This window comes from Danio rerio, chromosome 7 (assembly GCF_049306965.1).
Source record: "Danio rerio strain Tuebingen ecotype United States chromosome 7, GRCz12tu, whole genome shotgun sequence".
NCBI lineage: Eukaryota > Metazoa > Chordata > Actinopteri > Cypriniformes > Danionidae > Danio > Danio rerio.
In genome coordinates, this window is record NC_133182.1 from 66,980,602 (window position 1) to 67,124,780 (window position 144,179).

The 144,179-nt window shown below is 36.9% G+C and overlaps 1 long non-coding RNA gene across 1 annotated transcript; it reads left to right on the plus strand.

Annotated features, from left to right (window-relative positions):
* Nucleotides 1-49,262: 49,262 nt before the first annotated feature.
* LOC141375450 (uncharacterized) lies at nucleotides 49,263-114,719 on the plus strand. The gene is made up of 4 exons (XR_012383509.1): nucleotides 49,263-49,491; nucleotides 63,226-63,352; nucleotides 111,379-111,551; nucleotides 112,814-114,719. It is a non-coding gene; the product is annotated as an uncharacterized lncRNA (long non-coding RNA).
* Nucleotides 114,720-144,179: the final 29,460 nt, after the last annotated feature.

A 144,179-nucleotide genomic window follows, 5' to 3' on the forward strand; every position in this document is an offset into this window, starting at 1 on the left:
TAATAATAACTTTTTATTAACAATAATTAATATTCACAAATAACCATTTTTTTTTCTACACATATTTCTAGCTACATATTTTGTGATTTGGAAAAAAATGACACTTTTCTCATTTATTTTTATCCTCATCATTTATCATTTTATATTTAGCAGTTTTATTAATTTTGTAAAAATCTTTTAAGGGACATAATTATTAGCCCTTTTAAGCTGTTTTTTCGATTGTCTACAGAACAAAGCATCATCATACAATTACTTCCCTAATTACCCTAAATCGTCTAGTTAACCTAATAAACCTTGTTAAGCCTTTAAATGTCACTTTAAGCTGTACAGAAGTGTCTTGAAACATATCTAGTAAAATTTGATTTACTGTCATCATGGCAAAGATTAAATAAATCAGTTATTAGAAATGAGTTATTAAAACTATCTCGTTTAGAAATGTGTTGAAAAAATCTTCTCTCTGTTAAACAGAAATTGGGGAAAAATTAAAAGGGGGACTAATAATTCAGATGAGGCTAATAATTTTGACTTCAAATGTATATGTTTTATTATTATATTTAATTATGTTATTGTTTTTATGAATTATTGACTAAATAGGACTATTTCATGTTGTACTACCCCACTCTAGGGTGTGTGTGTACCCCTGGTTGGAAATAACTGCTCTAGTAAACCACTGTAAATTTTTGTGGTTTTCTCACAAATTGAGTTAGAAAGCAAGAGGGCTGGAGGGAGAGAGAGGTGCGCAGGTCAAGATCTGAGTGTGATAAGCGATGAAGGATGAAAGTCACTCTCCCTCCTTTAAAACGGTATGCCATCTAAAAAGAAGGGCGACTGTTCCCCTTGGACAGAAGATAAATGCAGATGTCAGACAGTGATTGATTAATTGTCAATCAAATGTCTAATTCACCCTTATGGTTTGAGATAATCAATGATAGCTGAAAAATTAACTTCATGAAACATCCTCTGCTTTCTCATGACTGGAGATGTTCGGGATGATGGAAAGAAGACTGGGATCATCTCTCATGTTTGACCTCTTCTCTAGTTTCAGAAGCAACATCTGATCTGAAGCACTGAAATAGAAAAGCATTGACGGAGTGATCACTTTTATTAAGATTTGTTAGTCTGAGCATAAGTATCATTCACATTTGAAGATGATATGATCAGTGAAGGATGTCAAAATAGACTGCATGTTTGCTTAGAGGATTTTAGAGCATTTCAGAGGCCCTTTGGAAGTCTTCTCTGAAATAATTCATATGACATGTCCTACACATTCTATGACATGTCCTTAATTAATAGCCACTGGAACTTCAAAACATTTAGATATGTTCCCTTTGCCTTTTTCTGACTTGTGAGCAGCCACAATGCACAGGTGCAGGTCCTTATTGAGCTTTGTCTTATGCTGCACTATAGTTTGAGTATGCAAAATTCTGGTGCATGGCACCGTTTAAAGGGGCGGGATTAAACAAGATGATCAGACTTTTCAAAAAGTGAGCGTTTGTTTCATATTTTACATTTCTGTCTAGAGAGGTCATGTTTTGACCTTCGATTCAAGAGTTCACACTTATCTGATGATTGATTAAAAGCTTGTTTGACATGATGTCCCGGGAGAGAGCCCTTAGCTCAAAAGATCCCGAGCCCTGGCGTTCCTCCCGTTTCTAGGGTGATCTCTAGGGCGATCTCTAGGACGCCCTCGCTTATTTCTGGCTAATTTCAAATTGCTTTATGAGGGGAAAATACTGTTGGCTATGAACTTGAATATGGTGCCAATTTAGTTTTGTCAATGTACTTATGACACATGTCTTTGGTTGGTGGAAGGAAACTGGGGAACCCGGGGGGAAGCCCACACAATCATGGGGAGAACATGTAAACTCCACACAGAAACATTGACTGGCCTGGTAAGAATTACAAGCAGGTGTTGTGGTGTTCTTGCCGTGAGACAACAGTGCTAACCACTGGGCCACTGTGCCGCCCAATCAAGGAAGAAGGGGGAAGAATAGGGAAGATAGAGTGATTCTTCAAAACGAAGATGACTGTGGTAGGAAGACTATGGTTATTTATAGTGACTTAGGAAACATTTGATTGGAGAATCATGTGATAGTTAATGCGGGTCCAGCCATGGTCAATCATAAGCACAAGATCCTCTCAAAAATATTTTATAGATAAACTTCACATAGTCATGGCATAAAATTTTGCAGGTTGGAGTTCACCAAGCTTGAACTTTGCAAAGCAAAAACTGCGCACAAGCTTGTATTTCTGATCTTTCACATTTGCATGTGTATGTGTATGAATGGAAGTCTATGGGTCAAAAAAAGTGCAGTGTGACTGTACACAAACCAACAGCAGAGAGCTTCTGTTTTTACCTGCTGAGTTGATGTAAACAGCTGTTCCCAATGCATCAGCATGATTAGGATGCTTAAAACAGTCAAGGCTGAAATTATACATATCCCTCCCAAATTCATTCATTCATTCATTTTCTTGTCGGCTTAGTCCTTTTGTTAATTCAGGGTCGCCACAGCGGAATGAACCGCCAACTTATCTAGCAAGTTTTTACGCAACGGATGCCCTTCCAGCTGCAACCCATCTCTCGAAAACATCCAAACACACATTTACAACGGACAATTTAGCCTACCCAATTCACCTGTACAAATGTCTTCGGACTGTGGGGAAACCAGAGCACCCGGAGGAAACCCACGCGAACACAAGGAGAACATGCAAACTCCACACAGAAATACCAACTGAGCCAAGGCTCGAACCAGCAACCTTCTTGCTGTGAGGCGACAGCACTACCTACTGCGCCACTGCCTCGCCCATATATATATATATATATATATATATATATATATATATATATATATATATATATATATATATATATATATATATATATATATATATATATATATATATATATATATATATATATATATATATATATATATATATATATATATATATATATACATAGATGCGTTTAAGTGTTTCTGTCATATGCTAAAAGTAAAGTTTGTATTTCTTTAATAACCGTCACCAACAATCATGTACATTGCTGATCATAAATTTAAACGGTCCTGCTACGAGATGTTTTCTACCCCGAGATATTTATACCCAGCTAATAGCTTCATTTATTCATTTATTCATTTATTAATTAATTCATTCATTCATTCATTCATTTATTCATTCATTCATTCATTCATTCATTCATTCATTCATCCATTCATATATCCATATTAAATTTCACTTGCTTCCTTACTTTTGTTGTCCGAGATTCATCTATGCACATGATAGATATTTGTGTGGAAAGTTTATTTTCAAAATTATTTCTTAAACAGAAAGTGCAAAATGGAAATAAGTTAATAATAATAATAATAAATAAATAATAATAAAAATAATAAAATAAAGTAAAATTGTTTCTGTCATAAATTAAAATTTAAGTATCTATTCAGTAAAAGTCATAAACAATCGTTGTGTGTACATGGCTGATTTTGAATTTAAAGGGTCCAACAACATGATTACATGTAAATGTTAATATGAGATATTTCTTATCCTAAGATATGAAGACTTCTATACTCAGCTAATAGCTTCATTTATTCAATAATATAAAAACATAAGTTTGCCAAAATGTGTAGGTGTAATTTTAAGAAATAGCCATGTCAATAAAGGCGTTTTAATATTTCTATTTATTTTTTTCACATTTTTTGAGTGCTCTGGACTAGCTTTTGCTGTTTGTTCTGATGAATCCCTTACCTACAAACACCAATACAGTAATGAAGCTACCCCTGAGCAACTTTTGTTTAATTTTTTTTTCTTCTTTTACACAAGCGAACAGTATTAGAAAGACACCCCGAGTAAAAGTTAAAAAAAAGGCCTTGCCAGTCGCACATCCTGAGGAGTGTTGATGAGATATGAAACTGTCAGGCTCCATTGCCTTTCTCTCCATCTCTCTTTCTCTCTCTCTCTCTCTCTCTCTTTCTCTCTCTCCCTCTCTCTCAGTGACATGACACAGAAACAGGGCCTTTCAGCTGAGCTTTTCGTCACCCACAACCCCCACATTCCTCCACTCTGAACCTGAACGAGCAGCAGCAGTGGAGCCTGTCTGCGCTTCCGGGCCGCAGTCACTATTTGATCAGTCAGGTTGTTGCAAGTGCACAAATACACACTCCCCTGTCAGTCCAAACTAATACAATCATCAACAATACAACTTATTCAACCTGAACAAACATGTCCACTCATACATGCACACATGTTAGTACTGCATATTACAAAGTGAGTAACTCTGACATGTTTACATGCAATGGGGAAATAGTGTCTTCAGCACTTTATCATTACCGCAGTATTATACACAACATCAACATGCATTCATATGAGTCATACCTTGTCGTATGGCAGGTCACAATGTAAATGCAGGCAGCCATCAGGTCTTATAACACTGCCATATGCAACAAGCTGTCCAGTTCCATTCAGTTTCATTCTATTCTGAACAAAACATTGAAGCAGTAATAAGGTAAACAGGCAGTGCTATTATGTGTGAAATGTCTTTATTTGTGCCTAGCTAGCAGTTCTGTGGATGCCTATACAGTATGTGGATGTATACTCATTTGGCCACTTTATAGGGTACACTTGTCCAACTGCATAGGCTCACCAAAATTGGTCAATAGAAGATTAGAAATATGTTGCTTGGTCTGACGAGTCTCGATTTCTGTTGCGACATTCAAATGGTAGGGTCAGAATTTGGCATGAACAACATGAAAGCATGGATCCATCCTTGCTTGTATTAATAGTTGAGGCTGGTGGTGGTGGTGTAATGGTTAGGGAGATATTTTCTTGACACACTTTGGGCCCATTAGTACAAATTATGCATCATGTTAACACCACAGCCTACCTGAGTATTTTTACTGACCATGTCCATCCCTTTATGACCAAAGTGTACCCATCTTCTGATGGCTACTTCCAGCAGGAAAACGCACCATGTCCTAAAGTGTGAATCATCTCAGACTGGTTTCTTGAACATGACAATGAGTTAACTGTCCTCAAATGGCTTCCACAGTCAGCAGTTCTAAATCCAATAGAGGGAGAGCAATGGAATGGGAAATTCACAACATGGATGTGCAGCCAACCAATCTGCAAAAACTGCATGATGCTATCATGAAAATATGGACCAAAATCTCTGGAGAAAATTTCCAGTACCTTGTTGAATTTTTGCCACAAAAGATTAAGGCAAAAGGGGATGCAACCCGATGCTAAGGTGTATCTAATGAAGTGGCCGGTGCATGTATTCCAACTCTGTATTCCATTCACAATTCTGAAAAAAAAAAAATCTAAATTGTTAAATTAAAATATAATAGTTGCACTTTTCCATGTTTATGCATTTGTCTGCTTCTCGTTCTTTTGCTGTCAATTCCATTGACTTTGTGAATATGTCTTTATAAAAGGCTTTTGGATGGACCACATAATTAAAATGTATGCATCATTTCAATGCTGAATAAAAAGCTTTCGGTTGATCAATAGTTTGTTGGGATACTACACACAACTAAATACAACTATTAGAGAATCTGGAATATAATAAATAAATATAAAAATGAAAGAATGAAAAATGGACAAACCAAAAATGAAAATGAACGTGTATTTATTCATTCATTTTCCTTTGGCTTAGTCCATATTTAGGGGGTGGCCACCGCGGAATGAATCAGCAACTATTCCAGCATATGTCATATGCAGCAGGTGCCCTTCCAGCCATAATCCAGAACTGGGAAACACCCATACACTCTCACATTCACACAAACAGCCAATTAAGTTTATTCACTTCACCTATAGCGCATGTCTTTGGACTGTAGGGGAAACCGGAGCATCCGGAAGAAACCCAAGCCAACACAAGGAGAACATGCAAACTCCACACAGAAATGCCAACTGGCAGCCGGGACTTGAACCAGCAACTTTCTTGGGGTGGGGCAACAGTGCTAACCACTAAGCCACTGTACCGCAATATGTGGATTTCTCGACCATAATGTTTGCTGTACAATAACGTACTACTGATTTTCTCATAAGAATATAATATTGATTTTGAATTATGCAAGGTATTATTGGCTATTCCAAGAATTATGCTAACGGAAACTAGTTTAGTTTTTGAAAGCCATATATGAGAACAATGTAATTAATTTATATTTTTATTAGTTTTATTATTTATTTAAATATATGTGCATTCATTCACTTATTTATTTTGGATTGGGTATGATATTGAGAATATTGTTTTGTTCTGTATACTTTGTACAAGTTTACTAAATTAACAGATTGTGTAGGTGATATTAAAATTTGGATGACTAAAATCTTCTTATTACTAAACTCATATAAAACTGAGGTCTGGCCCAAAAACCGCAAATGCAACAACCTAAAACACTGTCTAACCCTTGATGGATTCTTAGTTCAGTCCTCATCTTCAATCACAAATTTGAGGATGGTTTTTGATAGCAACCTGTTGTTTGAAGGCCAGATTCAAGCATCTTTAAAACTGCATTTGTTCATCTTAAAAATGTTGCCAAACTTCGACATATGCTACCAATGTCTGATGTTGAAAAGTTCATTCGTGTTTTCATGACCTCTTGGCAAGACTATTGTAATGTGTTAGTAGGTGATGGCCCTGTTGGCTTAATCAACAATCTTTAGCTAGTTCAAAATGCAGCTGCTAGAGTGCTTTCTAGAACAAAGAAATACGATCATATTATTCAGTTCATTCATCATTGTATTGCCTCCCTACTAAAAGGCTAGAAGAACTAGAAGAAACAGCCTTACTAGCACAGTTCTGCAAGCAGACACATTCTGTCAGTTTATAGCTAGATTAAATACACATCTCTTTGCATTAGCATATAAATATAACACAAATGGGTTTGATATCCAAATCCTCTAAAGGATTTTTAGTCTGCATTATTTAGGGCAATCGGAGCCGGGAACATCTCCCAAAAGACATTATAATTTAAACGCCGTCTATGCTTAGGTTAGTCTTTTTTCAGTATTCCTAAGGTTTCCATAATCCTGGACCAGACCGTATCCTGAGCAGATGCTTTGGTGGTTATGGAGGAGTACAGAGCATGATTACTGAAAGACCCCATTGACAGACAAGTCTCTGCACTGATCCCGTGGGCCAGCCTGTACACCTGCCTGCTACCTCTCCCACTTGCAGCTTCTCCACAATGGAAGTTCAGGGATCTCCAGCCTCCTTTGCCTAGACTGCAGCTCTGCACAACACATTTGGCCAGAGGAGAAATGGCCATGCCCAACTGTGCCTGGTTTCTCTCAAGGTTTTTTTTTTTTTTTTTTTTCAGTTTGTTCCTTGCCACTGTTGCCACTGGCTTGCCTAGTTTGGGACTTGTGGAGCTGTGCATCGATGGATTTGCTCTTTAGTGTTTGGACTTTCAGCAGTAAAACCTACACCACAATGAACTGAATTAAACTAAACTTTATCACTAAAACTGGACTGACACAGTTTATATTTACTAGAACTTCTAAAAACACTACATTGTAAAAACACAATTCGAAATTAAGAAGAATTGAAAATTAAGAGAAAAAAAAACATAATTGCGAGATGTAAACTGCATAATTCTGTTTTAGAGCTAGAAAATCAACATAGTAAAGTCAAAACTGCTTGGTCAATTCGAAATTATAAATCTAAACATTAACGTTGTCCATTCTGTTAGATAAATGGTCAGAAAAAAGCATCCATACATTTCTCACATAAAAGGCCGTGGCATTTCCAATATAGAAGAATGACTTTTAAACTGACTTAACTGTTGAAGAAAGACACCCTATATATAGGAATATCTGTATTAAAGCCCTTTCATTTATTGACAGACTCCATATATGTTCCATAAAAGAGGCAGAAGGATAGAAGAACAATGAAAAAAAAGAGACATGAGAAAAGGGTGATAACAGAACTGGTAAAAATGTGATGCATTTAGTTTCCTGTGATCTGTATGTTGTTTTTTCTCTGTCTATTGTTTGTATGTGTTCTTTGTGTGTTTGTGTCCCTAGGCTTCTCTCAGTTGGCTGGGTGAAAAGTGTGATACCCTGGGGTTTTCCCTGCTGTTCAGATCACGCCTTCACTCCCACAATTGGCTCAGAGAAGGATCTTGCACCACGACTGGACCCTCATCCACACCATCTTCCACAAGCCTGAAGCATAGACTGATATTGGCACACACACACACACACACACACACACACACACACACACACACACACACACACACACACACACACACACACAGCCAATAGCCTGGCACAAATGTCTTGAAGTGTCACTGTCTTTCTCTCTTTCTCACATGCATCTACTGTGGTTGTTGGTGATACTGCAGGTGTGTGTGTGTGTGTGTGTGTGTGTGTGTGTGTGTGTGTGTGTGTGTGTGTGTGTGTGTGTGTGTGTGTGTGTGTGTGTGTGTGTGTGTGTCTGTGTGTGTGTGTGTGTGTGTGCATGTGAGTGACTGAGACTCTTGCTGTTGACTGTATGCGGACCAGGAGTAACAGTTTTCCATACAAATGCCAAAACTTTTTTGTTTTCCCTGTTTCATGAATACTGATAACTAGATATTGCACTTTGCATATTGCATATTCTGCTGCGGATGTTTGTTATGCTAACACTGCTGCTTTTCACTGGGATTATTTGTTTTGGGCCTGTGCTATTCTGATCTGAAAACTGAAACTGAAAATGGACTGTATTGTCCATTGAGAAGGATTCAACAATGCCTTGTGTTTAACAGAAGAAGAAAAAAGTTTAGCGTTGCGGTGGCACAGTAGGTAGTGCTGTCGCCTCACAGCAAGAAGGTCGCTTGTTCGAGCTTCAGCTAGGTCAGTTGGCATTTCTGTGTGGAGTTTGTATATTCTGCCTGCGTTCGCTTGGGTTTCCTCTGGGTGCTCTGGTATCCCCCACAGTCCAAAGACATGCGGTACAGGTTAATTGGGTAAGCTAAAATTGTCCAAAGTGTATGTGTGTGAATGAGTGTGTATGGATGTTTCCCAGAGATGGGTTGCAGCTGGAAATGTATCCGCTGCGTAAAACCTATGCTGTATAAGTTGGTGATTTAATCTCGCTGAGGCGACCCCAGCTTAAGGGACTAAGCCGAAAAGAAAATGAATGAGAAAAAAGTGTATTGTTTAAACATTGATGAATTGCAATAATGCAACTTGAGATAAATATCAACACCTAAACATTTATGTGTATGACATATGGTATATGATATTCTGCAATAACATTACTTGTACAACATCTTCATCCGAGTGTATTACTCCACCCACATGACAAGCAGATAAATAAGCTTACTACAGTTTAACAAATATTGCAGCTGTTGGATAACATAATGTACCTTTGAGGTTTTTTTTTAGGTGAGAATGTAATTGTTTAGATTGCAACTATGCAGTTTATTTATAAGCATAGTGCCTAGATTAAATATTTATCATTTTGGAGACAGTGCCTTTGGCGGCCATTAGCCTTTCATAATGAGTAAAGCAAAGATGATTGTGCCACATAAAAAGTCCTAAGAGGAAAAACATCTCAGCATTTTCTTTCTGTAACTAAAACTATAGCTGATCAAATCATTATAAAACAGGTAAGTAACATTCTAAGTCAATCTCACTTAGTTGTATGTTGTAGTGCTGGATTTTTACCATAGTAAACTCCTAGTTTTTTTGCTTTACTTTGGCTCTTTTGAGTTTAGTTATTGTGATCTCCTGATTGCAACAGCAAAGTACTAGGAAATCTCAGTAGACTGAGGGCATTTCATGCTGTTTAGCCTTGCAATCTTACAATGTAAGCAAAGTCCCCTGTTTTGTCATTATTTTAAACATTACGCTAGAGAATCATTCAAATACTAGCTCTAAAGTGGTGTGTTTTTAAGCAACGGTTTCTGCTGTTTTGACAGTCAGCTGCAGTTGTGAATAAATGACGGAAGAAAGTAGTTCCTTGTACAAAAGGATTTTGTTTGATTGTCTTTTAATATACTGTATGATTATGCCACCGATCTGATGTATAAACACAATATCCCACTCATAGCAGCCAACACATGCCTTCCACCAGTGCTGATATATAGCCATGACACACTGCAACTTGTTATGTATTTATATTTATAAAATATGTTATGGCGGCACGGTGGCACAGTAGGTAGCACTGTCACCTCACAGTAAGAAGGTTGCTGCTCTATAGGTGAATTGGGTAAGCTAAACTTTCTGTAGGGTATATGTGTGAATGGGAGTGTATGGCTGTTGCTCAGTGATGGGTTGCAGCTGGAAGGGCATCCGCTGTGGGAAACATATGCTGGTTAAGTTGGCGGTTCATTCCGCTGTGGTGACCCCCTGATAATAGAGGCATTAAAGGCCGGCTAACACTGTGCGATTTTTCTTTTTTACTATCCTGAACGATTGTAGCATGTCAGATTGCACAAGCATGGCTCCCATGTTGCACTGTAAGATCTCAGCCGTCACAAAGTCAGAATGAACGACAATGAAGACATGCCAAAAAGAAAAGAAAATGTCCCCCCAGTTTGACGACATTCACTCATAACACTTTTACCTATCTCTGTTCTGAAATGATTGGTTCTAGAAAACATAAACATTCTGTAGCAGCAATTTTGCACGCAGAGTGTCTCAATAATAAAACCAGGACGAATAAAACTCGGTTTCCCTGTGGTCACTGGAATTGTTTCATGGATCAATAGTATCTGGATGCAGCTTTTATGATGCAAACTGAGATTGCATCACTCAGCGATGCAATGTCAGACACAATGCACTCAAATGGGGCGAGTGACTTCACTGTGAGGGGTAGGATTAGGTGTGGGGTAAGGTAAGCCCATTAAAAAGCATTGAATGCAGCCCAGATTGCACTGCATCAGGTCTGCGTCCAGACCCCTCTTGCATGGATTGAGTCATCAAATTCTAAGCTCCTATTGGTTCTTGGATTGACGCTTATCGCAACTGTTGTCACACTGCAGGAAAGGGTCTGAAATCTTCTGACACAGCCAGAAATTAATCGGAAGAAAAATCTGATCACAACGGGCATCAAGTGGCTGTCTGTGAACATGTCAAACCAACGATTTTAGCCTTGGATTTCACAAATCTTTTAGGATTTCCCAATTTTGTCTCGGATGACAAATTCTTGGCTGAAATGTGAGCTGGGCTTGAGCTGAAAAAATTAATGGATGAATGATTGAAAAAAAAAAATATTTTATTTATTGTTCAACCTGCATTTAATTTTATTTATTGTAATTTATGTTATATAGTTATATGCATATGGTCAATTTTAAGCTTGTGATTGTGGAAAAAAAACAAAAAACAAAAAACAAAGTGAGATTTTTTTTTTATTTATTTACTTTTTTATCATAATTTTTTTTCCGTGCTTCTATGCACTCTATGTTCCATTACAGCTTCCATTAAAGACTGCAGAGCACTCAATGTTCTCTCCTGACAAATGAGAGATAATCTTTAAAGTACATCATACAGAGGTCAATAGTCGCTTCATACCTTATTAGAGCAAAACCTCAGAAATCACGGCCACACAGCTCATCACTGACCATCTGCTGCATTTCAGCAACAAAAACAAGACGCCAAAGCAACGGTCAGTGCACACAGCTTTTATCAGTTTTCCAGGAAACAAGTGTTTCCTGGAAGTGGAAAAAGGCGCTACGCTTTCCAGCAAATTGCAGATTCACGTATCAAATCTGCAGTTCACAGAGTTCAGGTTTTTAGATGCACATAAACACTCTCAATTTATGCCAATAAGCTGCTTTTTCAATGTTATGCCAATCTTTTAGATGTACTTCCCTCTAGACTTCATGTTTATAAAAGCGAAGCGGTGTCTATCACGAAGCAGGTCGATCAGACAACCCCTTATTTTTTGACTGTAAATGGGCAGCTGTTTGCCAGAATAAGCTGATAGTCTAAAGTCAGGTAATGTAAATCTACCGCCTCGCTGAAGGGTAATATTGACACAGAATCCAAGGGTAAAAACCGCACACAAGGGCTCAGGGATGGAATTTTAGACAAACAGTATCATGCCAAGCTCAAACTATTTCTGAATTTCACTTTTTTGCCCAAGTTTTAAAGGTCTAAAAGAATATGCACTATTAGATTTAAGCTTAATATTTGCCGAGCACAAAAGTGAAGAACAGAAGGAGAAATAATCAAGGATGAATAACTTTGACAAGCACTCCGAGGGGCTGCTTGGGGATATTTGACAGTTATAATTAGATTTGTTGGAAAAAGTGAGAAAGGTATGATAATGATTCTTCCTGAGACCAATGACAAGAGATAACAGTTCTGCAGTTTTTTTTTTGTCACCATTAGATTTGTTCTCATATTCACAAAAAGAACAGTTGCATTTCCGGTCACATTATAGGGAACACAATCAACATCTGTGATTAGTTCAGTTATTAAGCTTTGTGAACATTTTGATGTTAGATAGCAAACAGATTCACGTTTGCATGGAATAATTGAAAATGTGCCAGGGCGTCGGTATCTGATTTATTAATCTCTTGTTGGAATTGTTTGTTGAGTATAGCTGCAGGCAGACTACATTGATGTCAGAATTAGTTTACTGTGTTTTTCGCAACAGTGGCCTCCTGGGCAAAAATCCAGGTAAAAGCAGAAACTCAAACCATCGCTCTGTAGGTAATGGGGGGAGATGCTGTAAACGTTTTCAAATGAAATCATGGTCTCCTCGTGGAATACATGCACAAAATCACTAACTGAGAAATTGAAATGATAGGCTACAAGACTTATGGCCACTTTCAAAATAATCATTGAATATATTATGCCTAGGGCTTTGCATTAACATCCATTCAGCAGTGGTTTTCAGCAGCGCTGCATAACATTGCTTATTTTGATGTAGAAGGTTACATTTTCAGTTGGGGAAGTAAAGTGTGCCTTTGTTAAATTGTGCGCTGTTATATAAAAATCAACCCACCAAAGTGGCAATCATTGAAATTTTGAAGAGAATTATTCAGATTTTTTTACTTGAAGCTGCTACAGTCTGTAAGAGAGACTCAATCAACTCACAAAACAGACACTGCAGTATAAAAAGTTCTTATATTTTTAACACATACCAGAGCCTAAAGTGATACAGTGATATCTGTAATCATTTAAACACCTTTTCTCTCTCTCTCTCTCTCTCTCTTTTGGACCATTCTTTGTAACCCCTAGAGATGGTTGTGAGTGAAAATCCCTGTCTACCTAACAGTTTCTAAAATACTCAGACCAGCCCGTCTGACACCAACAATCATGACATGTTCAAAGTCCCTTATGGCCCATTTCTAATGACTCGTACTGTATGGTACGGTACGGGTTGGTATAGGTCACCTTTACCAGGCTTTTGTTTCCACTGCTAAAAGGGTACCAATGGTATTCTTTTGGTGGAAATGTTGTACAACAGAAAGTTTCAGTCGACATCATTCTCACTCGATAAAATGTCTACAGTAAAGTTGTACTGGCAGTTCACATATTAAATGAGAACTCTTCTCACAAAACAAATGCTTTATACACATAAATATTTGTCAATAAATGTTCATTGCTAACCTCTCTATGAACATGATTTGATTATAACAATGATGGTGTAAAACAGCCTATCTGCAATTATATACAATAGAAGTCAGAATTATTAGCCCCCCTTTCATTTTTTTTTCTTTTTTTTTTAATATTTTCCAAATGATATTGAACAGATTCAGGACATTTTCACAGTATGTCTGATAATTTTTTTTTTTCTTCTGGAGAAAGTCTTATTTGTTTTATTTCAGATAGAATAAAATCAATTCTTAATTTTTTTTTAACACCATTTTATGGACAAAAGTTTTAGCCCCTTTCAGCTATTTTTTATTTTTTTGACTGTCTACAGAACAAACCACCATAATACAATAATTTGCCTAATTACCCTAACCTGCCTAGTTAACCTAATTAACCTCGTTAAGCCTTTAAATGTCACTTTACGCTGTATAGAAGCGTCTTGAAAAATATCTAGTCTAATATTATTTACCGTCATCATGGCAAAGATAAAATAAATCAGTTATTAGAAATGAGTTATTAAAATTATTATGTTTAGAAATGTGTTGAAAAAAATCTTCTCTCTATTAAACAGAAATTGGGGAAAAATAAACATGGGTTCTAATAATTCAAGGGGGCTAATAATTCTGACTTCAACTGTAACATAAATAAATAAAAAAATAATAATAATAAATAAATGCAGCACATATGAACACATAGAGACCCTTAAAGTCTCCAATATGTTATCAATTACAGAAAAAAAACTACACACAACATACATTTAGTCTTTATTTAGTTTAAAATACAGCACAAAAAAAGCCCAGACAGAGCAAGTCTCTCATCTGTATCTTTAATCTTCACAGCACAGTTAGCCTCTGTTAGACAGTAAATCCATCATTTCCAGTTCATGGCAGTCCAAAAGGTGATGACAATAATTAAACAAGGCAGTTTGTACATTTTTTTAGGTTGCAAATAAGAAGCATTTGCTGCTGGCTTTTTTTTTTTTTTTGACCTCCTTTGCTTTTTCACAAGTCAGTCAGGTGTCTATCCCTTTCTGAAAGCATAGAATTCCAGAAACACTCCAGTAATCACGAACGCATTATAAATATGAGCTCAATAAATTCAATATTTCGAATATAGATGTGCACGCAAGCTCTCTGGAGAAAGTGAAACTGCTCATACTTTTTTTTAGATTGGCTTGTAAAACAACAACAGGACACAGCAGATTTTGTTCTTTTTGGCTTTGTGGCTGTTTATCAAGACGTTTGTTTGAGCTCTGGTTTGAATATTTATATTGAATATTTAGCTCTGGTTGACCATCTCTCGTTATTATATACATTTTTACGGTGTAATGTCTTGGCTGTGTATTTAAAACATGGCAGTTTCTTTGTTTTCATTCTGGCTTGTTCATGAGCGAGTGACGTATCTCTGTAAAACATAAGCATTCAGTTGTCCGTCTATCTCTGCCTTTTGGTACACTTTTGCTGTGCTAGGTACAGTTTGCAAACTGATGCTATGTGATTGGCCAGCCTGATCTCACGGGGAAATGTAAGTATTTTATGTTTTGTCAGTTTAGTGGCTAATTTGTACTACTTCGTACAAGTTTAGACATATACCAAAATGTACGATTTTAAAAAGGAGGCGTGGCACCCAACCCCACCCCTAACTAGGGTTGAGTACCGAAACCTTTGGAACCGGTATGTACCGGACTGAATCAGCATATGAATTTCGGTGGCTAATTCCGGTGCCACTGTTGCTGCGACAAGAACGTAAAAACAGCTCATGCACCAGAAGCGCCGCTCGGCACGCACAGCTCCATGCATTTTAGAATTTGCAAGTCAGCGACTGTCCACGGTGCCCAGCCACGACTCATGACTGTTCATATTTCTGCCGCACCACAGAGCCCAATCTGAATAGTTTCATTTTAAATAACATGCGAATGTGCACGTTTGATGTGTGATACCATATCAACTATAGCTTTATTTTACAAGCAAAGTTTCTGACATACCAACATGCAGCAGATGCTTTAGAAAAATTGCGTGTAACGGGGGAAACACATCAAACTTATGAAATGTAAGGGCTCATGGAATCAGCTTAAAGATGAGGAATGGACTGTCTTTGACAGCTTGTGATCTGGCACTTTCAGTGAATACGTTTACATGGACGCCAATACTCTGATTTTTAACAGTGATTTTTGATTATCTTAAAGAACCACAGACACAAACTGCAGGGGAAACATTTATAGGCTGGTGACGCAACAACTTTACTGGATCTATGTGCTATAACATGTAACTGGGAATCATGAATGTAACATTAAAAAAACAACTCCTGTAAACACCTGAATCATAGTATTGTCTTATTCAGATTAAGGCAAATCAATAGATCACTAATGTCCATGTAAAAGTAGTCAAAAGTCCCAATCCCAGAAAGGTGTTCGTTGATTTTGATGACAGCCTTTCCACAGATTTGTAGTAAGCTAATGTAATGTTAATAGGATAATGCAAATTTTACATTCATGCTAAAATAAATATCTTAATGCAATTCAAATATATAAAATATTAATTGATGTTTACTTTAAACCTATTATATATATATATATATATATATATATATATATATATATATATATATATATATATATATATATATATATATATATATATATATATATATATATATATATATATATTGTTCAATTATAATGATTATATATATATATATATATATATATATATATATATATATATATATATATATATATATATATATATAACATTATTTAAAAATATTCAAAGTTCAGAGTAAGTATACATGTGTGTAAATATTCATTAAGAAGATTGTGTATGTAAAGTACAATGTATAAAACATACTAGCCATTGATGAAAGTCAAACATCATTTTACATTAAAATTGCACATTATGGTCATCATGCATAGTTACAGTATAAAGTACAGCCTCCTCCATCAGAATAATAAAGACTAAAAATTCCATTAAAGTCTGTTTGTATCTTCAAAGAGTAACATTTCAAGAGTGAAGATAGAGTCGACCTCCAGTCCTGCAGTCACATTGTGGTTTTCACATTCCCAGCACTTTGCAACAGCTTCAAATGTCACATTCTAAGAGACGTCCAAGCACATGCCTAATTAGTCAAATCTTTGGCCTGTGGCACATTTAAACAAATCAGTTTGAATCCAGTGATGACCCTGCTGAATTCAAAGAGATATTAAATAAAATGCAAGTTCAAAGACTTTATATTTCCGGAAGGAGAGAGATAATGGCGTTCAATATTCAATATGTATCTCGCTCTGTTACGGAGCCATGCATGAAAATTACATTTTTTGGGTGGAATCTCATTAAAAATGTTCACTGTTGGAACACATCAATTAGTAAAGAACTAATAATCTTAATTTACAGCACATTCAGTGTTTGTGAAGGTGACAGAAGTTTAGATTATGAAAAAGCCAAGACAAAACAGCCCTAAAAAAATGATACTATTATTATACTTAATTATGCACCTGTTATGTCCATTAAAAAAATCATTTATGGACAATAATTCAACAGTGGCTCATTTCATGGGGTTGGCAGGAGTGCAGCTGGCTAATATGTGAATTCTATGTCAGGTCACTATTGCGTCAAGCACTAATTACATTTCTCCCACACATGCTCTTGCGTGTAATCCATATGTGATCAAACACATATGGAATCAAAGGCCTTCAATATAGCAGACCTTGGCAGGATTATGGGAATGAGGGAAACTGTCATTTAAGAATGACTTTGGTCTGCCAATTAGGCTCATTTTCTTAAACCTGGATTTGGCATGTTCTGGAATAAACATAGGACGCCATTATTAGGGCCCTGACTTCTGTGATGTGGAAAATCATAGTGTATTGCGGTAATGTTAATGTCAGAGAATGTGGCTCAGATTAATTTGATAATCACAAAGTAGAAATATACTAAATTCAGGTTTACTTACATCATGTTTCTTTTTTTTTCTACCATGGATGTCAATGCTAATTGTTTAATTTAGTTTAGTTTAGTTTAAACTTTATTGTTCGCTCTGCTTGGCACAGAAAGGAAAATTGTTTTTAACACTGGATCTAGGACAACAACTGCATAGATACAACAATACAACAACCACACAATAGAAAGACTCATCAAGACAAAAACCTAAGTTAAAAACTTAAAAAACAAACTATCCCCATACATATTACTGCAGATCATTCTGGAACAACCACCGCATTTACTTGAAACAGTGATCGTATTTAAAACAACTGCTATTGACATTAATTACGTTTTTATATGCCTTTCTTTGGAGTTTAGGAGTTCCTGATCTAATGGTAACACTTCAAAAGCTGAGTTAAGGGGATGTGTATTACCTTTAAAAATTGCAATTTTTTTTTTTTTTTTTTATAAAGGCAGTTAAATAGAGTCTGCAGCGACTGTTGTTTGTGACCAGTTATCATATTTGCTTGATTAATAATTTGTGATTATTTATTCTATTGTTTAGGTGTTGTGTAACCAAACTATGAAACAATGTTTTGTTTGAGAACACTCTCTCTCAATGATCTATATGCCATGTTTAAAGTATGTGAACTAACATTAAAACTTCTCAACTTAGGAAAGAGACTGAGGTTTTGACTTGCCTTCTTATAAACAGCCTCTACATAACTATCCAAATTCAGTTTATTGTCAATAACTGTGCTTACATTCTTAAAATTTGGTGCCTGCTCTATTAGTTTTCCATTTATCATGACTGGTTTCTAAGTCCAGTATCTACTGCTCTTGTTTGACTGACATAGCTCTTTTGTTTTTTCCAATATTAAGATGTAATGACCTTTTGCAAGACCAATCTGTAATACTATTAATATATTAAAAATGTATTTATTCATTTTCTGGGTGAGGCAGTGGCACAGTAGGTAGTGCTGTCGCCTTACAGCAAGAAGGTCGCTGGGTCACCGGTTCGAACCTTGGCTCAGTTGGCGTTTCTGTGTGGAGTTTGCATGTTCTCCCTGCCTTTGCGTGGGTTTCCTCCAGGTGCTCCGGTTTCCCCCACAGTCCAAAAACATGCAGTACAGGTGAGTTGGGTAGGCTAAATTGTCCGTAGAGTGTGAATATGTGTGTGGATGTTTCCCAGATATGGGTTGCGGCTGGAAGGGCATCCGCTGCGTAAAAACTTGCTGGATAAGTTGGCGGTTCGTTCTGTTGTGGTGACCCCGGATTAATGAAGGGACTAAGCCGACAAGAAAAGAAATTAATGAATGAATTTTCTGTTTGGCTTTTGGTCTCTTTATTAATCTATGGTCACCACAGCCGATAGAACTGCCAACTTATTTTAATAAGTATATTTTATAAGAGCGATATTTTCATCATTATTGCTTTGCAGTTCATTAATATATATATATATATATATATATATATATATATATATATATATATATATATATATATATATATATATATATATATATATATATATATATATATATATGTATATATATATATATATATATATCAAGAAAAAGGGGATAAAAGGATAATACATATTCTTGAGGTACCCCTATATTTAAAACAGGGCATTCAGACATAACATGATTAACACAGACACGTTGTGTTTTTTAAATTTTTTATTTTTATTTATAATAAATTAATAAATTTTAATATTTTTTTTTTCATTTAATTTTATTTATTTATTTATTTATTTATTTATTTATTTATTTAACTGCTTACTTCTAAATTATAAGGGACTTATAAAAATAAGGTTTTGTTAAAGAGTATTAAAGGCAGCTGAGAAATCCATAAAGCGTATTCTAACATATGTATTTGTACTAAGTAGATGATGTTGAACTTTATTCAAAGTGTAAGAGAGGCTATCACTGTGTTCTGGTTGACCATATAGGCAAACTGCACCATCCTTCAAAATATCCTCTTTTGTGTTCAACATAAAATAAACACATAAAGGTTTGGAACCATTTGAGGGTGAGTAAATGATGAGTAAATTTTCATTTTTGGTTGAACTGTCCATTTAACACACAAAAATGCTGTAAATAGAAAGTCTGTCAAAAAAAGAAAATAACAATAATAATATTAAAATACCAAAAAAATAATAAAAACAGAACGTATTCACAGCTGAATTTTCATTAGTCATTATGCAATGTCACATTCTCCGGTGAGACATGATTCTTCAGAAATTACAACAATATTTGGATTTGGCACTGATATGACCGACTGTTTTTTGGTACTGAGTCAATTGGTTCTTGCTAAGATTAATAATGGCCTATTTGTTCATATTTGTGTTAAAACTGAAATAAATGTTTATAAACAATTCAAAACATCAGTAACAATCTACTTGAAAAATAAAGACAAATATATATTTAAACATCATGTCTTTATTGACTTTTTTATCCATTTAATTATCTTGGGAATATGTGTATAGGCAGATAGATGTGTGTATGTATATATACGGACGGACAGACGGACAGACGGAGAGACAGACAGACAGACAGACAGACAGACAGACAGACAGACAGACAGACAGACAGACAGACAGACAGACAGACAGACAGACAGACAGATAGATAGATAGATAGATAGATAGATAGATAGATAGATAGATAGATAGATAGATAGATAGATAGATAGATAGATAGATAGATAGATAGATAGATAGATAAGCACAGATAGAGGGATGGATGGATGGATGGATAGATTTCACATAGTAGAATACTGATAATAAATAATAAAGATATAATTCAGTAAAGCACAGAAAGGAAAGGAATATCGGACACCCAACACAATAAATAAGAGAGGGCCATACAACTACCCCCCTTTAACTGCTCAGCACATAAAGGAAACTCCAGTGATATCTGGGGTCTCTGTTGTGGTTTGGCTTATCTGACATGGACTGAGGGAATGCATGCAAATTGGTGCAGTGCACATGTATTTGGTGCAGGGAGAATCTCTTTGTGTAAGGCTTGTTTTGTCTGGGTTCTGTTCAGCACCACGGACAGTGGTTTATGAACTGGTCTAATGAGTGCCTGGAATGAATGTGAATGTCACAGCGGGGGGTAGAAATAGGGACAAACTGCACCAAAACACCGGATTTAAGGAAAATTGGGTGCATTGTGAACCTAACTGTCTCCGCCGTAGTGGCATAGTTCTGTTCCTCCTTTCTGAAAACAACTCACAATTTAAAAACAGAAGAAAAAGAAGCACACACACGCACACACATACAAACACACAGACACACACACACACACACGCACACACACACACACACACACACAAACACACACACACACACACACACACACACACACACACACACAAACACACACACACAAACACACAGACACACACACACACACACACACACACACACACACACACACACACACACACACACACACACACACACACACAATTGTTTTGCCATTTGTTTAAGACATGTTTGAGTTTCTTTCCTCTTGAATATGGGATAATATTTTGAATAACTGGGGAAACTAGTAACCATTGACTTTCATAATATTTTATTTTTCATTTCCATTAGTCGTTTCTTTAAAAAACTTGTCATTGTGTGTTTAAGGTAATGAATGAATGAATGAATGAATGAATGAATGAATGAATGAATGAATAAATGAATGAATGAATGAATGAACGAACGAACGAAAGAACGAACGAACGAACGAACGAACGAACGAACGAATGAAGGTCAGTATATATTGTGTTTAGCAAAATTAATGAATTAATTAATAATAAAGGAAGGAAGGAAGGAAGGAAGGTCTGTAAATCTTATTGTGTGTTAAACAGAATGAATGAATAAAGTAATAAATTAATGAATAATAAAAGAAAGAGGGAAGGTATGTATATCTTATTGCATGTTTAACTGAATTCATGCATGAATGAATGAATGAATGAATGAATGAATGAATGAATGAAGGAAGGAAGGAAGGAAGGAAGGAAGGTCAGTATATTGTATAGTCTGTTTAACAGAATCAATGAATATGAAAAGGAAGGAAGATCAGTATAACTTATGCTTTGTTTAACTGAATGAATGAATGAATGAATGAATGAATGAATGAATGAATGAATGAATGAATGAATGAATGAAGGAAGGTCAGTATATTGTATAGTCTGTTTAACAGAATCAAGGAATACAAAAAGGAAGATCAGTATAACTGTTGTTTAACTGAATGAATGAATGAATGAATGAATGAATGAATGAATGAATGAATGAATGAATGAATGAATAAATGAATGGATGAAGGAATGAATGAATAAAATAAGGAAGGAAGGAAGGAAGGAAAGAAGGAAGGAAGGAAGGTCAGTATATTAGTTTGTGTGTTTACCATAATGAATGAATGAATGAATTAAGGAATGTATATATGAAAGAAGAAAAGAAGGATGAAAGGTCAATGTATATTATTGTTTGTTTAACAGAATGAATGAATGAATGAATGAATGAACAAACAAATGAATGAAGAAAGGAAGGTATGAATGTCAGTTTATCTTGTTGTGTTTAACAGAAAAATGTATGAAGGAAAAAAAAAAGGAACATTTCTTGTCGGCTAAGTCCCTTTATTAAAAAAAATGTACTACTAGATTTTACACCTGCTGGTTATTCAAGTTGTAGGAAACTTTTTCTTCAGTAGAACGTTTTTTTTTTTTTTTTTTTTTTTTTTTTTTCTCAGGGATTCATATAATGCAAGTCAATAATAATGTCAGTTTTTCAGTGAACTTTCCCTTTAAGAAAAGTTGAGTAAAATGATGATTCCAATTACATCACAAAAGGCACTTCCATCAAAATACCAAGGCATATAAAACATAATACCCCTCACGTAAATCATTCAAAACGCTGAGCTATGTTCTTTTATGAAGCCTATTCCTCTTTAGATGGAGCTGTATTTCAACCCTATGTTGCCGTCAGTGCATATATGTTACAGCATCAGGCCTTCACCAGCTTCCTTCATTTGTAACCAAAGTCATTTCTAAAGCATAACAGCCTTCACTATGTGTCCAATGCTGGATGAATAGGTCTATGAATACACAGTTTATGGTGCAAGTCAGTAAGTGTTACTCTGTCCTGAAATGTCAGGCATAGGTCATAGCCCACTGTGAAAAATCTCAATGGTTGGGAAATCGGCCTTTACAGGCAAGAAAAAATGCTCTTTCACCCACCCAAAAAATACAGCGGACTGATTTGTTGGCCTTTTGAATGAGTTGCCTGGCCCTCTGCACAACTTCATCATGGGACTGTTTGCCTGTCATGGCTCACTGCTGAGCTGCTCGCTTCTCTGACCTTGAGAAGAGAAGTTTCCACATGCAGAGACCATGGGATTCAACACAGAGTGCACAGACAACATTTAACTGTCGCAACAGGAGTAAGCATAGCATAATGTTACTCTATACTGAAAAAAGGCAAAATTACAAAGAAATGTTGCACTTAAAGAAAAAAAAAAAAAAAAAACTATATACATGGAAAACTTTCAAGGTATACAAATGTGAATATAACTGGGGATGCCCCAATCAGGTTTTTTTCTCGAGTCTGAGTCTGGGTCATTTGAATTTGAATACCAAAACCTGATCCAATACAGAATAAAAAAACGAATAAAGAAAACAAAGCAACAGATCCAGGATGTTCCTTATTTTATTTTATTTTATTTATTTTTTTATTCACCTTTTTTTAACTTTCAACAACTCTTAACTGTTAACATTCAGAGCCCTTATGAGAGGTAGTTTGAACAATCAAGTAATAGCTAACATCAAGTCTTCACTTTTGGACTTTAAAGCAACAATAAAAAAATAATAATAAAAAAAATCTAATATAAAAGCAAATAGCACCTTAACTTAAAATACCTGGCAGGCAATCCCAAGTTTACACATCTCTCAGTTTGCTATGGCAATGTTGTCATCATCAACTTTAAAATACCTCGAGATCGCAGACATACTCGCACTTTCCGCTTGAAGCTTCTTCTCTGTTCTACTCTTCCAGCGTTCAACCAATAGCGTCTCTGCAACAAAGTGATGTCATGACACATGCATTGATGTTTTTGTGTGAAGCAAAGAAAGAGGCCTAACTCTGTGCCACCATGTAAACATAGATGAGTTTAAAAAAGGAATAAAAATATAATTTATTCATATATCTTCAAGTCTTGATTGGGAGGTAACGTCCAATTCCGATCGAGTCTGAATGTGTCAATAACTATTAATAAGTTTAGTCACAAATAATTTTATTGAGAAACATTTATGTTGATGCTACTAAAATTTAGCTGACAATGAGCTTTTGAGTCTTTTGGTCAAGTATAATAACTGTCAACTATAGAGACATTGAGAACTACCTTAGTTATTTTTACTTAAAAAAAAAAAAGAGTAAACATAAAGTTGACTTTAATTTGTAACCATTAGGGTTAAGTTAACTTGGCTAAATTTTATAAGTATGCACATAATTAATTTACTTTTTTTAAGGCAATGTATTTAAGTTTAGTCAACTAACCACTTTAAAAGCAAACAATTTACTCTGCATCCCAATCATGACAAATACTGCAGAAGGTGCATTGGAAACAGCATGGAGCAAAAATGCTTACAAATATCAGTAAAGTTTGGTGGAGGAAAAGTCATGGTTCAGGGTTTCAAGACATTTGTGCTGCCTATTAAGGTCAAAGCCTTAAGCAGGATAGTGCTCCTTCTCATACCTCAGCTTCCACATGAAAGTTCATGAAAGCAAAGAAGGTCAAGGTGCTCCAGGATTGGCCACCCCAGTTACCAGTTTTAAACATTATTGAGCATTTCTGGGGTAAGATGAAGGAGGCTTGGAAGATGAATCCAAAGACTCTTGATGATGCTTTCTTTGTCATTCCAGATGACATTATTAACAAGTTATTTCAGTCATTGCAGAGATGTATGAATACAGTCCTCCAAGCACATGGGATTCATACAATATATGTATATATATATATATATATATATATATATATATATATATATATATATATATATATATATATATATATATATATATACTTATTTTATATTGAACAGTATTTCTGTCTAAACAAAGTCAGGCCTTTCTGTCCTAATTAAATAAATAAAAATGAAGGCATGATCATATTTTATTTTGGTAAAATAAGCGTAGAGCCTTTGTTTTCATATGAGCCACTTATAATTCCAAATGATCAACAAGAAGTCAAGTTATTTTTTGTTGTTCCTAAAACTTGGACCTTTTGTTAGGAAGGGTAGGAAGAGTTCAAATGCAAAAGCTTCAGGCCATCTGAAAATTTCTTCTAAGATTTGTATTTTTCTCACTCTCCTATGCTTATGTTCAGCTATTTCATTTTTAAAGGTATTGAAATAACCTATGATTTGCCATGAATGTGAAATTACTGAACCTACACACAAGAGCCTGAGATAAATGCTCTCTTTAGAAGAAAATTATACATGCCAACTGCCTCATTCTGCATGACCACTTCCCCTTATGCAACAAATACAATTAAATACTGCAACAACAAGTTCCCTTTCAGGAGAGGAACTGCAATGCTATGTGGAAATGTCCACTATGGGGATTTCCTCATGATCAAATAATCTGAAAGAGTATAAATGGGCCAATGAAATGCCAATGAGTTGGCAGCATCAGCATGCACAGCTGGTGCTTCTTATAATTAATTTGGAATATAAGTGCAACGCGTGCCAAACTGAGGCATCATTTTCGATTAAGATCCTTTCACAAAGCTTCTGAGAGAGTCAATGATGGTTTTCTCCGACTGTTACGACAGAGAAAGAGAACGAGAAAGTTAGTGGGAGTAAATCCACCACCCTTGGGCTTGTGAACCTCTTGCTCCTCCACGTGCTCCACGGCTTTAAATCTTGAAGAAGACATGATAATCATGCTTTCCTGGGCTACTTCAGCCATGAGCCTGGAGATGGGTTATGCCTCAGCCCCGCGGCCGGACCGACTAGATAGGTGTTTGTGGAGGATGTGAAGAAGGCAAGACCTTATAAGCCTGCCATCCCTTTCTTTTCGTAAGTACACTGTAGGCACACACAGTCTTGGAGGGCACCTTTCTCTGCACGATCTGCGTACACCTCCTCCCTTACCACACTTGATGGTAGAGCAGCCAGTGGGTACGAGTCAATTCCCTAAATTAAGAGTGCCAGTGCCAGCCCGTGTGGTGCCTCTTCCTGGTGGAGTCAGCCTTGTCTCACGTCCAAGGCATGTAGGTAATCTGCCTCCCTCGGAGCCAGAGCTCACACAAGCTCTGCTTCCACTCAGCATGCAATGGCCACCTTCCAGCGCTGTGATGACAACTTTTGCTTTCTTAACTTGCCCATATCCCAGTCTGGCCTGCTCAGCGACACCATCGGTGAATTCACCTAGAAATTTACAGCGGTGCAGTTGGATGTGATGGGCAATTATCTATCGGCAGGCACGAAAGACCGCTTCCCCCCACCAAATCATCCACATCCACTGTTTCTCGCCGAGGGCCCCCGCCTGCAAGAGCTGCTCTGCCCCTGTCTGTGCCTCCAGCCAAGTGGTTGCACCGAGCACTTCACAGGCAACTAGTACTCCCCGCCCTAGGCCGCTAAGTCTGGTAAACGGGCCGTGAAGCTCCCCTGAGAGGGAACTTGCTCTTTCCCCAGTGGGGGGCCAGGCTCTTCATCCAACGCCGCTTAAAAAGCGACATAAAAAAAAACCCTCATTTGCCAGTGATTCGCAAGGTGTGGAAGCACAGTGTCCCTTCTCCCACACTTCCAGCCCCTGGACTTCTGTGGGATCCCATCGCTCCTTGGATCAGCACTCTCACTCTGCGCTGCCCCACTGCAGGTACTTCAGCGATCGTAGCACTGAAGCCATTAGCGAAGGCTCTGCCTGCCTGGTTTGCGCAGGCCAGCCTTACGCGGTGGCTCATATGCACAGACTTGGCTATGAGATTAAATTTGCAAAACGGCCTCTCAAGTTTACAGGTGTGTACTTTACCAGGGTCAGCTCTGTTTCCGCCCCTGTCTAGCACGAGGAGTGTCCTCCTGGCAAAGGATGAAGTGTAGCCTGTCCCTTCAGCCAGGATGGAAAGTGGATTTTAGATTTGCGCATTTTAAACCGCTGTTTTTACAAGCTGTCTTTCAGAATGCTTACACAGAAACACATCCTACGATGCATTCGTCCTCGGGATTGGTCTGCAGGAATAGACCTGAAGATCTATTAGTTTAGTCTTCATACTAGTATTAGTATTAGTCTGGTCTAGTATTTCATGTGTCTATACTTCCATGCCACCGTCTGTTTCTGCAGTTTGCAGTCCTCCCCTTTGGGCTCTCTGTCTCTACGGGTTTTCACCAAGCTCACGGAGGGTGCCCTAGTGACCCTCTCGACTGGCTGATTTAGCGCTCACAGGATCTATTGATTACGCACAGAGACAAGGTGCATTGGCACATCGACCTATTGAGGTTTCAGGACAAGCAAAAAAAACAACAAAAAAAAATCAAGCTTGCCCCCATGAAGAGCATCTCTTTTTTTTTGGTTGGAGCTGCACGAAATTACTATGATGGTGCACCTCCCTCGAGAGTGCGCCCAGCTGATGCTGACCTGTCTGAGAGAGTTTGGCAGAAAAACTGTTTTCCCACTGATATTATTTCAAAGGCTCCTAGAGCATATGGCATTAGTAGTCGTGGTCTTGCCGCTCGGGTGCTCCATGTGAGAACGTTTTAGCATTGGCTTCAGGAACAGGTTCCAAGACGGGCATGGCACGTGAGCGTGCAAGGGGTGACTGTCACTCTACTGTGTCCCTCCGCCCTCACCCTCTGGAAGGACCCTGCTCACACAGATACTATGTAAAGTCAGGGGGGACAAGGAACAGGTCTAGTTGTTGCCCCTCTCTGGTTCAATTGGACCTGTATTTTAACTCTCCTCTTGATGGCCCCTCACTGGCACATCCCCTGGAAGAAGCTTCTTCTCTGGCACAGGAGGATTTAGGTGACCTACTGATTAGGTAGTTAACAACATCACTCAGGCTGGAGCACCCTCTACGAGACAAGCCTATGCCCTGAAGTGGAGTCTATTCACTGACTGGTATCTGTTTTTTTTTTTTTTTAGAGAAAGACCCTAAACATGCCAGATCAGTGTGATGCTCTCCTCCTTCAGTTGGCTGGAGCTAAAGCTGTCCTGTCCGCACTGAGAGGTTGGCATTATGATCATCGTTGCTCTCAGGATGCAGCGATGGCGGCATGCTGGAAAAGCATCACCTCATCATCAAGTTCTCAGAGGCACGAGACGTGGATATTAATTCTATCCTGTTCCCCTCTCATACCAAGTTTGAGATCTCTTTTAGGAGAGGTCTGCTCGATCACTCGACTCAGTACCTTTAAGATTTCTGTCCAGGTAGACAGCACTGCTGGTTGCGTTAGCATCAGTCAAGTACGCGAGTACCTGGAGGCATTTTTGGTCAGCGAAATGTGCCAGCGCTTTGGGCTGGCCCACTTTTATGTTTTCCTGAGACCCCAGTCCACCTAGGTGCCCTAGATTCCTACAGCATTCTTTTTAGAATTGTAGTGAACCTGCAAACGCTGCCCACGGAGGAGGCAGACCCAGCCTCTTTATTGGTGTGTCCAGTAATTGCATGCATATTAGGTGAGCCAATTCCCTCACATGTTCTGGAAAACCCTGGTGAATGAGGAAAGTTAGGTGTTAGGTGTTAAAGACTTGCTACGCCTTTCTCTCTAACACAGAGATATGTGTGCTTTCTCGCTTTGTCAGTTGATTACCCCACTTGGCAAACTCTGCAGAGTTCCACTGAGGCCCCCAGCATCTGACTCGGAGGTCAAAGCTGTGTTCCTTCACCACAACGCCCCTTAGCTGTTGGGCGTGGAAGGCTCTTCAGCTAGAATAGGATGCCTCAGCTTGGCATGCGCTGTGCTTATATTTCAAATTGAGTGTAAATAGTGCCAGCTGTGCACGCTGCCGCTGCCAACTCATTGACATTTCATTGACCTGTTGATATACTGATGAAATTCCCATAGTGAAAGTTTCCATATAGCACTGCTGTCCCCCACCCCCAAAAACATTCTCAATATGCATTCATTCAAGTAAAACACATTTCATACACTACTTTTAAAATGTTTGCAGTATGAAATGTGTTTTACTTGAATGAATGCATATTGAGAATGTTTTTCATTAAAATGCTTTTAATGATGAATGCACATTTCTTCTCTCTGGGCACAAGAGTCACCTTGCTGCAACTGTATTTGCATATTTATTTATTCCATACCATATTCAGCCATGTCAGCACATTTTGCCATTATTTTCAAAATTAGTCTCTTAACACAAACTTACACTTAAATGCACTGAAAAGCAAGAGGATTTATTTGAAAGAAGTTTGCGACTCACTGGAGTTGAAGTAATGTTGTTCATTGCATTAGTTTAATTAGAAAATGGATGAACATTCTGTATGTAAATGAAGGCATAATTGTATTTTTAATATAGTGATATATACAGTAAGCAAATCTATTTAAATATATATATTTTTTTTTTTGTCAAAATCAATTCTGTCTATGACATCTCTCTTGCTTTCACATGTACATACATGTGCAAGCCTCTGCCAGGAAGCAGGGAGACTCAAGAACAATATTAAACCAGTCCATGGACCATGCAATTTCAATTACCAAAGAGAATCAAAAAGCTGAAAGGAATTCAAATTGATTCCTCCCCAAAAAAAGAAACTGGGTCTCAGAGACTGAATTTGGAATCAGATCTATTGTTTTTGTGAAGGCCTTTACATCCCATTTGCAGAAAGACTTTTATATATTGCATTAGAGATATTAGCTGTGTCTAAAACTGCTCCCTATGCACTATCCAGTGTACTGACATTGCAAAACATGCAATGTGGAACAGCAATGCCAGCAGAGAGCAACCATTACAAATGACAACTGGCAATATAACAATATTAACATATTTGCTAAGGTCTTTTCCTGATAGCATTCATACCATCCCTAAAAACTTTAATTGACACAGTCTATGAAATCAGCAATTTGTAGGATGGACGCCTGTGTGTTTTTGTTGTGTTTCATGACAAACCAGATACAATTAGACATTTAAGTTACATTACTGAATAAAATAATCTCTATGTACACATATCAGCGACTGGAACGAGCCTGCTCTCACAGCCCGTTTTCTAGATGGTCTCATTGCTGAGGATAAAGACGAGCTCCTGGTCCACGACCTTCCCACCCGTTTCGATCCAGTGGTTGAACTGGCACATCGAGTGAATAAATGCCTCGACCGCCGCAAAAATCTCTACTGCTCCTCACCTGTGTTTACTTCCCCTCACCCAGGTCCTTCCCTTCTGACGTCACTGCATGACACAAAGCCCATGCAACGGGAATCCATGCACCTCTCCCAAGCGAAGCGTCAGCACTGTCTAGTGGCAAGACTCTGCATGTACTGTGTGGGTGACGGACACTTCACCCTTTGATGTCCATTAAAGAAGTCTTATTCATCATTAGACAGGGTTGTACTGGTGAGCGCAACCCCTTCTTCTCCATCACGCATGTCCTGTACATCGTTGAACGTCGCCTTACACACCATGGATTTGTCCATATCCTGCACGCCGTTTGTCGATTCTGGTGCAAAGGGGAACTTTATAGATGAGAAATGGGACAAGGACAATAAGATACCTTTTCAGACACTCGACCCTCCCCTAACCATGTACTCCCACGATGGTCGACCCCTTACCAGAATCGACTTTGTCACTCTTCCTTTGAGTCTCACCATCTCTGGTAATCACAAAGAGACAATTCTATTTACAGTTATTTCACTCTCCTTTCACTCCCTAAGTATTGGGTTATCCCTGGCTCACCCAACATAACCCCCATAGACTGGTACAAGGGGACAATACTATCATGAAGTGTACCTTGTCATGCCAAATGCCTTGTTTCTGCTGTACCTGCTGTGTCTGTTTTCTGTTTCTGTTTTCCAGTATGAGCCCGGAGATGCATTCGGTGTTCCAGAGGAGTACCACGATCTGTGATCATTGTTTAGCCATTCCCGGGCCACCTCTCTCCCTCCGCATCGCCCGTATGACTGCAGCATTGATCTCATTCCGGGGAGTACTCCTCGCCGCGGGAAGCTCTATTCTTTATCTCCCAAATGCAAAACACTTTAGAATTATCTTACCGAATCACCCACAGCAGGAACCATAGTCCTGTAAATCTCTCTTGCTGGAGCAGGATTTTTCTTTGCATCACCATCGATGACCTTCGATGTCCTGCAGGGCGCTAAGGTTTTCACAAAGCTGAATTTATGTAACGCTTATCATTTAGTGCGCATTAAACTAGGGCACAAGTGGAAGACAGCATTTTATACCCCATTTGGCCACTTTGAATATAGGGTTCTTCTCTTTGACCTAGTAAATGCTCCGTCCATTTTCCAAGCTCTCCTTAACAATGTTTTTCAGGACATGCTCAATATCTTTGTATCTGTTTACTTAAACAATATCCTAGTCTTCTCTCCTAACCTCTCCGTTCACGTCCAGCACATCCATCACGTCCTACAGTGCTTGTTGGATAATTGCCTTTTTTGTAAAGGCAGAGAAATGTAAAGTACACGGAAAATCGGTCACCTTTCTAGGGCTTGTATTCTCAACAGAATGGATTAGTATGGACCTCGCTAAGGTCCACACAGTCATCGAATAGCCCGTGCCCGACTCACGATGGGCACTACAGAGATTCCTCGGTTTCGCCAATTTCTATCGCCCTTTCATCCCAAATTTTAGCCAAGTTGCCTCCCCGCTAACTGTATTTACATCCACTAAGACCCAATTCTCGTAGAAACCGGCTGCTCAAGCAGCTTTCAAATGCTTAAAGGAGTTATTCTCCTCCGCTCCCATCCACATAAACCCCAACCCATCATGCCAATTTATTCTCAAAGTACACGTTTCTAGCGAAGGGGTTGGAGGTGTCCTCTTGCAATGGGCTGAGGATGATCAAGTCCATCCGTGTGCCTTTTTCTCCCATTGCCTTTCACCCGCTTAGTGCAATCCTGACCGCAAACTCCTTGCTCTTCACTTGGCCATCAGAGAATGGCGACAATGGTTAGAGGGATCACCCTTACCATTTGTAGTGTGGACCGACCACCGAAATTTAATCTACATTCGATCCACCAAACAACTCAATGTCAGACAAGCATGATGGGCTCTTTTCTTTTGCCGTTTTGATTTTTATGATCTCCAATAGACCCGGTTAAAAGAACGTTAAACCGGACGTGCTGTCTTGTCAATTTATTACCACTGAAGACAAACAACCTACCAAAACTTATCTTCCTGAGAGGAGAGTAATAGGCGTGGTTATTTGGAACATAGAGCGTCAGTACAAAAAAACTTTTGCAGTCATTCCCAACGCTGCCTGGAAGAGAAATTGTTCGTTTCCAGTTCAAAGTCCAGTGGTCATGCATTGGACTTATTCGTCTAAACTCGTTGCCCATTCCGGCGTAAAAGGCACTCTCGCAGCCACTTCAAAACGTTTTTGGTGGCCATCTATGGCTCATGTCATTTGTTGATATGTCTTGTCCTGTCTCATATGCGCTCAAGCTAAACTTAGCCATTCCCCTCTTGCCAGTTTTTTGCGAGCTCTTCTTATTCCTTCGTGTCTGTGGTTGAATATCACTTTGGACTTTGTCACGAGGTTACCTCCTTCGGCTGGTAATACCGTTATTCTTGCTGGGGTCGATCGTTTCTTGAAAGCAACTCACTTCATACCTCTACCCAAACTCCCGTCGGTGAAAGAGACAGCTCGAACCATTTTTGATAATGTATTTAAGATCCACGGCTTGCCCTCTGACGTTGTTTCCGATCACGGACCCCAGTTCGCATCTCAATTCTAGAAGGAATTTTGCCGGCAGATGGGGGCTACGGCAAGCCGAACACGTAAACCAGATTCTTGACCGTCTCAGTGCAAATCAGCATCGAGGCTCTCAGTTAGGATTTTATGTGTTGTTTGTTTGTTTTTTCAGCCAATTCAAAAATGGGACACTTAGCAAAACTTCTTACGATAATAAATTTAATTATTTAATTATATATTTTTTATAATTAATAAAAAAATGCAATTTATAAAATACACACATGTGCTAAAACAATAAATAAATAAATAAATAAATAAATAAATAAATAAAAACTATCATACAACCGACACAATAAGGCGCAAGACGGGTTTTCTGTGACATGTTGCTATCTTCAGACCAAAGCTTTGCGCCTTGTTGTTAAATAGCAAATCCATTTGCATCACTTTGTGGAATCATGGGTGTGTTGCTCTATAAAGGAGGTGTGTTAAGGTTCAATGATGGCTCCCTGCTATTTTAAGGAATGAAAATAGCCCAGCTGAAAGCAGAAATGACAGTTTGCATTTGAATAATGCTATTATTAGTAGTAGTAGATTTTATTATATTCCTATTTATATTTGTTTTATTCAATTAAAATTAAAGCTTAAATTTGTCCACCTGTCAGGTTTTGAAGAATATGGGGCATAGGACGTGTCTTTGGATTTTTTGACCACATTTTGTTTATTGTTCATTTTTTTGTTTGCTGGAAATTTGAACTGAATTCATAAATAGTTTTAAAACAAATCTTTGTGCTTAACAAATAAAATTAAATATACAGCCTAATGTATGTCTACAGTGGAATGCATACAACAGCGTTTCTTATCCAGAACAAGAGAAAGAAAAAGAAATGGAGGAGCCTTGTTCTTTATCCTTGTGCTGAAGATGGTCTGTTTAACTGTTTTCTCACAAGTGAAACATTCAGTTTTCACAATTACAAAGTAAATAGCAAATGCGCCATGAAGTGATGTATCTGACTCTTAAAGAAAATCGGAGATGAAACTCTTATTGGTTCATATGCAAAACACAGCCATAACTTATTGAGAGAATAAGTACAACCCTGTTAGACCTTGTACCACAGCACAAACTGTTTTTCCCCATCCTTAAAATTGAAAAAGTGGATTCAGACAAGCCTTATTTGTGGCATGTGCTTTAGACTTTGCACCTAGATCATTAAAATAGAGCTCTATGCTTCATCATCTGTTTGTATGCCTGTATAAAAACTGGCCTTGAAGGACTTTCCTTTGAGCAACCAGCATGGAACCTTTGGGGTTTCTTCTGTATTGTTTCCTTGTTGCAGCCACATTGAAATCTCAGAAAATGAATCTTCCTGAGTCTTGGAATATTTTTTGAGTCAATAAGCAATGGGTGTTGTGCATTGAGTGTTTCAAAATGCTTACATGTATACCCATTATATGTGACAAAATCACAGGTTTTGAAAAAGTAGCACAAGATTGGTAAACACACGTTCATGCAGACACAGTGTTGATGGCCAGATAATAGATTTATGCACAGCTAAGAAGATTAATGTACGTGCTTTTAAAAAGCACTTGCAGATCATTCTTACCCTGCAAACAGCTTTAGAGAAAACCAAAGTGATAAATAAGAAATACATTTATTAATCTAAGCAGCTTAGTTCAGGTTGAACTCGCCCGGCAAATTAAGTTTGCTGGATTTCACAGGAAAAAAAACATAACACCCCGATGGAGATGAGAAAGTGTCAGCAAAATATTATATCTCGATTTATATTCCACCTTCATGTGAAGATGATTTCCTTGCCTCCTCATTATCATGAGTACAGACTATTTTTAAGTTCGCTTTTAGGATGCTTGCATGTGAGTTTGAGATGAGCGTCTTGGTCTTTGAGTATTATTTAAATTGCTCGTGGTTGATGTCTAGGAGTGTGAGAACTTGACGGTAAGAGAAGCAGAAAAAGAAAGAGAAAGATATTCAGCGAATGGGGTATAAAAAAATGGTGTTATATACGAAAATAGTCTGACTGATTACTAGGGGTATGTTTTACAGACAGTTGAAAAAGGGAGAATATTCACACCTTTTCAGTGATGTGTTGTTGCTGAAACTAAGATGGATCAGACTGTGCTAGCGGTGCATGCATGTTGTGTGTGTGTACGTAGGTTTGAGTGTGGAGCTGGAAGAGAAAAGAAGTTAGGTTGGAGTATATGTTGAGGTCAAGCCTTTGGGCTGAGAAACTCATAAAAGATAGAAGACACCCTGCAATGGCTGCTCATTCTTGGCCAAACACAGACACACATTCACTAGCAGTCTCATACACATACTGTCATTCTCACAGTCTTCAATCTCTCCAGCTGACGGAGGCTCAAACATTCAAACCTTTCATTCCAGTCTCTCTTAAAGAAATCTTTCATCCTTAGACCTTCTCTTGCAGTGGAAACCGACATTATAGTTCTACAAATCTTATGAAAGCATTAGCTTCCTTAATTTATACATTAAAACGAGATCTTTAAACCTTTTTGCTGGGACACATAAGGTTGTAAAAAAAATGTCCATTGGAGGTGAGTTATGTAAACTTTGCAGTTTATTTAAAGTGTTAAACAAGTTCCAGGCTGACTTTGAGAAATTGAAGGTTCTGAAGTTTTGCTTTTGGAAAAAAAAGCATAATGGTTGACTTATACTTACATTTTGCCTTTTAAATATAGTGCATATTCAAATAAATTAAACTGTATGAATTCATATGAACTAGACACATTTTTGACAATACTTCTTAAGGACTTGAAACTAAAGACAAAAGCTGACTGAGCTTTGCCATCAAAGAACTGAATCATATTAAATCTATTAAACTGAAATAAATGAAATTATACAATATTTAGAAAACATTTTCAATCGCAATCCCCACCACTGACTGAATGAGCAATATGTTTCCAGAACTTGTGATTAGAAAGCCTTCATAACATTTACAACAAAAATAATAAATAAATAAATAAATAAATAAATAAATAAATAAATAAATAAATAAATAAATAAATAAATAATTGTTTTGAGGCTGTCGCCTCACAGCAAGAAGGAAGGTGGGTCGCTGGTTCGAGCCTCGGCTCAGTTGGCGTTTCTGTGTGTAGTTTACATGTTTTCCCTTGCATGGGTTTGCTCCGGTTTCCCCCACAGTCGTAAGACATGCGCTATAGCTGAATTGGGTAAGCTAAATTGCCCACCGTGTATGTGAATGAGTGTGTGTGGATGTTTCCCAGAAATAGGTTGCAGCTAAAAGGGCATCCGCTGTGTAAAAAAAAAAATGTGCTGGATATGTTGGCAGTTCATTTCCGATGTGGTGACCCCAGATTATTTAAGGGACTAAGCCGACAAGAAAATGAATGAATGAATGAATGAATGAATGAATAATTAATTGATTTGAATTTCCCCTTAAAGTACAGTCAAAATTTTGAGAAAGTCTTGCATTTCTCCATGTTGCGCTTCTTACGATGGATCTGTTGATAATAGACCAGCAGCGGTTGATTGGAAAAGACAGAGCCAGGTATGATTTAAGTTGCTGACGTTGCCAGATCATCCTTGAAGAGTAATGCATTATGGGAATGGCCTGACTGATAATGAGTGCTGTACGAATGAAAGGACTGAAGTTTAAATCGATTAGCGCTTGGCTCTCACTCACATCCATCACGACTCTGCTGATGCATGCACTCCCAATCAGGTCCTGTTTTTCGATGGAGGATTTGTAAATTAATCTCTCTAATAAAACCTAGAAGACTGTTTAAACAACAATCAGTTGTGACATGCATGATTAAAAAAAAATCAAGCATGAATGAGATAAAACTTCTATAGGAGGTTTATAAATTAGAATTAATGATTATGTCAGCAATAACAGTTGCCTGGCAAATGATCGAACATATGCAGGTATTACAGGAAAGCTTTGCTGGTCTCGAAAGTGAAGAAATTGCAACATAGGCTCATTCTGAAAATGGAGCTCTGTATACATTTGTAAAGATTGCGAATTATGTAGCCAGAAGTACAGAAGGCTGCATTTCAACTTTAAAATGAATGCTACAGAGGCGTATGACGGCAATCCTTTTGTCACTCACCAGCTGACAACTTATCTTTGTACGGACATATTTCCCACTGTTACCAGTTTGTCCAGTAGCTCGTGATATCCATTGGCGGACTGGATGCTGTCTATATTCTGAAATGAAGTGAAATAAAATGAAGTGCTGTACAAACAATAATTTAAGTAAACACCCCCATAAATTTTAATGCTAAGCTATAATAGGCTGTTAAAATAGGCTTAAAATGTTTCAGAAAAAAAAAGTTGTAAAAGGAAGAGAAAATAAAACTAAAAGTTGACAGGATAAATGCATGTGAAAAACAAACAAACAAATAAAATACTGCTAATATTTATTTATTTATTTATTTATTTATTTATTTATTTATTTATTTATTTATACTCAAACCTTTCTGCACCATTCTATAAAGTAAATTTAAAATATTGTTTTGCACCTTATTTACTGCAAAAACAATAAGTGTGGAATAAATAAATAAATAAATAAATAAATAAATAAATAATGTTAACATTTATTTATTTATTTATTTATTTATTTATTTATTTATTTATTTATTTATTTATTTATTTATTTATACTCATACCTTTCCGCACACTTCTATAAAGTAAATTTAAAATATTTGTATTGTACCTTAAACACAGCAAAAACAATATGTGTGGAATGAATGAATGAATGAATGAATGAATGAATGAATGAATAAATGAATTAATTAATTAATTGAATGAATGAATGAATGAATGAATGAATGAATGAATGCTAGAAGCAAAAAATTGTCAAAAACAGGACCAGGTGGATAAAGATGCTATCAGAGCATACAGCCTAAATTTTAAATTACAGAATGACAGTTAAATGAACTTTTCTAACAACTCATCAACATTGTATTTTATTTATATTAAAAAAAAATATTAATAAAAAAAAAACATTCACCATTCATTCATTTGAAAACCTGTTCATAGTTTGTTTGCACAGCCATGGTGCCTGTTTTATGCATGGGTAATTCATGGCTCGTGGCATCACAATTTTTGAAAATTGGCTTAGATTTGAGCACACTCAATATTTTGAAATTTGTTCACATGATTAAACTGCCACCCATATTTGCGTTTAGTGTTTTTGATTTACTTCATCACTCCAGAAGTAATCTTGAAATGTAGAGCATATGAGACAAAAATTAATTTGTAGAAAAAAAAAATATTCATAGAATTTTTTTATATGAATATCAATTTGTTGATCCATTCATTTTCACATTTGCCACAGCTGAAACTAACCAACTATTCCAGCATACAATGCTCAGCATATATAGGTACACCCCTCACAAATCTATCTTTCAAATTAATATTTTTAATAGAAAGTTATACAATATTTGTACACATGCATTAAATTAGTCAGTACTGAAGGAAAAATAAACAAAAAACAAAACAAAACAAATCAAAATACCTTACAATATAGCGGTCCAAAAACTAGCACACCTAAATGTATATTTTATAGAAAAATATTAAATACAAATGGCTCCGGTTTCCCACACAGCCCTAAGACATGCGGTACAGGTAAATTGGGAAGGCTAAATTGTCCATAGTGTATAAGTGTATGTGTGTGTGTGTGTGTGTGTGTGTGTGTGTGTGTGTGTGTGTGTGTGTGTGTGTGTGTGTGTGTGTGTGTGTGTGTGTGTGTTTCGCAGGAAAACGTCCTGGATAAGTTGGCGATTCATTCCCTTGTGTGACCCGGGATTAATAAAAAGGGACTAAGCCAGCAAGAAAATGAATGAATGAATGAATGGATGGATGAATGAATGAATGAATGAATGAATGAATGAATGAATGAATGAATGAATGAATGAATGAATGAATGAATGAATGAAAATATAAATGTAAAAAAAGGTGAAAAAAAGTCAAGAGAAGCAAAAATGGAAAAGTGTACAGGGATGGAATTTTATAATTTTGAAATTAGATTTTATAGGTTGTATTTTATTTTATTATTTATTTTATTTTCTATTTTTGCAATATTTAGGTTGAATTTAATTGTATTATCTTTAATTTTTTAAATTTGATTGGAGACTGAAATATTGAGTCACACTTTATTTCGTTGGTCCATTTGTTAAATTTAAGTTACATTGCATCTAGTTCTCATTAGATTATAAGTAAACTGTTAGGTTGGGGTTGCGGTTAGTGTAAGTTGACATGTACTCGCAAAGTTTCTTCCAGTCAGTTAAATGTCTGTTGAAGGAGCAGTATCAACATATTAAGCAGACTACCAATACTCAAATGGACCATCAAAATAAGTGTTACCAAATTTTATTTGAATAAACATATCTGTTTAATAAATCTCTTTTGTTTAAATGCACCAAAATAAATTGTCTATATTTACTGAGAAATGGATAGGAATTTTCAAAAGAGAGTTTACCCAGTCATGCTGAGCACTGCATGTTTTACACAGCAGATCCCCCTCCCCTGATGCTTGCCAGATGCAGCAACACAGTACTGGGAAATATCAATGTAATAATATTGATAATTAATATTAAATTGTGCATGTACCATATTTGTGTGTATCCAATATATAATGCCAGTGGCTTGTTTGTGCACTGTATTTTAAGCAGCTTATACCAATGACTTTTATTTTTTATTTTTTGCTTTAAAAATAAATTATAATTCAATTGTAGTCAAAATTGCAGGCAAGCTGTTTTTAGAGCGTTCCCTGAATAGTCCTTTAGACACAACAATATTCTAATTAAATTTCCAATTGCGATGCAATGTTACTAAAATTTTCCATGGTCATCTCCTGTCCATTTCCTAATTTGCTTAAATAGCCTCTTTCTTTAGCATATAGCCCTGGAATCCATTACAAATCCCTGAGATAGACAAGTCATTTGCACTGAAATAAACTGGAATCAGGAACTGTCCCCTTGACGTAATGTGACTCATTATCAAAATCCAATTAGCCTCAAACAGTGAGTGACAATGGAGAGTAGGAATGTAAAAAGCTTTATTATGTGTGTATTAGGCCCTCTGTGACAGAGCGCCGGAAATGAAACTTCTTTTTCTTTCTTTTTTATGTCATTACTTTGTTAATTAGGGTGCACACGCTCTCTTTAGAGATGTTAATGGGTTCATCTCCCTATTTCTAAACATTTCAGTTCCAGAAATATCTTTTAATATTTATCAGAAAAAGCATAGGGAGATTCTGAGTCAGTCTTGAAGCTGAAAGAAAAGGAGACGGATATAAAAGAGATTAGATCAGATAAAATAAAGAGGGGTGGAATAATGAAAACTATTCTTGGGTGGTTTTGGTATTTTATTGTATTTTATTTTAATTCATCATCAATTCATCATTATTATTATCATTATTATTATTATTATTATTATTATTATTATGAATGTTGCTGTTGTTGTTGTTGTTGTTGTTGTTGTTGTTGTTGTTGTTGTTGTTATTTACATTAATTATGTTACACCTGCTAAATAAATGTAAAAATATAAAATTGAAGGCAATAAATCTGGAAAATGTGATAATAATAATACTAATACTAATAATAATAATAATAATAATAATAATAATAATAATAATAATAATAATCATCATTATCATCATCATCATAAATACTTACTGTAAATAACATTTACAATATTGTACTGTAATTGGCAATAAAGCTAATTTAAAATGAATGAATGAATGAATGAATGAATGAATGAATGAATGAAATGAATAAACATTACTATGACACACTCTAAAAAAAATAAAATCAGATAAAAATAATAATAATAAATAAATAAATAAATAAATAAATAAATAAATAAATAAATAAATAAATAAATAAATAAATAAATAAATAAAAACCTGTATTTTCTGGAAGATGGGGTGCCAAAAAAATAACCAGACAAAACAGGGAAAAACTTCAGAATAAAAATGGTATATGATCTGTTAAAAATAATAATAATAATTATAATAATTATAATAATAATAATTATAATAATAATAATAATATATATATATATATATATATATATATATATATATATATATATATATATATATATATATATATATATATATATATATATATATATATATTATTTATGTTACAATTTTTACTGTCATTTTACATATTATAACTGTGATGATACAGGTAATTACTGCCTATTTCACTAGTTATTACTGCAATTATACAGATTATTACTGTAATAATACAAACTGATTCCTGTAATTATGCACAAAATCTCTAAATATTCTCTACAATTTTACACTTTTAACATATTTTTTAAAGTAAAAAAAAATATATACATAATTCTTAAAAGCTTAAGTACAAATAGCTGCTGTTGTCTTAAAATACTGTAAAAATAACTACAAACTATAATATAGTTTAACACATTTTTTTTAGGATATGTAGCTAAAACTCCAAAACAATTTGCTTGAAAAATTACAAAACTGTTATATATCTAAAATAGTTTGCATGTTCTCCCTGCGTCCTAGTGGGTTTCTTGTAGGTAAAAATTACAAACGGTAGCAATATGAAGTAAAATACAAATCAAGTTTTAAAACATTTATTTATATTGAAGGATTTTTAATTATAATGGCAATTTTAGAGTCTTCTCGAGTAATGTCCATATGCAGCTACAGCTTAAAAAGTGCCAAAACTCAGAAAAGCTTACGTGACCCTCACAAATTCATGGTTCTTTATCTCATTAGCAAAAATGATTACTCTATTAAGTTGAATGTGGCAACGAGTTAAGTTGCCTAAGATAATATAATGTCTGTTAACAAATAAATTGGCAGTTCGTTCCGCTGTGGCGAACCTTGATTAATAAAGGGACGAAGATGAAAAGGATGAATGAATGACTGTGGGAATTTTTTGTTAAGTCTTTAAATGTCACTTAAAGCTGTATAGAAGTGTTTTGAAAAATATCTAGTAAAATAGTATTTACCGTCATCATGGCAAAGATAAAATAAATTAGTTATTAGCGATAAGTGACCAAGTGTGACGCAGTGGCGCAGTAGTGCTGTCGCCTCACAGCAAGAAGGTTGCTGGTTCGCTGGTTCGATCCTCCACTCAGTTGCTGTTTCTGTGTGTAGTTTGCATGGTCTCACTGTGTTTGCGTGGTGCACCGGTTTCCCCCACAGTCCAAAGACATGCAGTACAGGTGAATTGTACTTTTAAAATTGTCCGTAGGATGTTTCCCAGAGATGGGTTGTGGCTGGAAGGGCATCGGCTGCTAAGTTGGCGGTTCATTCCGCTGTGGCGACCCTGGATTGGTAAAGGGACTAAGCCAACAAGAAAACGAATTATTATATATATTGCAAAAATAGAAAAAGAAACATAATTCCAAAGTACAAGCAAAAACTGTAAATTTAATGTCAGACTTTTTTTTATATTTAACATAAAATATTTGTAAAACAACAGGTATTTCACTGTATTATGTAAAACCTGAAAAAAATATTATAAAAAAAAACTTCAGACAATTACCTCTAAAATAACGTTTATTTATTTATTTTATTATTATTATTATTTTTTTTTTACAATGCAGTAATGAGATAATATAGAATAAAATACATTAACATTTTACTCAAAAGAGAAACTGACAATGTATATGTGATCCATATGTATATTGTTATAAATGTCCCCCCTGTACTAACAAATGCCTGTTTATTTTTACTTTGTGTAGCATAATTGTACTTTTAGTGACTGGCAAATAAGACAATTTATCTTGTCATAAAATGTTGATGTGCTCTCTGCAGATTTCCCCACTGTCTTACACAGCAGTATAATGTTCTCTGTTATTCTAAATGGGCAAACAGGGAAATGGGGATGTGTTCTAAATTAGCAATAAGAACTTGTTCTCATAATGTAGCTGTCCCGATAATACCCCCTTTTTCGCTCTCTTTTCCAGCTCTTGGAGTCTGATCAGTGTCCATGTCTCATGTGAAACACTCTCTCAAAATCTCCGCCAGCACATCTGGGTTAATTGGCCGCAGTTCCCAGAGCCTACAAAACATGTGATTTATGTAGCATTAGCAAAAAAGACATGAACTTCATATGATCCTTTTTTCCCAATGATGTTCTGGCAGAAGCTTTTGAACAGAACATGTAGCCTTCAGATTCTGCAGATCACCCCATTGTGGCAATAATGCTAATCTCTAATTCCGAGGACATAAATCCCCCAAAAAATAAATGAATAAACAAGAGAGAAGTTGAACAGAAAGTGTTTCCGTGCAGAATATGAACTAGAAAACATAAAAGCCTTTGCATTTTTTTAAAGGAAAAAAAAAAAAAAAAACTAGGCTGTTTGTTTAGAGCGTGTTACAAATCTTCACTTGCAAGAGTTGCTCGTATCTTTCTCGATCCTCATCTCCATCACAGTAATCACCTTTACTTCCAGAACTTCATACTTCAACTTTAACAATTAAATAATATCTCAATTGAACCATGTAGGGCACTGTCATTGTTCGTAATTGGTCTTTCTCCAGAGGAGTTGAAATGCCAGCGGTGTCATGTTGGCCCAAAAGCATCCCATCGTTACAGAAGAGCTGGAAGGTTAGGCTACAGTGCTATGCCGCTAATTAAAGCTAGTCTCTTCCTCTAACCGCTGAATTATAGATGACAAGTCATCAGCGGGGCTGGTTTATAATTACCAGCTTGCTAACAAGACTTGTTTTCCTTCTCATGTTTTTGAGTGTCATTGTTAGAATCCTTCTTGGTATTGACAGCCCAAAAGTTTGCGTTTGTCTCATCGTTAAAACCCTTACACTTTCACCCTCCTGTGTTCACAATTACACATTTTAGATCATAACATCATGACAATCATATCCAGCTATAAATATATATAATAAAATATGACCCTGGATCACAAAACCAGTAATATGCAATAGAGGGAAAAAAAAGGTCAGACTTTACAATAAGCTTTCATTCATTAACATTTTTATTAACATGAACTATATATGAACAATACAGCATTTATAAATCATAGTTCAACATTTACTAATGCATTATTGACATGCAAATTCATGCTTATTTATATCAGTTAATGCATCGTGAGTTAACATGTGTCACATAACCAGCAATCTGTTCCTGAAAGATCGCTGGCATACTACACATGTCATTCATAAACTACATATCCTAGTATGCCTTTGCACAAACCAGTCACCATTAATCACACACAGCTGAATACCGTCATCATCAATTGTTTGGACTATTTATACACATTGCACACACCAGTCAAGGCAGAATCTTTGTTTGTCAGTACCTGAATGGTTTCAGTGTGTGTTGTCCTGTTTATAGTTTTTCTAGTCGTGTTTTGATGAATGTTTTGTAACTTTTTGTACTTAGATCATCGCTTTGTTTTTGCATTTTTCAATGCCCTTCGTAATGCCTGAGTTCTTGTTTTTTTGACCTCATTCGTTTTTGCCTGCACGAATAATCTTTTTCATTAAAAATTGCATTTGGATCCAACGTCTTGTCTTCGCTCCCTTGACATCCAGTGACAACATGAACTAACAATCAATGACTTTACTATTATTAACTAACATTAACTGACATGAATAAATACTGTAATATATGTTTTGGTAATTGTTTGTTCATATTAGTAAATGCATAAACTAATGCAAATCTTATTGTAAAGTATTACAGCAAAAATAATTAATAAATACACTATATTGATCAAAAGTATAGATTTTTCTTTCACAAAAAGCTAAATTTTTTTAATAAAGATTTTTTACTTCATAAATAGCAGTGCAGCTCTATATTGGCACTAGTGGGTGGCGTGTGAGTGCCTTAGTGTCACACCAGTGACTCGGTGACACCAATCATTGTATATTTTTATTATATGTTTGTTTCTGGTAAATTAAATAATATGGTTTTAATTCATTTAATTAATTTTTGTTGAAATATTGCAATTGATTCCTTGAAATAATTCAACAAGTACGTGTGCAAACCAAATACAAATAAATATTTAGTTTAAAAACACTTTTCATATATATATATATATATATATATATATATATATATATATATATATATATATATATATATATATATATATATATATATATAAATAACTTTTCAGTTATTTTTCACATAATCATATTGTACAGCAAACAGTGCATGCCATGTCTAAATTTATTAAAGATTAATTAGTTAATTAATAAAACAAACAAATGAACAAACTGAACAAAAGGCATTACCACACACACACACACACACACACACACACACACTATACAGACCCTAATAATATCATTTATCCATTATATTTTTTTCAGCCACGATATTAGTAACACAGCTTCTTCTATTGATGTACCTTAAATGTTAAATTCCCATGGCTGTCTATTGAAGTTGTATGCGTGCTGTCAACGACGATAGGGGAGGGCAGTGGCAGTTCTAGTTTAAATGACACCGTGGGCAAACCACCCCATATACACTCCACCCCCCTTAAATTGTTAGATTTATTTTTCAATAAATATAACAATTTATTCATATTTATTCTAATATATATATTACAGGTTAGACCTGACTCATGGCCGAGAACTAATGTTATGAAGTCTTACATCCCTGACTCATTATTCCTCCATTCTGATTTTTAGCCAGGCTTTGTGAAAGTAAGATTATCATCACGTTATATGAACTTTGGTTTAGTCGACTTGCAAAACTGACTCCGTCCCGACACCTCTGCACAAAAAGTCTGTCACTCTGGTTTCACGATGCATGAGCGGCGCGTATTTTACCGATGTGCATGCAAACAACCGGGATTTGCACAGAAGTGCGTGAAGACCACGGGAATGGTTTCTGCGCGCATGCGTCATTTTGCTTTCACCAATGTTGAACCAGCGCTGAGGGAGAGAGGCAGTGAATTAACTACGTCAGTGGCACCAACAATAATTTAGTGCCTGCATTTTATTTATTTATTGAATAATAAAAAAATAACAATAATTATCCCTGAAAAAGCAATGCAATCACAAATTACTGTTGTGTTTGTGAAAAAAAAAAAAAATCGCTAAACACATGCAGGCATTTCTTCTTTTATTCTTTTTACTGAACAAATCTCTAGTAATGAAAACAGTAGACTCACTAGAAATAGATGGCCAACCAAAAAGTCCCATCCCACACTCAATACACTACAATTCTATGGTGTAAGTACTGCAAAATACAAAAGAGAGATCGACTTAGAATGTCATTAACAAGTTTAATAATGATTTGATCAGCTATAGTTAGAAAAAAAAAAAAAAAAAAAAAAAATATATATATATATATATATATATATATATATATATATATATATATATATATATATATATATATATATATATATATATRTATATATATATATATATATATATATATATATATATATATATATATATATATATATATATATATATGTATATATATATATATATATATATATATATATATATATATATATATATATATATATATATATATTTTTTTTTTATTTTTTTATTTTTTTTTTTATATATATATATATATATATATATATGTAAAGATATTTGCGTATTGCTCTACATCTTGTATGTATTAAGCAGTGTGTAAAAGAGGCGCAACTCTGCGCTGGACTTGAGACCCGGTTTGTTTTGGTCTAATGAAAAATCTATTATAGTTCCTCAAAATAGCAATGCGCCAGCAGTGTGCCTCAGAACGCCTTCCTTTTTAGACCAAAACGCCTGTGGGCGCACATATGAACGCAAATGCAAATGCAACACCTCAAAACGACTCTTGTGCCAAGCTGAAACTAGCAAACAACTATTGTGTTGCGCCTTGAGCCACATTGCGCCGGGTGTATGATAGGGCCCTTGATGTCAATTTGATGTTGTTTGACATCATGGTAATCAATTGACATCAAATAGATTTGCATTTTTTGTCATGTTTTTTGATGTCATTTGACATCGAGACATCATCATTCGAAAACTTGGCCTAGGAATGTATTTACTGAAAAATAAATGATTATTTTCATAAATGTATAAAATTTGACAAGTGTCATTTATTTATTTTTTTTTTAATGATACCAAGCTCAGATCTGTGAACCATATCTGCTAATGTTTTACACAACCTAATTCTGAACATCAAATATTCAGTTCTGTACCCAAAAAAGTAAAACAGACAGATTAGGAGTTAAATCTGACCATCAATTATGGAGTTTCATACATACAACCTGCCTGCAGTCACTGCATTCCCCAGCTGGCAAATCATGGTGCATTTGTAATTTCCACTATTTGGACCGACATGGCTCTTTCTCACTCTCTTTCTCTCTTTCTCTCTCATTTGGACCAAGAGATTGCTCTGGAAGGGTAAAGAGAGACAGCAATCTGTCAAGGCCATAGGTTACACTGCGCCATCTGCCATGGAGTGAGATTACGAGAGTTTGGCCGGCTGGCATTGTTTTGACTGTCTCAGCCCAATCCCAGATTTTCAGCTATGCTTCTCACACGCTGCACACGATGGAGGTGATGCTAGGGGTGAAAGAAAGAGGATGAGACAGAGAAAGCCAGATGATACTATCTAGCTGAATGCTAAAGAGGAAGAATAAATCGATGTGCCGTGTTGTGACCACCCATGCGCTGTTTGTAAAGGCTCGACGTCCTCCACTGGTAAAAGGAAATCGGTGTTTGTGGATATGTGGGTGGGAAGGAGGGGTTGCATAAGAGCCTGCATGTCTGGTGAACTATCTCATTAAATCCAAGTTTAGATCCACAATCCATATTCTTCTGCTCCATGATCCTGTTGCATTGATCATCATGCCCGAGGGCAGTGTATTTACTGCTTTGTGTGTTATGCTTGAAGATTTAGAACCTAATCTTGGAATATGTTTAAGGCAATAGTGAAATGTGGATTTTATTATTTATTATATTAATATTATTACATTATTAATATATATGAGTCAAAGATGATAAGTGGTTTTTATGTATCCAATCAATAAAGGGCAAAATCTGTATTTATTTATTTATAATAAACACTCTTTTTGCTTTTAAAATATTATAAACATTAATGCTGTCACCGACTCTGTCCCAGTCATTTCCCTCGCTGGTCAGCAGAGGTCATCATCACCGGACTATTGACATTGCGTCATCCCCACTGACTGATTGGCACACACACCTGCAGCACATCTCTCATCACCTGGCTCACACATATAAGCAGCACACACACACAACTTCAGTGCAAAGTCTTGTTCTGCCCCGGCTAACAATACTGAGCATTTTTCATCCTTGCCTGCTTTCCCATTGCTTACCTTGCACTGTTTATCAACCATGTCCTGCCTGCCGCCTGCCTTGAACCTGAGCTTGAACACCGACTCTGATACACGCTGCCTGCCTCTGACCCATGCCTGCATACTCATCCTGTGTTTGCCTGCCGCCAGCCCTTCGACCTTATACTACTGTGTTTGATGTGAGTTCGCACACGCACACAGTCTGTGTGCTTATTGTACTTAAACTGTGTTTAATAAACATACTGCAAATGGATCCCTCTGTGTCAGCCATTTGTTACAATTGCGTTATTGCACTTTTTTATGGCATCATTTTCCTATTTATTATTTTTTTTTCCTATTTTATTTTTTATTATTATAAAAACTGCTTTTATTCTAACTGAAATAAAACAAAAAAGACTTTGTATGTGTGTGTTTTTATATATATATATATATATATATATATATATATATATATATATATATATATATATATATATATATACTGTGAAAATATTTTTTCTTAAACTGTGAAAAGCATAATTTGGAAAAAAAAAAAAAGTTTAATATATATATATTAGTAAACTTTTTTTTTTTTTTTTTTTTTTTTTTTTTTTTAATTATGCTTTTCACAGTATATTAAGAAAAAATATTTTCACAGTATATCTTATATATATATATATATAATTTTTTTTTTTTTTTTTTTTTTTTTCCTTCTGCAGAAAGTCTATTTCGCTTAGGATAAAAGCAGTTTTTAATTTTTTTTTTTTTAAAAAAACGTTTTAAGCACAAAATTATTAGCCCCTTTAAGCTATTTTTTTCCCCTCTGATAGTCTACAGAACAAATGTCATAATACATTAACTTGTCTAATTACCCTAACCTGCCCAGCTAATTAACCTAGTTAAGCCTTTAAATATCACAAGCTGTAAAGAAGTGTCTTGAAAAATGTCTAGTAAAATATTATGTACTGTCATCATGGCAAATATAAAATAAATCAGTTATTAGAGATGAGTTATTAAAACCTATGTTTATAATTGTGTTGAAAAAAAATGTTATCTCTGTTAAACAGTAGTTGGGGATAAAAATAAACAGGGCGGCTAATAATTCAGGGGGGCTAATTATTCTAACTTCAACTGTAAATAATTTGCCTGCTAAGCATTGAAATTTCCCCAGCCCTATTGTTTAACTATATAGAGTTTAGGTTATGAATAATATTTACAGTTGGCTATCAAAAGCAACTTCTCTCCCTGCATTCATAATAAATTCGAGGAGCTGTTTTTGAATCAGCAGCTTCTAATGAGTATTGTATGTCCACAGTATCGGCTCAATCGTTAGAGAAACAAAGGAAGGCTGAATTGATTTCATCTCCTGCCTTAAAGGATAAACAAAATTTGGTTGTATAAACAACAATCTTGCTAGACTTACCTACTACATTTGAAAATATTGTTTTCCATAACACAAGGGCATCAGGAGAATATGGATGTATTTACAGCCTGAAATTTTTCGCTCCAGGCTGGATTCCAGTATCTGTGTGGAGCATCCAAATGCTCCTTAAATCATACAGTAGTGTGTTTGCATACTGTATGTGTGTGTGTGTGTGTGTGTGTGTGTGAGAGAGAGAGAGAGAGAGAGAGAGAGAGAGAGAGAGAGAGAGAGAGCGAGAGAGGCTGTATTGCCTCGGGCAAAGTCGGAACTGCAGGTTGAGGCATCACTCTGTAGTCACTAATAAGGAGCCTAATCTTATTCCACATGCTGTTATCAACAAACTGATGCAATCCAACACAGGGATGGGGAGATTTTACAGAACACTACTGCCGAGTGCCTGTGTGAAGGAATCAGGTTCACACTTTTAAATTAAAAATATCCAGCCTCCCGCATCAGGTGATCGTCGACGTTCTGAGGAGAGTTTCGCCTACATGTGAGTTTTGTCTGATCTTATCAATGTCTGCGGCTTCGCTCTTTGCACACCTACCTAAGTCCCATTAGGCTACATTTTGACAGTGCAATACTCTCACATCATAGAGCTGTGCTTTATAACAAACAGTATGTGTAAAAAAAAAAAAAAAAAAAAAGAAGAACACCCCAGTGTAAGAGGTTCATTCAAACACCTGGCAGGCAAATGCATACAGTACAAGTGGATCCTGGAGAGAGTGAGGATGATTCCTCACTAGTAAACAAAACTAATGAGCTATTGTGATGTATAAACGATCACAGGCCTTTCAGTCTGAACACTTTTTTTTTTTTTTGCTCTCTTTTAGCTGAGCAGATGCGTAATATGAGGGCAGAATTCGTCAGCATAGCAATAGAGGAAATGGGGGGTGACCATGTCCAGCATAGCAGAACATTTTTGAGCGAGACTCCAGCTTTCTAGAATCTAATTTCTCTGGCATACCAGCAAACACAAGATATGAGAGCATGGGTGCATGTCACCAGATAATGCCCCGCCAAATGCCCAGCCATCATAAATGAGATTTGAAATTGTAGTGAGTATATATGTATGGTCGAAAGGGCACTGGAGACAGGGCTCAGTGTGGATTGCAAGGCGTAGACGTAACAATAAAATCAACACCAAACAAGCTAAATAAGCATTATTTATTCATATATTCATAAATTTTCCTTCAACTTAGTCCTTTATTTATCAGGGGTCGCCACAGCGGAATGAACTGCCAGCTATTCCAGAAAATGTTTTACTTAGCGGATGCCATTCCAGCTGCAACCAAGTACTAGAAAAAAAAACCTACATTCGCATTCATACACACACACACACACACACACAAACACAAACACACAAACACACACACACACACACACTAAAACCATGGCCAGTTTTGTTTTAAACTTTTGTTCAAAACTAAAAGTTTTAAGAATGCTGTAGCTAAAATCTGCAAATAAATATCTGCTAAAAAAAAAATATATATATATATTTTGTATATATGATTCATAGATTATATATTAATGTATATATTAGGTGTGCAACAGTTAAATCTACTCATTGTTTGGTATGTATTATGGATTTGGGGTCACGGTTTCAGTATGGTATGGTTTGTGCTATGCTTAGAAAAAAAATGTCTACAGAACAATTAAAAAAACAATTAACTAATTTATTGGTCAACAAACACCTTACAATGCAACAGTTTCACACATATGACTGTAGATTTGCATGTTCTTGCTTGAATTAAATGAAAGTAAGGCATTTTGAAAATGTTATGTTCAAATAAAATACTTAAGAAAATAAAGAGAAAAAGCTTTAATTTCCTCTTTTTTTATTAATTGAGCATTTTTAAAGTATTGATTACTTCTGTTTACTTTATGCTGGCATTACCAAGACAACAACAATTTTCTATTTATGATTTCTTTATGATTTTATTATGATTCCAGAGAGCTCCGTATCACTTATCAACTCCATCATAACTTAAGCCCAGAGTTTATCTTAAGAAACTTAAGATAGAGAGTTTGGCTTTTCTCTCTTAATTCAGCAGGAACAGTACATTGATGAGAAAACTTTTCTTAGCAGATAACGGTATACAGCGGGAGTGATACGATGTGGATGAACACACAGCAGAGGCAGGACTGAAGTAACAGACCTGTATGTTCACGTCCATTTGGGACGCTACTGGATCTGCAAACGGAACCGGATCTGGCTGATAACAACAAGGCACAACAACAAGACACAACAAAAGCATTTGTTATATTTTTGTGTCTGATGAAACACTGACGGCGGCAAGGCAGTGGTGCAGTAGGTAGTGCTGTCGCCTCACAGCAAGAAGGTTGCTGGTTCGAACCTCGGCTCAATTAGTGTTTCTGTGTGGAGTTTGCATGTTCTCTCTGCCTTCACGTGGGTTTCCTCCGGGTGCTTCGGTTTCCCCCACAGTCCAAAGACATGCTGTACAGATAAATTGGGTAGGCTAAATTGTCCGTAGTGTATGAGTGTGTGTGTGAATATGTGGGTGGATGTTTCCCAGAGATGGGTTGCGGCTGGAACGGCATACACTACGTAAAAACTTGCTGGATAAGTTGGCGGTTCATTCCGCTGTGGGGCCCCTGGATTAATAAAGGGTCTAAGCCGACAAGAAAATGAATGAATGAAACACTGACGGCAACGTGCTTTGATTTGGCCTCAACTGCGAATTTGCGATGTATTTCCTTTACTTGTCATGCTGAAATCCACAGAAAGTACACTCACACCGATAAGTGAGGAAACGTGATGTCAACAACATACTAAGAGTTGTTGGACGGGTCTTTGCACATGCAATGAGCGTGAAAGGTAATCAGAAGCATACAAATGCGGAACTGCTTTGCTGCAGTTGTTGTTATTAACAAACCAATATTATTAATGCATATTCTGAACTACGGATCGCAGGGCGCATCCATCTATCTATCTATCTATCTATCTATCTATCTATCTATCTATCTATCTATCTATCTATCTATCTATCTATCTATCTATCTATCTATCTATCTATCTATCTATCTATATACTGTATGTCAGCTCATTTGCATATCTTGTTTAAACAAGCAGTAAGATTATTTTTTGAGTTTATTTAAATTTGTTTTATTGCATCACTGCAGAATAAAAGTTTAGTGGTAGGACATACACACTATAATAAGACAAAACCATTGAAACTCAAATGCTTGTACAAAAGTCATATGTCTACAGGTATTCAAGCTCAGTGTGCTTTTCTTAGTAACACTGATGACCTAATAAACTTTTCCAGACTGAATGTAGCCTGCACAAAATGAGAAATGCAGACTATCACAAATTCCACACATGAGTACAACACATTCAGAGACACAAATGTACATGGCCAGGGTAAAAGGAATGTCCTAAACCAGTGGATAACATCTTACTGGACTCTGTGGGGGAATCCAGATATGGGCCCATGGGTTTCTAAATGCCATTATAGAGAATGAACATCAGACCAAACAAAAGGCTAGAGAACAAACAGACAGAGAGAAAGAGAGAGAGAGAGAGAGAGACAGAGAGAGAGAGATGAGCAATGGGAGTCTCTCTCCCCCACTGACATCTGGACCGAGGTAATAACATGCTACAAAACGTCAGCAGTACCAAACCAGCCATTAACATCTGTCTTTTGGCATGTTAATGGTAGTCATCTGAGACACTTTGCAGTGTCCATTTTCAATGAGGTATGTGTGCGTGTGTGTGTGTGTGTGTGTGTGTGGTGTAAAGAGGTGGCACAGATGCCTCCAGAATGAAATCGGCCTCACAGGCATCTTTATGTCATTCAGATGATCAATGATTTTTTTGAGCTGTCCTTTATAAGAAAACTCTCAGATAGAGAGAAGTGTGTGCACATTTTTCAAAAAGTAAATACAGTCCCCGAGATACAGTTACTCAAAGCAGGTTTATTTTACAAGGGTGTCAGACTTGGCCTCTGGATGAGCGCTGTTTAACAGAGATTGTTTAGTTACAACCCTGCTTGAAGGACACAGAGTACAAACTTCATGATTTTAGCCATGATGATTTGCACAGACTTTTAAAAAATAGATAAATTATTTCCAGCATATACACAGAATTAAAGGTAAACTGGTGCTTGCAAGATCAATTATGGTGTATCATTTATGTCACAATATGATATAAATGCATGTAGTCATGTACTAAACTGCACCCTGGTGTAGTGTTAGAGTAGGATTGATCCAATCCGGCGCCAGTGGTGTAGTGGTTAGTGCGTCGACATATGCACTCCGGTGCTCGCGGCGACCCGGGATCGATTCCGCCCCGCGGTCCTATGCCGATCCTTTCCCTCTCCCTGCTCCCCATGCTTTCCTGTCAAGTCTCTCTACTGTCCTGTCAAAATAAAGGTGAAAACCCCGAAAAAATAATAATAAAAAAAAAGGATTGATCCAATCACAGAACTGTGCAGTGTGTATGTGGGAATATATGTGTTTTAGTCTAGTGATTTTGATGGATATATTTTGCAATTATGGGAGATTCTGTGGCCATCAAAAAAGCTTATTTTGACACGCCGTGTTAGAAAATCATTTTTTTTATATAAGGCCCAATCCCAATTCTATTTTTTTACCCCTTCCCTTAAAAAAATAAACATTTGTGCATCACCTTATGTCGAGCTCAGACTGCATGATTTTAGCCCCGATTTTGACTCGCCATCACGTTTTAAGAAGTCGCCAACAAATGCCTGAAATCACAGGCAAATGGGTGCTCGTGCACGCAAGTGACAATTACACATTATGAACTATCAAAGATGCGATCTGAGAGAATCGCAGATGAGTCGCCGATGCCCGTGAAATATTTGGCGTGCTGAATATTTGGAGCTGTCTGCGATTCAAATCATGCCATGTAAAATGAGTTTTGACTGAAAATAACATCAGCGATCACCTACAGCCAATGAGAGAGCAGCATTCACTTGTTGTGTGTGTACCTGCAGGTCAGCGGTAGGTTAAGGGAGAAGTTAAAAGCGCTCATTTTTAGCCGTTTTTGGATTATTTGGGTCCAAGAAATGAAAAAACGAATGGAGGTTTGACACCCGTGCATCTGTGTCTGTTTAACGTTTCATACAGAAAGTTAAAAAAGAAAGTTGAGGAGAAATTGCTAATTCCCTTTAAACTTAGGTGAGCAAATATGTACATTTTCTACCCAATTAAAGGGTTATGTAGTTAAAAACAAAATATATACTACGCATTTTTCACTGTGAGACAGTTCAGATATTCTGGGCCCTATCATACACCCGGCGCAATGTGGCGCAAGGCGCGGCGCAATAGTCTTTTGCTACTTTCACCTCGGTGCAAATGTGCGCCCATAGGCGTTCTGGTCTAAAAAAGCAGGCGTGTTTTGGCGCATTGCTATTTTGAGAAACTGTAAATAGTCTGTTCTTTAGACCAGAACAAAGTCGGTCTATTGTCTGGCGCAAAGTGCGCCTGGCTTACACACTACACACAATATGTAGAGCAATATGCAAATATATTTACATATGAAAAAGATATAATATATTAAGGATATATATATATATATATATATATATATATATATATATATATATATATATATATATATATATATATATATATATATATATATATATATATAATAAGGATATATATAGGATATAAATATAAATGATTAAAATATTACAAAATATATTAATTTGTAGCCTACATGAATTTAAAAACCACTGCCGTCATACTTTCTTCATCTCGGGAGGCTTTTTTCAATTCATTTAATTTGCTATTGTATAATGTTATTATTATTAGCAGTATTATTTATTATATCCATATTTATATATTTATAGATTTGTCCACCTGTCAGGTTTTAGACCACATGGAGCATGGCAGGTGTATTTGGAAATAACTCAGTATTTTGACCACACTTTGTTATGATTGTCCATTTATTCGTTTGCTGGAAATTAGAACTGAATTTAGAAAGAGTTTTGAAACAAATATTTGCGCTTAATAAACAAAATAAATTATTTATAGGCTAATTGATGTCTGTGCAAGAAGATTTCCCTATCCATGAGAGCAAAAGCGAAAGTGAACTTACTTTACATCATGTGCACTTATGGCACGACGCAGCTGGCTCTTAAAGGTAATGGGAGATGAGACTCTGGTTGGTTTATTCTCAAAACACACCTATAACTCATTAAGAAAATAAACTCAACCCTTTTAGACCATGCGCCACGGTGCAGAGTGGATTTTCCTGTCCTTAAATTAGCAAAAATGCGTTCTGACACGCCCTGAAAGCGTTTGCGCCCTGCGTTTTGCGAACTGCACATGGACCGTCAAAATAGAGCCCTCAGTGTGACATGACTGTTCTGAAATTGAATGTCTTCATTGTACTTAATTAAAACTTATACTGTATAAACTTACTTCATACTCATTTCATCCTTATAACTTTATAAACAACAACAGCAATTAACAGTAACTAATTATTTAAATTAATTCATTACATTATATATTGTTAGATACACCCCCAGGAGATTGGCTGAATCATATATATATATATATATATATTTATACATTTTTATTAATTAATTAATTAATGCATTTTTATTTATTTATTTTTTTTTAATTATTTTATTATATTTTTATATTATATCCTTTATTTACCAATTTGCCCTTCAAAAAATCTATTTGTGAAATTAAAAATAATATGTAAAAAAGTAATAACAGTTTTTGGTTGTAGGCATGGTTGTTGGCATGCATTTTTATTTTATTTAATTTTTTTCTGAGGACTAGGATAAGTGTCCTCAATTAGATCAGATCCAGTACATTTGCATCAAATTACCCTCTAGAGTGCATCTTAAGGTTGAGACTGTTACAAGATCATGATTTAATGAAAAGACCCCATGCATGCGCCTTTTATCCCTACTTATGAAAATGCACTACACTAACATCAGTACCAAAAAATGAATACAGAATTATCAGTTTACAGAGCGAGCTCGTGAGGGATGCTGGAATACACGAACATAGTTAAATGCACTTAATCCTGACCCAAACCTCAGCTATAACCTTAAACTCATATTGAACATCTTTAAAAGCAACATTAAAATGTCTAGGGGAAAGCCAGCTACACGTAGTTCATCTTCAAGGCAAATTAAAGTGTAGCTGATCACTTTATACTTAAAATTAAGTCTTAGTGCAAAATAAGAGATTAAGACCATGAAACATGCTGAAGAGACAGACTTTTATCCAAAATGTGTGCGTGTGTGTGTGTGTGTGTGTGTGTGTGTGTGTGTGTGTGTGTGTGTGTGTGTGTGTGTGTGTGTGTGTGTGTGTGTGTGTGTGTGTGTGTGTGTGTTTTTGAGAGAATGAGTTTACTATTTGTTGTACTTTACTTTGAAAATGGTTCCTTTATATTTTGAAAAAAAAAAAGTTGTTTTTGAAGGGCAACTTCAATAAAGTTATACCCTTTTAAATCTATCAGAGAAAAGTACAAAGTGCTCACAGATGCATAATCCCTTAATGTAAAACAAAGTCTATTCATTAGAATGTGTTCATTGAAGATGCATTTGAGGTACAGATATCTGAGCCCTGTTCTCTTTTTCTTGACAATCAACAGAACTACAGTTCCAGATGTTGTTTGCTTCGTGTTTGAATGCTTGCGTTGGGAAACATTGCTCATGGTGTTGATGGACTGAATACTAATGGATGATAGTGCTGCGAATTTACAGATTTAAACAATCACATCAGAATTTAACTTGTGTTTTATTTAATCACTTTCTACTAATGACACATCAGTCATGATGGACCAGCATATGGAGCTTATGTTTGTTTCAACAAAGCATCTCTTTCACTATACAGAAAGAGTTAGTTTGAACACAGGCACAAGGGCACACACAAAAACGCACACAAACACAACCAATGCCGCACTTATTAGTGAAAATATTAAAGCATATAATAATAATAATAATAATAATAATAATAATAATAAGGCAGCATGGTGGCTCAGTGGTTAGCACTGTTGGCTCACAGCCAGAAGGTCACTGGTTTGTGTCCCGGCTGGGTCAGTTGGCATTTCTCTGTTGAGTTTGCATGTTCTGCCGTGTTGGCGTAGGTTTCCTCCAAGTTCTTCAGTTTCTCCCACAGCCCAAACACATCTGCTATAGGTGAATTGAATAAGCTAAATTGGCTGTAGTGCGTGAGTGTGAATGCAAAAGTGATGGGTGTTTCCATTGCATGGGCAGTATTTATGATACATGTATTTGAAATATGGATTTCAAATACAAAATACTATTTCGTAATTTGTGTTTAATAGGGTTTAATTGGGTACACGTTGACATCATAAAAAATGTGCCCTTAAATAGTGGTTTTTTCCAGTTATTTGGCAAGGCTTAAGATAAGACAAGAACATAGATTAATATTTAAGAAGTTGATCAATGCTTACAGTATGGATGGAAATTATACATCACATACAAAGAAAATACCAGACCAATAGCTGAGGTAAATTTGAGAGCAAGTCAAAATAAGACAAACAACATAAAGTCCTACAGTGGAGAAACCTACATAACTTCATTGACTGTTTCACACGACAGAAGCTGATCAGGGGTGGGTTTCCCAAAACCATTGTTAGAAAATTAAGATTGCAAGTTTCGCTGTTACAAACATAGTTTGTTGATTTGCTGTTTCCCAAATCCGTCACTCCAACAAACATTCGCAAACTGTGTCGCAAACTTGAGCACTCGCAACTACTGATCCTAGCTGTGTGCTATTCCCACTTATTCCCTCTATGCCCTATTCATTTAGAACATTTTAACATTCAAAGTTGGAATGATTAAAAAAAAACAAAAAAACATTCAGGTCATCTCTCATAGGTGTAATTTGCTTTCTAACTATTTTTACAGTTCAGTTTTAGCGATCTTTATGTTGACAGTTGTGCTCCCGTCACAGTGCACTTTGAAAACATTGATGTCATTTAGAACACACCCTCATGGCGAAAGCTATAGGTGACCTATTATTTAAAAGCAGAATTTATGTTACATCTCCAAAGCTTGTGAAAACAAAAAAAACATCCGTTATTTCTTTTAATTTAGAGTGGGTTATTTATTAAGTATCTATACTGTATATGACATGGGCCTGCTAGTTAGAACTTTCTGTAGTGATTTACATGTGTCAAATTGTAAAAGTAGACTATTGAGGTAGAAATAAATAAACAATATCCTAATAATAATAATAATAATAATAATAATAATAATAATTATAATCATAATTAATATTATTATTAAATTATGACTTTTTTCATTTCTAATAAATTATAATTATTACAATTTATTTTAAAATAAATGTTTTTGATAATAAATATATATTTATATGATATTAAAATGTGTGCTAGCTTTTGTAAGTGATATGTTTTAGAATATAATATGTAATGCTCAAGTTCTCAAATATAATAGTAAAGCAAACACAGGCCCTGCATGAAAACCTGCATGGTGCTATTAATAGTTAATTACAAACTTTGACATAGTTAATCAGTCTGAGATAACAATACTAAAAATACCCCAATCAAAAAGTGACAGAATTCTTTTTTTTTTTTTTTTTTTTGAGACTTTGTGTTTTATATTGTGTATTGAAGAGTGCACTTGCAAAAAAAAAAAAAAAAAAAAAAAAAAAAAAAAAAAGTAAAATAAAAAAAATATTTATGGAAATGACTAAAACTTGAGAATTTAGTATTTTTCAGAAATCAAGATTTTTACATTGAGTATTGAAGAAATAAATAAATAAATAAAAAAAAAAAAAGATTTTTTTAACAAATTATGTGGACAAACATTTTAAATTACTGTTCATATGTCACTTTTTTAAAATATAAGACTGTTAAAAGATGGTGACAATTTTCACAATAGACAGAGATATATAGAGAGATTTAATACTAGTCCCGTTTGGTTGCCGGGTCGGCTCTTTTGGAACAAGTCCTCAATTTGGACTTGTCCATATGATAACAACTTTTTTACACATTCTGGCTGGCCTGTTGTCTGTGCCTGTCACCCTACTATTCCAACTCATTATCTGCAATATTAATATATTTTTTTATTTATTTATTTATTTTTTTTACAATGATTAGAGAACATATTATAAAATTTGTTTTCTACAGTCTTCCACAACAATCTATACAAAAATAAAAAACGAAAATAAATAAAATAAAAAAGTTACATTTTAAAGTACCCCCTTACAGTAGATGTGAATTAGATGCAGAGAAGCTGACTTGCACAGCGAAAAGCTGTTGTTACTAATCATTGTTTATTTTACTAATTCAGTTAATAAGTAAAGGGATTTATCCAATATTCCCATTGATAGAAGGTTTGTGAAGAAATGTCATGTTTCCTAGTAAAAGTATTTTGCAGTAGTTTCAAAATACAAAAATACAGTGTTTTATGTTAATGCATTTGTGGCTGCTGATTCACTTAAAATGGAGCTATTTGGTATTTTATTTTAAAATATATCCCAATTTATTTTGCACATCCCTGGGTGTTTCCCAGTACTGGGCTGTGCCTGGAAGGGCATCTGCTGAGAAAAAATATACAGTGCTTAGCATATATACTCAGTACACCCCTCACAAATCTCTCTTTTAAATTCATATTTATAATGTGATGCTATACAATAATATAGTTGTGCATTTACATTAGACTAGTCAGTATTGAAGCCAAATCTGCTGCTTATCTAACAAAATAGTTTAAAAACTAAAACTAGCACACCTACATTTGTATGTTTATATATATATATATATAAATAAAAATGAATGAATGAATAAATATCATTACATAATAATGATATTAATAATAATAATAATAATAATAATAATAATAATAATAGTTTTTATTTCAAAGATGTTTAATGGAGAGGTTTAACTCTATGTCATGATGACTACACAATATGTTAATATTTATTTTGCAATATACTCAATATAATCTTATAGTAAAATAAACAACAAATTTGAACTCTTAATTGGACTGGACTGTAAAATCTATTCTAGTCAAATGCAGCAGTTTAAAGAGTTTACACAGGTCACTGAAGAAATGTTTTGGAAATCTGCTTGGAAACATTACATACCTAAAAATTGGGTATATTTTATTGGCCTCAGAAAGAAGAAGAAGAAAAAAAAAACTCTTCATGGAGATTACAATCAAAGGAGTGTCATGTTCAATTTACTGGGAGATTTGTTCCCATAATCCATTTTCCATTTCGCTCCATTTTCTTCATTTATGTCACCCTGATACAAGTTATTCACCTCAAGAAGATGATGGAGGTGGGACCTTAAGTATTTAAGATGACATTCTCCATAAGACGGACTGGGTCTAATGAGGAACAAGCAAGAATCAGGCTGTAACGGTGTCATCTGGGTCACTTGACCTGAACGTTAATATAGCAGGGTTGAAATGAGCAGATCAGTGACATGACAGTGGAGCCGAGAGCTGTAATGATTGAATATTTTGTGCCTTTGTATTCCGATAACATTGAGATCGATAAATAATGAAGAATTTTATAATAATAATAATAATAATAATAATAATAATAATAATAATAATAATAATAATAATAATTGTCTCTTGTCACTGCTTTGTCTTTTTGTGTGACATTTTGTGCCTGTTCTGTTCTCTGGTTCCCTTTAGTTGTTTTTATTTATTATTATTATTATTATTATTATTATTATTATTTTATTTTTTTTTTTTATTATTATTATTATTATTATTGAGTTGTAGACCTATTCAGACCACCAACGCTAAATCTGCTTAAATCTACCAAAATGGAAGTGAAAGTGAAGTGATTTACATTTTACAAACATTTGATTCTCTGTTAATCCTTTAGCTCATAAGCTGGTTCTACCCTTTGCAAGCTTTTGCTAGCTAGTGTAGTTCAGTGAGAGGCGTGTGACGCCGAATATGTTTAAATTTTTATTATTATTATTATTGTTATTATTATTATTATTATTATTATTATTATTATTATTAATATTATTATTATTTATTTACTTTTTAATTTTTTATCAATTTTATTTTTTTCAGATTTATCTTTAGTCATTTAGAGGTCGAGAGGGTTTAGTTAGTGGATGTTTAATTTGTTTATTGTATTTGATTTGTCACTGCTATTTTCCTTCTCACTTTCAGGTTTGTTTCAGTTGATTTGTTTGTTTATTTTGCATTTTAAATTTAGGTGATTTTTTTTTTTTCTTATATTGTAAATAAAGCAAATCACTATTTATCATGCCCGTTGTCTGTGCTGATCTATAACAGCTAGCATCTTATTGGGAATTTAAAAATATATATTTATATTGGGTTGCCATAATTATGTTAAGCCCATTTCAAAAACATTGTACACTGTTAGATAACTCATTAAACAGTTATTTTAAACCTAATTGGAAAGTGTTACAGATATTGTTAATCCATGTCATGAACTCAAAAATAATATAAATGCAGATAAATTCATTACTATGAAACTACTACACTGTAAAAATGCAGGGTTCCACACAATTAATTGATGTTATTCCAACACAAGTTGATTAGTTAAAGTTAAAGTTAGTTGAAGTTGATAAAGTTAGCTTAACACTTAAAAAAAAATGTAAATTGAAATTAAAAATAAGTTGTCCCAATGAAATCTCAAGAATTGTGTTGCTTCAGCTCATTTTAAATAAGTAGCTTGAACAAGACACTTGGAAATGTCCTTCTTTTACTAGAGCATGGCAAGCAATGTCAATTCCTGGCTTCAGTTCATGCAGATTGCAATAACTGAACAAATAAACCTTCAAATGATGCCTATACAGTGCAATGGAAACCTTTTCCAAATGCATAAATATGATGACACTGAATGTCCTACTGAAATCCCTACAGTAAATGAACTAAAAACAAACTAACAAACAAACTATAAATTAACTTGATTTGAATGTACAAATATTGAGATCTTGAATACACACAGTCTGACAAAGCAAAGCTTATTTCAAAGAGAATGAAAATAAATAAATAAATAAAAATCTAAACTTGAACCTTTCACTCCAGCTTTTCTAGGTGCATTACATAAAAAAAATAAAAATAATAAAATTGAAAGAAAGAAAGAAAGAAAGAAAGAAAGAAAGAAAGAAAGAAAGAAAGAAAGAAAGAAAGAAAGAAAGAAAGAAAGAAAGAAAGAAAGAAAGAAAGAACGAATTAAATATACATTCCAGATGCTAATAAGACCTCCAGAAGGCAGCATTTCCTGAAAGGTATGTTTCATAAATATCCAAAAACATTAAACCGACATGACAAGCATATTAAATTATTTGGATTTCACTGAATATAGATGCTCTGTCCAGACAGACCTCCTGACTGCCTGCTTTTGACCCCGGCGGCCACGTTCTAGATTAGAAACCACATAGGTGAACATGATAATAGGAATATGACAGAAAGCATTTGCAAATGGTAAAGAGGAGAGCTTTGAATCGCTATGATAGCGTATTTCTGCTCAAAAGCAACATTGTTAAAATGTTACCATTTATAGTTGTGCTGAGAATGGAAAGAACAAGTGAGAAAAGCAGACAGAGAAAGAGAGCGAGCGATCAAGATTGCTTTCTCAATCTGTTGTGTCATTTGTGGTTATTGTTTAGTGACCCTGTCACTGGCTTAACCAAATTCTCATGCACTGAAAAAGAGAACAGAAGTGAGCTGCAAAACAAATAATTCCCACAGCAAATGTTCAATGTCTCACACATTTTATTAAAGCATTGTATTGTTACTACAGTTCTTATTACAGTATAAATGTAAGTATTTATAATAAGCCCTGATTAAATTTGCTAATTGGTTGTTATTTTCAATATTTATAGATATGACATGTGCATATTACATGTGTTTATTTGTTTGTTTGTCCACCACAAGTGTTTAATTAAGTTAACTGCACTGATCTAGTTATAATTTGTCTAGAGATGTTAACATTAACATTCAAGAATAACACATATTTAGATGTATTGCTCATTAATGTTATATGGTAAGGTATATAATTGTATCCATTCATCGCAAGCAATTCTTCTCTATATTTGCATTCATTAAATGGGTGAAATATAGCTGATTTCCTCTAACGCAATAATTAAAGTTCTACATTGTCCCTTGACACTATTCTGTCACAACAGGAGAGCAGTGAGAAAGAGTTGTGTGTGTACTCCTATACTGCCAAAACACCATTCCTCTATGTTTTTCGCTCCATGGCAGTTTTCTCCTTTCTCCAGGAGAATAAAGTTCCTGCCGCCAGCTGTCGTTTCCAATTCTGCCTCAATGGTAAAATCGAGCCGTTTCTCCGGACCTGAATCTGTCATGGGCTCAGACACCTCGCCTCCGCAAGCAGAACATCTTCAGGTGACAGTAATGAGAACATCGCTGGAGCTCATTTTATGTTCGTGTGTGTGTGTGTGTGTGTATGTTTGTGTGTGCACTTGTGTGTGTGTGTTTGTTTGTTTTCACTTTCTCTTCTTTTCCTTCTTGGTTTCTACATTATTTCCTTCTTCTGCTCCTTCTTTTCTCCACCTCAGTGTTTTTGGCGCTTCTTGACAGAATGCTAAACATTTCCTTGGGTGTCGTTTCGTTTGTTGGTTGACCGTTACTGGATAGCTGATTTGCATTCCTTGACTTGACATGTACTTGATGACATAACATCCTGTGTTAGCGTCACCTGGACAGGGAACTGTGGAGTGGTAGGAATCTAGCAACTGAAAATTCACACTGACTGTCACCAAGTGTCATTTATCACCACAGCAGTGAACATGGCCAAGGGCCAAGTACTTAAATTGGCAAAATCGGCAGTATGGGCTCAGTCACTGCTTCTTCAATGACAGAAACCTACCAAATGAACCTATAAATTACTGAAATTATCTATTTGATGTTCATACCTTTGCTGGTCATTTATTAAATTCTTTGAATGCATTTTTTCAATATTTGTTTAGTGACTGTGACTGTTTAATTTAGCATTTATTCTTTCAGCAGAGGTAAATATAGCACAAGCATGATTTCTTTTGATGGTTGCAAACCAGATCGCTCATTTACGAAGGTGATGATACCTGTCAGATGCATTTAAACTTCAACACCCACCATTAGATTCAAAAACAGCACTTACTGACAGCTTCTCATTAGTACTGTATATGCTAGAAAAACAACAACAGCAAACCAAAAAAACTTGTCTTTGCATTTTACAAAATTGTAAAGTTGGAGGAGTCAGCCACACTTCCTACTCAGAAAAGAGAAAATAGTGTTAGAATAAATTGTAAACTTAACAAGGGATGCCGTAGAAGCACTTTTTTTTTTTTTTTTTGGCTCATCAAATTAACTTTCAGTCAAATGTTTCTAAAATAAACATATAGTTGAAGCCAGAATTATTAGCCCCCTTTTTATTTTTTTTCCCTAATTTCAGTTTTAACAGAGAGCAGATTTCAACACATTTGAAACACATTTTGAGAACACATTTCTAAACATAATAGTTTTTACAATTTATTTCTAATAGTTGATATATTTTATGTGTGCCATGATGACAAAATTCGACTAGATATTTTTCAAGACAATTCTGTACAGCTAAAAGTGACATTTAAAGGCTTAACTAGGTTAATTAGGTCAACTAAGCAGGTTAGGGTAATTAGGCTAGTTATTGTAAAATGATGATTTGTTCTGTAGGCATTTGAAAAAAAAAAAAAAAAATATATATATATATATATATATATATATATATATATATATATATATATATATATATATATATATAATAAAGGAGGTAATAATTTAGACCTTAAAAAGGCTTTAAAAATGTTTTTATTCTAGCCAATATAAAACAAATAAGACTTTCTCCAGAAGAAAAAATTGTATCAGACACACTGTGAAAATTCCTTTCATCTGATCCTAACACTGGGTCATGTTCATGTAATGCAAGTTAATAAGGGAATCATTGGTGAGCGGTGACATTCTTGACCAAATATGGTAATTTAAAACAGCACAATATTTTGGCAGCAAACATTTTTTTTGTTTATAGTTATCTTTCCACTTGATGACACAACATCTTGTGTTTGCATAATCCAGACAAGGAAATCAGAAGTTGTAGGAATGCAGAATACTCCTCCAAATTAACCAAGAAACGAGCAAGAAAAGGTTACAATAACAAAAGCTCATGTGAATCCACTGGCCCAAATCACTCTGTAACTGACACAGGCTTTGTTATAAAATGCAATTTGATCAGTCTGGATCACAAGTACAGACATCAGGAACATTCCAATTCGCCACTTACTGTATCCGTATATGTATGTATAGCGTATGATATCAGATGCAAGGTTTGAATTCATTTTAACAGGTGCATTTTAGCAAGACACCCATACTGTTACTGAATAAGGTTTGTAGTCGGACATGGTCTTTTGGGGCTGTTTGAGTGCACTCAATCAATATATATATATATATATATATATATATATATATATATATATATATATATATATATATATATATATACACACTCATACAATATAGACAATACTCAATTCACCTGTACCACATGTCTTTGGACTGTGGGGGAAACCGGAGCACCCAGAGGAAACCCACGTGAAAGCAGGGAGAATATATACAATATGTAGTATACTTTGTCAGCAATGATTATAATTTATATACATCAGTTTCTTCATTTAAGTGTAATTAAAACTGTTGTTTTTTTTTTTTTGTAGTTTGCAGAATATGCATTCGATTGTGTGTTGTAAGTTGTAATCACTCCATGCAGCTTGTAATCATCTTTTATAGACCAGTCTTTGACATGTATCTATTAGGTTAAATCTTTATGGGGCTATTCACATATTGCATCCAAAACCACATTGAAAGTGCAGCGCTGGCTTTTTCCTTTACCCTCTGCAATTTGCCTTTGCTATGGCCACCATTAGCTGTTTCTCAGACGTGTGAGCAATTTTCAAAATAATTCAACTTTTGCCACTGTGTGGCATTAATACTGAGGGTCCTATTTCTAATCTGCTTTGCACTGTGGCGCATGGTCTAAAAGGGTTGAGCTTATTTTCTTAATGAGTTACAGGTGTGTTTTAAGAATAAAGCAATCAGAGTCTCATCTCCAATTCCCTTGTCAGTTGTGTCGCACAATAGCACATTTGCTATTGACGGACTTTGTAAGTGGAAAAAACTGAATGCTACACTAGTAAGAAAAAAAAAAATAGCAGAACATCTACAGCGTGAGAATGAGATATGTGCCTCCTCATTATTTACTTTCACTTTCACTCTCATGGATAGGGAAACCTTGCATGCACAGACATCCATTAGCCTATAAATAATTAATTTTGTTTGTGAAGCGCAAATATTTGTTTTAATACTATTTCTAAATTCCAGCAAACGAATACATGAACAATAATAACAAAGTGTGTTAAAAAACTTTGTTACATCCAAATACACATGCTGTGCCCCATATGGTCTAAAACCTGCCAGGTGGACAAAACTAAGCTTGCTTTAATAAAACAAATATAAATATGCATATAATATATACTACTGCTAATAATAATAACATTATACAAAAGCAAATTGTTATGAATAAACTGAAAAAGCCCCCTGAGATTAAGAAGGCATGAAAGTATGTTTTTTTATATTTATGTAGGTTAGAAAATAATATGTTTTGTACTATTTAAATTCTTTATATTTATATCCTATGTATATCCTTATTATTTTAATTATTTTTCATATGTAAAGATATTTGCATATTGCTGTTCATTCTGTCTGTATTAATCAATGTGTAAGCGAGGCGCATAACGAACGCACTCTGCGCTGGACTTTAGACTGGCTTTGTTCTGGTCTATTGAACAATGTATTATAGTTTCTCAAAATAGCAATGCGTCTCAACATGCCTGGGCACACATATGACCACAAATGCATTTTGTATTAAAACAGCGTGGCACAAAACGTCAAAACAACTCTTGTTGTTTTGTCTAAGCTTAAACTAGCAAACAACAATTGCGTTGCGTATTGCGTCGCATTGCGCCGGATGTATGATAGGGCCTTGAATGTGTGTTGATGTTATTATTTGGGGTTAGGATTAAGAGTAGAGTAATGTGCTGGTGTTTAAATGCATTTATGACGGTGGTACAGTAGGTAATTCTATCAGGCTCGTGCTGAATGCAGTCGTTGGAATAATTAGGTAAAAACAAATGCATATTATATGACAATGAAAGTGTTTTTGAGCCTGCGTGCAAACCAGCCTGTTGTTGGAGACCCCCAAAACCAAAATTGAACCTTTTATAATGCATAATAAGAGCTCTTTAAAAGTATAGATCTTTGAATGAGTGAATAAAGGAATAAGGATATACCTCTGCATCTCACTATCCCACATTTCATCTAAAGTAGATTTCTTTGCCTTATTGGATCAGTTTACAAGAAGACCATATGCTTCAAATGAAAAAAGTCAGTAAACTATGCGTTAAGGATATTGGCAGCATTGCAACAACTTTATTTGCTGACAAAACCCCCAGTGGAAATGCATATTTAACCATTCAAATTCAGAAAAAAAGTTACCAAATGGAGGAGTACTGGACCATTCCTATTGCAACTGCAGTATACCTTCCCTCAATTTACTTTTTGTTTGCAAGGGTTTCTTTTCTGAGTGTTTTCTCTAATTGGAAATAGAATCTTAATGAAACATTGATGGAACAAAGGCAGTGGACCCAAAACTCAATAGACGACCATGGAGTAAATTGTGCTTTATTCAGTATAGGCTGCTTTTTTTTTTTTTTTTTTTGCTAAAGTAAATATCTTTTTAAAGGAGAAGTTCACACAATCTGAAAACTCTGTCAAGATTTGTTCTCAGTCACCAGGAAGATGGGGGGGGGGTGTTGTATGTTTCACACACCACACATCAAAGCACAGATCATCGTAATTATTATTACATCACACTAAAAAGCAACCACCAAAATTATTGCAAATCTAAGCTAAAGCGTGACTATACTCTATGTTATTAAATTGCAACACGCTTTGATGCTTGTCTCATTCCTGTGTGTACAAATGGGTGTTTTATTGATGGTGAGTATTTCATAGCTGTTGATTATCAATGCTAATTAAAGACATGATAAGCAAGATGAAAGTCCAATTCAGTAAATGTGTTAACATGGTTAATTATATAAATATTTATAATGAAGTGCATGTGTTAATAACTTAATTTGACAGGTCTAATTAATTCGCAAAATAGTCACATTACTTGTTAGTCCCTCTACATGTTAACATTAGAATCAGTTCTGGTCATTAGCCAAGCAGGTGAGAAGCCCAAATATGGTTTATTTTTATTCAATTTTTAATTAATTTATTTATTATTCATTAATTTATTTGTTTGTTTGTTTGTTATAAGGCTGCTGTTTGTGGAAAAAAAAAAAAAATCTACAAATAATTATCATTAGAAATGGTCATGAAAATTAGATGTTGACAGAAGAGTAATTCAGTAAAGCCATGTTATAATTTAAGAAGAATGCTTACCGAAAATTGAAAATTCTATTGTTATTTTCAGTGCTCATGTTGCTCTAAATTTGTAGGACATTTGTGTAGCCCAAGACAAACTACACTACAGACACTTAGTCGTGTTTTGTCATTTTAATGTGTTACCATGTCTTTGTTTGATGACATATTTAACTATATTTACATGGACATCAATAATCAAATTATTTGCCTTAATCTGAATAAGATTATAGCTTTTTGAATTTTTTATTTTTTTTTTTTATGATCCCATGTTACACGTTATAGCACATAATTCAATTAACATAATTGCATCATCACACTATCCACATTTCCTCCGGAGTTTCACGTAATTTCAGGTGTTTCATTATTTAATTTGTTGACTTTAACTGCATTTTGGCGCTTTCACTTTGACAAACGAGAAATTGGATGTGAAATATGAACTACTGAATGAGTGTTGTTTTAATGGATTTTGATACCACAGGCCAAATGCGGTATCCTGTTGATATCCTGTCTACTAGGAAAATGACTATCCTGTCACAAAATGCTTAAAAAATCCTACACGACAGTAATGGTTTGATTGCAGTGTTTACATGTCTGTACTGCACTTCAATAATGTGACTAAAATCAGCGTACTCCACATGTCTTAATCCAAATTTTGTTTAGTTTGATTAAGTATTTAGTCTGATTAAGATCATCATAATTTTAATTATTGGTGTCCATGCAAACATTCTCATCAATTGCTATCTTTGTTTTCTCCAAAGAAATGTTCATTTGTTTTTTTTTTTTTTTTTAAGTCATAGCATGTGTGAAAAGAAACAATGTACAATGTGGATGTTGTGTCTTTTGCAACAGTGTGAATGCTGAAAGTGTGTGAATTTGTATAAATTGAAAGTCTTTTGCCCCCAGAGCAATCACTGATTAAAGATGTGTAAGCATAAATATCTACATTCAGAAATCTTCTGTGGATTCTAAGAACTCTAAAACATTCATCCAATCATTTTACTCACTGTTGTAAATATAACAGGAAAAGCAAGAAAAGGCAGTCTACACTATATATTCTAGATCATGGATGCTAAGTTAAAGGTGTAGTAGGTGATTGTCTTCAAAAACATTTTTTTTTTTTTTTTTTTTTTGCTGTGCTGGTTGAAATTCTATTAATAGTAATGATTAATGTAAAAGATCTAAATGTATTTTTATTCTTGGTAAGGCATAAGACAAAAAAAGTTCATCCAATTAAAATAGTGTTGCGCCGACATCTCCCATAATTCTGAAAAGTAGCCCAAACGGTCTGTCAGCAAATGCAGATTTGAGCTACTGTGCAACTGTTTCTATGCAGCTTTGCTGTTTGGGCATACAAAAGCTGCGCGCTCATGAGATAGAGAGAGAGAGAGAGAGAGAGTGAGCGTGAGAGCGACCTGTAAAAACTTGATAAATGAAAACATTTTTTAAATCCTGAATCAATATTGGAGTTATTTTTGCATGCTGGAGGACGGACGACACCATGGCTGAAGTATTTGCCCCAGACAGGTAATGCTATGTTCCCCTTCGGGGGGAACTTCAGCACTATAAGTGGATTTGATTGTAAAATCCACGCATTGGGAGGTTCGGTTCAGAAGCTACTCGTCTGAAAGAGTATTGAACGGGCCAATTAAGAATGAATTGGCAGCGCAAGCCTGCGCAGGTGAGCGGCATAAGCAATCAACTGAGTATATAAGCTCACCTGGCGCCAGCAGACGCTATCCTTTTCGCTTCAGAGACTTTCTGATCGAGTCGATGAGGGTTCCTCCTGCTGTGACCAGCGATTCTGAGCGAACGAGAGCATTCTCCCGGTCCAGAGTGTGTACACGCAGTGGCAGACGGTCGAGCTGGGTTTCTCCCTTGCCTGGCGTTCTTTGGGTCCGGTCCTCCAGAGCGGTGCGTATAAAGTTGCAAACTTCACAGAAAGAGCAACACAGTCGTGCAGCACGTCCTTATCAGGACGGCGCTCCGACTGTGCGTTTCTGGATGCGGTGGTTTCCTGTCCTCGGATGATGGGCGCGGGCACTGCGTTACATGTCTGGGGGTCCAGCATGTTAATGCGCTGCTCGCGGGCAGTTCATGTCGTCATTGCGATGCCATGACTGTTGCGCAAGATCACGGTTAGCCTTTGCAAAAGGGCGAACCACCCCAGTTGTCCCCTGCTCTGCAGCGGGCACTCGGGCAGATCTGAGGGTTTCAGCGAGAGATAATCCGTCGCCCACGGGCCCGCGGACCTCCCGCTCCTCTAAGCGCTCCATCCAAGCATCAAGCGGGGGAAGCGATCCGTCTAACAGATGGTAGCCCTTACGCCCGATGACACCGGAGACCAGATGTCCACCGCGGCATCGGAGGGTGGGCTTTCATTGTCCGATGATGATCCAGACCCGCTCGCCCCCTTCGGGCTGGTGAGCGCTGTCACTACGGATCCTGAAACGGACATGTTAGCCGTGCTTTCCCGGGCTGCTTCGGCCGTGGGTTGGAGATGGTTTATCCCCCAGCTCCGCGGCCGGACCGACTAGAGGGGCGTTCCCTTCTTCCCGGAGGTGCACAGTAGGCTCACGCGGTCTTGTAAAGCACTTTTTTCTGTTCGTGCTGCGTGTTCCTCCACCCTAACCACTCTTGACGGTGAAACAGCCAGGGGGTATGTGGCGATTCCTCAGGTTGAGTGCGCGATGGCGGTAAATCCGCGCGGCGCCTCTTCTTGGCGGGGTCTGCCTCGTCTCCCATCCAAAGCCTGTAAGTTATCTACCTCCCTCGGAGCTAGAGCTTACATAGCTGCGGGCCAGGCTGCTTCCGCCTTGCATGCGATAGCCACCTACCAGCGCTACCAAGCGCAGGCGCTGGCCGAGCTGCACGAGGGTGGGTCCAACCCAGGCTTACGAGCTTCGCACCGCCGCCGACTTAGCTCTTCGGACTACTGAGTCCACTGCGTGTGCGTTGGGGAGGACGATGTCCACATTAGTGGTCCAGGAGCGCCACCCCTGGCTGATATGCGCAAAGTCGACAAAGTCCGCTTTCTTGACTTCCCCATATCCCCAGCCAGGTTCGGCGACACTGTCTGTGAATTCACCCAGGAATTCAAGGCGGTGAGAGAGCAGTTGGTGGGTGATGTCTTATCGGCGGTCCGTAGCCCGCTCCGCCCGCCGTGCCATTCATACCTGCTCCTCGCCGAAGGCGCCCGCCTACGAGAGCTGCTCCGCCCCCGCACATGCCTCCGGCGAAGCGAGCGCGTCGGGCACCTCGAAAGCAGGCAGCCCCCCTGCCCAGAACGCCGCTAAGTCCGGCAACGGACCGCGAAGCGCCCCTGGGACAGGCCATCTGGAGAAGAGGGAACTTGCTCTTTCCCCGCTGGAGGGCGGGGCCCCATTTCCAACGGCACTTTTTACTGCCATGAAAACATTATGAAAGGGCACTTTTCACTTCCCCAGATGTGACAGCCCGAAATCTGCCAGTCTGGGACGCTATGCTTTCTAGCTTGCAGATTCGGTGCGTTTCGCCAGTGGCTCACGAGCGCTGGGAGGACGGTCTCCTTTCTCCCACCCCTCGATCCGACTCGGCTATGCGATTCAGTTCGCGAAACGGCCCCCCAAGTCACGGGTGTGTATTCACCAGGGTCAGCCCCCTGTCCGCCCCTGTCTTGCGAGAGGAGATTGCTGTCCTCCTGGCGAAGGATGCAATCGAGCCGCTCCCTCCAGCCGAGATGGAGAGCGGGTTTTACAGCCCACGCTTCATCGTGCCCAAAAAGAGCGGTGGGTCACGGCCAATCCTAGATCTGCGCGTTTTGAGCCGCTGCCTGCACAAGCTGCAGTTCAGAATGCTCACGCAGAAGCGCATCCTCCCGTGCGTTCGTCCTCTGGGTTGGTCTGCAGCATTAGACCTGATGGACGCGTATTTCCATGTCTCCACTCTTCCTCGCCACCGACAGTTTCTGCGGTTTGCGTTTGAAGGTCGAGCTTGGCAATACAAAGCCCTCCCCTTCGGGCTCTCTCTGTCTCCGCGGGTCCTCACCAAGCCCGCGGAGGGTGCCTCAGCGCCCCTTCGGCTCGCGGGCATCTGCATACTCAATTTCTTTACGACTGGCTGAATTTTGCCCTCTCTTTTGATTATGCACAGAGTTGATTATGCACAGAGACAAAGTGCTCTGGCACTTCCACCTGTGGGGGTTTCAGGTCAACCGAGAAAAGAGCAAACTCGCCCCCGTGCAGAGGATCTCTTCTCTCGGGCTGGAGCTGGACTCGGTCACCATGGCAGCGCGCCTCTCCGGAGAGCGCGCTCAGCTGATGCTGTACTGTCTGAGAGAGCTCGACAATAAAATAGTGGTCCCACTGAAACTATTTCAGAGGCTCCTGGGGCATATGGCATCCGCAGCCGCTTCATGCCGCTCGGATTATTCTATATGAGACCACTTCAGCACTGGCTTCACGATCGAGTCCCCAGACGCGCATGGCACGCGCGCGCACACCGAGTCTCTGTTACTGCGCTGTGTCGCCGCACCCTCAGCCCTTGGAGCGACCCCTCGTTCCTACAGGCCTGGGTGTCTCTAGAACAGGCGTCCAGTCTTGTTGTCGTTTCAGCAGACGCTTCCAACATGGGCTGGGGGGCTGTGCGTTGCGGGCATGCGGCTGCGGACCTGTGGAAAGGTACCCAGTTGCATTGGCATATCGCCTGGAGCTGTTGGCAGTGTTCCTCGCTCTCCACCGTTTTTTTCCGGTGTTGGAGCGGCAACACGTGCTGGTCAGGACGGACAGTACGGCGGCGGTGGCGTATATCAGCCGTATAGGGGGTATGCGCTCTCGCCGCATGTCTCAGCTCGCCCGCCGTCTGCTCCTCTGGAGTCATCCGCGGCTGAAATCGCTGCACGCCATTCATATTCAGGCAAGCTCAACCGTGCAGCCGATGCGCTCTCACGGCAGCCTTGCGTCCTGGAGACTCCACCCCGAGTCTGTTCAGCTGATATGGGCGCGATTCGGGGAAGCCCAGATCGATCTGTTGCTTCCCCCGAGATCGCTCATTGCCAGTTGTTCTTTCCCTGACCGAGTGCTCTCGGCACGGATGCACTGGCTTACAGCTGGCCTCGGGGCACGCGCAAATACGCGTTTCCCCCAGTGAGCCTGCTCGCGCAGTTACTGTGCAAGGTCAGGGTGGACGAGGAACAGGTTGCTGGTTGCGCCCCTCTGGCTCAACCGGACCTGGATGTCAGAGCTCTCCCTCGCGATAGCCCTCCCCTGGCAGTCCCTTCGAGAGAGCACCTACTCTCTCAGGGACAGGGCACCACCTGGCACCCTCGCCGATCTTTGAAGAGATTTTTAGACGCGAGGAAGACTTAGGTAACCTCCGATTGCGGTGGCTAATACCGTCACTCGGGCTAGAGCCCCCCAAGCCGCGTCAGATCCCTTCGATCCTCGACTCAGTATCTTTCTGTCCCTGAAGACAGCTCTGCTGGTCGCGTTGATATCGATTAGAGGGTCGGGGACCCGGAGGCATTTTTCGGTCAGTGACTCGTGCCTGTAATTGGGCTGGCTTCTCTCACGTCCTGAGACCCCGCCCGCGATATGTGCCCAAGGTTCCTACCACTCCGTTTTAATACGAGGTAGTGAGCCTGCAAGCGCTGCCCTCGGAGGAGGCAGACCCAGCCCTTCTTATTGTCCAGTTCGCGTTTTGCGTATTATCCAGACCGCACTCAGAGTTTAGATCATCTGAGCAGCTCTTCGTCTGTTATAGCGGTCGGCAGCAGGGAAGTGCCGTACCGAAATAAGTTCCCACTAGATTGTGGATGCCTTTCTTTCACTATCAGAGCCGAGATGAGCCGCGTCCCCCGAGAGCGCGTGCGCACTCCACTCGGAGCTTCGCATCCTCTCGAGCGCGCGCACGCGGCGCCCCTCTAACAGACATCTGTAGAGCTGCGGGCTGGGTGACACCCAACACATTTGCAAGGTTTTACAATCTGCGAGTGGAGCCGGTTTCCTCAAGGGTATTAGGTAACCCTTGGTGATTAGGAAACAATTCGGTAGGGTGTTGAAACACGCTTGCTGCGCCATTTTCCCTAACACGGAGATACGTGCGCCTTTTTATCTGTCAGTAAAGTTCCCCGTCAGGTGAGCCCTGCAGATTCCTCCGTGGCCCCCAGCACTGACTCAGCGGAGGAGTCACTTGCTGGCCCACTACGTTGTAGGTCTGCCCGCTGGTCAGCCCACGTTTTGGGTAAAGGTGCCTGCTATGCGTGATCCCCACTAGGCGATCCCATATGCTTATTCTGCCTGGGCGGACCCGTGTCTTCCCTCCCCGCTAACCACTCTTTTGCTATGCGTACGCCCCCTTTTAGGGCTAGTCCATATGTAAATTCTGCCATCTATCCCCCCTTGGGTAACGGATGGCCTCCGCAGCGTCCTCCCTATCGGGATTGCACGCTTCCCAACGTACTGTCGTATTTTCCTAGAATTATCTAGATGCTCACGACTTCCCAAAAAATATATATAAATCCGTAAAACTTCTGTTGAAGTAGGATAAATTAGGGCCAGGGACACGTTGGAGGACCGCGCCCCCCATGATGTGGGTGCGTCACGCTTGCTTGACTATCTCCTCATCAGGGGTGTTGGTAAGGTGCAGTCATTATGGCGCTTTCAATGGGCTCCCAATGCGTGGATTTTACAATCAAATCCACTTATAGTTCTGAAGTTCCCCCCGAAGGGGAACATTCGAGGTTACTAAAGTAACCCTTCGTTCCCCGAGGAGGGGAACGGAAGCACTATACTCCGTCGCCATAATGACTGTCCCTTGGCTGTTGAAAGTCTCTTCAGCTTAAAAAGGATAGCGTCTGCTGGCGCCAGGTGAGCTTATATACTCAGTTGATTGCTTATGCCGCTCACCTGCGCAGGCTTGCGCTGCCAATTCATTCTTAATTGGCCCGTTCAATACTCTTTCAGACGAGTAGCTTCTGAACCGAACCTCCCAATGCGTGGATTTTACAATCAAATCCACTTATAGTGCTTCCGTTCCCCTCCTCGGGGAACGAAGGGTTACTTTAGTAACCTCGAACGTTTTAAAACTATTTTCGTCACGCAGAGCTGGAGTCAACTCTTCGTACCTTGCTTAAATGATCTAAGATGATTTGGCAGATCCTGGATCTGTTAATATTGATAAATGATCTCTGGCTAATTGGGTTCTTCAAACAAGTTCGCGAATCAGTTTAAAATGTCTGGATAAACTGATCTGAGATGGCTGCGTGTGTTGTATAGGACTGATCTATCGATCCTCGAAATCATGATCAGCAATGCAACGGTTGGCTGACGGTACAGCTGCATAATGACATCATCTGATTCAATTATCCATGTGAACAAAATAACATAAAATTAGCAGTAAACTGTTCGTTAAATATACGCAATAACTTTACACCTTGTTGTGGGCTGCATGCTTGGCCCTTTCATGTGTCAAGAGCAATATATTTAGTTTCACAGTTTTTCCTTATTATAGTAGCCATAGTAGTATTATAGTAATCATTTTTTAGTCAATGTAAAGAATACCTGGATGTTTACAAAAGCATTTTGACATTGGTAAAGGCGTCTGCAACTTTTGTGAAGCATCAAAACACTGGCATAAAAACTGTCAAAACATGTTTATGACTGCATAAATGTATTATTGCTTTAAAAAAAAAGGAACATATTGTGCATTTATATTATCATACACAAATTGTACTAAAGCGATCTAAAAAATTCAATAAGTTCAATAAGTTTTCTCTTTGAACCACCAGGTGGCAGTCTTTGTACTTTCATTCGGGGGGTGCAGATTGCATTAGTTTTATTATTATAGTAAAAGAAATTAAAAAAAAAAAATAAAATTATATATATATATATATATATTATTATTATTATTTTTTTTTTTTTCAGAATTTGGTACATACTATCAGTATTTTCTTTCCTTAAACTGACCTGACCTAATCCTGTTTATATGAATTGAGCCTACTCCCGACCAGGTTTGTTCTACCAGAACTGTTGCTATGAAAACAACTCTCGGATCAGTTTTGAAGAACAAAACGATCCCGGAACGTGTCAAATCGTCAATAACCAAATCCAGCCAAATGCGTATCCACGTACGAAGAACAGACCCCAGATTTAGATTGGGTTGTTATGAATGGGTTATATGCACTGAAGTGTTGTTCAGGAACTGAAATCTTCCGGTGAAAGATTGATGTGACTATTTGCAGTTACATAAGGGCCTTTTACAGCATCAATAATGTAGATTTTATTTAGTTTACCAACAGAACATCAGTAAATAGTGCTCTTCCGCCTAGCCTGGATTACTGAACTGAAGATGGTTTTATATTCACATTGGGTCATTTTTGAACAATGACAACCTGTGACGCGCTCCCTATATTGTTTACCGCTACTCTGAATGTTCGGTCAGAAATACCATGCAAGTATGGCTTAAAATGAGTGCAATAATGAGTGTATTTCTTGCACGCCGCACGCCAAGCTTTAGCTCAATATATGAGAGAGGATGCTGCCATCTTTAAGGTGCACTTTCGTGTTTTCAGGAGGCGTGGCTTTGGATGGCAGGGGAGGGAGGGTGTTTCAGCTATTTATGCTAACAGGCTAGCATTGTGGCAGATCACCTACTGCACCTTTGACATTGTTGCTGCAATTCCACATTAAAGGCTACACAAATGATAAAATTATGCAATATGGTTGCATTTTGTAGAGATTTAGACTACTAATGACATTACAAGACTAGCTTATTTATGTATTTTTAATACAACAAAGTGTTAAACTGATGTATTTTGGGGATATTTTGGAATAGCTCTTCATTTACAGCAGCTAAGTTCTTACAATAACTCTAATAATGTTGTTTATATGTATTGTTATTGTTATGTTATGTGCTTTGTATTATTGTGTTGCTTCCTTAGAAAAGAGTTAATATGATAAAAAAAGAGTTAATATGATTTTCTTATTAAAGCCTTGACTCTGTAGTTATATCATGTACTTAGAAAGTTCTAGGCTGACATGTCTAGGATCTGTATTCTCATTCCAGTATAATAATCAAATAATTGGATGCAGCAGGTGCAATGATATTATGCAGCACCTGCAATTCAGCTGCTTGTACAGGGAGCCCATCTTGCAACCATGGAGACTGGCACGCTCATCCACCACCACTCTATAAAGTGTAGGACAGATACGCTCATCTGACACTTTATTAGGTACAACTTAGTACTGGGTTGGATCCCTTTTGCCTTCAGAATGGCCTTAATCCTTCGTAGCATTGATTCAACAAGGTAATGTAGCCCATCCGCTACGTTCAGAGATGCTCTTCTACAGACCTTGGTTGTAACAAGTGGTTATTTGAGTTACTGTTGCCTTTCTTTTTAGCTCCAACCAGTCTGGTAGTTCTCTTCTGACGTCAAGAAGGCATGTGCGTCCACAGAACTGCCAATCACCGGATATTCTCTCATTTTCATACCCTAGAGATGGTTGTGCGTGAAAAACCCAGTAGATTAGGAGTTTCTAAAATACTCTGACCAGCTCATCTGGCACCAACAACCATGCCAATTTTAAAGTCACCCAAATCACCTTTCTTCCACATTCCGATGCTCGTTTCAACTGAAGCAGATAATCTTGACCATGTCTACATACCTAAATGTATTGATTTGCAGCCATGTAATTTGAAATTTGCGGTATAGAGCAGTTGGACAGGTGTACCTAAAAAAGTGGCCAGTGAGTGTATAGCATGATTAGATTTGTTCAACCAACAAACAAGCTCTCTTGCATAAACCTTCTATTAATGATCCATAAATCCATATCCAAGTAAAGATGGAACTCAGAGGACTCAATGTAGACATAAATAAAAGCGAGATAACAAGGCTTTACCGATGTGCATGTCTCTGGTTGAAAAGGCTAAAGCTGCGGTCACACTGGACCTTTCTCCCTATAGACTTCCATTCATACACAGACAAATGCGTCAGACCAGAATCGCAAGTTCATGCATTAAGTTTCCCAATTCACATTGCAAAGTTCAAGCTTGGTGAACTGAAATTGACTGCATGAGACCAATCGAGGATCAAAACATGACCTCTCTGGAAAGAAATTTAAAATATGGCAAGCAATCGCTCGCTTTTTTAAATGTCTAATCGTCTTGTTTAATCCAACCCCGTATGACAGCGCCGTATGACAGAATTCTGCATGCTCAAACTCTAGTGTGACCGCAGCTTAACACTTAAATCCAAATCAACAAGCTGCATGTGGGCCTAGCAATACAAAGTAATCTAAACAAGGAAATACTCTTAGAGACTTCCAATGGCAAGATAATTATCAAACAAGTTCCTGAGCACCAGTCTGTCAACACACTTTCAGGGTTGTGTAGGTGAACCCGGCTGTAATGAAGGTGAGCTGTAGCATGACCTTTACTTGAGGACAAAGCTCTTCTTGTAATGATGTCATGGGGGTTGTGCTGACATCACATCACCAGCATGGCTGTTCAATCAATTTTCAACACTCTCCCTAGTGGGATCATTTGCCTGATTTTGATTAAATTACCCTTGAATCGGCAGGCAACCCTATAGAGACTTGTTTTCTGCTCTTTCTCTCTCCCTGCCTCTGCCTTTCTCTCTTTCCTTCTCCTGCTTGCTTGCTCCCCCTCACCCTTTTTTTTCATTTTGAGGTTTAACTTGACTCAATTCCAAATCGAGATTGTACCCTTGACCTCCCAGGCTGCCTCTATTAATAGCGTCTGCTGAAGCGTTTAATAGGTTTCAGAAGCTCTAAGTAGTCAGTGGGCAGACTCCTTTGAGTAAATGGTTGTTATTTTTGTCGGCCATTTTGTGTGCTACCTTGAGTTATTAAGCCCTTATCATCTTGACTTGTAAACCGATCCCTGAGAGAAGTGTCATTCACTGACCCAGGACCAGCCGTAAAGAAAAAGGCTAAACAACATCATTCAATCAAGGTGGGGGGAAAAAAACACTCTATAGAAACAGAGGTGAATAAGACCAACAAGTTTCTTTTTTTCGCAGTCTAAGAGGCAGTGAGAAGCAGGGAGTTAATTTAAAATGAATCTGAATTTAAGCACCGCTTTTGGCTGGAAAGACTTGTAGCTTCAAGGGTGTGTCTGTTCTGTTCAGAGACTTCAGTGCTTGAGGCAATGTTAGGCGCATTTCATTTCCTCTCTGATTTGACAGTTTCTTACTTAAGCAAGCCGGTTTCTATGCATATCATTACAACGTAACAGATTGTTAGTTAATTGCGGTTGAGTCTGGAGGCATCGCTTCTTCTGCAATCGTTTCTTACATGGAAAAGGAGACGGGGCAAAACTCAAGATGCATCCCCAAAGCAAGACTGTTTTGGGTGCTGATATCCAAAATACCAAAATTAAATCAACATGAGTTTTGACATTCTCCAGCTGGGCTCCTCTGAACATAGAAAACTGGATATTTGAAGTTATGAATAACTTTGCACTTGCATTGCTTCACATATTCACAAAATCTGATCCCACTTAACTACAGTAGCAACCACTGTCCTCTGGGAATTCAATTCAATTAATCTTTAGTTGTACAGTGCTTTTAAAATGTAGATTGTGTCAAAGCCGCTTCACATAGAAGATCAAAGTGCATTGAAACAGTGTCAGTTCAGTTTTCAGAGTTTCAGTTCAGTTCAGTCTGTTTTAATAATTACTGCTGAGAGTCCAAACATAAGGGTAATCCATCGATGCACAGCTTTACAAGTCCCGAACTATGCAAGCCAGTGGCGACAGCGGCGAGGAAAAAAAAAAAAAACTTCATCAATTGGTGAAAGTGAAGGAAAAAATTAAATACATGAATAAAAAAATAGAGAGAAACTAGGCTCAGTTGGGTGTAATGAAGTTTACGGCCCTTTGGCCGCCAGGAAGAAGGAGGCAGAGAACCGACGTAGTATAAAATATTTATTTATAATATGAATGGCAGCACCTCACGGAGACTGCCGTCAAACTGAAAGCAAAAGTAAAATGCCCGGGCCCGGTCCTCTCTCGGCTTCCTCTGCCATCGTTACTCCTTTTATCATCCAGAGCTCCTTCCGTGGGATCCGAAGCAGGTGCGCACCGCAGGTGTATCCACTTACGCGGTGGCCTCACTCTGTTCCCACGGCTCTCGGCCACGCCCCCTCGCCACATTGGGCATGACCAATTCTCTTATGGCCAATTGACTTGTGCAGTCTTGGCGCCGAAGGCTGGAGAATGCTGAACCTTAGCGAAGACTTGTCAGTCCCTGGAGTGCCACAGGAATCAAACACACGCTGACCCTAACTCCTCCATGACCACCACAGCAGCTGCTAAGGCCTGGTCCAAGATTGTGGAAACCTTGGGATCATCTCTTCACAGGTCTTGGATCTCTGTGAGCCTCAGGATGAGTATCCCCAGGTGGAGAATAAAGAGAGTAATAAACATAGCTGCTGTTCATAGTGTATGTAAACGAGATGTGTAGAGCACAATCATGTATCATACCGCTATGTGATGTCATGAGTGTATGCTTTGCTAAAAATATTTTAAAAATGTTTTTAATCTAGTTTTGAACTGCGGGAGTTTGTCTGAGCCTCGGACATTATCAGGAAGGCTCTTCCAGAGTTTAGGAGCCATAAATGAGAAGGCTCATGCTCCTGTATTCAACTTTGCTATTCTAGGTAATCAATGACTTTAAATTATATTAAAATTCTGCGCGGGACTAATTTGCTCCCGCAAGGTTTTATTCCACACCCAACTGCTCCTGCTGTGTATTCAACTTTTGTTGACCAGCTGCCTGACCCACCCCATTTTCTACTCAACCCGACCTTTAGTGCTAGATTTAGATCTGGTTTCCAAAATCTCATGTTTAAATTGGTACTACCAAAAGAGATAAATAACAAATAAAACTGTAGGTTTTGCAGAGATTGTAGGTTAATGTCATGAGACTGCTAATGGGTAAATCTTTGAGGTATTATTACATCACACAAAGGGTACTTTTCCCCCATTTGCGTCTATGATGCATGAAAAGACTCCTATAGATCAGAGCTGCCTGATGCGGGTTTCCTAACTAACCATTTTCACAAGAAATCTGGTCGGGTCTCACGACAGACATCTAAATTATATACTTAAGGATTTATGGCTTAACCTATGCTGTCTTGAAAACTATTTTTTATGCAATAAAACTAATTCTGAAAAAGCTGGAATGTTTAGCCTTTCCCTCCCTCTCTTAAAAGCATCTCACTGTCTGTCAGACTTCCAGAGAGAATGGCAGTGTGATAGAAACATCACATGAGCAAATATGAGCCCTTCACTTGTAGTGCCCTTGAGCAAGATATTTTGTCTTCTGTCTGCTTTTAGAGGGAAGAATGAATCGAATGCCTCTTTTTGGAATCTGTTATGTACAAAAATGGTGTTTAAATGATGATGTATCGTTTCTTACTAAGTGAGTTGAGTTAGAGCTAAAATTTGGCCATCATCTGTTTTATTCCGGGTGTGCTATTTTAATATCTGATATTCTGGCTTGAATTCTCCCAAAGGCAGCTTTAGGGAAATCATCCATCGGCAGCAAGATTTTGCAAGAGGCAGATTTAGAAGCTGCCGCTGCCGCAGCATATTACGCTCCTCACAGAAAAACTGTATTTTTTTAACAAGCCGTGATATACAAACATAGAGCTAGCAAAGCACCTTAAGGTTGTAAGTCTCTTTTTCTTTCTCTTACAAAGCAAAGAGGAACAGCAGACGCCACCATCATTTGGAGGTGTTGGTTTATTTATTTTTGCTGAACGACATCTCAGCAAAAAGGGCTCCGATGTGAGAACGAATAATAAAACTTATATGCAAAAAATGCTATGGACTTTAGAGCATTTTGAAACATAAGGGAAATGTAAGTACATGAAGTGAATAAAAAGAAAAGAAAAGAAAAAAGGAAAAAAAAAAGAAAGAATCCTTGTTTTAGACTATATTTTGCCTGTATTTCCTAAATTAAGCTTTTGTCTAGCTTTGGTCTATTTCAGGGTTCATTCATCATTAAATACAAACACACTAATGCATGTTCATTCAATGTCTTTTTATGTCAAGGACATATAGATTGCCTTAGTGTAAGGGAATTACATCTTTACTACCACAAAATTATAAAATAAAATCAAATAATCATTCATTCATTTTCTTGTTGTCTTAGTCCTTTTATTAACCCGGGGTCGCCACAGCGGAATGAATCGCCAACTTATCCCTTCCAGCTGCAAACCATTTCTAGAAAACATTCATACACACCAGGGCCGGAGTGGGACACCTTTTCAGCCCTGGAGTTTCAAGCCTCAGACCGGCCCACCTCAGTTCACGACTGACTATATTAAAATAAGGTCATTTCCAAATCAGTTTCTAATGACACTATCACGTCTTTTTTTTAAAAAAAAAAAAACAGCTGCTTTAGAACTTCAAATGTTCAACAACCCTAACAGTATTATATGTCTTAACAATAAAAACGAAAACAATAAGGTACTCTAATGAGGATCGAACCCGGGTCCGCGGCGTCTTATCCTAACAAGCTAACTGCTGGACCACAATAGCTGTATTCAGGATGGAGACACAACTGAGTTTTATAATCATTAAAATAGATGAAAAGAGAAGAGTTGTGGTAAAATAATGAATAAAAAGGCTGTGGTCAAGTAAATAAATTAATTTAAAAAGTGTGACTGCTGAGAGCAAAAGATTCTGGAGCTACGGACACCGGCCCTCGCGGCCAAAAAACGGACCGGCCCACCGGGAATTCTCCCGGTCCTCCCGATTAGCCAATCCGGGCCTGATACACACTCATTCACACATATACACTGCGGATAATTTAGCTTATCCAATTAACTTGTTTTGCATGCTTTAATAAAATAAAATATTTAAAAAAAATAAATAAATGAAGTAGCTATGTTATTGAAACTGTGCACTATTTATTCAGGTTGTGAAAATGTTATTTGTGATGAGCTTTGACAGAGCTTTCTAATTCCTACCTGTTTTTTTTTTTTTGTGTGTGTGTGTTCGTGTGTGTGTGTGTGTGTGTGTGCGTGTGTGTGTGTGTGTGTGTGTGTGTGTGTGTGTGTGTGTGTGTGTGTGTGTGTGTGTGTGTGTGTGTTAGTTCCAGTAAATATTCCAGCATTGTGAGCAAATATCTCTCCAACTTAAAGTGCCAGAAAATGTTATTATACTCATAGATAGACAAACTATAAAAGCTCAGTGATTGGAAAAGGCCATACCTTGATCCTCAAATATCATTGTTTGCTCGTTCTCATGCAAATTCTCAGTGCAAAACTCTGGTGGAAAGCAGGCCATTACAGACTTTTACATTACTCACAAGGCATGTCCTTAAGATTTGCAGGTACTTTAGGTCATGTTCGACATCATCCGGACCTGACAAGCAGCCAGAAATCAAGCAACAGTCAAAACACAGAATGATATGTTGCCCCAGGCTGTGTTTTGAGGAGATTACAACAATGATAAATTGCCTCCCTTATTTTAAGCACATCAAGTTTTATATTAAAGCTACTTTATATGGCACTTTTATTTTAAAAATGGGAGATACAGCAAAGTCAAAGCCAACCACACCTTTTGTTTTATATACATAAATAGGCAACGACTTAACCAGTCATCACTTTAGAGTTTGCCAAAACACAAAATGCAGGATATACAGATTATACATTTACAGAGAGCCACACTAAAGAGGCAAAAGGTATGTTTTATTGTATCTTTTTTGCTGCTACTTTTATTACTGGAGCAGAGCAAGCACCAAGGCACCAGAATATTCTCAGACATGCTGTCTGGGAATATAACACACTGCTGTTGCTCTGTTTTATATATTTCCAAGCCTTTTTTTTCAACACTGAACCATGAGACTGCATGTTTTACTATATACAGTATGCACGTCTAGGTTATCTTGCTGAATTGTGTGAAAGGAATGCACTAGCCTGTACTTAACACTCTTGTTGTTTCAGAATTTCATGTAAAAAAAAAAAAATAAAAAAAACATATATATATATATATATATATATATATATATATATATATATATATATATATATATATATATATATATATATATATATATATATTCAGTCCAGTAGTAGGACATCCATTGTACTCTAAATACGCATAGCCTTAATGAAAAAATAAATAAAATAAAATAAATAAATAAATAAATAAATATATATATATATATATTATTTTTTTTTATTATTTATTTATTTATTTTTTTTGACCCATAAGTCAACAGGACGGTTAATTTTAGTGAGCTAGATTGTGTTATATTACCGTGTTTCAGTTTGATAGATAAAAAAATAAATAAACCTACAAACCACGTGGGCAAGTATAAATGAGAACATTAATTGTCATTGCCATCGTGCCTCAGTTCACAAACACTCAGTGCTCCATACATACAAATAAAACAACCCACCTCAAATGACGTCCGACTCCTAATTGTTTGATGAATGAGAAAGAATTATAAGTTTCCCTGATATAAAGGCAGAATCCGTGAACTCGGCAGGACTGGTCACACAAATACGCACACACATACAATAGCAAATACTATAGAACAGCACATTTGAAAACCAATGTGTTTTATCTTACTTACCTTTGATGTGGTTTTGGATAAAAATATGAAAATGCTCTGCACAATGCGGGCCCCAACAACACTTACATATTAGAATGTTGAGGAGTTACCTCATTGGCTGCTGAATTTGCAGTGACCAATCAGCCACATTATTTATTTGATGAAAGGGTTGGAAGCATAGAGAGGACCCATCAGCCTGCATTCCCATACAGTCTCATGACAGAACATAAGTCTGTTGTCAGCTTTTGCCCTTTAATAATGGGGTCTAATAAAATCTGCTAAGATCTTCAATGGTATATCTACTTGTTTGGTTTGGAAAGAATGGGGTATTGACTACAAATCTGTTGTCCTGAGCCTTGTGATATTTTGCAATATTATAATGGGTAGACTTTAACCCATACCCTGAACTTTATCAGTCTGGTGTGAACTCAGATTATATCTCATTATAAGTGCCACAATGCGGACACAGGATGATGGAAGTGTGAACAACAATTTGATTCTGTTTTCTTTCAACCTCCAACCCTCTTTTGCTCCCCTTGCATTTCTGTTTTGTTTACCAAATGGTTACAGAGTGCAGATTAATAGTGGTCCAGAGGGCAAAAGGTAATGAAAACTGGAGTAGTTTCCCTCAGAGACAAAGAAGCCTGTGCAGAATTAATTATGTCTCTCAAATAAAAAAGCTTGTGCTCACAGGATAGAAAAAAGTAATACACATAATTTGGAATTTGGCGTTCTTGCAAAGGCTCAGCATTTTAAGCAACAATTATGCTGTGTATTGTGTTAACAACTAAAACTATTATTAATCAACAAAACATTGCTTGAATTGTGAAACATTGGGTATCCATCAAGCAGTTAGACAAAACTTGTATGAATGTAGAACAAAAAACAACAACATATTTGCAAGTTATTTATAAGATACAACCATTAAATTAATTAACTCAACATGTATTTTCATCAGTCTCCAAAGTGGATTAATCAGTTATGAATAAAGTAGTGATTCACAATTTATGTTTTAAAAAGGGAGATGTGCTGTGCTTAATTTAGTCTACCACCAAAATGTATATTTCAGCAAAGGTGTATCAAAGGTTTACAGATTTATTTAGATTATTTCTTTCTTTCTAGAACCATTCTCTTTTTTTAAATTATTTTACTTTAGAGACAAAATGCAACTGTTCAATTGAAAACACTTTTTAAAACATTGTCTTTTAACTGAACTACAGTAGATAATATATGCATAAAGTAGTATCTTAAATACATATTTCATATGTGTGACATAAAAATGTGCTTATCGTTWWTATATATATATATATATATATATATATATATATATATATATATATATATATATATATATATATATATATATATATATATATATATATATATATATATATATGACTTTATTTTTTATTTTCCATAAACAGGGTTGTTACACAAAAGGACAAAAACACTTATCAATTTTACATCCACAATATGTGAAAAAAAAAAAAAAAACATGAGATAAAACTTAGCAGGTGCATATTGAAATGGCTTTAGACACTTATTGAAGTTTTCCATACAATTGCTTGATTTAAAATTAGCATATAATGTAGTGTCACACCAGAGGAAATGGTTTTAAGTGACAAAACACATCAAATTACTGTTTTTAGAAATAAATGCATAACAACTTGTAAAATTAGGCCTGATATATTTATTAGTGAATTTACATTTATTTAATTATGTATTTTCATTTATAAGAGTTAAACTATACTTGAGACTACACTATAGGATAGAAGTCATATAAAATAATAGTTTTCTTTTTGTCCTGTGAAAATGCCTTGTCTTCTGAAGAACCCTATATATATATATATATATATATATATATATATATATATATATATATATATATATATATATATATATATATATATATATATATATATATATATAATTTTAACACATAGTTTTTAATAAAAATTCCATCTCTTTCCCTTGCCTTGCCTGATGTAGCTGTGAGGTCAATTATTATTTATGATTACTGTGCTGGTGTATTAATGTTTTGTACTGTCTTAAAAGATTTATCCTCTGAGGAAAATATTGCTTATTAATCAATTTGCCCTTCAGCTTGGCTTAGGGGTGGTTCAATTCTAAAATATCAAGATCCTCATTTTGCATTTTAAGAATATTTTACAGAGCTTCTACGATTAGCTGCAGGGTGTTCTGTCATGTATGTAAGAAAGTTGCAAAATTAATGGAAGGCCTCGTATACAGTAAGTGTATTTATACGTACTAGTTCATATATCCTGATTAGTTTTTAAACTGCCTGTGTTTGTACATTTAAATTCTACTTAGTGACATGTGAACTAGTTTTATATATATATATATATATATATATATATATATATATATATATATATATATATATATATATATATATATATATATATAGTAGAAGTGTGAATTATTTAGAATTATTAGCCCCCTGAATTCTGTATATTTATTATTAGCCCCCTCTTTATATTTAATTTCTGCCAATTTTTTGTTTAAATGAAAGAATATTTAATTTGAAACATTTTTAAACATAATAGTTTCAATTAAATATCTCATTTTTAATAACTGATTTCTTTTTAGATTTGCCATGTTGACACTACATAATACTTAACTAGAAATTTAAAGTGTATTCATTTCACCTGTACCCACTTGCATTCGTTCACAATCACTGGATTACTAATCACCTGCACCTGTTCACAAACACCAAGCGTCAGACAGTTTAAAGAGCACTCACCTTCAGTGAGCCACTGTCGGTCATTTTACGTCATCGAGCTGATCTGGTCTGGAGCGCAGCTCGCTCGTGATGGGCATTTGGATTTGTCTGTTATTTAGGTATTTTCATGAATAGTATTTTATAGTTTGTAGTACTTTTCTAATTGGGAATTCAGATTGTGTGCAGATAATTCCTTTACTTGTAAAGGCTGTCGAGACAGATTCATTTGTTGATCATTTATTTTAATAAACAATATTATGAAGATACTGCTTACTAGTGCAGCATGCCTCTCTCTTGCTCTCAGTAATGCAAACGTATGAATAAATGTGTAAAAATACATGTTAACTGTCATTTTAATGTAATCAAGTGATTTTTCGTTGGGTTTTTCTTCTTCTTCTGAACACATTTAACTCTCATAACAGCCATATTTACAGTCCTCCGTAAAATGTACAGCATATGTGACTGTATGGGCTGCTTTTCAGTGTATTTTGTGACAACAAAAGGAATATTGAATGTTGCTCTTTGTCCATGACGGAACTTTTGATGGACCTGTTTCTCCTCACGCCTCATTTCTGTCGTCTGTTTAGGTAAGCAGGCTGTGTGCACGCAAGCGATAAATTTATTTAAATATGTCCTATGATAATACTATGCAGGCAGATTTATACAAACAGTTTTAAAACTTTTAGAACAACCGTAAAGCAAAACAGATGTATTTCCCACGTACAAACGATCCAAAAGCCACATAGGTCTATGTGTTTTTGCGTATTTATTTGTTTATAATATATACCGTGGATTATAATGTAATAAACAGAGATTAGCTCTTTGTCATGGACATTATTTCTAAAAAATAAGCTTGAAAAGTTGCCTGTAGCAGGGTGGTGCTGACATCACAGGCGAGCGCCCCGATGGCTCTGTAGTCCGTTTGTAGCCTAATGTTAGCTTTTCAACTCTTGCGTTTGCATTTAAGATCCAAAAGTGTTCAAAGTTGTATTTTCGTGTGAGGATTATCCGGCTGGACAAAACGTGTAAGTGTTTGAACACAGAGCTTATTAATTGCAACTTCGAAAAGCCTATGGGAAAATCCCATAGAGATTTTCACGAGGGAACCAGTTTTATGCTAGTAGCCGATTAGCCTACAAAGTGACGTCATAGTTCCTCCACTCTATTACACCCTGAGATTTACTTCATCGCTCTCGAGTCCCTCCAGTGGTTTTCCTGTTCCAGAGTCCTTGTGTTCTCTGTGTTCTTCGTCTGCCTGGAACAATGTTTACATGTGTGTGTTGTGTGTCTGCAACAAACTCCCTTGTTCTCCTTGAGCTCACTAAGAACTCAGTTAAGCTGCTTTGTTAATAAAGCATTACCGTGTCCAGTTGTCATTGTTTCATGACATTTAAGGTGGTTAATAGTTGTGTTTAAAAAAATGTTTATTTTTGTTTAAATATCCTCCTGAGACTCCCCAATTTGGCTTGTGTCCTCTGTAGTGGACATTGAGTTTTCATGAATTTTCTCTGAATTTTTTTAAGCTACTCTGTTAAGTCCTGATGTACGGTTCAGAGGACATCCTGGGCTTTCTAGTGATATGTCATTTGATTGGCTGTCATGCTAGGAACCACTTTTTTTTACTATTATTATTACATGTATTTTTGTTTATTAAAGTGTCAGAAACAATACATTTAGCTTTTAAGGGCCCTATCATACACCCGGCGCAGTGTGGCGCAAGGTGCGGCGCAGTAGTCTTTTGGTAGTTTCAGCTTGGCGCAAGAGTCGTTTTAAGTCATTGCGCTACGCTGTTTAAATAGCAAATGCATTAGCGCTCATTTGTGCGCCCATAGGCGTTCTGGTCTAAAAAGGAAGGCATTCTGAGGCGGACCGCTGGCGCGTTGCTATTTTGAGAAACTATAATAGATTTTTCATTAGACCAAAACAAACCCGGTCTAAACTCCGGCGCAGAGTTGTGCCTCGCTTACGCACTGCTTAATACACACAAGAGAGCAATAGGCAAATATATTTACATATGAAAAAATTTAAATATTAAGGATATATATATATATATATATATATATATATATATATATATATATATATATATATATATATATATATATATATATATATATATATATGTTTATATATAGGATATAATAATAATAGATATAGGATATAAATATAAAGGATTAAAATATTACAAAACATATTATTTTCTAGCCTACATAAATATGAAAAATCACTGTTTTTATTTCTTCTTCATCTCGGGAGGCTTTTTCAGTTCATTCATAACAATTTGTTTTTGTATAATGTTATTATTATTAGCAGTATTATTTAATATATCCATATTAATATTAGTTTTATTAAAAACAAACTAGATTTGCTCACCTGTCAGGTTTTAGACCATATGGGGCATGGCAGGTGTATTTGGAAATAACTCAGTATTTTGACCACACCTCGTTAATATTGTTCATTTATTAATTTCCTAGAAATTAGAACTGAATTTAGAAATAGTTTTGAAACAAATATTTGCGCTTAACAAACGAAATAATTATTTATAGGCTAATTGATGTCTGTGCGTAAAGGTTTCCCTATCCAAGAGCAAAAGTGAAAGTTCCATTATCTCTCATTCCCATGCAGTAGATGCTTGGCGCGACGCAGCTGGGTCTTAAAGGTAATGTGAGATGAGACTCTAATTGGTTTATTCTCAAAACACACCTTTAACTCATTAAGAAAATAAACTCAACCCTTTTAGACCATGCGCCTTGACGCAAGGCAGATTTCCCGTCCTTAAATCACAAAAACGCGTCCTGACACACCCTGAAAGCATTTGCGCCCTGCGTTTTGCGCTCTGCGCATGAACCATCAAAATAGAGCCCTAAATGTGTTAACTTGTTTGTATTTCAAAATGTCATCCTTTTTTTAAATGTCGACTATAGTGAATACCAGGACCATTTCAATTTAACTAATGACTGCATGTTGCAGGGGGCAGAACTGAAGCAGAGAGGATTCTTTATAAAATAGTTAAAAGAGACTAAGACAATTAGAGAATTAGAGACAATTAGAGAATGACAGTCAGTTTTAAATCTCTTTTAAGTAAAATTTGTTTTGGATTAACATCACTTTTCTTTTTATTTTTTTTTACATTTTTGTGTGTGTACATATATATATATATATATATATATATATATATATATATATATATATATATATATATATATATATATATATATATATATATATATATACTGTGAACATTTCATTTACTCAATTTATTAATTATCACTTGATAAATGTTAGAAAAATAATAACAATTGCACAGGAGGGTGAATAAGTTTGCCCTTAACTGTGTACATGTCAAAACATATTTAACATCCCAAGCTTAATGTTCTGTGTACCTTCTAACTTTTGGTTGATCACATTTTGTGTATTTCACATAGGTCTTAAAGGGAATTTACAATGGGATTGATTTTGGCCATGGCTATTAGATCACTATAAGAGTAACCAAGTGTAAAACTATAGCCAGCGTCATGTTTTTGTCACAGTAGAGTATGTTATTATCTTAATGTTCATGCTTCTGGATTCGTCTGACCTCCCAATGATCACAGTGATTTATATTCGACTCTCTATCAGCTATTCTGATTAAGGTTTCTCTCAAAAGGTGCAGGTCAGATGAATTCACAGATAGACGGATGGTTTTATTTTATGTGAAAATGCACAAACCAACATTACCTTGGCTGAATGCTCAAAGTTATTTTCGAGGGACAACAATCAATCGAGATGCTTTTTTTTCTTTGTGAAAAATGGCTGCATCTAAATGGTCAGCGGCTGAATACGAACCAAAGCATCTAAACAGATCAATAGTCGTCTTTCCTAATCGCAAGTATTCATGATTGAGATATTTATCCCTGGACTTTGCCATGTGCCTTCCTTGTTCTTGCGTATATAAACATGCCGAAGATTGCCTCATGCATGCCAATGGATCCATTTGATTCTAAGCAAACAGCCAGTCAAAGTCTCCTTCTGGGTATCTGAGTCAACCCTTCTTCTGTCAAACAACACAATTGATTCCAAAGCTGACCTGAGCAGAATGCCAGATCAGTCCATCTGAACTTCTGTCTAAAACATTCTATTGACTCCAGTAATAACGAAGATACTGATATTATATAGTTAAAAAAAAAAAAAAAAAACATCTCTCATAACAGCTTATCTGTCTGCTTTACAGCTGTTTTTAGTTAGCATCTGTTTCAGTCATTTTGTTGTCTATGTCAACTACAGCATTCACCCTGAAATTCTGAAAAACACATTGTTACTGTGTCTTGGGATTTGCTCCAAAATTGTATTCACACTGCTATTTTCTGAAATTTGTGCATGTGTTTGTGTCTCATGAAGAATTCATAACATACAGCAGTGCATGACATGTGAAAGTGTCAGCAAGTTGTTTTACATCATCTGGTATTCAGAACAAAGGGAACACAATTAGAACACAATAGCCATAGAGTTATTGTACATAATTATTTATAAAATTATAAATGAAAACACAAATAGAAATTTTATTTGAAAAAACATAAACATCAGCTAAAACAAATAAAAATTGAAATAAAAATTGAAATTAAAATGTACAGCTCTGTTTTGACACAGAAACAAATGGTTTATTATTCTTCTTTGCAGTACCTCTCAAGCTCCTTCAGTTTAAATAGAGCATCAGTGCCCAGTCATTGTCAGACCTCTCCAAAGATGTTCAGTCAGATTCGGGTCTGGGTCTAGCTGGGCAACTCAAGAACATTTCAGATATCCTTATAGCGGCATGCTAATATGTATTGTCCTGTTAAAAGTTGAACAGATGCCCCAATCTGTAGTCTAGAGCACTTTAGAGCAGGTTTTCATTAAAGGTGTCTCCGTAAAATGATGCATTTCCCTTTCTTTCCTGATTTGTATCCCAGTTACACCCATTAAAAAACATCCCTACCGAAAGATGAACAGTGCCTGAGCTCAGTCTTTGCTTTATTAGACCAGAGAATTATATTTGTCATGGTCCAAGAGTCCTTCAGGTGACTTTTGACAAACTCAAAAATGTGTGTGTGTGTGTGTGTATGTGTGTGTGTATATATATATACACACATTCCGCTTACGATTTTGATTTAAAAGATGGCGTTTGATGAACTGGATGAGCCTGTCTGACCGTCAGTAAATGGCAAATAAAAACGTCACTTACGTCAAAATTCAGTGCATTATAAGAAGAAGAAAACATATTGTACAGTCAGAAGTGTAGTATGGATTTATATGCATGATTTTTTTTTGTACAGTGACGGTACTTTAAATGAGTCAAGTCTACTATACATTAAACGACTACTGCGTTTCACGAAAGACTGTGTTAGGATGCCATCTTTTATCACATGTAGATGCTATGAGGATAAACAAGGGACCAAGACCTTGAATATGGTGCGAATGAATAAAGGACAGCTTCTAAAATTGTCTGAGAGACATACCCCTTTTGCCCAGTAGACCTACCTTGTGTTTTATTGGCTAATTTAGGCAATTTTTTTTTTTTTTGAAGATAAATATATAAATATGTTATCAAATTTGACATGGTCACTGATTACAAATTGGTGATTAAAAATTACATTACAAATGACCAATTTAAGTGCAAAACAAATGCACTTTAATTTAGTTATTGATGCAAGATTAGCACCTTTGCTAATTGTACTGCTAAATAAATGCTGTCAACACATTGATTTCTGAATGTTCTATTACCAATGTCACAATAACAGACATTTTAGAGCAGTAATAATGCTTCCTCAGCACACTGATTTATGTAAAGTTATTCATAACATAATACAAGAAAGACAAAGGCTATGCTATAATGTAAAGTCATATGACATTGTCAGAGACAGTGCATATTTTACCACTAGAAGGCTGCTCAAGCATTTTTCGTGGTTAGTGGCTCCTCTTGGTTATCAGACATCTCATCGCTGCATATGTTCACAGCTGATGTTTACACACGCTGTGAAGTTTGTCGCACCTTCGCGGCTGCGCACTTCACACTTTCTTCACGCTTCATGGTTCATTCACAAAAAAATGTCTTCTGTTAGATTATTTAAATTTCGCCCAAAGTTCACATGCATCTTTGATGAGGAAGGGCATCCGCTGTGTAAAACATGTGCTGGATAATTTGGCGGTTCATTCTGCTGTGGCAACCCCAGATTGATAAAGGGACTAAGCCGAAAAGAAAATTAATAAATGAATCTGAGAGCAGTTTCATTCAGTGAACCACCTTAGTGTGTAAAGCTACAATGTTGTTAAGGTCAAAAAACATGTGATCTGCGCTGTGCGACTAGTTGACGTCAATTGAATTGTTGGTGCAACCCCTATTATATTTATATTGTAAATTATGTTACAATGTTATTATATTATTTGATGAAAATAGCTCCCAGGGACTACAGGAGACCAGTTTGCTCATTGGGACCTTCAATGCTGCCGAAAAACTGTTGTACAACCTGTTTAAAAAAAAAAAAAAAAAAAAAAAAAAAAAAAACACTATTGGCTGTTTTTTTATTATTATTATTTTTTATTTTTTTATTTTTTTTAAGCGGATGAGCTAATATATGTCATGCCGATACTTCATGTTTCAGTTGAGAATACATCAAATTTGAATTAAAATATACATTGTATTATAATATTATAAAAAAAAAAAAAAATATATATATATATATATATATATATATATATATATATATATATATATATATATATATATATATATATATATATATATATATACACACACACAAAAGTTACAATAATTAGTCCTAGTGATACATGTGTATTGTGAAATGAGTTGGCTGGCAAAAAAGTAAAAAAAATAATAATAATAAAATAAGTAAAAATAAACACAATAATGAAAAATAAAACATTATAATTAGAAAACAGTGTATTAATTGTATATATATATATATATATATATATATATATATATATACAATTCAAAATTATATTGTATATATATACAATTCAAAATTGTATTTGTATTCAAAATCACATACCCACTGCTTTTTGTAGAATCATGTAGCTTAGCTTAGTGTCTTGCCCAACACTGAGCTATAGTCTGAATTTTTTTTGGGCAACCTGCCAGTGTCTGCCTTTCTGATCATTTACAGTCACATTGGAAGAATCGTCTAACCCTTGCCCTATTCCTATTTCAGTAGAGAAGAGATGTGCTCTGCTACTCTCTCATCTGATCTACCCCTCAGTCTCCACTCTTCTCATCATGCTTTTCATTGTAATCTCATCTTTCATCAGCCGTAGGGGGCCTGCCATGCAGATCTGCTTATTAATCAAACTGACGGGCCAGATATGCATGGAAACTACAAGATATCCACTGTATTGTACATTTGGGACTGTTTTATCTCACCAAGTCAAGTATTGTACACGCCATAGTGCATTTTATTTTGTTTTATTTTTTTTTATTTTTTTTATTGAATTGTTCCCCCACATATTTATTTATTTTTTTTAAATGCAATTAATGTCATAATTAATATTCAGAGAGAGAAAATTGAACTATTCAAACTCTTCAGAAATTAGATCAACAAAGGCTCATTCTAAAAAAAAAATAAATAAATAAATGTACTATGTACATTTTTGGAGATTGCAAATGATACAGCCAGACATACGTTTGTGTAAGAACTCATTAAGCTGCATTCCTCCTCCTGACCTGAAGGAGGTGCTCCTGTCTCCTTGCACAACATGATCCAAGTTTCATGCTTCCTCCTGAACAGTGGATGGCACCACTTTCTCACCATCTGCTGTGTGCCACCACTCAAGCTTGATTTGCAACACCTGTGTCTTGCCCTATATAAGTGTGTGTGTTACAAGCTACTGTGTTCAGTCTTGAGCCAGTACCACCCGGTGTTCTCCAGATTGTCTAGAGAAAGCTAAGTCACATTCTACTGTTGTGTTTTTTGACCCTTGTGTCTAATTTGTTTTGCCTGTTTACTAGAAGCTCGGCTTCAGTTATTTCTGTTGTACTTTTGAATTCTATTTTTCTAGTAAAGATCATCTGTTTATTTTTTCTGAAACCAAAGCCTCAAGTTCCCTTATTTTTCTTCTGCTCTTGGGTTCATCTAGTGAGGAGTTAGCTCAACTGGGAAAAGCCCCAGCTTTATGTCCAGGAGACCCGGGTTCAATCCTCACCTAAACCTACACCTTACAGCAAGACTGAACCATGGAAGTGAACCCAGCAGGAGAAGCCTCACCACCTTCCAATGTTGATCGTATTCGGTCTGCTTTGTCTGATCAAGCAACCACCATCCAGAACCATGAGCAGATTCTTAGTGAGATCCTCCAGTTACTAAATCCTCAACGTTTAACTTCTCAAGGAAGCCAACCAGTAGCCATTCCTCCAACAGTTTTTGTTGCTTCATCTGAGCCCAAGTTACCAGCACCAGAGAGATTTGATGGAGACCCAGAGAGGTGTCGAGGGTTTGTCACACAGTGCACGCTGGCCTTTCAATTGCAACCCAGCAGCTTTCCCACAGAGAACAGTAAGGTAGCATATATCATCACTCTACTTACTGGCAAAGCCTTGAACTGGGCCACATCTTTATGGGACCAGAAATCTCCCCTTACCAGCAACAGTACCAGTTTTATTGCGGAGATGAAGAAGGTCTTCCAACATCCAGCCAGTAAAGGAGATGTGAGTTATCGCCTACTTCAACTCTCTCAGGGTGAGAGGAGTGTGGCAGAATTTTCTATCGAGTTCAGAACCCTGGCCTCAGAGAGTGGATGGGACCAGCGAGCACTAAAAGCCACTTTTCACCGTGCCTTGTCCTCTGAATTAAAGGATGAACTGGCCTTTAGAGATCCTGCACCAGATCTTGAGTCCCTTATTGATGTTGCCATCCGTGTTGACCATCGCCTAAGAGAACGACAACTGGAACGAGGTAGAGAGACCAGGTTATTTGACCCTGATGTACATTCTAGAACCATCACTCAGCCCCTTCTGTCCAATGATCTTGATGAACCAATGCAATTGGGGAGAACTAGATTGACCCAGACCGAACGGGATCGGGGAATGAAAGACAGATGCTGCCTCTACTGTGGAAAGCCAGGCCATTTCCGCTCCACTTGCCCTGAACTGAAGGGAAAAGCCAGCTCTCGTCCAGGAAGAGGGGGTCCCGGGCGAGAGTAGATACTTCCCCCTGTGCCATCACTTCCGGAGTATCCGTTCAAGCCACTATCACCCAAGGTGACCAGCTTCACCATCTTAGTGCCTTCATTGACTCTGGAGCTGCTGGTAATTTTATGGATATCAATGTGGCCAGTGAGCTGGGTATTAGAACCATAATCCTCCAGAGACCCCTCACCATTACAGCCCTAGATGGCAGACCTCTTGGTTCAGGACAGGTTAGTCACTGCACTACATCCCTCCAGTTAAAAATAGGTGCACACCGAGAAGAGATACAGTTCTTTTTGATCCATTCACCAGAACACCCCTTAGTGCTTGGTTTCCCTTGGCTATTCCACCACAACCCTTTTATAGACTGGTCCAAGTGTGTGGTAAAGAGTTGGGGTACTAACTGCTGTGTTTCTGATTTTTCTTTTTGCCATCCTCTCGAGCCACTGGAGACATTTCTTGGACCTCAGCCCGATCCCTCCAGATCACCCTCAACCCACACTATATCCATACCTACCACAGAAGTGCGGGTAATACCCAAGCTCAAGCCATTAACTTTCGAGTCTCCAGCCCCCTTGCCAGAGCCACCTAAGGTTCCTCCTCCATGTTTGTCTCGAGTTCCCCAAGAATACATGGATCTCAGTGAAGTCTTTAGTAAGTCTCAGGCTACTTCATTACCCCCGCATCGTCCATATGATTGTTCTATTGAACTTGTACCTGGAGCAAGTCCACCTCGAGGTAGATTTGTACTCCCTCTCCATTCCTGAAAGAACTGCCATGGAGAAATACTTGAACGAGGCTCTAGACAGTGGATTCATTCGCCCTTCAACCTCACCTGCAGGAGCAGGCTTCTTTTTTGTTTCCAAGAAGGATGGGAGTCTTCGACCCTGTATTGATTATAGAGGTTTGAATCACATCACCATTAAGAATCGTTACCCATTACCCCTAATGAACACTGCTTTTGAGATACTGCAGGGCGCCACTATCTTTACAAAGTTGGACCTCAGAAATGCTTACCATCTGGTCAGGATCAAAGAAGGAGATGAGTGGAAGACCGCTTTTAACACCCCTACAGGCCACTATGAATATCAGGTAATGCCCTTTGGCCTTGTAAATGCCCCAGCCGTCTTCCAGGCATTCATTAATGATGTCCTCAGGGAGATGTTGAACAGATTTGTTTTCGTTTACTTGGATGACATACTTATTTTTTCAAGTAGCTATGAAGAGCATGTACAACATGTCCGGCAGGTTCTCTCCCAGTTGTTGAGACACAGACTGTTCGTTAAGCTGGAGAAGAGCGAATTCCATGTCTCCAAAGTGTCGTTTCTTGGGTTCATTGTATCCAAATGTAGCCTTCAGATGGATCCTGGCAAGATTAAGGCAGTACTGGATTGGCCACAACCATGTTCAGTTAAAGAGGTACAACGATTTTTGGGGTTTGCCAATTTTTATCAGAGATTTATTAGAGGCTTCAGCTCCATTGCAGAACCCCTCACTGCCCTCACCAGGAAGACTGCCAAGTCATTTGTGTGGACTGAGATGGCCAACAAGGCCTTCAACAGACTGAAGAGTCTCTTCACATCTGCCCCCATTTTAGCTCTTCCAGATCCAGAGCTTCCTTTTGTAGTGGAGGTTGATGCTTCTGACATAGGCATAGGAGCGGTCCTCTCTCAGAGAAGTAAGACTGATAACAAGCTTCACCCATGTGCTTATCTTTCTCACAGGCTTACACCTGCACAGAGGAACTATGACATTGGGAACCGTGAGCTTTTGGCAGTCAAGGTGGCATTAGAAGAATGGAGACACTGGTTGGAGGGGGCCAAACATCCATTTCTCATCTGGACCGACCACAAGAACCTCACCTACATTAGAGAGGCAAAGAGGTTAAACTCCAGGCAAGCTCGCTGGGCCCTTTTCTTTAATCGTTTTGATTTTACTCTCTCTTATCGCCCAGGCTCAAAGAACTCAAAGCCAGATGCACTGTCAAGACAGTTTGGTTCTCTAGACAGTGAGACCACACCAGAACTAATAATACCTACCTCGAGAGTGGTCGGCGCAATCCAGTGGGGAATTGAAGAGACGGTCAGGAGAGCACAGCCACAGACAGTGCCAGGTAATTGTCCTCCAGGGTGTCTCTTTGTACCTAATCATTTACGCTCTGAAGTGTTGCAGTGGGCTCATGCTTCCCTCCAATCGGGGCACCCTGGGACTACTATAACCCACAAGCTCATCCAGAGGAAATTTTGGTGGCCAAGACTGCAGAAGGATGTCCGCAACTTTGTTGCTGCTTGCTCTGTTTGTGCACAAAACAAGGAACCAAGAACCCGACCTCAAGGCCTGCTGCACCCACTACCTATACCTAAACATCCATGGACACATATATCATTGGACTTCGTTACAGGCCTACCAGAGTCCAAAGGTAATACAGTCATTCTGGTGGTGGTAGGCAGATTTTCTAAGGCATGTCATCTACTCCCTTTGCCCAAACTCCCAACAGCTAGTCAGACAGCAGAGCTTCTCATGCAGAATGTGTTTAGGATCCATGGCTTTCCGCAGGACATGGTCTCCGATCGGGGGCCACAGTTCACGTCCAGGTTCTGGAAGGCATTTGGCCGGCTCATTGGATCCTCCATTAGTCTCTAATGGCTTTCACCCCCAATCCAATGGTCAGACAGAGAGGGTAAACCAAGAGATTGAAAGGTCTTTGAGATGCTTGGTTTCAGACAATCAAACCACTTGGAGCTCCCGGTTGGTCTGGGCTGAGTTTGCACATAACACCCTTTACCACTCTTCCCTAGGAATGTCTCCTTTTGAGTGCCAGTATGGTTTCCCACCCCTTATGTTTCCAGGACAGGAACCAGAAGTCAGTGTCCCTGCTGCTACACAACTGGTCCGCCGATGCAGACTATCATGGCAGAGAGCTCGAGTAGCCTTACTTAAAGCTACCGAACAGCAGCGGAGACAGGCAAATAAGCGCCGAAGGCCAGGGCCCACACTTCGCCCAGGTCAGAGAGTGTGGCTTTCAACCAGGGATCTTCCTCTTCGGGTAGAGTCTCGCAAACTAGCCCCACGCTATATTGGTCCATTTAAGATCCTCCGAAAGATAAATCCTGTATCCTACCGGCTACTCCTGCCCAGGTCCATGAGGATTCACCCCACCTTTCATGTGTCCAAATTAAAACCTGTTGTATGTTCCTCTTTCTCCCCACCCAGCAAGCCCATACCAAGACCCCGGATCATTGAGGGTAGACCGGCTTACACAGTACGCAGGCTTCTGGATTCTCGACTGGTCCGTGGGAAGGTGCAGTACCTTGTCGACTGGGAGGGCTATGGCCCAGAGGAGCGATCATGGGTGCCAGCTAAGGATATACTGGACCCAGTGCTTATCACTGACTTCAATCGTGCCCAAAGAAGCTCCAGAGGAACGTCAGGAGCCGTTCTTAGAGGAGAGGCTCCTGTAAGAACTCATTAAGCTGCATTCCTCCTCCTGACCTGAAGGAGGTGCTCCTGTCTCCTTGCACAACATGATCCAAGTTTCATGCTTCCTCCTGAACAGTGGATGGCACCACTTTCTCACCATCTGCTGTGTGCCACCACTCAAGCTTGATTTGCAACACCTGTGTCTTGCCCTATATAAGTGTGTGTGTTACAAGCTACTGTGTTCAGTCTTGAGCCAGTACCACCCGGTGTTCTCCAGATTGTCTAGAGAAAGCTAAGTCACATTCTACTGTTGTGTTTTTTGACCCTTGTGTCTAATTTGTTTTGCCTGTTTACTAGAAGCTCGGCTTCAGTTATTTCTGTTGTACTTTTGAATTCTATTTTTCTAGTAAAGATCATCTGTTTATTTTTTCTGAAACCAAAGCCTCAAGTTCCCTTATTTTTCTTCTGCTCTTGGGTTCATCTAGTGAGGAGTTAGCTCAACTGGGAAAAGCCCCAGCTTTATGTCCAGGAGACCCGGGTTCAATCCTCACCTAAACCAACACCTTACAGTTTGGCTGCATTTTATTTTTAAAACAAACGCTACAGGGCAGTATGATGCTGTTCCTTCACAAGCTTACCTCCCTATAGGGTTGTCATCATATTGGAATTTGATACCAATAGGTACAGAATCAAAAAAAAAAAAATGACTGTGATTGGCCATAAAGGTCATCAGTTCATTGAACTCACCACTGTTTACTGAGTGTAACCACAGACACAGGGACACTGGAGCATTTCAAAGTCACGTCGATCAGCTGGTGTCTATAAGCATGGTGCAGCGCTGAGTTTGGTAAACGGATTATCTTTACAGCCAATCACAAGCATTTCTGTTGAGCATGTGAACACAATGGCAAATCAGTGCTGTTTAAGAAAGGGCTCCACAGCACTTAAATGTTCACGCAAAATGGACGTTTTAAAAATTTCAGTACAGATTGGTATCGAATTACAATATCGTGACAACCCTACCTTCCTTACGGATGGCTCAAAAACAAAAAACAAAAACAAGTAAATAACATGGTGAGAATGTGACAATCTGAATATTTTTTTATTTTATAATTATTTATTTTTAATTTTTTTTGTAGATTGCTTTTGAAAACTGTCGGTTGGATTAAGTGCTTTTCAAAACACTATTGGTTGGGTTTAGGGAAGGAAGAGGGTGGGTCAGTCGATTGGTCATTCAGTCAATCATTCAACAGCAGCCTCTGGTGAATTTACACAGCAGGTGCAAATGGCACTCGTGAGATAAATTTGAGATCTCAAAAAGCATACACAGCGGCCTCTGGCAGATGTGCAAAAACAAAAACAGCTAAATATTGTAACTCCTGGGATGTATTTGCTGATATCCAGAAATATATACACACACACACACACACACATATATATATATATATATATATATATATATATATATATATATATATATATATGGCAAAAGGGGAAGTGCCTTTTTAAAGGTACATATTTGTACCTAAAGAGTCTTTAGTGGTAGCTCAAAGGAACATATCAGTACTGTAATGCACCTAAAATGTACCTTTGAGGTACCAATATGAAATCTTCAGGTACAAATATGTTCTTTTTGAAAAGGTACTGCCCAAGTGACAGCTCTCATACCTTTATTTTTGAGAGTGTGGGTCAATATAGATGCTCCCTGCAGACCTTTTTACATACTTATTGACCTTGACTGCATGTCAAGGTCAATAAGTATGTAAATATCAGATTAGTTCAACTTTTTTGAGAATAAAAAAGAAGAAGAAAAAAAACTGTATGTTGTCTGAATCATAATGTTGTTAAGTGTCTTATTGAAAGGAATCAACATTGGTATTTTAGTTTTTACCTTGAAATTAACTTTTAAGATTAGTACAATCGCAGTTATTCATCGCGAAAAAATGGTGCGAAAAATATGCTATCATTTTATAGTTACGCATTTATGGTTTGACAATTGTGACCAAAATATGTAATATTCAAGGGTACATTTTAAAAAGCTAGTCCTTTTTCTTTATTGTCAACCTTCTTATTCGTCATTGACCCTAAGCAGTTCAGACTGAACAAGAATGCACTGTAATTGAATGCTTATGATATATCTGAAGAAAAAAAAATCCTACATTTTTATTTATTCAAGCATTAATATATCCTTCCACACAGATATGGCTCATCTCTAAAAAGTTAGCTGACAGAATTTCCTTATATTCTTTTTTTCCCCTTCCTCCAACTCACTTCCACATTTGCAGCTTCTGAAAACTTTTTTTTTTCTTCACCCAGATCGGACTGGAAAAGACTGTCCTGTCATTTCCAATCATTGCTTTGTCTGCCAGAGAAGGAGGCTAACGAGGGAGGATCGCTTCAAGCAAACAGGCGCATAAACCCCCTTTCCTGTTGCCTAACCCGGCCTCACATCTTTCACTTCCTGTGAGACTCATCCAGACACTTGTTGGGACTGAAAGCAGCATTCCTCAGATACGGCGAAGAGTAGCAGAGAAATGCCTTCACCCCAAACATTCAGTTAATGGATGGCTGCAAGGGATTTAGTGCCAATACAAGCCGTTAATTAAGGGGTTGAACTTTCCATTCATATCGAGCAAAGAAAAAAATGGCTACAATTAAAACCAGTAAAACTATGAAAAACAGAAAATCTAAAGATAGCATTCGCTCAATATCAACTCCAGCCAGACGCATTTATCTTCGCTGCCCTTTTCCCCCATTCATAAATGCACTGTATACATTATCCACATTCTGTTAATCCAATCTGCTGTTCCCCTTCTCTGACATTGAAGAGGAGGACATCTGAAAGCCTCCGAGACCCACAACCCTCCATCCATAGCAGCAGAGCGTGTCTGTAAAGCAGTCTCTCCATACCAGCGGATAATTCCTCCATAAGAGGTAGCAGATAGCAGGCGTCGGATCCCTTTCTCCCAAAGCTAAAACTTGGCACCATCCACTCACTGTCACATCAATACAGGTTCCAAAACAGCCAGAACAATGCTTGAGAAATCCACAGTTCTACCATGTCCTTGTTTTCTGAGCATGACGTGCAATCCTATGTTTGGCAGAAGAGAATGGTCCATACAGCCACGGGCTTAGGAGATAAAAGATTAATTGAAACAAATCAGTGGGGGAGAACTTAAAGTGCAGAGTGAGCAGAGAGAGCAAGGGAGATTGAGATTAGGGTTTAGGAGAGTGTAACCAAGCACATCCTGAGCACTGACCCATCCTTCAGCCAAGTCCAACTTGGATTGGGGTTCAAAGAGTTGGCAGAACAACTCAGATTTGTGTTTTTTTTTTAACCCTCTCCCATCCCTGCTGATTTTTTTTGGGCTCTGTTCATTTATTTTATCCTGCTTCTTTCTCTCCCTCCCAGAGGGAAAAGTGGATATAAGCTACAAACACAAGTTAGACATTTGCAGAATCGCAGAACCTTTCTTTGAGGCTTAAAGGCTATATTCTTTTTGTGAACTATTCATCCGTGGATATGGTTCACTTAGCGTTCACACTGTCATATTTTTAAGATCTAAAATAAATATATGTGCGGCTGTGTTGTGGGCTGACTGTGCTGTGTTGTATAGATATACATGTGAAGATCCTTTTATCAGCTGAAACATGTGAAGAGCTTATAAAATTTGTGAAGGAGTCAAAACAGCACCAATAATTCCTGCTGAAAGGAAATAGTATTGTCGGTGCCTCTACTGAACTGTAATGGACAGCATAGCTTCTGTGAGAGCCAAAAAAAGGTATTTTTGAGAGCTTTGCACTTTTTAGATTGACATCTGTACATTAACATTCTGTCTTTGGTTCATTAAGATCATTTAGATCATTTTTTAGTCGTTGTTATGAGGACTTTACCAGAAATTGTCTATTTGCATGTCTCAATCTCTTTGGTTCATATGGAGACCCGGAAAGAACTTTATGGTGGTAAAAATAAAAATAAAAAATATATATAAATAAATAAATGGATGGAAGAAAAAATCATCAGTCATAGGAAAAAAAATATATATATATATATATATTTATATAATATTTTTTTTCACCTTTTGCCTTTCAAAGATGATTGGCGTTGTCTCGCAAATAGGTTTTATAAAGGACTGGAAAACATGTTTTTACAAGGGAACAGCAAAACTCTTGTTCCACAAACAATTCATACACCCGGCGCAATTAGGTGCAAGACCTGTTTGCCCCGACGTGTTGCTATTTTCAGACCAATGCAACCTTAATTGTCCTGTTTTCAGCCACTTTGTTTAAATAGCAAATCCATTTACACCACTTTGTGGACTCATGAGTGTTTCGCTTTAGAAAAGAGGTGTGTTAAGGCAAACTGTTGGTGCGTTGCTATTTTGAGATACTAAAATAAACAGCGCAATAGACCAGCTGAAAGCAGGTCTAAAGTCCAGTGGAGTGTGCATTAGTTGTGTGCCTCACTTACACGTTGCTTAAAACACGCAGGATGTACAATAATACACAAAGATATTTAAATATGAAAAAGAACTAAAGGATTTAATTATTATTATTATTATTATTATTATTATTATTATTATTATTATTATTTTATTATTATTATCTACATAAAAATTATAATAAAAAAACAGTACATCCATGCCTCCTTCTTCTCAGGGTTTTTTTTTTTTAATTATTCATGGCAAATTGCTTTTGTATAATGTTATTATTATTAGCAGTATGATTTATTATATGCATATTTATATTTGTTTTATTAAAAAAAAAGCTTAGATTTGTCCACCTGTCAGGTTTTGGACCAAATGGGGGGTAGCATGTGTACTTGAATATAACTCGTTATTATTGTTTATTTATTTGTTTGCTGGAAATTAGAATTAAATTTATTAATAGTCTTGAAACAAATCTTTGCACTTAACAAACTATAATAATTATGTAGGCTAATGGATGTCTGTGCGTACCTTTCCTTATCCAAAGAGAAAGAGAGAAAGTGAAAATGAAAGTAAATGCAGAATGGAGAAGGCTCATACTTTATCCTCTTGCTGCAGATTCTCTGTTTAACTGTTTTCTCAAAAGTGACTCGTTTTGTTTTTCTACTTACAAAGTATGCCTTGCAAATAGCAAATGTGCCATGGCACAACGCAATTGACACTTAAAGGGAATGTGAGATAAGACTCTGATTGGTTAATGCTCAAAACATACCCATAGTTAATTAAGAGATTAAGCTCAACCCTGTTAGACCATGAGCTGGGGCATAGAGCGTATTTTTCCACCTTTAACCTTTTGATGCACAAGCTATAAAATAGATATAAAAAAAATAAGCTTAGACTGGTCACTTTAGACCCATGTAGTGTATTAAAGAGTTAAAATAGCAAAAGTGCATTTGGCCATGTCATTAATGCTTTTGCATCCTGCACTTCAGACTTTGGCTTAGTCCCTTTATTAATCCAGGGCGCCCCAGCAGAATGAACCACCAACTTAGCCAGCATGTTATTTTTTTACACAGCGGATGCCCTTTCAGCCGCAACCCATCTCTGGGAATATATATATATATATATATATATATATATATATATATATATATATATATATATATATATATATATATATATATATATATATATATATATATATATATATATATATATACACACACACGCACACACACACACACACACACACACACACACACACACACACACACACACACACACACACACACACAAACACACACACACACACACAATGCTGTATATGTAAAAAATCCAGTTATTTTCTAAACCATTTCAATATCCACATTAATAGCTCTTATAAGCATTATTTTTTTTTATTGGCCACAAAACAAACCACTGCTACATTGATTTGCCTAATTACCCTAACTTGCCTATTTATTCTAAGTAACCTTTAAATTGCACTTTAAGCTGAATAGCATCTTAAAAATATGCAGTAATATAGTATGTCCAGTCATCATGGAAAAGATAAAATAAATCAGTTATTAGAACTTGATTTATAAAACCATCTATGTTATAAAAGTCTACAGGTCTAATATTGCACGTAGCTGAAGAAACAAAATCAAAAGCCAAGTATATCCACAATATCATGTAATATAACTGGATTTATTTAGCGCATGAGTGACACTATGGCCAGAAAACCAGTCTATGGCTTTTAGGCACCCTAAATACAGAAGAATTTGAAGATGCAGCATCTTCTGCTAACTAAATTTCTTTGAGAAATCCCATCAACATTATGCCTTAACAAATCACTGGAGGATTGTGTAATGCAGCCCAATTTAATACAGCCAAAAGAAAAACATATTAAAAGAACTAATTGCAATATATTGTACTTTTTGAAACCATTGATTATTTGATGAATGTAAGCACTTTTTTGGAAGAACTGTGCATGGTTTCCCAATTAGACTGCTTTTAGCTTCAGCCTGAGTCTTTCTTTCCTCTCTTAATTTAATTCTTTCTTCAATGGAAACTTTATTTTCTTTAATCTTCAAAAGTGCTACCTAGATGAACCTGACTGAAGGTGATGACAGACTGAACTAAGGAATTATGGCCCGCAGGTTGGAGCAGGTCTGTTTTAGAAGCTTAGGGAACAGTGGGGATCTGAAGGGAGCTTCTATCTGGAGGATTAAGGGTTCTAAGGGTTATCTACTGACTGCAGGTCAGCAGGCAACAGCTTAATGAACACATTCTCTTCAGCCATGGCTGCAGAGCCAAGGAGGTGACACTCAGCACTAATTACCAAATTCCCTCACCGCTTGGGTCAAAGGCCCACTTCCTTTATGATTAAATCCAAGGAGTGAGAAGAAGAAAGGATAAACTTTCAAGTCTTGTTCTGGAAAAAAGCATGAACGCAATAGTGGTTTTTAGCATTTTCCATACCGAGTTAATTGTTTTTAATAGGTTGCCTAAAGGTTCCCTGAAGTGCCTGAAAATTCCCTGTTTTGTTTGATGTGTAATGGAATTAATTTTAATAGAATTAAAATGAGTCTGATAAGTTGAGTGCATCTGACCCACTGTGCGGTGCCAAGTGACTGTGTCTCTGAACAAAAGTGCAATCAGACTTGATTTACTCTAATGGAAAGCAAATCCACACAGTCTGAATTGGTTGTCCTCTTTTTAGTGCACTTGACCATATAGAACATTATAATTATGTGTAATGTACTTAACTTTGAGTGTCCCAGTTCTCTTGTTGCCCTAGTTGCTTGTATACAGATTATGTACTGTGTGTGTGTGTGTGTGTGTGTGTGTGTGTGTGTGTGTGTGTGTGTGTGTGTGTGTGTGTGTGTGTGTGTGTGTGTGTGTGTGCGTGTGCGTGTGTGTAATATGCTTTTTTACCCCTCAGGGCCAAGTGTGTTTCAGAATCTAGGCATTTTTGGATTTCCTCCCCTAACTGTCAAGACCAATACAAGAGACAGAGATCAACACTGTGTCGGCTACTATTTAATGTTAATTTATTTATGCATTTATGTATTTATTATTAGTTTTTTTATGTATGCAAATGTTTTGATGATGTTAACTGACTGCATTAAGTCACATCATGCATAGGGTACCAAGCGCTTCAGCTGCAACAGATCATTTAATTGATCAAAGGATCTAACGAGAAGCTGAAATTCCTGGTGATGTTGTAAAAACAAATAAATAAACACATTATGGTTCCATAGTCACGGAAGTGAGAAACTGCTAAATGTATCTTCTAAATGAGATCTTTGTCTTTGTTTTGGAGTACACTAACTTATAGACACCCTTAAGGTTTTACAGTAGTTCACCCAAAACTGAACATTAAATGGTAACACTTTATTCTGATGGTTCATTAGAGTGTCAGTAGACGGTCAGCTTAATATCTGTTGATACTGCTCCTTCAACAGACAATTAAACTGACTATAAGAAACTTTGCAAGTACATGTCAACTTACGATACCCTAACCCCAACCTAACAGTCTACCTTATAATCTAATGAGATGTAGAAGCAATGTAACTTAAGTTTAACCAATGGACCATCAAAATAAAGTGTAACCAAATTAATTTGGCCATAGAATATGTTTGTGTGAGTGTGTTTGAATAAGTGTGAGTGTGTTTGAATGAGAGAGTGGATTTGTGTTCACAATTTAGTGTACTCATAGTGCTAAGTTGCAGGCAGGAGGGCATACACTGCATAAAACATATGCTAGAGTAATTGGCGGTTCATTCTGCTGTGGCGACTCCTGACAATTCAGGGACTAAGTCGAAGGAAGTGGAGTTAGTTAATGGCTTACTCTCATGTTCTTCCAAACTCCTGAGATATTTGGCTAGATAGTAGGCTAAATTGTCTGTAGTGTATGAGTGTGAATGAGTGTGTATGGATGTTTCCCAGAGATGGGTTGCAGCTGGAAGGGCATCTGTTGCATAAAAACGTGCTGAATACGTTGGCAGTTCATTCTGCTGTGGCCACCCCGGATTAATAAAGGGACTAAGTCAAAAAAAAAAAAAATGGAATGAATAAATATATATATATATATATATATATATATATATATATATATATATATATATATATATATATATATATATATATGCAGGGAGACTTTAAACAGGCTGGCACAGTAGGTAGCACAATCCCCTGACAGTAAAAAGGTCAGTTGTTGGCCCCGGTTGGGTCAGCTGGCATTAATCTGTGGAGTTTGCATGTTCTCTCTGTGTTGGCGTGGGTTTCCTCTGAGTGCTCTGGTTTCCCCCACAGTCCAAAGACATGCGCTATGGGTGAATTGAATAAACTAAATTGGTCGCAGACTATGTAAGTTTTTGCAAAAGTGTGTGGGTGTTTCCCAGTGTTGCGTTGCAGCTGGAATGACATCTGCGTGTGTACATCTTCATTTAACATCAGAACATATGATAACTGGGGAAGCTCCTGCTCGTTGCCTCTAATTTGTCTTAAACATGCAGGTGGTCTATCACTATGGAAACCATTACCACAGTCAAAGTGGTATTTGCCATAGTTGGTTATGTTTCAAGGTGGGTGAGCCTACTGTGTCTGAGGAGATGCATGACTATACAGCAAAACAAATCTCGATATCATAAACATTGCTGCAAAAGCAAAAAAAGATGTAGTTGTGAGGCTAGATTTCTAAGTATTTCACCAATCTGTGTCTGTATGTGAAGATAAAAGCTGATTGTACAGTGATGCTGCACTCAGTTAGATTTCAGCACCGTGGACAGCGCTGGACATAAACAAAAAGCCTAAAGACAGTAAGCTGCAGTTCTACTGCAGTCCTCAAGGGGCTCTAAGCTTCACTCGTCCTCTTATTTTAATACATATATGGAAGAGCATAGTTTGATTAAGAGGAACTATGTTTTTTTTTTCCCATACATACCTTTGAAAGAGTCTAAACTGAGAAGTTTCAAGGTTACACGCTCAATATATTCTATTATACAAATTTGTTTTCAATGTTTGTTAACTTGCTTACACACTTTATATGTTGTGTACAAGATACTACTCTTAGTATCGGTTTAGATGTAGGAGTTCTAGTCATGGTGATAGTTCAGAACCTCAGATTGTTTGCTGTGCAGTAATAATAATAAAACAATACAAATAAATAAACAAATAAATAAATAAATAGTGCAGCTAGTTGAGAGGGGAAGGGGCCTGATCAACTCCCTACTCTCTCAACTAGCAAATTCACCTTTGGCCAGCACCAACATTTTAAACTATAAAGGGGAGAACTTCTTGCAGTAACATGGTAAGCTCAGCTGTTAGACAAGTGCGCATCTTGGACATGTGTTGGTCTTCCAATGTGACAGCAGCGGTCTACCCAGTCTTTGGTGAGGAAGATGATTGCACATCTCTGAAGCTGTAATTCTATCTTCTTGCTTGACATTGTATTATTAATTCCTGATCTTTCTTCTATCAACTCATTTTATTTCTTGTGATAAGCCTTTTATGCATTTTTATTATCTCATTATCTCATTATTATTGATAATACGGTTTATGGATATTATGGTTATTATTATAATTAATATCAGCTGTATGTACCAGCAATAAAAAGCTGTAATGCTAGGATAGGTATGGTGTACAAACCTTTTATTGGTACCTTCTTTTTTCTCACTTGAATAATACTAACTAACATACTAACACACTAAAGACATGTTTGGCATGCTGAAACATTTCAGATGCTAATAATTTGGGCAAACTTAAACAATTATGTGCAGTTATTATAAAGTGCTACCAAAGTTCATTCTATCAGTACTGAGATTTATCAGCAGTTTTGAAAAGCCCACACACTAAAAGTTACACAACATCAGGAATCATAGAAATTCTCAAGAACTTCTTGGGTTGTTATCTGGGAAAGGCTAGCTATTAATAATCTCCAGCAAAGATATGACAAGCTAGAAATCTCTAAGGCAAAAGCAGACCACAGGACAGCTTATAAACTGCTAAAGTACATAAGCCTCTGCCAGTGAAAACTTGTAGTCCACTGCACGTCGTTGGCGTTTTAATCATATTTATCAAAGACAGACAGATCGATCTGTTGGTTTGCCAGGTACAGCTGTGCTGAATGTGCATCGGCTGCATTTAAGCGAACAGCTCTATAGGCAGTTTAGTCAGTAATCCGCTAATGTTCGATCATTCCTCTTTACTCTGTCCCAGCCTGACAACTCATGGGGCAATTATCCACAAGAGGCTTGAGGAAAAAGGACATCAAACAGTAGAGAGATTTACAGTGATTTGTAAGACCCCCCATGTCTCTATGGAGGAGTGACTTGAAGAAAATCACAATCCTTTGACATGCTGAGTGTGGACTCACAATGACTTCAGCTAACCAAACACATCCACCCACATACACGTTCAGATGCACACACACACGCACATACACACACACACTTTTCATTCATTCAGTCACACACTCACTCTTACACATCCTTTTGATGTTTTGAAACCAAGAAGCGGTTGGTAATTAAAGCTTTGAGGGGATAATGTCGGACTGAACTTGTGTCTGTGTGAGACACAAAGCCGGCTAATTAAAATTTGAAATGGATTCTACTCTTGCTCTTTCAGAGATCGTCTTCCCGGGGAAAGAGACGACAAGGATGACAGCAGTAATATTCACCACTGCGTATTAAAGAACTGAAGAGTCCAACTACACAACAAGATATGACCTTTTTCTACTGTCAAAACCGCAGCTTACAAGTGCTAACTGCACACCGGGCGAGACAGAAACTTTAAAACAGGTGATTTACATTTACAGCTTGCGTAGTGACATAGTTTTTTATTATTATTTTTTTTTTATGAGTCCACACTGATTATTTTTACAAAATACACACTCACCGGCCACTTTATTAGGTACACCTGTCTAACTGCTCGTTAACGCACATTTTTAATCAGCCAATCACATGGCAGCAACTTACTGCATTTGGGCATGTAGACATGAACAAGGCAATCTGCTGCAGCTCAAACTGAGCATCCGAATAGGGAGGAAAGGGGATTTAAGTGACTTAGAACCCATCTGGGACCATAGTTGTTGATGCCAGATGGGTTGGTTTGAGTTCAGAAACTGCTGATTTACTGGTATTTTCACGCATAACAATCTCTAGGTTCTGTGGGCACAAATGCCTTGTTGATGACAGAGGTCAGAGGAGAATGGCCAAACTGGTTCCAGCTGATAGAAAGGCAACAGTAACTCAAATAATCACTCGTTACAACCGAGATTTGCAGAAGAGCATCTCTGAAGACACAACACATCCAACCTTGAGGCGGATGGCCTACAACAGCAAAAGACTACAGTACATCGGGTGCCACTCCTGTCAGCTAAGTACAGGCAACTGAGGCTACAATTCACACAGACTCACTAAAACTGGACAATAGAAGATTGGAAAAACATTGCCTGGTCTGATGTGTCTCAATTTCTGCTGCTAGTAGGGTCCGAAATTGCCATCAATAACAATTCAGGCTGGTGGTGGTGGTGTAATGGTATGGGGGATATTTTCTTGCACAGTACCAATCGAGCATCATGTCAACACCACAGCCTACCTGAGTATTGTTCCTGACCATGTCCATCTCTTTATTAACACAGTGTATCCATCTTCTGATGGCTACCTCCAGCAGGATAACGCACCATGTCATAAAGCGCGACCAGTGACCAAGCGAGTACCCAGATTTCAATCCAGTAGATCACCTTTGGGATGTGGTGGAACAGGAGATTCGCATCATGGATGTGCAGCCGGCCAATTCTTCGCAGCTGCGTGATGCTATCATGTCAATATGGAGCAAAATTTCTGATTAATATTTCCACTATCTTGCTGAATCTATTTCATGTAGAATTAAGGCAGTTCTGAAGGCAAAATGAGGTCTAACTCAGTAATAATGAGGTTTACGTAATATGGTGGCCAGTGAGCGTATACTTAAATAGCAAGATACAACTAAATAATAATAACTTTGGTTGTAATAATATTAACTTACTTTTTGTTACTTTTCACACTAATTATATTTACAGTAACTGTTTCCATACTGGCGAGGCAGTGGCGCAGAAGGTAGTGCTGTCGCCTCACAGCAAGAAGGTCGCTGGGTCGCTGGTTGGAACCTCGGCTTAGTTGGTGTTTCTGTGTGGAGTTTGCATGTTCTCCCTGCCTTCGCGTGGGTTTCCTCTGGGTGCTCTGGTTTCCCCCACAGTCCAAAGACATGCGGTACAGGTAAATTGGGTAGGCTAAATTGTCCATAGTGTGTGTGTGAGTGTGTGTGTCCCAGAGATGGGTTGCAGCTGGAAAGGCATCCGCTGCGTAAAAACCTGCTGAATAAGTTGCCAGTTCATTCTGCTGTGGTGACCCCGGATTAATAAAGGGACTAAGTTGACAAGAAAATGAATGAATGAATGAATGAATGTTTCCATACTAATATGTAAATTAGACTTATGTGAAATAATAGAACATCACATAAAACATTTGCAAATAATGCACCATTTCTGAACAAAAATGAAACTTCTTGACAGACTTGCACCAAATATCAAGTCAAATGGAATTTGCTGTGGTAGGAGAAGCCACTGTGAACCATTTTTCTTATATATATTTCTTAAATCTTAGAAGACAGAGATGAAATGCATTAAATCCCTGGTGACTTCTGGAGATGAGCGATCATTTTTTTCAAGTGAAATAATACCAAACAATAAGTGATAAGGGACTTTAAAATAATTAGTCATCCCATCTTGCCTATTTTTTTCATTATTATAGAGAAATATTATTTTTCTTTAGCAATGGACTGCAACTGTTTTAGATCTAATTTTCCTGATATATATTGCAGAAACCTGTGACAACTAGCGCTGCTATGTCTGTGATTCATTTGAAAGAGGGCAAAACTACAAATAACAATAAAGTCTACACATGTACAGAATCAATAGAGACTTTTGAACTTGAAGCCACATATAAATCCTATGAATATACCACAACATCATTCATAACTGTCAAAATCCTCTAAAGCATGGAGAACAGGATGCATGTCTTCAAATTTTACTACAGTAATTAACTGCATTCATTTTTATTTGTCAACACACAGAACTGTATTTTCTCCCTCTCTCTCTCCCCATAATGCCAGTATGTTTACCAGACACCACATCTCCGGCTTGAATCCCGACTTCATATTGACACATTTATTTACAAATCAGACTCATTGAATCAATACTAAAAGTCGGGTGTGGGCTTTTGAGAAGCCCATTTGTGGTAAACATTTCATTTCCCAGAGTTCATAGAAGCTGGATAAATAACGCAGGCGTCTGCTTTATGGGGACTCATCGCCATCCGCCGTGGCAAACCCTCAGCAGCCCAGCTCTTTCAATAGCCCATTCAGCTGTATTTATGGGATGACAGCAGGTGCCATCGAGAGGAATAACAGTGCAAACCAAGGGTGTGGAGAGATTGTGCTGCAATCAACACAGCATTAGAGAGAGAAGCAAGATGCAAAGCCTTATTGATGTTATAAAGGTTGGTGGTCTTCAAGATATTGACAACATATTGGATGACCAAGGTTTGTTTGCTATACTATTGCGTTTTTGCTATTTCACCGTTCTGGTATTCTATTTTCGGATAGATGTGTTACAATAACACACCTTTACAGCTTATTTTTTTCCTAATATGTTTTGTGTGTTGGTTACCACAAAAAGCTACTGTAATACTGTCAAATTTAATAAAGTTATACCGCATGGTTAATCAGTAAAGTAGGTATTGTGTTCCTTTTAATAAAACACTGAGTGAAAAAAGTTACTCCATCATGATGATTGAACATTTGTCTATTTTTTTTTTCTTTAGGCAATGATGAAATGGCTTCGACATGGCAATGGGAGAAAAGTATATTCCACAGCATCTGTATGAAAGCAAATCAATCTGTCAATCAATAAACTTCTCTGTCTATATTATTATTATTATTATTATTATTATTATTATTATTATTATTATTATTATTATTATTATTATTAATAATATTAATATTATTATTATTATTATTTTGCCATTGATAGGTTGTGGCTGGATAGACATCCGCTGCATAAAACATTTGCTGAATAAGTTAGCAGTTCATTACGCTGTGGCGACCCAATATTAATAATATTAATAATAATAATTATTATTATTATTATTGTTGTTGTTGTTGTTGTTGTTGTTGTTGTTATAATTATAAAAATATGTTATTGCATTTCAATGACATATTTATGGAACTCATTGAAAACTAAAAGAAGAGATAAGGGGCAGACAGATGTGCAGTACATGTCGTCTTGCTGATACTGTTACAGCAAAATACTAAGGACAATAGTGCCAGAGCAAAAGAATGCAGCACACTGAAAAGAGCTCGTGCCAGAGATGTTCTTGTTATGGCATATATAAATTTAGTTATAAAGCAATATGTTATTCTCCTGGCATCAGACGATTTGAAAATAATTCAGTTATTATTAACCCATGCGGACCCCTGTATACATTTCTGGACAGCACGGAATACGTCCCAGAAACTATGTTTTTTTTTTTTGCAAATCCCTCATAGGACACTGTGTACGCTTTTTTAGATCTTAAATTTCTCTCGAGAGTGCCATTCACGGTTGCTCTTCTCGCTTAAAAATCTACCAGAGGCCAATGTCGACTGACCCGACAGACCCCCCCCCCCTCCCAGTCCCTTCCCTAAACCCAACCAATAGTATTTTCAAAAGCACTGCTTAACTCGATCACCCCCTTCCATAAATCCAATCGACCCGATCACCCTCTTCCCTAAGTCCAATCGACCAGATCACCCCCTTCCTAAAACCAACCGACAAGAAAACCAACTAACATAAAAAGAAAAGCCCTCACCTCATTTTCAACATATTTTCAGATTTTAACAAATTCTCACCCTGTTTTTACTTGTTTATTTAAAGTTGTGCCTTTTGTTTCACTTGCTTTCTTCAAGAGTTCTTTGCCAGACTGAAACCCCATCGTCACGGTCACTTCTTCTCAAGTCAGCCGATATATGTGGCAAGCTACTGACCAAACTGGTATCAGTGAAAATGTCCACCACATAGAGGTAAGCGATTCACTGATCACATGGAAAGAAACAGAAGCAATCGACATAGTCATAATGCCCCATAACGTTCATTTTGAAGATGAAATGAAGCCATACATAGCTCTGGCTACATAATTCACTCTCTCCAGGAATCTATACAAGGGTATGTTTTTACAATCAGCCTGTGTTGGTTATTATCATCCTGACAGATAAGGATAATTTGTAGTCAAAATCTTTTTGAGTAAAACAGAATGTGAGATTGAAAGGTGTATTGGTACAGTGGCAGCAGTAATCAGCAGTAATAAGGTTGATGTACCAGTTTGTTGTGGTAAAGAAGGAACTGAGCCGGAACCGGTCAGTCTAAGTTCCAACTCTCACCTATGGTCATGAGCTTTGGGTCATGACCGAGAGGACAAGATCTCGGATACAAGCGGTCAAAATGAGTTTCCTTTAAAGGGGATCTTATATTATCTTATGGATAGGGTGAGGAGCTCTAGACATCCAGGAGGAGCTTGGACTAGAGCCCCTGCTTCTCCACATAGAGAGAGGTCAGCTGAGGTGGCTCAGGCATCTGTTTTGGATGCCTCTTGGACGCCTACTTAGGGAGGTGTTCCAGGTAAATCCTAACAGGAGGAGGCCTCGGGGAAGACCCAGAACATGCTGGAGGGAATATGTCTCTCGGCTGGCCTGGGAACACCTCGGGATTGCCCTCGGAGGAGCTGGAGTAAGTTTCTGGGGAAAGGAAGGTCTGGAGTTCTCTTCTAAGACTGCTGCCCCTGCTACCCGGGTCCGGAAAAGTGGCCGAGAATGATTGAATGAATGAATGAATGAATGAATGAATGAATGAATGAATGAATGAATGAATGAATGAATGAATGAATAAATGAATGAATGAATGAAACAAAACAAAATTTCCCCAAACCAGTTGTGCCCTCATATAATCTCAAACACTGTATATTTAATATTGATAACTGGCAAGCCCAAGGAAGCCTTTCATTATGTGTGGTGTTGAAATTGCGTAAGGACTTTAGTTTTAGGACCAATTCTCACTATTGCCCACTACTTTATTCCCTGCCTGCTATTAAGATCTTGGCTGATTATTTTGTACTTACAAAGTAACTATTCTGCATGGTCACATTCTATGTATCTAAACTAATCTAATATACTTGATACACAAATATATATATATATATATATATATATATATATATATATATATATATATATATATATATATATATATACAATAAAAAAGTATGCCTTTCTATGGTGATGCTGAATAATTGCATAATCCATATACATCCACATTTTGTTGAGAACTGCAGTGCACTGGCATCTGCCCAGCATACAAAACAATGTGCAAAGAATTGTTGTGGTTGACTTTACCCTATAGTCTTTTTTATTTCACTCTCTGGGCTCTATTTTGACGGTCCATGCGCAGAGCGCAAAAAGCAGAGCACAAATGCTTTCAGGGCGTGTCAGGCCGCGTTTTTTCTAATTTAAGGAAAGGAAATCTGCCTTGCGCTATGGCGCATCGTCTAAAAGGGTTGAGTTTATTTTCTTAATGAGTTATAGGTGTGTTTTGAGAATAAACCAATTAGAGTCTCATCTCCCATTCCCTTTAAGAGTCAGCTGCGTTGCGCCAAGAGCGCATTCGCTATTTACAGGATGCAAAGTAAGTCTAAGTGAAAAAAAATGAGCATTTCACAAACAAACAGTTAACAGTTTTTAAACAGAAAACTGTTAAACAGAGCATCTACTGCGTGAGAATGAGAGATAATGGATCACTTTCACTTTCACTCTTGGATAGGGAAACCTTTACGCACAGACATGAATTAGTCTATAAATAAATAATTTTTTTTGTTAAGCGCAAATATTCGTTTCAAAACTATTTCTAAATTCAGTTCTAATTTCCAGCAAACAAATAAATGAATAATAATAACAAAATGTGCTCAAAAACCTGAGTTATATCCTAAAACACATGCTGTGCCCCATATGGTCTAAAACCTGACAGGTGGGCAAATCTAAGCTTGTTTTTAATAAAACAAATATAAATATGGATATAATAAATAATACTGCTAATAATAATAACATTTTACAAAAGCAAATTGTTATGAATGAACTGAAAAAGCCTCCCGAGATGAAGAAGACATAAAAGCAGTGTTTTTTTATATTTATTTAAGCTAGAAAATAATATGTTTTGTAATATTTTAATCCTTTATATTTATATACTATATCTATTCTTATTATATCCTATATATATCCTTAATATTTAAATTTTTTCATATGTAAAGATATTTGCCTTTTGCTCTCTTGTGTGTATTAAGCAGTGCGTAAGCGAGGCACAACTCTGTGCCGGAGTTTAGACCGGGTTAGTTTTGGTCTAATGAAAAATCTATAATAGTTCCTCAAAATAGCAACGCGCCAGCGGTCCGCCTCAGAACGCCTTCCTTTTTAGACTAGAACGCCTATGGGCGCACAAATGAGCGCTAATGCATTTGCTATTTAAACAGCGTAGCGCAACGCCTCAAAACGACTCTTGCGCCAAGCTGAAACTACCAAAAGACTACTGCGCCACGCCTTGCGCCATACTGCGCCGGGTGTATGATAGGGCCCTCTGTGTCTTATTTTCAAAATAAGAATCCCACATACATAGTGAGTTTAATATAAGATTCGATAAGTTTAAAATAAGGTAACAGTCTGTGTTTTGGCTGCCAAACATCAGGGGCCTCATGTATCAACACTGCGTACGCACAAAAACTTTGCGTACACCAGGTTTCATGCTCACGTTTGGATTTACTATCGATGAAATGAACGTGAGACTGTGCGTTGTTCCATGGAAACTTCATGTCTGGCGTATGTGCATTTCTTGTGTGTGTTTGTTTTATTTCCATTGGCGACTCCTAGAGGCAATTTTGTGAAATTGCACCCCACAAAGTATCTTTGAGCCGTGTAATGGCAGCTGTATGAGACTAGATCATCCGCATGTCTAGCAGATATATAAGGTTTCCATACCATGCAGTTGACCAGCCAAACTTTAAAGCGCAACTTGCAGCGATCGCTGGTTTTTCCAATGTAATCGGAGAAATCGAATGCACGCACATTGCTAAAAAGGAGCCATCTGAAGACATATTTGCACACGTGAATCAGAAATATTTCCATTCAATAAATGTGCTAATAATATGTGATGCTTAAATGCGCTTAACATAATGAAGAGTAGGCAAAATCTGATATGTAGTGGGGAAAAAAGAATTTGCTGGATTCAAACCGGGTTCATGAATGACAGTGTCAAAACATGTTGCCATGCGCTTTACAAACTACGCCACTTGCACTGTTATTGTCTTCCCTGTTTAGCTTTGTTGTCTCTGCCGCACAAACGGGCGGAAATCTCTTAACTAGCTCATTCCAACGACAAACTTGCAAATAACACCGTTTTTCTTCGGTCTACCTCCAATAAGAGCACCTACAATTCACATTCTGTTCAAAGTTTCTCTTTTTTGCTTGCTTTTGCCATTGCTTTTTCGTTTGGTTGTGCCAAAGTAGAGTCATTAGCACGGGGGAGGAGGCAGAGAGGGATTTTGCGTGCATTTGCGCTCAGTTTCACATTAATTTGGATGTACAAAGAGAATATGCGAGGGATTCGGCGTACGCAGTGTTTCATACATCTGAATGTTTTACTGTGTATGCACATTTACAGTTTTGTGCATACGCAATGTTTTAGTATGATTTGAACGCAAGTCTTTTTACATGAGGCCCCTGATGATTTGACTGCTAGTGCAGTTTGGCTGATGTAAAACCTGACCAAAAGTACATATAATGTTGAGATCATGCTAATTAATAATGCCGTGTGCATTGTAAAAGTTTCTGTGTAGTTCTGATAGTCCTGTTTTCACCTGGTTTTTACACTCAAAAAATGTACATGGGAAATAAAGAGTGTTTGAGGCTCACAGTATGGACACTTCCATATATTGAACTCTAACAATTCAGCTTTGCCCAGACATATACTATTATATTACATAGCACCTTTAAAGCAAGGACAGTTAATGCAGCCTCCGCAATGCCACACAAAACCAATCATTTCTCTCTGACATCGCTCTGGTGTCTAGTTTATCCTTCCATACCAGACATATGTTTAAATGGTTTGTGCCACTTTCTCATTTCAACATGTTGAGGAAATGGCAGAAAATAACTCCAGAAGCTGTACAGAACTGATAGCATTGAGGCCTGTTAGCAAATGGAAGTTTGCCAGTTTCTCTGAACCCCAATCAACAAGAAATAAACACTCTGTTGAAAATGTTTCAGATAAAAGTCTAACAAATATGTCCTCCACTGATGAGGAAAGCCTTTGATAGTCACCTTGCCCATGTGGCAAAGACATAATTTTGAGTAGAAACAGCTTCCGGTCTGAAGTGCTAATTGATTTTGAAAGTCAAACAGGAGCTGTGTTGCACAAAATGACAAGTCCAGTACCAAATGAGGTTTTAGTCAAACAAGAACTTGTTAAGCAATTATCAAGCTATAATATTGACTGATGAGTGTTACATTGTTCAGTTTTAATCTATTTTGTCTTGATTCAAAATGTTTCAGTCTAGGAATTGAACTGTACAATATAATAATAGCGGTATATTTCCCCCATATTCTGTAGTCATTTTAATCTGGAGCTATTTGAGAACACTATCATCAATAGTGTGTGGGCATGAAGAGAATGGGAGAAGAAATAGAGCAAGAGGTGAAAGAGCCACAGCTCAGCAAAAGGACGGATTAGAGGGAATAGAGAAGTGAAAAAAGAGGGGGACGAAAGAAGGGGATGTGGAAGATGTAGAGGCATTTCTTTGTACATAGACAGTCTGTCAGGGTCATGTGCCTGTTGGGCCCTGTGAAGGACATGTTTAAAAGAGTTACTGCTCTCAGAGAATGAGGAGAGCACATTGGGTAGAGTATTATATCAGAGTAATGTATGTGTTTGGCATGCTGGGAAGATAAAGGAGGACAAAATGCATATGAAAGGTTGTAGTCTCCTTTTGGCTTTATGGTCGAGCATAAACATGCAATAAAATGTTTGTAGGACATTCCATTTGCCAAAAATTGGAAGCTACAGTATGTTATATGCAAACCAAGGTCACATATGTGAGTAAGTATGGAATATCATAAATTGTAATCACATCTAAAGGACAGTAATTAGGAAAAGGTTTCAATATTTTTGATCTATGCAAGTAAAATACAGCTCAAATAATAACCAATTGCGTTTTTACATTTGCACCAAGAAAGAACTGTTGAGCTTTTTTTTTTTTTTTAATTCTTTTGACATTAATTATTTACAATGTCTTTTTAGTATAGTTACTTGTTGATCAATTAAAGTTTGCATGCTGATTTTTAGTAAATGAACATCCAGATGTGAAAAATAATCTACTTTTAGATGGGATGAATGGCTTTGAAATCATCTTAATTATTAGGACATATTGGTACAATATTTTGTAAAGCATCCAACACAAGTCAAAACTTAAGTTAGCATGAATGCTGTAATAGTCTACTGTAATTAAGAAATAAAGGGTAGGGCTTGATTGCACCTTGCTTTCATTTGATTTAGATTTTTATAATTGATTGGATTGTTGGAAGTCCTGAATGCCAGTTTGCAGTCTGTTGAGGAGGTGCAGGATGATTACAAGTCATCACATGGATGATCAATGGCAGGTTTTAATCACTTGATGCATCTTCTTTGAACAGCAATCTGGGCAACCTCTTCAAAAAAATAAATAAAAAATAAATAAAATAAAATAAAATAAAATAAAATAAAATAAATGAATAAATGAATGAATGAATGAATGAATAAATAAATAAATAAATAAATAAATAAATAAATAAATAAATAAATAAATAAATAAACAAACAAACAAACAAACAAATAAATAAATAAATAAATAAATAAATAAATAAATAAATAAATAAATAAATAAATAAAATACATTGTTAAAAATCATTTGATGTATTACTTAATTATGTATTCTGGTTGTTTTTATATTGGTTTAAATGTACTATATATGAAGTTAGATTCATAAATATTTGTACAATTACACAATCCTAATAATTTTGCCTCTGTACACCAGCACAATGGATTTGTAATGAAACTTTTGTTAATAAGCTGATAGTCTGCATATTTTTATTTTTTTTTTGTATTTTGGAATGGATGTGTGAATTGGTCTTTTCTGGAAAAATTCCGTAATGTCCTCACCAGTGTGAACAGTGCTCTTTTTTTTTATTTATTTACCGGTAAAGACATCCTGGAAATTTTCCAGATCTTTACCGTTATCACTGTGTGAAAGGGGCTAACGTCAGGTCTAGATCACACACATTAAGTTTGGTTTCAATACTTCAAACCATTGCAGTGATTCAGCCTGTAATATCATCTGGCAGCATTACATCAAGTTTGCACATATGCTAAATGACAACAGTTTTGTCTATCAACGAATTCCATAACTTTTGGTCTACATGGTGCGAAGGTAATCTGAGTCAATTTTGGTAAAGTTTGGACCAACGGTCTAGGAGGAGTTAAAAAAAAAAAAAAAAAAAAAAAAGAATAGTTTGAACAAAATTAAAATGGCGGACAGGAAGTTTGACAGATTATCGCATAATTGGTATCTATATATAATCAATACAAAACATCCATGAAGATACCAGATATGGCCATGATAAAAAGTCCATTGGAGAACATTTGGATCCAGTTAATAGAGCAACTGTACTTCGTGAGCAGTACCACAAAATCACTCAGTATTAACAAAAAGAATTCTAGGTTAGGCTCTAGCCTTTTTCTTCAATTCTCAACATGTTAAAGTACTTTCAGTGACATTTAACCATAAATGTCTCTCTGTTATTCATGTTACCATGATTCAATGCTACAAGTAAGTAGGTTACTCCTGTGTCTTGACAATACCTGTCATGTGTACAGACCTCAAGAGTTGAAGAGATTTAATTAGGTCTACAACCCTTCTGCAGGAGATGAGTATGGTGGGCTGATGTGTTTCGCTGGCTGCCATCATAGTATTGTTGGGCGAGATGAAGGTTAGGCTAATTTGTTTGACATTTATGTGTCAAACCTCAGTTCTGGTATGACTCTCAGAGAGTGTTTGGTGTTGCAGAAGCGATAGAAAGCCCATGTACTCTTATGACATGACACAGTGCTAGTACATAGTTCTGTGTATGTGTGTGTGTGTGTGTGTGTGTGTGTGTGTGTGTGTGTGTGTGTGTGTGTGTGTGTGTGTGTGTCATGAGAGCATCCTAAAGGACAGCAACTCGACAGTCTTTCATCAGTGCAGGGTGGAGTAAAAGTGGATTGTATATAGAGAGTAGGAATTGAAAAACCTGGCATAGACCTACAGCAGAGTGATTATTATTGCAAAAAAAAATATGTGAGCAGGAGGGTGAAACTAGTTTTACTTCCCTTAAATTCTCAGTTTTGAACTAAGTTTTGCTTAGTGACACAAAAAACTTGATTATTTGCCTTATTTTTTTATCCATTTTGGCAAAACCAATATTGAAAGCAGACTAATAAAAACAATTTATTAGAAATACTTACCAGAATAAACAGTTTATCGTTCCATAACACTGCCCACATAGATATTCTTTCAGCAGATTTCACCACATATTAGTGGTGTAACAGATCACAAATCTCACGGTTCGAATCACACTATGGTTTTTGAGTCACGGATCAGACTAGTTTTCGGATTAGCAAAAAAGGGAGGACACAAACGTCATTTGCTTTTCATTTAAACAAAAATATTACTGCAAAAGCCATTGGTTTTAACAAACAGAATTTATATTCAGTAAGTTTGTAAAAGATACAAATTAAGAAAGCAAATTAAGAACCAGCTGAAAAGAAGGAAAATACTCAATACGAAAAAGGATGTCTGCTACTGTTGCTGACAATGCTAAATATATAAAAAAGCTAACATCTTGGTTATTCTATCATAATTATTTCCAATGAATGATTCAACAATTCACACACAAAACTTCATGTTTCTTTATAGGTTCATCATTTTTAAAAAAAATTTAGTGACATAATTTTGATGGTTGTGTGTCGCCACCCATTGGTCACACAATGTAATTGCTACAACATTCACTAGCGTCAAGTTCCATTGAACAGTGATTTTAATCTTTACCATCTACATCAGTGTTTATATCTGACCTATAAACTGTTATAAACCCAGTACTAGAAGAATTAATAAACATGCAAATCATTATCATTCATGTTGTGAATTGATATTACGGTATTTTATTGTTTAATTGTGCCGCTTTACACTAAATGCATTAATTTAGGCTAAACAAACAGGGACAGAAAACACCTTTTAATAACTTAAGAAAGCATTGATGTTGGTTAACTTTTTTGTCAATATATTTTACAGAGAAGCCAAAAAACACGTGATTTGATAGACGTGGGAGGCAATCTCTATTTTTTATTTTTTTTATTTTTTAATGTTTGATTAACCTACAAGTTTAAAACAGTTAATAATCCGCAGCTCAAGTGCGTTCTGAACTGTGGATGTGATTTTTACGGATCACAGATCAGTTAGCTTTTTACCACAGTTACCACACCTAAATGCATTGGAATTTGGCAATTTTGGTAGGTTTTGTCTTCACTCATCTGCTGTGTGGGGGGCTAAACTCTTATGCATCTTATCCAAACCTTTTTTTTTTTTTTTTTTTTTGTAATTATTTGAAATAGCTGAAATCATTCTGCATAGGAATATGGAACTGTAATGTGATCAAGATCTGCCTGAAATCACTTATTTAAAAATAATTGCATACATTAGAATATTCATTAGCCAAACAAAATCATTCAACAACAATTCAACACGTTTAACCTTTTATGAACACTATCTGTTCTATTCGATGTGTCCAGAGGTTATCTGCATAACAATTTCACAATATATTTCTGTTTTTTCCCTCTCTATTTTCATTTTTCTCACATTCATTCAGTCAGTCTCGCTCTTTATTTTTCCCACAATTATTTTAGCTATTCAGTGTTTTTTTTTTTTTTTTTTCTACACATCAAAGTGAACATCATAGAGAGAGTGACAGACGGTGTAAAAAAAAAAAAAAAAATCTGTTGAGAAAAACCTCTGCAAAACTATTTGTTGCTAATCACTGGCCTTCCCACTGAATGGCTGACTGGCTGACTGACTGACTGACTGGCCACACTGAGGTCTGGCTCTCCCTGGAGATAAAACAAAACATAGCCACAGTGCCCCCTGTTGGACACCACCACTGTATCACCTAGGAGAACCAGGCTGTGAATCAGATGAGAGTGTCTGTGTACCTGCATTTAGTCCCCAGAAGATAAATAAATCAAACAGAATCATTAATCCCTTCCTTATAATATTTCAAACCTCTTATGTTAAGGCTGGTGTGCTTTTTATGATTAATAATTAGCATTTGTCTGCCAAAGTCAATATTATTTCCAAATCTTTCCATGCATTTTCAAAAAAAAAAAAAAATAAATAAATAAATAAAATAAAATTAAATTAAATTAAATTAAATAAATAAATAAATAAATAAATAAATAAATAAATAAATAAATAAATAAACTAATATATAAGCAAATAAATAAAATAATAATAATAAGTAAAAAAATCTATGCAATATCTTTAGGTTAGCATATTCATTTATTTTACTAGAAATATAACTATAACTGATAATACTTGATATTTTTAATATTTCTTTTCTCCTGTTAACCTCTGTAGTGTGATGTTGAAAGGAACAAACATACAACTTACTAGCAAATATAATATATAGTTTTAATAGTACAAAAAATTAACCCCCCCCCCAAAAAAAAAAAAAAAAAAAAAAAAAAAAAACAGGAAGCTCAATATTTACCAGCAACTCAAATACACACTGAGAGAAATTAAATACATAGACTGATTAAGAAACAAGATAGATGATGCATGTGAAAAATTGTTCTCTCGAAAGGTGTGCTATCATGCCATAAGGAACAACTCCATAGGGAGGGTGGGGGAACAGGAGGACTGAGCACCAGAATGGAGATGATGGAGGGATGAGCCAGTAGTGAGACTGGAGCAGGAGGATGACAGAGACCCAGAAGACAGCCGAGATGATGCACCATGGTGATTTTGAGGGAGGGAGGTGCCATGGATGAGGTGTGGTGCATGACTGCAGAGGGCCAACTGACAAAGAGGTACCATAGAGGTTGGCTGCAGAGATGAAGAAAGCTGGATCAGGATTTGGCAGGTAAGGGACAGGTAGATCATAATCTGGAAGGTCAGTGACAGGTAGATCAGGATCTGGGAGGTCAGGGATAGATAGATCAGGAGAGCAAGAGTTGCTAGAGGTGTAGTTGATGGAAGACATTGATGGAAGGAACCATTGAAGGTGTATATGAGTCACTGCTGGATGGAACCAGTGGAGGTCTAGAAGAGTCTTTGCTGGATGGGACCAATGGAGATGCAGTGGAGTCATTGATGGATGCAACCAATGGGGCTGTAGGAAAGTTTTTCACAAAACCAGTGGAGGTGTAAAGGAGTGTTTGCCGGATGCAACCAGTAGAGGTGTATGGAGGGTCTTTGCTGAGTGAAACCTGTAGAGGTGCAGGGGAGTCTTTGCTGGATGGAACCAGTGGATGTGTAGGGGAGTCATGGATTGGCGGAACCAGTGGAGGTTTAGGAGAGTCACTTCTGGATAGAACCAGTGGAGGTGTATAGGGAATCTTTGCTGGATGTAACAAGTGGAGGTGTATGGTAGTCTTAGCTGGATGGAACCAGTGGATGTGTAGGGGAGTCTTAGCTGGATGGAACCAGTGGAGGTATTGGAGAGTCAATGCAGGATGAAACCAGTGGAAGTCTAGAGGAGTCTTTGCTTGATGGTACCAGTGGAGGATTATAAAGGTCATTAATAGATGGAACAAGTAGAGGTGTATTGGAGTCTTTGATTGGCAGAACCAGTAGAACTGTATGGGAGTCATTGTTGGGCAGAACCAATGAAGGTGTAGGTTAGTTCTTGCTAGATGGAACCAGTGGAGGTGTATGGGGAGTCATTGCTGGACAGAACAAGTGGAAGTGCAAGGGAGTCAATGCTGGACAGAACCAGCGGGGAAAGAACATTTCTTTGCATTCATCCATATAATAGTTCAGTGTTTGTTGCAAGATCACTTTCTGATGTGGCCAGGACCTTCTGATAATTCCTTGTACGCTGCAATAACTCTCTCAATTAGTCTTCCCTCCCTCATTGCCATCTTACAGTAGTGAAACAGATGTGTCTGTCTAGCATGTTTACATGAAAAAAAAAAAAAAAAAAAAAAAAAACATTTGAATACAGTGCAGAAGGCAAGAAAAACTCTGATTTCACCCCCTGTAAATTTAACCACTGTAACTTCACTGTCACTTAAAAAAAGTGCTTGTTTATTTATTACATTGTTTACTTTCACATATTGTAATAATAACAATACTAACAGTAATATCAATGACAATAACATAAAGAAGAAGAAGAAGAAGAGAGTTTCTATTTGAAATAGCTTGAATTCCCCTTTGAATGTCTTAATAATGACTTAAATTACAATGCTAAATAAGGTTAAACAGCATGCTTTCCTTAGACATTAAAAGCACATTATCCCTAAATCTTAACTTAAGTAATTTCAAAAAAATGACCTTGGACAACACCAAACTTTTCTTTCTTTCTTTCTTTGCCAGCCTGAACCAAGTTAAACAGCTCCAGCTCATTAATACCATCTGAATATGGACTCATTAAAGCCATGTTGTGTTAATGAAGAAAAGAAGAGGGTCATTTGTGCTACTACACTGGTGGTCAATGCTTCACATAATGTGTTGCACTCAGATCAGCTGTTAACACTTTAACTGCATTTGTTTGAGTAATGAAGGAAGACAAAACTGGCCTGAGAACAGCTTTAAAAGGACAACATGTACCTGGAGCCCCAATTATCTTTTCTCTCCTGACAAGACTGCATGTTTCCTCAGATTCCCCTTTGCATGTGTGATTGGGCTCTAATCAAGGAAACAGAATTTTCCCTAAAGGATATGCCTTAAAAGTCAATTGACAGACATGTGGGATAATGATCAAGGCAGCATTAAAATGGATCAACACACACTCACACTCTCTCCTGGTAGCTGAACCTTAGATGAATACACTTGTAATGAGACCAAGGTGTCAAATTAAGATACAGAGTTGAATCAATGGCTCTTTGTACTGTATGTAGGCTGTGATGAATATGGCCCACTAATGTCAAGTGTGCACTACATGACCGACAAATTCCCCAAATGATGAGTATGACTGAAAAAAAAAATAATAATAAAAAATAAATAAATAAATAAATAAATAAATAAATAAAAACTCTAGTTGCTCAAAAATACTAATTTATGTTATTAAGTTGTTTACTAAGATACATGTTATGTGTACGCAATGTGGAAATTAACCTGAAATAAATGTAGAAAAAAAAGTAATATTCTTTTTTTTTTTTTTTTTTTTTTGACAAATATTTGACATAAGATTTGTGCATACAAAACAAAAATAAAAAAATGCAGTGCATGCTTAACACTCTATTATGGAGCACCTATGATAAAAAATCAGCAAAGAGTGTGCTCACAGTCATATTGGAGTGATAGAAACACATTAAGTCTCTTTTTTTTAAATTTCCTAATGTCAAAATTTGATCCAAATCTCTCCCATTTTGAGGCCCACTGCAACTTGAAGTAGGAGTGTGGATTCCCCGCCAACTGAATTAATTGATAGCTGTGTATTTGCATGTCTCCGTAGTAACTCGTATAATCATATCCACAAGACAGGACTTGTGCAAAGCAACCAGGTTCAAGATTTGTTCAGCTCTCTGTGATCATCTGCACCTCAAGAATGAGATTTACAAGTTTAAAGAATTTGTAGAACAGTGCATGACTGATAAGATTGACAGACTGACAGTTTCACCAACCTATTAGCAGGTGTCATCCTGCTATGTAAACTTGGGAACTATACGCATTGTCACGTCTGACTTCAGGTCTCGTGCGTCACTTCCTTTGTTTTGTTCTCAGGTTGGCAGTGTCTGTAAGTAAGTGCGTTTTTAGATTTTGGCTGCTGATAACATGATTTTTAACATAACACAAATAGCACGTTTACACTGAATGGTACAGTATGGTACGGTACAGGTCGGTATGGATCACCTTTATCAGGCTTGTGTTTCCACTGCCTAAAGGGTTCCAAGGGTACCCTTTTGGTGGGCATGGTGAATGACATGTTCCTATATTATATGATAAGCACTTCTCACAACACAGATGCTTTATACACATAAATATGTGTGTATAAATGTTCATTACTAACTTTTCTATGAACATAATTTGATTATAACTAGAGATCAATGAGAGTGCGAAATAGCCTACTGTAACGTCTGAAATTATATTAAAAAATGCAACATACATAACAGTCTCCGATATGTTAACAATTACAGATAAACTACACACAAAACTTTGTTTTTTCCAGCTTCTCCATTGTTTTTTTTTTTTTTTTTCAAACTCTCGCGCTTGTTTGTTTTCAAAAGGATTGGATGTCAGAAGCATGTCAATAATCCCACACACGTTATTATTATCAGTTCAAGAAGTTCGTTATTTCAAATAAAGACATGCACATGAGTGATTGCGATATCCTTGGAGAAACCACTTGCACTTTCAGATGACCTAGTTAAACAAAAACAGGACACGGCAAATTTTGTTCTTCTTGGCTTTGTGGCTGTACATCAAGACAACGACAGCCAGCCTTAGTCTGCCTTGGTCACTCTGTCTGAGCTCCAGTGTGCTTCTGTTTATAGGGTAGAGCCCTACAGAAGGACAACCATCTGTGCAGCAATCCACCAATCAGGCCTGTATGGTATAGTGGTTAGGTGGAAGCCACTCCCCTCCTGGAATTTACCAAAAGGCATCTGAAGGACTTTTAAACCATGAGAAACAAAATTCTCTAGTCTGATGAGACTAAAATTGAACGCTTTGAAGTGAATGCCAGGCGTTACGTTTGGAGAAAACCAGGCACTGCTCATCACCAGGGTCATACCATGTTTTTCAGCAGCAGGAACTGGAATACTAGTCAGGATAGAGGAAAAGATGAATGCAGCAATGTGCAGATAAATCCTGAATGTAAATCTGCTTCAGATGGCTTTGACCTCAGACTGGGGCAACGGTTCATCTTTCAGCAGGACAATGACATAAAGCACACTGCCCAAATATCAATGGAGTGACTTCACAACAACTCAGAGCACAGACCTAAATCCTATTGAACATCTCTGGAGAGAAAATGGCTGTACACTGTCGCTTCCCATCCAATGTGATAAGGCTTTAGAGGTACTGCAAAGGGGAATGGGCAAAAATTCTCAAAGACAGGTGTGCCAAGCTTGTGGCATCATAATTATAAAGACTTGTGGCTGTAATGACTGCCAAAGGTGCATCAACAAAGTATTGAGCAAAGGCTGTGAAAATGTGATTTTTCAGCTTTTTTTTTTTATTTATTTTTTAATAAATATGCAAAAAAAAAAAAAAAAAAACTTATTTTTTTACATTGTCATTATGGGGTATCGTGTGTAGAGTTTAAATAATTTAATCTATTTTGAGGTAAGATTGTAACAAAAAAAAAAAAAAAAATAAATAATAAAAGTGAAGCGCTATGAATTCTTTCCAGATGCACTGTATATTAAATTTTGAAAAAAGGGTAAAATAGGTCATCATTCTTAGAAGTCCCAAAAAAAATAAATAAAATAAAATTGTTATGACTGTATCATTAGTAACAATATATAAAATGTCATCACCTGGTGCACTTAAATTGAACACCTCTGTGCACTTATTTTAAAAATTGGGCACACACACACACACACACACACACACACACACACACACACACACATGTAGGTACCCACAACAAATGTATGAATGCATAAATGTTTTGAGCTGACAGGTACAACTGACTTTTGCCACACTGAAATATATTATGTGTACACATTTACCTCCAATATGGCTATATATTGGCTATTATATGACAAGAAGCTCTCTAATTGCCATGATGAGGTCATGAAACCTCACACTATCAAACCTTATTTTTCAAAGCAGAAGTAATCTGTTTTCTGTGAATGTGCAATACTTTGCAAATGATTGGTTAGCTGCTGTAGTGAAATAACAAGTCAAATATCAAAATGCAGTAAACTGTAAAACTGTTAAAGCTGCAAACCAGTGTGTTAATAATTATGAAAATACTATTGTGCCATTAAAACAAAACAGCAACTCGCAATTTCAAGCAACATAATGAGTTGTTTTGTAAAGATAAAATTAGCTTGATGTAGTTGACACATTGAAGGCAAATAATATTTTCAAATGGGCATGTTCCCTCTTACAAAGCAAGCAAGGTGGGTAACACATTTACATCAAAACGTTTTATGCATTTTATAAATGTTGATTTTGCATGATAGGAGCTTTGAATCCAAACAACAATATAGCTTCTCAAATGGCAACACTTTTAAGTTGAGTAAAATTATTATTTGAATTCAGTCTAATTTAACCACTTACCACAATCAATTTCCTTAAAGCATTTCAGTAAATTTATAGTTGTTCAGACTGATTTAGATTTATTAATTTATGCAAAAATGTTTAAGTTGCTAATACTCTAAATGTTTGACAACACCAACACTAGTATATGATTTATGTATTGCCACAATTGGTTTTCTCAAATGTTTTATGCTCTTGGGTTTTTACAGTGTTTTAGGAGACTGTTAGTTTTGATTTATGATTAAAGAAAATAAATACATTTAAAAAATGCTGTAACAAAATCTGCCTAGTTGCTAGAATGCCTGCTAATATTTTGTATTTAAGTGTGATTTCCATTGAACATGGTTAGCTAACTAATAAAGTAATTAAAACAGCATATAGCCTATACAGTACATCCAGTGCTTTCATTACTGTTGTTCTGCAGATTCTGTTGTACAATGCTTATGCTGCTGTTTAGATAGTGTTTGATGTAGTTTCATACATATACTATCAGAATGATCGAATTTAACTTAACTAATGTGGTCTCCTCAACAATAAACAATTTATATGCTTATTTGTATTGCTGCCTGAATTAAAGCCGTAGTCTCCCCAAAAAAATGAAGGTCACAGCATAATTCACTTACCCTCAAACCATCCTTATCGTACATTTAAAAATATCCATAAATTAGCAGTGATTCATGTTTTGTTTATTTATTTATTTTCATTTTATATCATTTATTTATGCTTTTGAATTGCATTTGGGGACCTTGATCTTTCTTCCAGCAACTTTTAACCTTAAAAACTTCAAAACATGACTTTTATTACCATTTTAAATAATGTAAAGTGCTATATTGTCTGAGTTGGTGTTGTATATTATGGTACACAAAACTTGTAATAAACTGCCAGCATATTTTCTGTTATTTACCAATTTCTCTATATATTAGTTCCTATTTATTATACTACTTCAAACTGCTAAAATTTCAATACAAGTCACTCTGTTAAACTGTAGAGTTTTTTAACTTCCTTGATGTTTATTGGTGTTGGATAGTGGCCTTTTTTATCTTCCAAAAGCACATAAATACATCATAAAACTATCCTGACATAAGATGATTGATGAAGGGTGTAAGACACTATGAATGCATCTTACTTCATGCATCATACATGGTATACATAAGTTGTGCATTACATGCATTCGGCCGCCACCAGGATTTGTGATTTGAGTTTATATTTTTTTACATTATTTAAGGCTTTGGTTGCAAAAAGGCTCTGATCCGCTTCATAAGATATGTGTTAGCCCCGGCTGTATTTATGTTAGTTTTACAATGGCTTATGTGCTTTTAGAAGCTACACAATATAAGCCACTGTATACAACATGGAAGACACAGCAAAAAAATTTAAAAATAAATAAAAATAAAAAAAAAATAAAAAAATACAATAATAATAATAATAATAATAATAATAATAATAATGAAGTATTTAAAACTACACTGATGGTGTTTGTCTGACAGAGTTTTGAAGGTGAACCACTACAGAAACCAAACTAACGTCCACCCCCCTTCCCCCCGCTGCCCCACCCCCCTCTCTCTCGTTCTCTCTTCAAAACAATATGACAATTAAGTTCATCTTTTCAATTATTTATTTATTTATGTTTTTATTTTATATTATTTATTTATTATTATTTATTTATTATTATTATTTTATTATTATTATTATTATTATTACTTTTTTTTTTTTTTTTTTTTTTTTTTGCTGTCAGTTTAGTACTAAAAGACTCCAAAGTCTCAATTTGTATAATGACTATATCTGGCAACATGGAGCCCCACTCTGAAGCCCTTCACTAAGCCTGCTGTGTGTTAATAATGTGAATTCATTCAGCGACATAATTTTAAATAATGTTTCAGTGTAATAAATTGAAATGTTATTTTTAAACATACGAAGAATCTAAAAATGCCGATCTGAATTTCCTCGATAGCTGGCTACTATCCTGATTCATAAGAATATCAACTATCACAAGTGTTATTTTGGTAGGAACTTCTTGTTCATGTGAACTTTTAAACACATTAACATGAACTTCAATGATAATGAGTAATTGTAATGTAACATGAGCGTGACGGACAGGGTAATCATAACCAAGCAGATGTTTTGTGTTGGCAAAATATCAGAAAAACTGGCTTTATTGGCATCAGATCATATGCATTTAAAGAGACGTATAATAACAGATTGCTTGTTTTTGTTTCACAGAGAAATTGGCCTGTACAATGCACAAGGTTACTTTTAAAATAATGTCACTACAGTTTACAAAATGCATGCTTCACTAAGTAATAAGTTATGCACTTTGCTAGATTACTCAAGATTAGTAGCTTAATAGAATACTTTGAAACACTTATATAGCACACATTAATTTGACATGTTGAATGAATCTGAATTTGACAAGTAATATGCTGTTTCAAACATATTTATTTATTTATTTATTTATTATTTAAAAAATAACTCCCAGTTCTTTAAGCTATAAATAGATTTATTTAATTAATGGACCAAACGTTGAGTGATACTTAAGATAATCCTCTCTGTGGTGAAGTAAAAGGCATAAAAGTCAAAATTGATAAGGAAACAATCGGCCAAAAAAAAAAAAGAATTGCTGAGTCAAAATCGACAGTGTCAATAAACTATGGTTACAGTATGATAAAACCTGACAGAAATTTAAATACAGGCATTCAGAAGCACAGAATAGTGCACTCACTGCACTCTAATGAAATGTTAAGGTTTACAATGTAATGAATACATATTAAAACTCTTTACATTATTGAATGTACATGCTGAACCACAGATATGTGTTGGTTTGCACTTTGTCAGTTCTGAAGTTCAATTTCAAATGGTTTGTTTTATTTTCAAGATCTGAGGTGAACTATCTGCTGCTGCTTTCAGTAGTATGGCAATAATTGTAATGTAAAATGGTATTCAAACACACATTATTAGCATTTAAAACTGAATAAAGAACATGACCTGTACCTTAGGTGATCATTATCAATTTTCTGTTGTTCAGCTGCAAGAATTAGAAGCTGTTTCTAAAATAGCAATAGCAGATGTTGATCAGAACAAAAACTCATTTTAATATGGAAACTCTTCCTTCAAATGATGTTTTTTTTTTTTTTTTTTTTTTTAGAACACAATTTAAATCAGTTTTAAATCAGCCTTTAGGCTCTAGTCAGTCACATTCCTGTTGATGTCATCAATCTGGCAACCTGCACTTGCGTGTTTTGATCCAGAAATGCAATACCTGGTTCAACCACTGGATGTCAAACTTACATAATGCACCTTTAAAGATCTAATGCAGGGGTCACCAATCCTGGTCCTGGAAGGCCGGTGACCCTGCAGTGTTTAGCTCTAACTTGCCTCAACACACCTGCCTGGGCATTTCAAGTATACCTAGTAAGACCTTGATTAGCTAGTTCAGGTGTGCTTGATTAGGGCTGGAGCTAAAATCTGCAGGACACCGGCCCTCCAGGAACAAGTTTGATGACCCCTGATCTAATGAATAAAATTACATTCAAATTAATCACTTTGGTAATCTAAAAAAAATCTAATAAAACATGTGGTTAAAAATAACTAACTGTAATTGTAATTTGATATCCAACTATTTAAAATACAATTTTATTATATATATATATATATATATATATATATATATATATATATATATATATATATATATATATATATATATATATATACCTGAGCTGCATGCTTATCATTCTCCCTGAAAGTTATCAAATTTTTCAGATATGGCCTTCAGCATAAGGAGAAAAGACCCTTGATCAAATGTCATATTTACTTAGCGATTTACATATTATTATTAGAACAAACATTAACATAATTCCAATTTTGGAGAATGGCCAGTTATCTACTGTATTCAAAGTGAAAGCTGCTCAACTGTTCCAAATGTGCTTGTTTGAATTCTCAGTGGTTACCTGAGGGGTCCTGGCATCGCCGTGGGCACAGAGAGAGATTAGTAAGATTTGCTTCGATCCAGAGATTTTGGCACAAAGTGCAGCGCAGCATGTAACTGTAGTCATGTAATGTTAGCAGTGGCTCTCCTCCTAGTTCCTGCCAAAATTCAGCAATGACTTTTGCAAAAATCTGATTTTATCTGTTGACAAAGGTTTTTCCTTTGTAGCACTTTTCATCCAAATCATAAGTGTAACTTGCTTTTGGATACTCAAACAAACTTCTAAACAGAACATCACAAATAACAGGCAATGTTTGTATTTAATTAATTATTATGGTGGGGTAGAGTTTAGTACAGCACAGTATGGTTTGGTACGGTTCATTTTGATCAAGCTTGCGTCTCCAATGCCAACAGTACCTTTTTGGTAGGTGTAGTGTACCCCAGAACATTGTGATTACGTCTTTCTCACTCAAAGAATAAAGCCACATGGGATGTTATCATCTTGTTTTGTCATCTTTCCAAAGTGGTGGTCCAATACCTTAGCATATTTTAAACTTTAGTACATGTGTAATGTAGCTGTTTGCACATGACTAACATCTCGGAATGTAAGACACTCAAAGTTAAATGCAAATGAAAAACCAATGTGGTTTTACAAAGTTAGCTTTGCGCAGCCTACAATGAACAATGTTTAAGGGCTACAAACAAATACATCCGGGTTAATGAAGTCATTATTCCTTCAGGTTACATGCATACAACCTGCGCAGTGAAGGGGCATGATCAAACGACCTGTAACATTATAGCAGAGAAAGCTAAAATGCCATCAAAATGCTGCTATTTTTACAAAACTAGTTCTGTTTTTGTATTCGGGCTTTCAAAGGACACGACAGAAAGAGAGAGGTGCTTAAAGTTTAATTTTAATTTTGTTCCAGAGAATTATAGAAAAAAATAATCAAATGATTAAATAAATTTATATATATATATATATATATATATATATATATATATATATATATATATATATATATATATATATATATATATATATATATATATATATATATATAATAGCGTTTGACAAAGCATAGCTTCCAGAATATCTCCTAGTTCAGTGCTTGTTTCAGCCAAAAACTTCTCAAAGAAAGGGCAGCTTCAACCATACAAGAAGCTGTGGATTGTAAGCCACAACCTATCAGTGTTTTAATTTGCTAAAATTTATCTATTACATGTATAGTGTTAATGGTATGTTGTAGCAAAGACATAAACAATGATGTAAACAAAAGGAAATGCTTTTTGGCACCGTTAACAAATTAGCTATATACTCATATTTATCCATCAAACCACTGTAAACACCCACAATCTTCACACTGCAATGTCTCTCTATGCAGCACCTTTTCCTGCATACCTCTCAGATAACAAACTCACAAAAGTTATGTGAACGTTTCATATTACTTACATATGCTTATTTCGAATTTATATGAAAGCCACTTGTCAGATTTTATTTTAGAGAGCAGGTGGGAGGTTTTAGCTGTGTCCTCTTCATTTTCTCTCTGATTCAGACTCACACTGACACGGCTACACTGACTGACAGTATTTAAACAGCAAAGACACAACATGTGCTAGTAGAGAAAAAGATGTAATGCTTCCTGATGACGTGGAGCCAATTCGGCGGATCACAGCACATTATGTTAGCTGACCAATCAGAGCCTTTTGAGAACTCGGAAACATAATTGTCCTTTACATGTTAGCTGAGCAGGTGGTATGTAAAACAACATGATTATTTTATGAGATTTCTGAAAAATAACATGATTATATATATATATATATATATATATATATATATATATATATATATATATATATATATATATATATATATATATATATATATATATATATATTATCATTTATTTATTTTTATTTTTCATTGAATCTATTTATTTATTTTTGACTACAGATTATATTCTAACTATTTGGTTTCAGCTTTCTACAAAATATCTTCTTTGTGTTCAACAGAATTAAGACACTCAAACAGGTTTGGAACCATTGAAATGTGAGTAGATTGAGACAATTACTACAAATAGGGTGACGCGGTGGCGCAGTGGGTAGCACGTTCACCTCACAGCAAGAAGGTCGCTGGTTTGAGCCTCGGCTGGGTCAGTTAGTGTTTCTGTGTGGAGTTTGCATGTTCTGCTCGTGATCGCATGGGTTTCCTCTGGGTGCTCTGGTTTTCCCCACAGGTCCAAAGACATGTGGTACAGGTGAATTGGGTCGGCTAAATTGTCCGTAGTGGTGTGTGTGTGAATGAATGTGTGTGAATGTTTTGCAGTGAAGGGTTGTGGCTGGAAGAGTATTAGCTGCATAAAACATGTGCTGGGTAAGTCGGAGGTTCATTCTTCTACGCCGACTCCAGATTAATAAAGAAACTTAACTGAAAATAAAATGAATGAATGAATAAATCCCTATAAATAAAAAGCTAAAAATGTTGTCTGTGATTAGAAAGCTTCAGTTTGTTATTAAAAGTAGTTCCTAGCACCAGCTAACACCAGCAGAATCTCCCATTTGAGCTTAAAAAGTGGCCCTCGACTAAGGTCTTATATATTTAATACTAGATATCAGGTGCTAACTATGAATTGTAAAATGAAAGCTGTATGAGGTTTCAACACTCTTGAAGGCTATTTCTATTTATATTTGTGCCACATTTCACAACAAAATAAATATGCCACACACAGTTTAGGAAAACATTTGCTGATCATGTATGATCATGAGTAACTAGAATCAAAACATCTGTATGATCATGAGTAACTAGAATATTTAACATCTAAAAAAGGAGGCTAAACATAAGGTAATGTTAAAAAAGTTAATTAATGAAATTAGATGACTATCAATCTACTAGACAAAGGAATGTGTAAATCCGAGACTAATTACACTATTTTTGGAATGCAATGTGGAATGGAAGCAGGTAAGCAGAGTAGAAAAAAAATAGGTATATTTAATATTAGGAACAAAAACAAAGCCAAGAATAGAACACATATAGATCCAACAAGAGCACATCTGCATGAGTGTCAAAACCAGCACTAAAAAACTGACAAAGAATATGAGAAACAATGGTGCATGGGGGATTTTTATACAAAACCATTTTCAACTGAAAATAGAAAACTTTTTAAAGTGTGTTTTGGTTGTCACTTTAATAAACTACACCAAACACAGTACATTCATTTACACAATGCATTTTAATACTGATTTTATTTATTGCAGGGAATCTGTAAATAAGATACTCATGCATTCAAATGTCAATACTCACAAAGATGATAGATGATTAATACAGTAATAACAGTCACATAACAAACTTCATTTTGGAGGAAGTGAGTCTGCTGTGAGGTATTATGGAGACACCAAAATGAATCGATTGTGGCTATAAACGATATTTCAAGAGTTCACACTTAGATACTGTTTGACAACTTGTTAGCAAGTTAGCAGGTTTGGCATGCTGTCCCGGGAGAGAACCCTGAGCTCGGAGATAGTTGAGCCCAGGGCTCCCGCCAGGTCCATAAAGCATGTGAGGGGAGTACGAGGTCAGGTGTTCTCGAGAGCTCCCCTCGGCAAAAGAGGAAAGGAGGAGAAGGGGTGGATGGGGGGTTTCTTCGGAAAACGAAAATAGGGGTGTACATCTTAGCTAGGTTATTTATAGTGGGTTTGGATCGTTCCAATTGGCTAGCTAATGAGCGTAGATGAGTGGCCGGCTGCAGTCAATCATATCACGTGCTCCTCTCGAAATTAGTTTATGAAACTTCATTTTAAGAGTTCACACTTAGATACTGTTTGACAACTTGTTAGCAAGTTAGCAGGTTTGGCATGCTGTCCCGGGAGAGAACCCTGAGCTCGGAGATAGTTGAGCCCAGGGCTCCCGCCAGGTCCATAAAGCATGTGAGGGGAGTACGAGGTCAGGTGTTCTCGAGAGCTCCCCAAATGCATGAGACTCGGGACAGCAGCCATGTATTCGAAGAAACTCCCCGAAAGGCTTGAAATGCTATATCCGGCTGCTGGATATAATGGTTGAAAGTGAAGGGGCTCCGATGGGAGCCAAGGGTGATACGGGCTCTTGCGGGAGCCCGTGCCGAGTTGGCGTGGGCTATGAATACTCCAGCTGGATTAGAAACTTAGGGAAACCCCTGCGGGGGTCAAAGCTGTGGGGTGGACGGGGATCCAGTTGGAGTCAAATGATGAGGAGTGAAAAGTGAGGACTCCGGCTGGATGAGGGGGTTACTAGTGCTGCGGGGGGGTCAGGGGCTCCTAAGGAGTAATTGCTCGAGGAACACTCCTTGCGGAGATAGAGCTGTGAGGTGACAACACTATATATAAATATATATGTATATGTGATATATAGATATATATATATATATATATATATATATATATATATATATATATATATATATATATATATATATATATATATATATATATATAATGGGGAAAACTAAGGAGGCCTTGGGGGGGGCGATTTTACTTGACTCCAGCGGGAGTCTAGCTCTTTTGGGCTCTCCAGCGGGAGATAGAGCTGCAAGTGCCATCTCCAGCTAGGGACGGGAACGATGGAGGGCGGGTGGAGGCCCTAGCTGAAGGGTGAGTGGCGGTTGGGCGATGACCCCTGCGGGGGTCGAATGCTCGGGAGCAACTCTTGCGAGAGTTAGAGCTTGAAGGTGACAGCACTATATATAAATATATATTTATATGTGTGGGTGCATATAGATATATAGATATATAAATAAATAACAAAAAAATAAATAAATAAATAAAACATAAATGTGAAAAATAAATAAGAATAAAGAAAAATAAAGGTCTAGGGCTGGGGAGGGTCAGTGACGTGACTCGTGCTCGTGTCACAGCTCGGGGTTGGGTGAGCTATTTTGGCCAACTCCAGTAGGAGTCGGGAGAGATGAGGGGGAGATGGAGACTTCTACTGGAGGGTGACGGGCGGAATAGGTGCTCTGGGAGTGTTCCAGCGGGAACTGAGCATGAGGGTGGCAGCACTATGTATAAATTTATATTTATATGCGTGGTTGCATATGAATATGCATTTATATAAAACAAATCAAACAGAGAAAATAAATAAAATAAGGCTATATTATATAGCATTATAAGAAATGATATATAATATATAAAAGCTAGGGCTGGGGCAAGGCTAATATGATTCCTGCGGGAATCGAAGCTCTGTGTAACGTTGTACGGGTTCAGAGCCATGGGGCGGGGTCCTACAGAAGTCCTAAAATGGGGTGGGGGCAGTGGAGACTTCTGTGGCAGCGGCCTGGGGTGGCGGAGTGGCAGAAGGGGGCTTGGGCAGGAGGAACGTCTGCTGTAGTAAGGTGAGTGGCTAGGGAGAGAAGCTGAGTGCAACTCAAGCTGGAAGAAGGGAAACCGTTAGGAGGCTGGGTCGTGCCCTCCTAGGGCTTAGTGGCCACATACATAGACAGCACATTTTAGTTTTATATCTTGTTACAGACATAAAGTGTCATCTTGCAACAGTTTTGCAACATATGAAATGGGGGGGCGTGTTTTTACTGATAGTCAAAACATGTAAAATATATATATATATATATATATATATATATATATATATATATATATATATATATATATATATATATATATATATATATATATATATATATATATATATATATATTTGTGTGTGTATGTGTTATTAATGCATGAAAAACAGTCAGGAAAAGCTGATGTGTTCAAGGGAGAAATAAAAAGTGTTTCATTTTATTAAGCAAAGGTGACTATTGTGTTTTATGGAAATTCGGACCATGAGTCTATGGACATCATTTTTTTTTTTTTTTTTTTTTTTTTTTTTACTTAGGTTTGATTGTAATTAGGTTCCAATTACCCAAAATAGCAAAGAGAGAAAAAAAAATTGGCTCTTGGGCCTTAAGAGGTTACGTTATAAGAAAATAATAATAATAATAATAATAATAATAATAATAATAAAGCATCAGTAGCATGCCAATCATGACATTTTGCCACATATAAATAAAGTGTTTGCTGTCTTGGCAAAATCATTCATATCTGGCATCAATCAGCTGCAAAAGTGAGTCTTAAGAGCAAAAGACTTTCTTATATAAAAAGCAATTACATTGAGGACAGTGATGAGTTATCTGTCATATGCAATTGTAGAGCAATCTCTCTGTTTACTCCCAGACTGCTTCATTCCTTCATATATCAAAAACCTCCAATACCCCTCAGAAATTAAGTCATTCAAAGTTTTTTTGGCCAGTGTCATCAGATAATCTCTTGATGTTAAAAAAAACACACTAGAAATGGTCCATTTCCACTAAATGGTACAGTACAGTATGGTTTGGCACATTTTTATGGTCATATCCACTTTCAAGAGGTACTGCACCGTACAACATTTGGGTACCTTTTTGAAATAGTACCTCGCACATCAAAAGGGTACCAAAAAGTGGAGTTAGACATCCAGCTGAACACTACTGGTTTACAGGGAAATGTCACTAGCTCGTACACAAGCCAGAAGAATAAAAACAAAGGAACCACCATTTTTAAATACACAGCCGAGACATTACATCGTAATAATAAACATATAATAACAAGCCATGGTCAACCCAACCTTGTTGTCGTCTTGATGAACAGCCACAAAGCCAAGAACAACAAAATCTGCCATGTCCTGTAGTTGTTTTATGAAGCCATCTAAAAGTGTGATTGGTTTTCACAATCGCTCACAATCGCTCGCATGCACATCTATATTTGAGATAATGAACTTCTTGAGCTGAGGATAATAACGTGCTCGTGATTATTGAAGTGCTTATGAATTCAATCCCTTCAGAAATGGACAAATGTGAGAGTGACGTGCAAAAAAACAAAAACAAAGGAGAAGCCGGAAAAAAAACAAAGGAGCAAATGATTCTTTCAGCAACCTAAAACATGAACTGCCATGTTTAACTATTCTCATCATCGACTTTTAGACTATTATGAAGTCAGGAATGACGGAATTACTTTTAAACAGAGATTACATGTGCTGGTGAAGATTAGAGATGAGAGGTTTGCACTGACTGTGGGCTATACTGTATGTTGCATTTTATTTTAAACCCAATAAGGACTAAATTTATGCTGTGTGTAGTTTTTCTGTAAATGGTAACATATTGGAGACAATAAGGGTCTGTATGTGTTCATACATGTTTGATTTAAATTATTTATGCAGACGTTACAGTAGGCTATTTTGCAGTAGGCTATCAATGATCGGAATTTGTAATCAAATCTTGTTTATAGAAATGAAGTTTCACAAACTAATTTTGAGAGGAGCACGTGATATGATTGACTGCAGCTTGCCACTCATCTACACTCATTAGCTAGCCAATCAGATTCATCCAAACTCACTATAAGTAACCTAGCTAAGAACTACTCCCTTATCTTCGTTTTCACAAGAAACCCCCCATCCACCCCTTCTCCTCCTTTCCTCTTTTGTTGAGGGGAGCTCTCGAGAACACCTGACCTCGTACTCCCCTCACATGCTCTATGGACCTGGTGGGAGCCCTGGGCTCAACTATCTCCGAGCTCAGGGTTCTCTCCCGGGACAGCATGCCAAACCTGCTAACTTGCTAACAAGTTGTCAAACAGTATCTAAGTGTGAACTCTTGAAAGGTTAGTTACGAACATTTATACACAACATTTTATGTGTATTCAGCATCTGTTTTGTGATAAGTCTTCATCATATGATATATGAATGACCCCTACAGCTTTACTTTGGCATTTCCTGGAGCAAGATTGTCATCGACTGAAACTTTCTTTCGTACACCACACCCGCCATTGTTATCTTTTTGGCAGTGGAAATGCAACCCTGATACTGTGCTATATTGTACCACCCAATGGAAACAGTCTATAAAAAACAAAACAAAAATAAATCTAAAATATAAACAAATGACTGTACATTCCAATCATTTAGGGATTTACTCAATATATTTTATAAAAACAGATGTGCATGTCCACTCTATATTCATAGCATCACAAGAAAGCATGCTGCCGCTAGAAATATGTACACAAACAGAGCTTAAATTATACATAGAATAAGTTAAAAGCTTGTTTAATGTTATTTCCCTTGCTCTGATCTGCAATAACAGTAATGGTCAGAGAAGGTGGAAAATTCTTAGAGTGCCTAAAGCTATATATGTCCAAAACAGCTCACCAGCCCAGCCTATGCAAGGAAGTAACCACAAACAGAAGCATTTTTCTTCAGTTCCTGCTTTCGCTCCCTTTATCTTGTTCACACCACCTCTGTAAATTTCTTTTCTGACTAGGGGAGCAGGGTGACAGAACAAAATGTGTAAAAGCAGACCTAGGCTGTTCAAATGAATGTCTTTGTGTCAGGACAGACCATGGGAGGCTGGATGAGTGTGTGCGTGAGACGGACAGACAGTGAGAAATGTCTGAGCGCTAGCGCACTCATGTATTTTAAAGGAAAGCGATTAGGTGTGAGGCTTGGATCCACATGGACAGATGAGTGGTGAGCAGCTGATAAGAATGAATGTAAATATACACTAAAAGTGACAGATTAACCTTGGGCAAGGGCAAGTGGAGCATGCGCACACACCTTATCTACACATGCGTGGCAAATTACCATAGAGCTGGAACTTGATACACTAAGGTCTATTTCCTCAATGCTATTTCAGAGAAACTAGTAAAAATGCATATTCTAAGAATAATAAAAAAAGGTTTCTGGACATGACAACCCACAAATGCACATTAAACTGACAAAATCCAGCCTACAGCATTCAGAACACTTCATTTGCATAAATAGGTTGCGACAGTGGCATTAGGCAAATCATCCGATAGAGAAACGCTGGTGTAGTTTGGGCTGCTATTACACGATACAAACGTAA